At 45.8% G+C, this 144,179-nt stretch overlaps 1 long non-coding RNA gene across 2 annotated transcripts; it reads left to right on the forward strand.

Annotated features, from left to right (window-relative positions):
• The first annotated feature begins 35,458 nt into the window (after positions 1-35,458).
• On the forward strand, positions 35,459-117,390 carry LOC139272690 (uncharacterized). Of its 2 annotated transcripts, none has more exons than XR_011594942.1 (4): positions 35,459-36,480; positions 107,637-107,818; positions 113,639-116,067; positions 116,189-117,390. It is a non-coding gene; the product is annotated as an uncharacterized lncRNA (long non-coding RNA). The 2 variants fall into 2 exon arrangements; XR_011594943.1 differs by having other exon boundaries at positions 107,637-107,809.
• Positions 117,391-144,179: the final 26,789 nt, after the last annotated feature.

Genomic DNA, 144,179 nt, shown 5'->3' on the forward strand with positions numbered 1-144,179 from the left:
TCTTCCTCAGTAAAATGTTTTTGTGGTGGTGGATGCATACTCCAAATGGATAGAATGTGTGATCATGTGTGATCACTTCCACTGCCACCATTGAGAACCTGAGAGCCACGTTTGCCCCATATGGTCTGCCAGACATCGTTGTTAGCGACAATGGACCGTGTTTCACGAGCCTGGAGTTTCAAGAGTTCATGAAGCGCAACGGCATAAAACATGTGAGGTCAGCCCCGTTCAAACCCGCGTCCAATGGTCAAGCGGAGCGGGCAGTTCAAAGCGTTAAGCAGAGCCTGAAACGCGTAACTCACAGCTCCTTGCAGACACGCCTGTCATGCATACTGCTCAGTTACAGAACAAGGCCACACACGCTCACCGGGGTTCCACCTGCGGAAGTATTGATGAAGAGAGGATTCAAAACCAGGCTCTCTAGAGTCCATTCTGACCTTAATAATCATGTCGAAACCCGACGTCAATGCCAGCAGTGGTATCATGACCACGCTGCAGTGTCACGCGACATATCTGTAAATGACCCAGTGTATGTATTTAACCATGGTCAAGGGCCCAAGTGGCTCCCAGGCAATGTTATGAATAAGGAGGGTAACCGGGTGTATATGGTTAAGCTCAAGAATGGGCAGATGTGCAGGAAACACATTGAACAAATCAAGCTAAGACACATTGACGAACCGGAACAGTTGGAAGAAGACACCGCGAGCTTAGACGACCAACCAACTCACATCCAGAAGAACTCACTGTGGTCAACGCCCAGCCCCAAATCGTGAGAGACTCGGAAAGCACTGGGATTGTACAGAGACAGTCAACCAGGGAGCGAAGGGCTCCTGACCGTCTGAACTTGTAATATGGACTTGTGCCAAGAACTGGGGGGGGGGGGGGAAATGATGTAATGTATGTACATAAGGTCTGCCCACCAACAGGGGGCACTACCATCAAAGATCCTAGGGTCATAGGTACACTCGTGCTGGGCTCGGTATATAACCTGAACTTCACCTTTGTATCTTCACATCTGCAAGCCATTAAAGGCTGACCAGGTTACACCTAGTCATTGGCTCACAGTACAGAGTTCATTGTATCATTTCATACACCACAGCATGGATTTATGAAGGGGAAGTCATGTTTGACAAATTTGCTGATGTTCTTTGAGGATGTAACGAACAGGGTGAATAAAGGGAAACCAGTGGATGTGGTGTATTTGGACTTCCAGAAGGCATTTGACAAGGTGCCACATAAAAGGTTACTGCACAAGATAAAAGTTCACAAGGTTGGGGGTAATATATTATCATGGATAGAGGATTGGCTAACTAACAGAGAACAGAGAGTCGGGATAAATGGTTCATTCTCTGGTTGGCAACCAGTAACTAGTGGAGTGCCGCAGGGAACAGTGCTGGGACCCCAACTATTTATAATCTATATTAACGACTTGGAAGAAGGGACTGAGTGTAACGTAACCAAGTTTGCTGATGATACAAAGATGGGAGGAAAAGCAATGTGTGAGGAGGACACAAAAAATCTGCAAAAGGACATAGACAGGCTAAGTGAGTGGGCAAAAATTTGGCAGATGGTGTATAATGTTGGAAAGTGCGAAGTCATGCACTTTGGCAGAAAAAAAAATCAAAGAGCAAGTTATTATTTAAATGGAGAAAGATTGCAAAGTGCCGCAGTACAGCGGGACCTGGGGGTACTTGTGCATGAAACACAAAAGGATAGTATGCAGGTACAGCAAGTGATCAGGAAGGCCAATGGTATCTTGGCCTTTATTGCAAAGGGGATGGAATATAAAAGCAGGGAAGTCTTGCTACAGTTATATAAGGTATTGGTGAGGCCACACCTGTAATACTGCGTGCAGTTTTGGTTTCCATATTTACGAAAGGACATACTTGCTTTGGAGGCAGTTCAGAGAAGGTTCACTTGGTTGATTCTGGAGATGAGGGGGTTGACATGAGGAAAGGTTGAGTAGGTTGGGTCTTTACTCATTGGAATTCAGAAGAATGAGAGGTGATCTTATCAAAACGTATAAGATTATGAGGGGGCTTGACAAAGTGGATGCAGAGAGGATGTTTCCACTGATGGGGGAGACTAGAACTAGAGGGCATGATCTTAGAATAAGGGGCCGCCCATTTAAAACTGAGATGAGGAGAAATTTCTTCTCTCTGAGGGTTGTAAATCTGTGGAATTCGGTGCCTCAGACAACTGTGGAAGCTGGGACATTGAATAAATTTAAGACCGAAATAGACAATTTCTTAAACGATAAGGGGATAAGGGGTTATGGGGAGCGGGCAGGGAAGTGGAGCTGAGTCCATGATCAGATCAGCCATGATCTTATTGAATGGTGGAGCAGGCTCGAGGGGTGGTATGGCCTACTGCTGTTCCTAATTCTTATGTTCTTATTTAACCTCCACATTCAACAGATTATGCTCCGCCATTTCCACCATCTCCAGCATGATCCAAATATATCTTCCCCTCCCCTCCACTTTCAGCATTCTGAAGGGACCGCTCCCTCCACAACACCCTAGTCCTCTCCACAATCACTCGCAACAGCCCCTCCCCTTCTTTTGACATCTTCCCTTGGAAGTGCACGAGATGCAACACCTGCCCTTTTACCTCCTCCCTTATCGCCATCCAGGGCCCCAAACACTCCTTCCAGGTGAAACAGCGATTTACTTGTACTTCTTTCAATTTAATATACTGTATTCGCTGCTCACGATGTGGTCTCATCTATATTGGGGAGACCAAACGCAGATTGGGTGACCACTTTACAGGACACCTCCGTTCAGTCCGTAATGTGATCCCGAGCTACTGATCGCCTGTCATTTTAATTCTCCGCTCCACTCCCTCCCACTCTGACCTCTCTGTCCTCGGCCTCTTACATTGTTCCAATAAAGTTCAACAAAAGCTGGAGGAACATAAGAACATAAGAATTAGGAGTAGGAGCAGGCCTTCCAGCCTGCTCCGCCATTCAATGAGTTCATGGCTGATCTTTTACCTCAACATAGAAACAAAGAAAATAGGTGCAGGAGTAGGCCACTTGGCCCTTCGAGCCTTCACCACCATTCAATAAGATTATGGCTGATCATTCCCTCAGTACCCCTTTCCTGCTTTCTCTCCATACCCTTTGATCCCTTTAGCCGTAAGGGCCATATCTAACTCCCTCTTGAATATATCCAATGAACTGGCATCAACAACTCTCTGTGACAGGGAATTCCACAGGTTAACAACTCTCTGAGTGAAGAAGTTTCTCCTCATCTCAGTCCTAAATGGCCTACCCCTTATCCTAAAGTTATGTCCCTTGGTTCTGGACTTGCCCAACATCGGGAACATTCTTCCCGCATCTAACCTGTCCAGTCCCGTCAGAATCTTATACGTTTCTATGAGATCCCCTCTCATCCTTCTAAACTCCAATGTATAAAGGCCCAGTTGATCCAGTCTCTCCTCATATGTCAGTCCTGCCATTCCAGGAATCAGTCTGGTGAACTTTTGCTGCACTCCCTCAATAGCAAGAACGTCCTTCTTCAGATTAAGAGACCAAAACTGAACACAATATTCCAGGTGAGGCCTCACTAAGACCCTGTAAAATTGCAGTAAGACCTCTCTGCTCTTATACTCAAATCCCCTAGCTATGAAGGCCAACATCTCATTTGCCTTCTTCACCGCCTACTGTACCTGCATGCCAACTTTCAATGACTGATGAATCATGACACCCAGGTCTCGTTGCACCTCCCCTTTTCCTAATCTGCCACCATTCAGATAATATTCTGCCTTCGTGTTTTTGCCCCCAAAGTGAATAACCACACATTTATCCACATTACACTGCATCTGCCATGCATTTGCCCACTCACCTAACCTGTCCAAGTCACCCTGCAGCCTCTTAGCATCCTCCTCACAGCTCACACCCCCACCCAGTTTAGTGTCGTCTGCAAACTTCATCTAAATCATTTACGTATATTGTAAATAGCTGGGGTCCCAGCACTGAGCCCTGCGACACTCCGCTAGTCACTGCCTGCCATTCTGAAAAGGACCCGTTTATCACGACTCTCTGCTTCCTGTCTGCCAACCAGTTGTCTATCCACGTCTGTAAATTACCTCCAATACCATGCGCTTTGATTTTGCACACCAATCTCTTGTGCGGGATCTTGTCAAAAGCCTTTTGAAAGTCCAAATACACCACAGCCACTGGTTCTCCCTTGTCCACTCTGCCAGTTACATCCTCAAAAAATTCCAGAAGCTTCGTTAAACATGATTTCCCTCTCATAAACCCATGCTGACTTGTTCCGATCCTGTCACTGCTTTCCAAATGCGCTGCTATTTCATCCTCAATGATTGATTCCAACATTTTCCCCACTGCTGATGTCAGGCTAACCGGTCTATAATTACCCGTTTCCTGCTCCAACTCCACTTTCCTGCACTATCCCCATAGCCCTTGATTCCCTTGATTCCCTTAATATCCAAACAGCACCTCATCTTTCTGTTAGGCACTTTACAGCCTCCTGGACTCAACATTGAGTTCAGCAATTTTAGATCATAATCTGTGCCCCCATTTATTGTGGACAGCAGCAGTTGATGAGTCTGCTATTCCCATTTGCACCTCCTGTAGACCCATCTTTTGTTTATTCACTTGTCCCATTACCATCTTCTTTTGCCTTGCACCATCAACCCTTTTGCCATTTAATCTCTCCTGCCTGCCACTCTATCACAGACCTTCCCTTTTGTTCTTTCCTCCCCTCCCGCTATCCCTGCTTCTGTACTTGCTTAAAATCTGTTACATCTCTAACCTTTGCTAGTTCTGATGAAAGGTCACCGACCTGAAACGTTAACTCTGTTTCTCTCTCCACAGACGCTGCCTGACTTGCTGAGTGTTTCCAGCATTTCCTGTTTCTATTTCAGATTTTCAGCATCCGCGGTATTTTATTTTATTTTTTCTTGGTCAAAGCGATAGGTTTTAAGGAGTGTATTAAAGGAGGAGAGAGAGTTAGATAGGCGGAAAGGTTTAGGGAGGGAGTTCCAGAGCTTGGGGCCTTGGCAACTGATTAAAAAAGTTAATAAACTGTTTTAGTTTTTCACAGCAAAAATCAATAGCATTTTGTTTCACCGAGGACTGTTCTTTGTACTAAATGTGAGTATATTGTAATTGTACTCAAAATTGGAATCTTGTGACTAGCTGAAGACAGATATAATCAAGTCAGACTCCTAACCTGATGTAGTGCCTCTACCAGATTTCAACTGCAGTACCAGTGACAAATGCATTGACATGTTTGATGATCCATCTGGAGCGCTGGCCTAGCGAATGACTAAATCTGTGGCTGTAAGTTATGAGATAATCTGCTAACCATTCAAGGCAACAAAGGATTTGTTCTACATTCCCACAGGTCAGACTGACCAACCATCATTGTTATGTTTTCAAATTGTATTGCTATATGTGTCACTTGGGATCAGCATCGGTGACCACTTCTGTAAATGGAACTTTGCATTCTCTATGATGCTTAATATTTAGTAAATGTAGCTCTGGAATTCCTCCCTAAACCTCTCCACCTCTCTATCTCTCTCTCCTCCTTTAAGACTCTCCTTAAAGCCTACCTCTTTGACTAAGCTTTTGGTCATCTGCCCTAATATCTCCTTATGTCAGTCAGATCGGTGTCAAAATTTGTTTTATAATGCTCTTGTGAAGCGGCTTGGGACATTTTACTACATTAAAGGCGCTATATAAATACAAGTTGTTGTTGTTGCAGCGAGTCCAGGATTGGGTAGAGAATCTTTGCTATTGTACAACTGGAATATATCATGTGCTGCCACATAACCCTCTGTGGTAGGGGTGGGAATATATACTATCAGACTGAAGGGCAAGCTATTCGCAGACATTAATCAGATAATGGAAAAGCATTCAATATAAATAGTACATTTACAGAAGTTTACAACCGTTCCTCCTTGAAATATCAAAAACAACAAAGATGCTTTTCCTGTGCTAATTCTTATCATAAGACAAATTCCTGAAACACTGCCACCCATTGCCACTGATACAACTCCATCTCTCTCTTGGGCGCAGACTGACTGACAAATGAGGTAAAGTCAGCCACACATATACCATTCGCAATCCTTTGAAGATATATCAGAACAAAGCCCACAATAATCTAAATCGCTCCTCATTATATCATAGTCATATGCATGAGATTCTTTCCTGTTTCCTTCTGACTGCTTAACTTGAGGCCCACTCACAAAAATTGCATCGGGTGGGTCTCAGGAGGCAAGGCGGCCATTTGCTCGGCTATGTTCATCCTGCTGCCACCCTATTCATGCTGACAAATGAGGTGGAATGGAGACAAGAATCGGGGCCATGGTGTTACACCTACATTAGCATAGCTGCCTTTGCTTTCTAAGAACTGCCTCCTAGAATGATACCAGGGATGAGGGACTTCAGTTGTGTGGACAGCCCAGAGAAGCTGGGGTTGTTCTCCTTTAGAGCAGAGAAGGTTAAGAGGAGATTTGAAACTGTTTCCAGCATCAGAGGGGCCGGTAACCAAAGGGCACAGATTTAAGGTGATTGGCAAAAAAAACAGAGGCGACATGAGGCAACATGTTTTCACACAGCGAGTTGTTCTGATCTGGGATATATTGCCTGAAAGGGTGGAGGAAGCAGATTCAATAACAACTTTCAAAAGACAATTGGATAAATATTTGAAGAGAAAATATTTACAGGGCTATGGGGAAGAACAGGGAAGTGGGATCAATTGGACAGCTCTACCAAAGGGCTGACACAGGCACAATGGGCTGAATGAACTCCTTCTGTGCTGTATCATTCTATGGTTCTATCACTCGGAGGTGTGTCTCACAATTTTATATATCATATATCAAAGGCTTTCTCCGTTGAACCCATGAGTCAAACACAGCATCGCAGCGTTTCAGATATTCTCTAATGATAAAGGGCTGGGAGACCACTCTCTAACTCTAATTTTAGAGTTCTGGCTTATTAACCAGACCTGACTCTTTATTTTATCTATAAACCTATCCCTGTTGAACTTTACTGTACGTCTGTAATTAGTTTGAAGTGGGTTATGTGATGAAAGCAATATCAGCAAAGGAAATTAAATATTCATATAGGTCAGCTAGGATTTAAGCAGAACGCGAAAGATTTTTCTGCTTTCCTGAAACAATTCAGTTCATACATTTATTTCCTTTAGTCTCTTCTTTGCATAATCAGGAGTGGGAACCTTCCCAATTTGTTCCTGAGCCAGTCCAGAGACAAAGGCCCAGAAATTGGCCCCTTAGCGCCTCCCGTTATTGCCTCCGGGGGTGATAACGGGGTACTAACCAGGTACCGACCGGGTGCGGAGATAACATCGACACCCGCCATATTTGGCAGGAGGTTTGCGGCGGCGGTACAGAGATCGTGACGTCATTGTGGTGCACGTCGCCCCGGTAGCGCCCCGGACCTGAATTTGGGTTCTGCTCCCTGCAGCATCGCCGGGCGAAAACACCGACAGTTCATTGGGAGCCGGGTGCTTCGGGGGCGATGCTTAAAGGCGAGGTGGCTGAGGTAAGTGAAAAAAAATGTAAATCCTCCCTTTCGGGTTTTGTTGCTGGTTCCTGCCCGCGATCGATCAGCCCGGCACTCTGCTGCGGTGCATCAGGCTGATCGGGCCGGATCAGGGCTGCTGTCGAGGTCCAGGTAAGTTTTTTCTTTTGCCGAGCCTGCAGCGATGGCCCTTCCCTATAAGGGAGGGAAGGAGCCTTCCAACGCGGCAGCACTGCACACCTTCCACCCCGCCTGCAGCCTCTTGCGCTCCAGGAAAGAAGTGGAGCGTCTGATTTAGCGCTTCAAACGGGGCGTTGCAGAATTTCTCCCCCAAAGAGCCTAACTTCAGCACTGTAACTGGTGCGCTGGTGGTAGTGGCTAACTCAGTACAGGTCAGAGATTGAACTTGTAGCTCTGCTCCCGTGTATTTATCAATTGAACCACGGGGTAGCTTATTAAGGTTTTGTGCTTGGCATGACGTGGACATATTGCACCAGTAGCGGAACTAATATAGAAAGACTTGCATTTATATAGCGCCTTGCACAACATCAGGACATCCCAAAGCGCTTTACAGCCAATGAAGTATAGTTACTGTTGTAAGGTAGGAAACGCAGCAGCCAATTTGCACACAGCAAGCTCCCACAAACAACAATGTGATAATCACCAAATAATCTTTTTTTTTAAGTGATGTTATTTGTGAGATAAATATTGACCAGGACACCAGACCTTCCCTGCTCTTCTTTGAACTAGTGTGGTGGGATCTTTTACATCCACCTGAGAGAGCAGACAGGGCCTCGGTTTAACGTCTCATTTGATAGATGATGCCTCTGACAGTGCAGCATTCCCTCAGTACTGCACTGGAGTGTCAGCCTAGATTTTTGTGCTCTAGTCTCTGGATTGGGACTTGAACCCACAACCTTTTTGACTCAGAGGCGAGAGTCCTACCCACTGAGCCACGGCTGGCACTATATGGGCAAAAGAAATGCACTCAAATTTCTTGTGAGGAGACAGTCGTGCATTACCACTGACAGTGAATCTGCTGGCCTACCTTGGTGTCTATTCCAAACTACTACTGTTAGCCACCTGGTTAAATTATTCAGTCGGCTGTCCAACAGGATTTAGACTAGAAATGTGTTCGAGAAGGTAAGGAGACCAGCTGAATAATTGAGTAGAGACTTAACTGCCACAGGCATTGCTGGAGGGTTCCGTCTCTGCAGCCACCAAACTCATTAACAGCAACTTGCATTTCTATAAGAGATCTTTAACGTAGAAGAAATGTCCCAAGGTGCTTCATGGAAACGTGAGGAGAAAACTCAAGGCAATTACCTCGTAAACTGAAGGCAATTAGAAGCAAAAGGAAACCCGGCCTGTGGAACTGGTCGCAGGATCCTGCCAAAGTTCCAGTTTCATTGATCGTAGGACTGAAGTTTACTGTTGAGATTCATTCTATGCACTAGAAACTGTAAAAGGACGATTAAAAGAACAACAACTTGCATTTATATAGCGCCTTTAATGCAGTAAAACGTTCCAAGACACTTCACAGGAGCGATTATCAAACAAAATTTGACACCGAGCCACATAAAGGGAAATTAGGGCAGATGAAGGAGGAAAGAGACGTAGAGAGGCGGAGAGTTTTAGAGAGAGAATTCTAGAGCTTAAGGCCTCAGCAGCTGAAAGCTCGGCCGCCAATGGAAAATCAGGGGTGTGCAAGAAACCAGATTTTGAAGAGCGCCGATATCTTGGAGGATTGTAGGGCTGGAGGAGGTTACAGAGATAGGGATGGGGTGAGGCAATGGAGGGATTTGAAAACAAGGATACAAATTTTAAAAGTGAGGCGTTGTTTAACTGGGAGCCAATGTCAGTTAGTGAGCACAGGGGTGATGGGTGAATGGGATTTGATACGAGTTAGGACATGGGCAGCAGAGTTTTGGATGAGTTTAAGTTTATGGAGAGTGGAATGTGGGAGGTCAGCCGGGAGACATTGGAATAGTCAAGTCTAGAGGTAACAAAGGAATGGATGAGGGTTTCAGCAGCAGATGAGCTGATGCAGGGGGCGGAGGTGGGCAATGTTACAAAATGTTAGGAAGAGAATAAAAGACAGATGAAATATGTATAGATATATAAAATTATTATTTTTAAGAATTCAGTGTTGTGTTATAATGTGTTACTACCAAGGTTTCATCTCACCTAAATTCTACATTAATGACCCTGACGCGTTGCTGATTCCACATTAATGGTCAGATTTATCTCCTTTTGCTATTTGAACCTACAACCTAATCCTGCACTGCAGAGGTCAGTGCCCCAGCTGTGTGGGAGAGACGATGAGCCATTTTTTAATTTAACGGCAAAGGAAACAAGCTTTCAAAGAAGGAAATTCAAAAGATGGTTGGTGTATCCAATCGATTGACCCCATTAGTGTACCCCGCCCCCCGCACTGCAATAAGTAATTAACATCGGCATTAACATTAGTGGGAAAATAGTTCTACCTACCAGTTGCTATTATTGCTAGGTACAACTCTTTTAAAACATCTGTTTCCGCTATTTCTGATGCCAGGATAATCTAGGCCATTGTATGCTATTTATGATAGCCATGGGATTCCCTCCATTTGTTAAACCTTCAGCTATGATGGGCAAGGGTACATTTTTATAGCACGTTAAACTTGAAGGTGTTCTATTGGTTCAAATTTGTGCTTGGTCTCTATGGGGCCGAAATTGATGGCCTTACCGCCGACTGCCGCGAGATCCGCCGACGTTCCTTCTCGTGTTCCGCCCTGTGCCAGTTTCCATTTGGTCTGGAGTGGGCGGGAGGGGAGAACCGCCGGGAACCGCCCGCTGAATCAGCGGGCAGCCAAGTGGCGCAACTGACCTCCCGCCCGCCGAGATGCCAGATTGGTGCGGGTGGGAGTCGACAGGAGTTGGCGCCTAAAGGGGGAAGGACCGCTGCGTGTGTCATGTTTTCAACCAGCATTGTAACCCATGTATAAACTGACCTAAGTTGTACACCGTGAGAACACTGACCACTAGGTGGTGAACTTGTGGGAGACACTCCTAACCTAGACTTTCAGATATAAAAGGGGAAGCTCCACACACTTCCATCACTTGAGTGCTAAGGAATAAAGGACAGGGCACAGACTGACCTTCTCTCAAGCATGGGCCTCGTGTGCATTTATACTGTATAGTAAGGACAAGAAACTGAAATTTAAACCACGTGAGCATGGCCACTAGCAGAACAGACGAGAGGTACTGTGTTAAGGAATGGTTGGGACAGAGATTCAACATTGTTAAAGCAGTACACAGTTCTCCAGGCAGACAAGGGCAGTCGGGCATGCTCCAACATGTAGTCGAACCCAAAGGGGGAGTTCGACAGAGACAATGGCAAGCTGAACAGCGATTCACGCCATTGCAAGGGACAATGCGGCCAGTAATGGGGCCATCAACACCTGTTAATGGCGCACTCAAGGGCAAAAACAGGGGCAGTCAGGGACGATCGACTGGCAAGGGACCTTTTGTTTCAAACCGCAGCTCATGCTGGAGGCGTGGAGGCACACACTCAGCCGGTGTGTGCAGAGGTGAGCAAAATACCTGCAGAAATTGCAGAAATGAACGCTGGGGGAAATCGCTGGAAGCTGAAGTTCAGCGAGTTCATGTGGAGCACGTATACAGTTCATACACCAGGACACCACCGATAATAACGAAAGTGCTCCTCAATGGCATCCCAGTATCAATGGAGTTAGACACGGGGGCCAGCCAGTCCCTGATGGGTATCAAACAGTTCGAAATGTTGTGGGCGTCCAAGGCCAGCAGGCCAAAATTATCGCCGATTGACGCACAGCTACGGACTTACACAAAGCAGATCATTCCGGTGCTAGGCAGCGCCACGGTAGTCGTGACCCACAAAGATTCGGAGAACAGACTGCCACTCTGGATTGTCCCAGGGGACGGTCCCGCACTACTGGGGAGGAGTTGGCTTGCTGTCATGAACTGGAAATGGAACGATGTCAATGCAATTCCCTCTGTGGAGCGAGTATCATGCTCACAGATCCTGGACAAATTTGACTCATTATTTCAACCCGGCATTGGCACTTTCATGGGGGCCAAGGTAGTGATTCACATAAACCCGGACGCCAGGCCAGTACACCACAAGGCCAGAGCGGTGCCATACGTGATGCGGGAAAAGATAGAAGGCGAATTGGACCGCCTGCTGAGGGAAGGCATCATCTCGCCAGTCGAATTCAGTGACTGGGCGAGCCCGATTGTGCCGGTGCTCAAAGCGGATGGGTCAGTCAGGATATGTGGCGATTACAAGGCCGCCATCAATCGGGTGTCGCTCCAAGACCAGTACTCGCTACCAAGAGCGGAGGACCTCTTTGCGACGCTATCCGGTGGCAAACTTTTTTCAAAATTGGACCTGACCTCAGCTTACATGACCCAGGAGCTGGCGAGTGAGTCGAAGAAGCTGACCACCATCACGACACACAATGGGTTGTTTGAGTACAATAGATGTCCGTTCGGGATTCGCTCGGCCGCCGCGATCTTCCAACGAAATATGGAAAGCCTCCTCAAGTCGATTCCAGGGACGGTGGTTTTTCAGGACGACATCCTCATTACGGGTTATGATACTGAAGAACATCTCCACAACCTGGAGGAGGTGCTACCAGACTGGACCGGGTAGGGCTGCGACTGAAAAAGGCGAAGTGCGTCTTCCTAGCTCCAGAGGTAGAATTCCTGGGGATGAGGGTAGCAGCAGACGGGATCAGCCCTACTGCATCCAAGACGGAAGCGATCCAGAGAGCATCCAGACCCCGTAACATGACGGAGCTGCGTTCATTCCTGGGGCTCCTGGACTATTTTGGTAACTTTCATCCCAAATTGAGCACGCTGCTAGAGCCGCTACACGTGCTCCTACGCATAGGTCATGAATGGGTCTGGGGGGACAGCCAGGAAAGGGCTTTTGATAGTGCACGCAATTTGTTATGTTCCAACAATCTGTTAACGCTATATGATCCATGTAAGAAACTTGTGTTAACGTGCGATGCGTCGTCCTATGGTGTCGGGTATGTGTTGCAGCATGTCAATGCCAAGGGTCAGTTGCAGCCAGTAGCTTATGCCTCCAGAAGTCTGTCCCAGGCAGAAAGGGGCTACGGGATGGTAGAAAAGGAGGCGCTCGCATGAGTATATGCGGTAAAGAAAATGCACCAGTACCTGTTTGGCAGGAAATTTGAGCTGGAGACAGATCACAAACCCCTAACGTCCCTTTTGGCCGACAACAAGGCCATGAATGCAAACGCATTGGCCCGCATACAGAGGTGGGCACTTACGTTAGCCGCCTATGACTACACAATTCGGCACAGACCTGGCACCGAAAACTGCACCGAAAACTAGCCACCATTGAGGGGGCTACCGATCATGCTGCTGAGATGGTCATGGCTGTTGAAGCTTTCGGAAGCGAAGGCTCACCCGTGACAGCCCGTCAGATTAAAGTCTGGACAAATAGAAAACCGCTATTGTCTCTAGTCAAGAAATGTGTCCTGAATGGGGACTGGGCAGCCACGTACAGGGCATGCCCTGAGAAATTTAAACCATTTCACAGGCGCAAGGATGAACTCTCGATTCAGGCCGATTGCCTCCTGTGGGGAAACCGCGTAGTCATGCCCCACATGGGCAGAGAGGTGTTCATCAGAGAACTCCACAATGGGCACCCGGGCATTGTCACGATGAAGGCAATTGCCAGGCCACACGTTTGGTGGCCAGGGATAGACGAAAATCTGGAACTTTGTGTTCGCAGGTGCAACACGTGTGCCCAGCTGGGCAATGCGCCCAGGGAAATCCCCCTTAGCCCCTGGCCATGGCCTGCCAAGCCTTGGTCACGCATCCATGTGGACTACGCAGGTCCTTTCATGGGGATAATGTTTTTGGTTGTAGTAGACGCCTACTCCAAATGGATCGAGTGTGACATTTTAAATTCAAGCACATCCTCTGCCACGGTAGAAAGTCTGCGGACAATGTTCGCCGCCCACGGTCTACCGGACAGCTTGGTCAGCGACAATGGCCCGTGCTTCACAAGCACTGAATTCCAGGACTTCATGGCAGGCAATGGAATTAACCATGTTAGAACGGCACCATTCAAGACAGCCTCAAACGGCCAGGCAGAACGAGCAGTGCAGATAATCAAACAGGGGATGCTCAGAATCCAAGGGGGTTCCCTACAAACCCGCTTATCATGCCTCCTGTTGGCCTATAGATCCCGACCACACTCGCTTACAGGGGTTCCACCCGCAGAGCTGCTAATGAAAAGGACGCTCAAAACCCGGTTATCCCTTATACACCCCACCATGAAAGAAATTGTCGAGAGCAGGCGCCAGTCACAATATGACTACCATGACAGGAATGCAAGGGCACGATGTATTGATGTAAATGATCCTGTTTTTGTCCTCAACTACGCTGCAGGGCCTAAATGGTTCGCAGGCACTGTGGTTGCCAAAGAGGGAAATAGGATTCTGGTAGTTAAACTTACCAATGGACAAATTTGCCGCAAACATGTGAATCAAACAAAAAGGAGGTTCAGCAACCCCATAAAAGAAGCAGAGGAAGAGCACGATGTAGAGTTCACTCCACCACATGTGACTGAACACAGGAACCAAAGGGAGCACAGCCCAGTCACTGTGGGCAGTCCGGACAGGCCTGAGGCAACGCAAACAGCAGACACTCAGGCCAGCGCCCAACAACCAGAGCCCCAACTCAGGCGCTCTACAAGGGAGCGTAAACCACCAGAGAGTCTCAACCTGTGATCTCAAGAAGACTTTGCGGGGGAGGTGATGTCATGTATTCAACCAGCATTGTAACCCATATAAACTGACCGAAGTTGTACACCGTGAGAACACTGACCACTAGGTGGTGAACTTGTGGGAGACACTCCTAACCTAGACCTTCAGATATAAAAGGGGAAGCTCCACACACTTCCATCACTTGAGTGCTAAGGAATAAAGGACAGGGCACAGACTGACCTTCTCTCAAGCATGGGCCTCGTGTGCATTTATACTGTATAGTAAGGACATATCAGCGTGGAGGCTGGTCTATCCCTGATGGTAGATGTGAAGACCTGCAAAAATAGGCTAGTGAACATTTAAAAAAAAAACATTTCCTACAGCGACTTACTTGCATGGACTCCACTAAAGGTGTTCTATATTTTTTTTTGCATTGATTTTTCTTTTCGGCTCTGCGACCCTCCGTGGGTCTGACTCCAGCCTCGGTGGCATTTGGGCGGCAAGAGCCTTTGACGCCGAGATTGGGAGCTCCCGCCCGCTGACGCCCAGATTTACGGTCTAAATCCCTCTTTTGCTGCTGGGCGCCCTTTCAAGGACCTTTTTGTCGAAACTTCCACCCAAAGTACCGTCAGGTATCTCGGCGGCCATCGCCAGTCCTTTGAGCAGCACTTGGGCGGCCCTTAGCCTTCACCAATTTCAGCCCCTTTACGTATCCACATCAGTCTAAGAGTGCCTTCAGCTGCCAATAACATCTGTTTATTATTTCCTTCTGTTTAGCAGGTAAAGTGAAAATCATAATTAGCCGTGACTCAGTGGGTAACTCAGAGACTTGAGCATGCGCATGAAACTTGAGCTGAGACTCCGGTGCATTACTGAGTGAGTGCTACACTGGTGGAGGTACCGTCGTTTGGATGAGACGTTAAACTGGCCCTCTCAGGTAGACGTAAAAGATCCCATGGCCCTATTGTGAACAAGAGCAGGGGAGTTATCCCGGTGTCCTGGCCAGTATCGATCCTTCAACTAACATCACCGAAACAGATTATCTGATCATCAGCACATTGCTGTTTGTGGGAGCTTGGTGTGACCAAATTGACTGTCGTGTTTTCTACATTACAACAGTGACGACACTTCAAAAGTGCTTAATTGGCTGTAAAGCGCTTTGGGTCATGAAAGGCGTGATATAAATGCAAGTCTTTCTTATTTTCTTTGAAAGCGTCATAGAACCATATAGTACAGAAGGAGGCCATTCGGCCCATTGTGCCTGTGCCGGCTCTTTGAAAGAATGATCCAATTAGGCCCACTCCCGTGCCCTTTCTAACATAGCCCTACAAATTTTGCCCCTTCAAGTATCTATCCAGCTCCCTTTTGAAAGTAATTATTGAATCTGCTTATTATTATTGAACATCTATTCGCAAATGCTATTTGTGGGACCGTGCTGTGCATAAATTGACTGTTTCTTTCATTACAACAGTGACTACACACCAAAAATAACTTAATTGGCTGCTTTGGGATGTCTGAGGTCGTGAAAGGTGCTATAGAAATACAAGTTCTTTATTTTCTTTTAAATAAGAGATTGTCTAGTATCAATAGTGCTGCTTGTGGTGGAGCAAGATGCTGCCCCCTGTGTGTTGGGGCTTGGCTTTATGCCATGGGGGAAGGTACCGAGAAGATGCCAGGTCTCTTTGAACAGCGGAAGCAGGGAAATCGGAGGGAGGGTTATCTCTTGGCAGCCCCGCAGACAGCTCTGGGTAGCAATGGTGGCCATTTGGACACCACCCTCTCAGCTGCAATTGACGCATAGATCAGGGAGATCAAAGGAAACCAGGGAGATGATTGTATAAGGATAAAAATAAATAGATAAAATGCTGTACATTAAAAGGAGAAGCGTGGATAAAGACTTGCATTTATATAGCGCCTTTCACGACTTCAGGACATCCCAAAGTGCTTTATACTCAATTAAGTTACTAGTTTTGAAATGTAGTCACTATTATTAGCAGGAAACCCGACAGCCAATTGCGCACAGCAAGGTCCCACAAACAGTAATGAGATGATGACTGGATAATCTCTTTCGGTGATGTTGGTTGAGAGATAAATATTGGCCAGGCCTCTGGGGATAACTCCCCTGCTCTTTTTTGAAATATTATCACGGGATGTTTTACATCCACCTGAGAGACCAGACAGGACCGCGGTTTAACGTCTCATCCAAAAGACTTTACTGATGCAATGCAGCAGGGATGCTCTCCCACCTTCGAACATTGCAGCTGCTCCTTACTGATATTACTGACTCCAAGCAGACAATACAGTTCCAGCATGTTATCTGTGCACAAAATTGGAAGAAATAATAGTTTTTATGCAATGTATGGTCTTAGTTACTCAAGCAACTATAATGCAACCTCCACTTTGCAGCCGAATGGATTGGAGTTCTCAGGTGGATGATCAAAATAGGTGTATAATTGAGAACATGCTCTGCATTTGGCCTCACACGTATGGTTCAGCAATACCAGAGGCACACGATGTACAAAGTTATAATATAGAAACAAAAGTGGCTCAGTAGCACCACTACTGACCGAGTTGGCTGAATTCTGAAGGACATAGCTGCCAGACTGGGCCTGCAGCAGGTGGTGAAAGAACCAACACGAGGGAAAGGCCTACTTGACCGTGTCCTCACCAATCTACCTGTCGCAGATGCATCTGTCCATGACAGCATTGGTAGCAGTAATCATCCACAGTCCTTGTGGAGACAAAGTCCCATCTTCACACTAAAGACATCCTCCATCGTGTTGCGTGGCACTACCACCATGCTAAATGGGATAGATTCAGAACAGATCTAGCAGCTCAACACTGAGCATCCATGAGGCCATCAGCCTGTGTTCCACCAATTGTATTCCACCATAATCTGTAACCTCATGGCCCGGCATAATCCTCAGTCTACCATTACCATCAAGCCAGGGGGCCCAACCTGGTTCAATGAGGAGTGCAGAAGAGCATGCCAGGAGCAGCACCAGGCATACCTAAAAATGAGGTACCAACCTGAGGAAGCTGCAACACAGAACTACATGCATGTTAAACAGCAGAAGCAGCATGCTATAGACAAGAGCTAAGCAATCCCACAATCAGTGGATCAGATCAAAGCTCTGCAGTACTGCCATATCCAGTCATGAATGGTGGTGATCAATTAAACAATTAACGTGAGGAGGAGGCTCCATGAATATCCCCATCCTCAATGATGTTGCCCAGCACACGAGTGCAAAAGACAAGGCTGAAGCGTTTGCAACCATGCTCAGCCAGAATGGATGATTCATATCAGCCTCCTCCTGAGGTCCCTACCATCACAGAAGCCAGTCTTCAGCCAATTCGATTCACTCCACGTGGTATCAAGAAGCGGCTGAGTGCACTGGATACAACAAAGGCTATGGGACCTAACAACATCCTAGCTGTCATGCTAAAGACTTATGCTCCAGAATTAGTTGCGCCTCTAGCCAATTTTTCACAGTACAGCTACAACACTGGCATCTACCTGACAATGTAGAAAACTGCCCAGGTGTGTCCTGTCCACAAAAAGCAGGACAAATCCAATCCGGCCAATTATGACCCCATCAGTCTACTCTCAATCATTAGCAAAGTGATGGAAGGTGTCGTCGACAGTGCTATCAAGCGGCACTTACTCACCAATAACCTGCTCACCGATGTCCAGTTTGTGTTCCGCCAGGACCACTCGGGTCCAGACCTCATTGCAGCCTTAGTCCAAACATGGACAAAAGAGCTGAATTCCAGAGGTGAGGTGAGAGTGCCCGCTCTTGACATCAAGGCAGCATTTGACCGAGTATAGCATCAAGGAGCTCTAGTAAAATTGAAGTCAATGGGAATCTGGGGGAAAACTCTCCACTGCCTGGAGTCATTCCTAGCACAAAGGAAGATGGTTGTGGTGGTTGGAGGCCAATCATCTCAGCCCCAAGACATCGCTGCAGGAGTTCCACAGGGCAGTGTTCTGGCCCAACCATCTTCAGCTGCTTCATCAATGACCTTCCCTCCATCATAAGGTCAGAAGTGGGGATGTTTGCTGTTGATTGTAAAGTGTTCAGTTGCATTTGCAACTCTTCAGAAAATGGAGCAGTCCATGCCCGCATACAGCAAGACCTAGACGACATTCAGGCTTGTGCTGATAAGTGACAAGTTACATTCGCGCCACAAAAGTGGCAGGCAATGAGCATCTCCAACAAGCGGGTGTCTAACCACCTCCCCTTGATATTCAATGGCATTACCATTGCCGAATCGCATATCATCAACATCCTGAGGGTCACCATTGACCAGAAACTTAACTGGACCAGCCACATAAATACTGTGGCTACAAGAGCAGGCCAGAGGCTGGGTATTCTGTGGTGAATGTTTCACCTCCTGATTCCCAAAGCTTTTTCACGCTCTACAAGGCACAAGTCAGGAGTGTGATGGAATACTCTCCACTTACCTGGATGATTGCAGTTCCAACAACACTTAACAAGCTTGACACCATCTAGGTTAAAGCAGCCCGCTTGATTGCCACCCCATCCAACACCTTCAACATTCACTCCCTCCACCACTGGCGCACCGTGGCTGCAGTGTGTACCATCTACAAGATGCACCGCAGCAACTCGCCAAGGCTTCTTTGGCAGCACCTCTGAAACCCACGACCTCTACCACCTTGAAGGACAAGGGCAGCAGGCACATGGGAGCACCATCACCTGCAAGTTCCCCTCCAAGTCACACACCATCCGGACTTGGAAATATATCATCGGTCCTTCATCGCCGCTGGGTCAAAATCCTGGAACTCCCTCCCTAACAGCACTGTGGGAGAACCTTCACCACACGGACTGCAGTGGTTCAAGAAGGTGGCTCACCACCACCTTCTCGAGAGCAATTAGGGATGGGCAATAAATCTGGCCTTGCCAGTGGTGCCCACATCCCAGGAATAAAAAAAGGACACCATTCAGCCCCTTGAGCCTGCTCCACCTTTGAATGAGATCATGCCTGATCTTTACCTCAACTCCATTCACTCGCCTTAGCTCCATATCCCATGATGCTCTTACCTAATAACAGTCTATCAACGTCAGTCTTGAAAAGCTCCAATTGACCTCCAGCATCCATAGCCTTTTGGGGCAGAGAATTTCAAATTTTTACTATCCTTTGTGTGAAAAAGTGCTTCCAGATTTCCCTCCTAAATGGCCTAGCTTGAATTTTAAAATTATGGCCCTTCGTTCTTGATTCTCCCACCAGAGGAAATAGTTTCTCTGTATCTGCCCTATTGAAACTTTTAAATATTTTAAACATCCCAATTAGATCAACCCTTAGTCTTCTATACTCAAGCAAATTCAAGCCTAGTCTATGCAACCTGGCCTCACAATTTAACCCTTTGAGCCCTGGTATCATTCCGAAATAGAAATGTTAAAAAGTGTAGTTCTATTCGACAAGAAACAACAATAACAATGTACATTTATACAGTGGCCTCAATGTAGTAAAAAGGAGAAGAAATACAAATAACAAGAGAACTTATCCCAAGAAATAATTTTTCACACAAATTTTGACCCTGACCAAATTCTGTCAGATAATTGGGATGGTGCATAATAGAAGTGTGGGAATTGAAGGATCCACTGTGCCGCAGTGGTTGAGGTGAATAGTATAGATGCAATTAAAGGGAGGCTAGATAAACACGTGAGAGAGAAGGGAATAGAAGGTTATGCTGATAGAGTTAGATAAGGAAGGATGGGGGGGTGGCGGGCGGACTCAAGTGGAGCATAAACGCTGGCATGGACTGGTTGGGCCGAATGGCCTGTTTCTGTGCCATATATCAAACCTAGCTCCACCAGGCGTAGCATTTATAATTATTTCTAACTCAATTTCAGCCAATGTGATCAATCTGCTTTCTCCCTTGCTTGTTATTTGATGGATATCATTTTTAAGGGGCTTGACAGGGTAGATGCAACGAGGATGTTTCCCCTGGCTGGAAGTGTCTAGAACCAGGGGTCACAGTCTCAGAATAAGTGATTGTCCATTTAGGACTGAGATGAGGAGAAATGTGTTCACTCAGAGGGTGGTGAATCTTTGGAATTCTCTACCCCAGAGGGCTGTGGATGCTCAGTCATTGAGCATATTCAAAACGGAGATCGATAGATTGTTGGATATTAAGGGAATCGAGCGATATGGGGATCAGGCGGGAAAGTGGAGTTGAGGTAGAAGATCAGCCATGGTCTTATTGAATGACGGAGCAGGCTCAAGGAGCCAAATGGTCTACTCCTGCTCCTATTTCTCATGTTCTTATGTTCTTATTTATACTGCAAATATGTTACCAGAATTCAGATGATAATGTTGATGCAGTAAATGAAAACCGCTTCAATTGTTACTTGCTTTTTTAGTAATGCAGGAAAATATTTTCTGAATTATTTTATTTTGCCACATTAGCTCGAAGTGAAGTCTGACTGTTTTGTGACTTTCATTCAAAATATATCTATTAAAAAGTTGCGGTCTTTGAACATCATTTTGTGTTCTGAGAATTCATAAGCTCGAGTAACAAAATGTCCAGTGATCCACACTTATTCATTAATCTGCAACAATTCCACCCGGAGCTCAGATATCCTGCTTCATTTCATTTCATACTTCCCCATCTTGCTCCATCAAATGAAAATCTTTCCACTTGCTCTCCTGAGACCTCTCTTTCTTAATCCTTCAAAGATTTTTGAAGGCAGAGAGATCTGAATGAGATGGAACAGTTAGGCAGTACGGCACCATCTGACAGAGAGCTGGACGCTTACCAGCTTTTAGTCAGAAGGCTGCTTCTATCTTTTTCCTTTCTATCCTGGATTCAGAAACACTACTGAAGACAAATTGCAAAGTTACTTAAGCCACAGCAGCATTACACTGAATTCCAAACAAGATGACCAGAATTGGGAATAAAATCAGAAAATGTTGGGTCTATAATAATAATAACTTTTATTTATATAGCGCCTTTAACATAGTAAAACGTGCCAAGGCGCTTCACAACAGTGTTACAGACAAACAGATAAATTTGGCACCAAGCCCCAGAAGAAATTAAGGCCGATGATCAAAAGCTTGTTTAAAGAGGAAGGTTTTAACGAGTGTCTTAAAGGAGGAAAGAGAGGTAGAGAGGCGTTAAGGTTTAGGGAAGGAGTTCCCAGGAGGGCCCAGGCAGCTGAAGGCACGTCCACCAATAGTTGAGCAGTTATAATGAGGGATGTTCAAGAGGCCAGAATTTGAGGAGCGCAGACATCTTGTGGGATTGTGAGGCTGAAAAAGATTACAGAGATAGGGAGGGGCAAGTCCATGGAGTGATTTGTAAACAAGGATGAGAATTTTGAAATCGAGGTGTTGTTTAACTGGGAGCCAATGTAGATCGGAAAGCACAGGAGCGATGGGTGATCTTGACTTGGTGCAGGTTAGTACACGGGCTGATGAGTTTTGGATGACTTCAAGTTTACGTAGTGTGGAATGTGGAAGGCTGGCCAGGAGTGAGTTGGAGTAGTCAAATCTAGAGGTAACAAAGGCATGAATTTCAGCAGCAGAAGAACTGAAGAACTGAGGCAGGGCTGGAGGCAGGCAATGCTATGGAGGTGGAAAAAGCCAATTTTAGTTACGTCGGGATATGTGATTGAAAACTCATTTCAGGGTCAAATATGACACCTCGGTTATGAACAGTCTTGTTCACCCTCAGATTAATGCTAGGGAGAGGGATGGAGTCGGTGGTTAGGGAACGCAGTTTGTGGCAGGGACCAAAGATAATGGCTTTGGTCTTCCCAATATTTAATTGGAGAACATTTCTACTCATCCAGTACTGGATATCGGACAAGCAATCTGACAACTTAGATACCAAGCAGGGGTTGACGGAAGTGGTGGAGAGGTAAAGTTGGGTGTCATCTGCTTACATGTGGAAACTGACTCCGTGTTTTCAGATGATATTGCCAAGGGGCAGCAAATAAGATGATAAATAAGAGGGGACCAAGGACAGATCCTTGGGGGACACCAGAGGTAACGGTGAGGGAGTGGGAAGAGAAGCCATTGCTGGAGATTTTCTGGCTACGATTAGATAGATAAGAATGGAACCAGGCGAGTGCAGTCCCACCCAGCTGGACATTGGTGGAGAGGCGTTGGAGGAGGATAGAGTGGTCAACTGTGTCAAAGACTGCAGACAGGTCCGGAAGGACGAGGAGGGATAGTTTACCTTTGTCACAGTCACAAAGGATGTCATTTGTGACTTTGATGAGAGCAGTTTCGATACTGTGGCAGGGGCAAAAGCCAGATTGAAAGGACTCAAACATTGAATTAATGGAAAGATGGTCACGGATTTGGGAGGCAACAACACGTTCAAATACTTTGGACAGAAAAGGGAGGTTGGAGATGGGGCGATAGCTAGTAAACAAAGTGGGTCAAGGGTTGTTTTTTTGAGGAGAGGGGTGATGACAGCAGATTTGAAGGTGAGGGGAACAATACCCGAGGACAGAGAACCGTTAACAATTTTAACAATAGGTGATTGGCAAAAGAACTAGAGAAAAAAATTGCAGGGGTATGGGAAAAGTGCAGTGGAGTGGGAGTAACTGGATTGGTCTTCGAAAGAGACACAGACTCGATGGGCCAAATGGCCTGTGCTATACTATTCTACGATTCCACGTAACCGGGCCCATTGGAATGAGAAATTAGGCTAATGTTTCAGCTATTAAAGCTATCGTATCACCATTTGCTTTGTAACCGTTCCATGTTTAAAAAAAATGATTATGTAACAGTCATATGAGCAAAGTATTCTCTCCCCAAGAAATCCGCCATTGGTGATAAAGTGGCCCTTGTTCTAATTTCTTGGTGAGGGAATCAAGACCTCCTCTGATCCCTCAGTTTTGGGTAACCTGTGTGGGCGAATCATGGGCATGGACCCACATCCTATCGCTTCCATAGAGTGCAGCACTGGAACTTCAATACAGTATACTATTGCACTGCACTTCCAGTCTGCTGGTACTAAGGAGAAGAAAATTATTCTATACCGAATCTTGCCTCAAGGCGTGCTGACTGGGAGAAACTCTTAACATCTTTGGCAGCTTCATGTTTTAATAAGTAGCTTTGCATGATGTCGCTGGGATTACCAATGTGATTTTGCCTTCGACTATGACCGTCAAGCTACTGATGAAATATAACAGACCTAGACGTTTAAATTATTAGAGTGTCCACTTTGTTCACTAAGCCAGTTTTGAATAGCTTGGGTACACTTTTACTATGAACGCATGACCATATTGGCCCGGAAACTGTGGCCTCTCTGGGTGCGTACGATGTATGCACACACCTGAAGAGGCCTCATAAATGCCGGTTCTCGGCACGCAATGTGCATTCGCCGAGAACCATCTTTTGCGATTGACAGGTCGCACGCCACCCCGAGAGAAGGACATTCGTGGGGCAGAGATTTGGGCGATTTGCCCAACTCTTGCCCAGCGAATGTCCTTCAAACTCTTACACTTGGTAAAAGCAGGCGTAAGGCCTACTATTACCTGCATAAGAGTTTTAAAACATAGAATAATTACATTTTATCACTCATTTTTATATTAAAAACCCTGTCCATTAAGGTAAGTTTATTTTTAATCCTATTAAAACATATAAAAAAAAAATTAAAAAAAACATTTTTTTTTTCTACGACATTTAATTAAATTCAATTTCAATTAATTTTAAATGTGTGAGGTGTGTTTTTATTTGTTGTGTTGTGTTTCTGTGTTTTGGGGGGTATTCTCATTGATAGTAATGGCAGCTCGTACAAGCGGAGTTCCCATTATTATCAATGAGAATACTCCATGTTCTTTGGTGATCCAGACCCACGTGATCCCAGGTTGCGCTTACATTCTTGGGATGCGTGAGCCCATACGCTGGGCTGCACATCTAGGCTTCGGACTGCAAGTCTATGTTCCTCCGGGACCACCAGGTACTTTTGGAAAAAAACTTTGGTCGAAGACATCCGTCCGCAGGAAGCCTCCGCAATTTTCGAGCCTTTATTGTCATATATCAAAAGTACATTCTGTACGACTGGAAAACATTGGGGAAAACAATCAGTCGGACTTGCTCCGATCAAGCCTTCGATGGAAATGAAATGGAGGTGATATACAATAAGTGGCTGATCCGATGTTGCCCGTTTTATACTTCGCCCAGTGTCAAAATGATCTCACTTGTAACTAGTGAATGGGAAAAGATATTAAAAACCTCCCCTTCAGCATGACATCTACTTCCCTTGTATTTCTGTATTCACTTTAAGTCTGTAATGCGTTATATAAACCACGACTTTCCATTGAAGAAAAGTAACACAATACTGCGGATGCTGGATATCTGAACTAAAACGAGAAAATGCTGGCAACATTCAGCAGGTCAGGCAGCATCTGTGGGGAGAGAAACAGAGTTAATGTTTCAGGTCATTTTGCCAGAACTCAGCAGGCTCAGGAGTCACATAATTTTTTTGAAAAGGCATCATTTTTTCAAACACGTCTCAGCAAATTTTCAGTGCGATCCACTTCCTTTACTGACGGCTTTTTTGTGTTACCATTATCTGTATTGTGTTCTAATCGCTTTCCACGCTCCTTGCAATCCATGTCGCTGATTTCTCTCCATAAAATCATACAGCTGCCACTACCCTGACCTTGGCCAGTGCATTTTCTGTTTTGCTTTCAATGTGTCACATTGATTTCCTACAGAATTTCAGACCCAAAACAGATTCAGAGCAGCAAACGCTTTCCATGCTTCATGAGGAAGGGGCGAGTAATGAAGTGTCAGCTTTGGAATGTCATACTGCTAACGCTGAGGGATAAGCACAGAGTCTGAGAGCACTTGTTTGGCTCGGGATGCACCATTTACAAGAGCTGCAGGATTCTTGTGCTAGAGTTGGACATTAGCTGTTCGCACTGTGGCAGAGTGATTGAAGGTCCTAATCCCCGAATAAGGGAATGACCCTTTAAGAAACTTTACCTTTAAGAGGAATAGTATGGCCACTTTAAGAACCTCGGAGGTGAAATTAATTTTTGCCCCGTTTGGGGGCGGTAACTTTTGAAAGCTGGGAAACTTAACGGCAGACGCTAATGCTTCTCAGCTTTCAAAAAATTGGCTTTATTGCTCCAGGAAGGAAGTGGCGTGCTTGATTTGGTGCTAAAGGATGCAGGTGGGGCAGTGAGCTTCCACTTCTGTTTTTCTTTAACTTCCTTAAAGGGAAGGGCCATCGCTGCAGGCTCTGGATTTGCTGCATTGTCGGAGGTGCCGTCTTTCAGATGAGTCATTAAACCGAGGCCCTGTCTGCCCTGTCAGGTGGATGTAAAAGATCGCGTGTCACTATTTTGAAGAAGAGCAGGGAAGTTATCCCTGGTGTTCTCACCAAAATGTATCCCTCAATCAACTTCACAAAAACAGATTATCTGGACATTATCACATGACTGTGGGAACTTGCAGTGCACAAATTGCCTACTATATTTTCTACATTACAACACTTCAAAAGTACTTCATTGGCTGTAAAGCAACTTTGGGGTGGCCTGAGGTCGTGCAAGACGCTATATAAATGTAAGTCTTCCTTTCTTTCTTTGATATTGTTCGTGAGCTGCAGTATTGACTCAGTTTGCTCTTGTGCATCCTCGATCCCTCAGCAACCACAGAGTGACATTGCAGAGGCCATGGAGACATTGATTACCAACCACTCGTCCTCCCAGCTGGAGATTCGGTCAGGGAGACAATAAAGCAAATTTTAAAAGAAATAATCTTTAAAAACTAATATAAATGACATGAGCTGGTTTGTTGGCGTTAAATGTTTTTTTATTTATAGACAAAAGATGATGCCACAGGTCCAAGAAATAGTTCCATCAGGTTCAGATCAGCCTATTACAGTTGGAAGTAAAATCATTTGTTTTGCCGCAGGGTTTCAGTGTAAAAAATTCCAAATGCCACTTATGCATTTGGTGTCATTGTTATTTATCTTTTTTTAAATTGAAAAGAACAGAACTTTTAAATGATAAAAGGCAGCGTGCCTCTGAAACTGAATGCAATCAAGTCGGAAGCTATGCTGTTTAAACTTGGAAGACAAGATAAATGCTTCGTTACCGAGCGACGATATACATCATGGTTTTAGCGATTCCGATTTGAGAATAACTCTTGGGGATGGGGCAGCCACAACATTTACTGCCTACTTTACAACCTGTAATAAAAAGTAGCTAAAACCGAACAGGATACACTTAAAGGAACACACAATGGCGTGACATTTTCTTCCATCAGCTGTTTGCCCTTTACAAGATCTTTCTGTAAAAAATGTAAAAATTGCTGAGTGCACATGTATAGTGGGAGAAAGTTGGCTTCTGTGTTATCATATTTGACCTTTTTGATGACTGTGTGTAAAGTAGCTGTCTGCAGAGGCAGCCAGCGAGGGGGAAGGGTGCAGCAGCCGCAATATGTGGTAATGGCAAGACTGGCACTGAGGATGGAGAGCGGGAGGCGAATAGGGGGTGAGTGTGGTCACTCCAACAGATGCCATTCGGGATGAATTTAAAAATGACGTTTATTCATTTCGGTATGCAGTTTATTCATTTATAAATACTAATTAAGTATAGGTTTAAAATATTCGATCTGTTTAGTAGTGGGCTGGATATGGGGAACTTGCACAAGGCTCAATTGTTCTGGTGAGCCTTTTTTTTTGGTATAATGTCCTTTATGTGACATTTTACTGGAAAAACAATTCGACAAAAGGTATTTTCTGATTGATTCTTTTTGTGACTCAAGCAGAAGTGACATTATAGATACTAATTACAAACAGTACACCCACTGAACCAGTCAGAAAAATCAGATATGGGCCTACACTAAAGTAATTTGAAGATCAGATATGCAGCTTCAGACAGGTAGACAACACAAAAACGCCAACTCTGTCTTGCTCTCTGTAACATCTGTCTGAACCACACTGTTCGCAACCTTGGTATCATATTTGACCCTGAAATGAGCTGCCGACCTCATATCCATGGCATAACTAAGACCGCCTATTTCCACCTCTATAACATTGCCTGTCTGAAACCCTCATCCATGCTTTTGTTACCTCTAGACTTGACTATTCCAACACATTCCTGGCTGGCCTCCCATGTTCCACCCTATGTAAACTTGAGGTCATCCAAAACTCAGCTGCCCAGGTCCCGCTCACCCATCACCCTGGTGCTCGAGGGGCTGAGTGTTCCTATGTCTTCACACCTCATGTAGTGTGGATGAGTTTCCCCTCTCCTGATCTGATGCTGAGTTGTTCAGACTGAGAGTTGACAATCACTTGTTTAAACAACATCTTCACTGCAGGCTGTTTTGATATTGCCACAGAATAGTCGGGACATTTTCTTAATGGAGAGAGACGAAGGGCTATAGAGGATCAAAGGGACTTAAGTGTAAATGTACACAAATCAATAAAAGCTAATGCACAAGTACACAAAGTAATCAAAAAAGCTAATGGAATATTGGCATTTTCCTCAAGAGGGTTAGAATTCAAAAGTGATGCTTCAGTTGTACAGAGCCTTGGTCAGACCCCATCTGGAGTACAGTGTTCAGTTGTGGGCACCCATCCTCAGGAGAGATATATTGACCTTGGAAGGGGTACATCACAGATTCACCAGAATAATACCAGGGCTTAAAGGGTTAAATTATGAGGACGGGTTGCATAAACTTGATTTGTATTCCCTTGAGTTTGGAAGCTTGAGGAGTGATGTAATTGAGGTGTTTAAAATGGTGAAGGGATTCGATAGGATAGATACAGTGAAACAAAATTCTCTGCTGGGGGAATCCAGAACAAGAGGGCATATCTTAATATTATAGCTAGGCCATTTAAGAGTGAAATCCGGAAGCACCGTTCACACAAAGGAAATTGGAAATCTGGAACTCTCTCCCCCAAAAGGCAGTGGATGCTGGGGTTCAATTGAAAATTTCAAGACTGAGATTGGTAGATTTTTGTTAGGCAAGGGTATCAAGGGATATGGAACAAAGGTACATAAATGTAATTGAAATACAGTTCAGCCATGACTTAATTGAATGTCAGAATAGGCTTGAGGGACTGAGTGGCCGACTCCTGTTCTTGTGTTCCGCTGAAAGCCACTGAACAGCTCTCTAACTGGCTGGAGGGAAGTTCCAGTTCTTGGTGTGTAAAAAGTTAATTTAGGCATAAAGTGAAACAGTTGACATACAGAAATAAGACACTTGAAACAGAATCCGAGTCCAGTGCTGATTATTGTCATGGTAAGTTAATAAATCTAATCCTACAGCATTTCCACAGAGCTGTGCTTAAAGTGTGCCGGATATGAGACCGCAACCAATTTAGATTCTGGGTATTTGACAGCAATTTCCCTTGAAACGCAAATCAATCAATCCTTTAATCTAATTTTTGAAAAAGCCTCAAGTTTCCAAAAATCATAAAAATCTTGACAGTGATCTAAATGATTTATCTTCTGATAAAACTTATGTTAGCTCAATTATTTCCAATGCAGTTTAAGTTTCCAAGCACGAAGTGGATAGATGCATCCATTTGCTTTTTTAACTCTAATAATGTAAAAGAGGCATCCGTCACAGGAACCCAGGATTTATTTACATCCCATTTGGAACTGACTTAAGGAGCGATTTAGTAGAGGTGTTCAAAATTATGAGGGGATTTGATCGAGTCGGTCAGGAGAAACTGGTTCCATTGGAAGCAAGGTCAGTACCTAAAGGACACAGATTTAAGATAATTAGCAAAAGAATCGGGGGAGAGGAGGAGAATGTTTTTACGCAGTGAGTTGTTATGATCTTAAATGCACTGCATGAAAGGGCAATGGGAACAGATTCAATAGTAACTTTCAAAGGGAATTGGAAAAATTTGCAGGACTATGGGGTCGAGCAGGGAAATGGGACCAATTGGGTAATTCTTTCAAAGAGCCGGCACAGGCACGATGGGCTGAATGGCCTCCTTCTGCACTGTAAGATTGTGTAATAATACTCTTTGACCCTTGGTTATATAAGATCACCCAAGATTTTAGCACTATCAGTGCAACAACCTTCATCCATAAGACCATCTTAGAGAAAGACACAATTTTATTTTTGAATTAAATTTGGGATAAAGTAGTTAAGTCAGTATTGTGGACCCCTCATGAATGGGTATTATTGAGATTATACACAATTACTTTGATGAAATATTTAAATAAGGGCTTTACAGCAAACTTGCTGGTGGAAGAATCCACGTCTCAGATTCCAAATCAGGTGATTTTAGGGAGAAAAAGGGATATTGCATATAAAATGGATAGGAATAATCCCCTATAGTTAGAAAATATGGACAATGGCCACCATAGTAACAAGTTCGATCTCTACTACACTGGTTAGGGTAAAAAACTCAAGACTCTAGTGCTCTCTCCCAGAACAGGCCAACAGTAACACGTTTAGTTGGACAGGGCACACAAGCATGACTGTTAGGTCGAGTATCAGCTAAGGTTAATCTTGGAAGGAGAAATAAAGAATTGTCCACTGGACAAGCCAGCTAGCAACTGTGTGCATGTTTCCATATTTATCTCCTCGGACTTAGCTTTTTAGTGTTTGGTGTAAATCCAGCTTATGCTGGGTCAGTGTGAGGCCAGAAGTACTTTACCTTACATATGTGCTACTAACTGATGATATATAGCTCTATCTCTTGATATCGCTATCTCTCTAAATCTTTATCTCAATATCTATCTCAGTAGCTATCTCAACAGACATCTATATATCTCTATAGATATCTATAGATATCTATCTCTATCTATAGATCTCTCTATCAATAGATATCTCTCTCTACCTATCGCTATCGATCTCTATCTCTCTCTACCTATCTCTATCTATCTATCTATCTATCTATCTATCTATCTATCTATCTATCTATCTATCTATCTATCTATCTATCTATCTATCTATCTATCTATCTCTATTTATAGATATATTACTCACCACAATCGACAGTAATCGTCAAAGTAAAAAGATGAATCTCTGTAATTGATGGCAATGCAGGCTCGATTTTTGTGGGGTTTTTTGCTAACAGAATGACCTCCTTCTGCCACCTGCGAAACACACTGCAACAGTTCCATGTGTCTGGATACTGCTGTTGAGATACAGAGTAGCACCAGGACATTCGGATAAGACCGCCTACTTTCACCTCGGTAACATCGCCAGACTCTGCCCCTGCTGCTGAAAACCTCACTCATGCCTTTGTGACCTCTGGACAGTCGCCCAGCTTCCACTGTCCATAAACTTGAGCTCATCCAAAACTCTGTTGCCCAAATCCTAATTCACATCAAGTCGCATTTACCCATCACCCCTATTTGCCTAACTCTTGTCCAGTGAATGTCCTTCAAACTCTTACGCCCGATAACAGCAGCCAAAAGGCCCACTTTTACCAGTGTAAGAGTTTTAAAAGATAGAAAAAATAAATGTTACGACTTATTTTATATTAAAAACCCTGTCCATGAAGGTAAGTTTATGTTTAACACTATTAAAACATTTTTAAATATATAAAAAATACATTTTCTTCTAAAACATTTAATTTAATTCAATTTTTATCGATTTAAAAAAAGTGAAGTGTTGTTTTAATTAATGTTGATTTTTTTGGGGTCTCCCCATTGAGAATACTGCATTTTCATTGGAGGTCCAGGCCCACGTGATTCCAGGAAGTACATAGAAACATAGAAAATAGGTGCAGGAGCAGGTCATTCGGCCCTTTGAGCCTGCACCACCATTCAATACCCCACTCCTGCCTTCTCTCCATGCCCCCTGATCCCTTTAGCCATAAGGGCCACATCTAACTCCCTTTTGAATATATCCAACGAACTGGAATCAACAACATTCTATGGTAGGGAATTCCATACGTTCACAATTCTCTGGGTGAAAAGGATTCCCCTCATCTCGGTCCTAGATGGCTTACCCCTTATCCTTAGATTGCGAGCCCTGGTTCTGGATGTCCCCAACATCGGGAACATTCTTCCTGCAACTAACCTGTCCAATCCCGTCAGAATTTTATACGCTTCTATGAGATCCCCTCTCATTCTTCTAAATTCCAGTGAATATAAACCTAGTCAATCCAATCTTTCTTCATATGTCTGTCCTGCCATCCCGGGAATCAGTCTGGTAAACCTTCGCTGCACTTCCTCAATAGCAAGAATGTCCTTCCTCAGATTAGGAGACCAAAACTGCACAAAATACTTAAGGTGTGGTCTCATCTAGGCCCTGTACAACTGCAGTAAGACCTCCCTGCTCCTATATTCAAACCCTCTATCTATGAAGGCCAACATGCCATTTGCTTTCTTTACTGCCTGCTGTACCTGCATGACAACTTTCAATGACTGATGTACCATGACACCCAGGTCTCGTTGCACCTCCCCTTTTCCTAATCTGTCACCATTCAGATAATAATCTGCCTTCCTGTTTTTGTCCCCAAAGTGGATAACCTCACATTTATCTACATTATACTGCATCTGCCATGCATTTGCCCACTCACCAAACCTGTCTAAGTCACCCTGCAGCCTCTTAGCATCCTCCTCACAGCTCACACTGCCACCCAGCTTAGTGTCATCTGCAAACTTGGAGGTATTACATTCAATTCCTTTGTCTAAATCATTAATATATATTGTAAATAGCTGGGGTCCCAGCACTGAACCTTGCAGTACCCCACTAGTCACTGTCTGCTATTCTGAAAAAGATCCGTTTATTCCCACTCTTTACTTCCTGTCTGCCAACCAGTTCTCTATCCACATCAATACATTACCCCCAATACCATTTTTGCCTTAATTTTGCACACTAATCTCTTGCGTGGGACCGTGTCAAAAGCCTTTTGAAAGTCCAAATGCACCACATCCACTGGTTCTCCCTTATCCACTCTACTAATTACATCCTCAAAAATTTCTAGAAGATTTGTCAAGCATGATTTCCCTGTCATAAATCCATGTTGACTTGGACCGATCCTGTTACTGCTTTCCAAATGCGCTGCTATTACATCTTTAATAATTGATTCCAGCATTGTCCCCACGACCGATGTCAGGCTAACCGGTATATAATTCCCCGTTTTCTCTCTCCCTCCTTTTTTAAAAAGTGGGGTTACATTAGCTACCCTCCAGTCCATACTAGGATTCATGGGCCTCTGCGCTGGGCTGCGCAGCTAGGCTTGGGACCCGAAGTGTTCGTTGGAGCGGGACCACCAGGTATTTTCGTATCTTTTTTGTGCTCGGAGGTGTCTGCCCACGGGAAGCCTTCAATCGCAATTTTTGACCCAATAATGCTAAATTGTACTGTGCATTCAAGACACTCAGCACACACTAATGGAAAACTCTGCACATGTGCAGAAGAATTGGTCTCTATTCACCCAATCAACTTCTAGTGGGTCTACAGGGTACGCTTGGCATAAACATGAAGACCGAAAAAAAGAGGTTACATAAGAACATAAGAAATAGGAACAGGAATATGCCATACGGCCCCTCGAGCCATTCAATAAGATCATGGCTGATCTGATCATGGACTCAGCTCCACTTCCCTGCCCGCTCCCCATAACCCCTTATCCCCTTATCGTTTAAAAAACTGTCTATTTCTGTCTTAAATTTATTCAATGTCCCAGCATCCACAGCTCTCTGAGGCAGCGAACTCCACAGATTTACAACCCTCTGAGAGAATAAATTTCTCCTCATCTCTGTTTTAAATGGGCGGTCCCTTATTCTAAGATCATAGTCTCCCCCATCAGTGGAAACATCCTCTCTGCATCCATCTTGTCAAGCTCCCTCATAATCTTATACGTTTTGATAAGATCACCTCTCATTCTTCTGAATTCCAATGAGTAAAAGCCTACTCAACCTTTCCTCATGTCAGTCCCCTCATCCCCAGAATTAACCGAGTGAACCTTCTCTGAACTGCCTCCAAAGCAAGTATATCCTTTCTTAAATATGGAAACCAAAACTGCACACAGTATTCCAGGTGTGGCCTCACTAATACCTTATATAGCTGTAGCAAGACTTCCCTGCTTTTATACTCCATCCCCTTTGCAATAAAGGCCAAGATACCATTGGCCTTCCTGATCACTTGCTGTACCTGCATACTATCCTTTTGTGTTTCATGCACAAGTACCCCCAGGTCCCGCTGTACTGCGGCACTTTGCAATCTTTCTCCATTTAAATAATAACTTGCTCTTTGGTTTTTTCTGCCAAAGTGCATGACCTCACACTTGCCAACATTATACTCCATCTGCCAAATTTCTACCCACTCACTTAGCCTGTCTATGTCCTTTTGCAGATTTTTTGTGTCCTCCTCACACATTGCTTTTCCTCCCATCTTTGTATCATCAGCAAACTTGGCTACGTTACACTCGGTTCCTTCCTCCAAGTCATTAATATAAACTGATCCCTGCAGCACCCCACTAATTACTGGTTGCCAACCAGAGAATGAACCATTTATCCCGACTCTCTGTTCTCTGTTAGTTAGCCAATCCTCTATCCATGCTAATATATTACCCCCAACCCCGTGAACTTTTATCTTGTGCAGTAACCTTTTCAAATGCTTTCTGGAAGTCCAAATACACCACATCCCCTGGTTCCCCTTTATCCACCCTATTCGTTTCATCCTCAAAGAATTCCAGCAAATTTGTCAAACATGACTTCCCCATCATAAATCCATGCTGACTCTCTCTGACCGAATTTTGCTTTTCCAAATGTCCTGCTGCTGCTTCTTTAATAATGGACTCCAACATTTTCCCAACCACAGATGTTAGGCTAACTGTCTATAGTTTCCTGCTTTTTGTCTGCCTCCTTTTTTAAATAGGGGCGTTACATTTGCAGTTTTCCAATCTGCTGGGACCTCCCCAGAATCCAGGGAATTTTGGTAAATTACAACCAATGCATCCACAATCCCTGCCGCTACTTCTCTTAAGACCCTAGGATGCAAGCCATCAGGTCCAGGGGATTTATCTGCCTTTAGTCCCATTATCTTACTGAGTATCACCTCTTTAGTGATTGTGATTGTGTTAAATTCCTTCCCCCACTATAGCCCATAGACTATTCATTGTCGGAATATTGTTAGTGTCCTCTACCGTAAAGACTGATACAAAATATTTGTTCAGAGTTTCTGCCATCTCTATGCTCCCCATTACTAATTACCCGGTCTCGTCCTCCAAGAGACCAACATTTACTTTAGCCACCCTTTCCCTTTTTATATACCTATTGTCGTGTATGTAGCACTCAAATCACTGACTCCACACGGTCTGGTGTTGTAGTAACTGCTGTGACCTTAGTCCTTTATTGTCTGACTCCAGAGTGCCTCTCAGGTGTGGTGGGCAGCCTTTTATACTCTGTCTTGCAGGTACTTTCAGGTCTCCCACCACAGCGCCCTCTGTAGCGCACCATTGTACTTATACATTTAATGTACCTGGACAATACATAACATCTCACTCCCCGCCAGTTCCAAAAGCCATTGCCGGTGACCTCAGCCTTGTTCGTCCTGGTTGATTTGTGAGTGTGAGTCCATGACCATCCACTTCCCTCTTCTCCCCCATGTGGAGGACCCGGTGCAAGCGTGTGGTATTTGCAGTCCTTACATGCTGGATAAAGTACACGAGCATAACCTCCAACAGAAAGCAGGTATACATAGACGGTACATTTGTATGGTACATATAATATGTGGTACAGATGTCATGTCAAAAGGTTGCAGGTACACTGAACAGTTATTTAATCCCAGCTCCTCTGGGTGAGGTACGGTGGCAGTACACAGCCCCTTTTGCCCGAGGTAATGGGCTGTGCTGAGACAGGGTATCACAACTGGTGCGCTGCCTCTGTTCTCATGAAGTGGTCGCATTAGCAGCCGCTGAACCATTGCATGAATCACCTAAATTGAAAATCGCATTAGCCCATTGGTCATGTTAGTCACGGGTCCTTATCCCTTTTACTTGAACCTCGTGGTATTAACTCTTTTCGTAATTCATATCCATAATTTTAAACACAGTAACCATTCAGCATTAAAATATTAATTCTTATCATAAATCCATCATCCTACATTCACATAGCTCATTTAGACTCGCTCTTGCCTTACAAAAGTCTCTTTGTGGGGACTGCCAACGGTGTAAGGCCCTTTTAAGACTCCCGGGTGTATTTCCCTTTTAAGATGCCACCTTGTGGTTCCCACGAGGCTTGGGCGCCGCCATTTTAGTTGTACTGCTTGCCTTTGTTCTTTGCAGAGCTCTGCTGCTGCCCTCTTGAGCTCGCTGGCCTGCCGTTTTACTCTCTGGAAAAGAAGAAATAACAAGAATGAAGGAAAGAAAACAGCCAAAACATGATCTTGAATCTGGCCGTATCCTCTGTTCTGGCTCCTTCATCTGCTCTGACTCCTGCATCTGTCCGAGTAATCGCGTTCTCCCGAGTCGTACCTGCCGCCTCCGTAGCCTCCGCCGCTGCTGCAGCCTCCGCTCCTGCCCCAGTACCTGCCGCTGCTCCTGCAGCCCCCATGGCCGCCCCCACCGCCGCCGCTGTCCCGGCCTCCACCGTAGCCGTGACCACCGCCCGACTCTTCCTCCGCGTGGGCCCCCCCCGGACTTGTCGGCCATCGATGGGCCTTCCGTTCATCGCCCGCAGCGTGTCGCCGGCTCGCATCTCAGCGATTGGCCCGTGCGAGAAAAGCTGCTCTTCCAGGGTCGGGGCTGCCGGGTTGCTGTGGCCTGTGGAACTGAGACTGCTGATGAACTGCTTATTTCTTCTCCAGCTCGGTCAGCACTGCTCTTTGGAGACCCGGGGGACAGCGGTCTGTGGAGGAGTGAAGTCTTCCCAGCTCCCATGGACCTTTCCCATCCATCTTCTGCCGAGAAGCGTCGGTCCATCGCCTGCAATGACCCACAAAGATAAATTGTGCGTCTCGCCCCCGTGAGATACCTGCACATCCACTCTGCCAAGAACAGGCGTCAGTTCCTTGGTGTAGGTACACAGCTTTGCCGTGACCAGGACCAGCTTGGGTCGTGCAGCTGGGTTGACCCACAGTTTTTCAAAAGTTTTCTGACTCATCAACGATGGACCCGATCCAGTATCTACTTCCATACTCACTGGGACTCTGTTAATCTTGACCTCCATAATCACCGGGGCCGAACCGTTGGTACACGTATACAGTCCAAACAACGCCTCGTCTTCTGCCTTTTTCCTCGCTGGAAAATGGACCCTTTGGACCCTCTGCCATCTCCTCAGCCACACGGTGAGTCAGATTTCTTTTACACATACGCTGAAGGTGGCCTTTCGTGTGGCAGGTATTGCACGTATACTCCACAAACCTGCACCGGTGAGCCCCATGGCTTCCTCCGCAGCGCCAGCATGGTGCTGCTTGATTGGCCCCCCTCGGTGGACTCTGAGTTCTAGTACCCCGAGGTCTGTGCTCTCTGCCCTGGGCAGAGCCACATTCTGCAGTTTTGTCCGTGGTGGGCGCTATCCTGTGGACAGTGCCTGCCGGGTTCGAGACTGTGTGGATCATTTGCTTGGTGCTGCAAGTCGATGCCATAAGCGCCCTGCTGGTGGTGATGGCTTGCTTCAGGGTGACTGTAGGTTCCGTGGATAGCAGCCTGTGAAGGAGACCCTCATGGCCAATACCCATAACAAAAACGTCTTGCAATGCGTCTTCAACGTGTGTGCCAAAATCATACGGCGCCGCGAGTCTCCTGAGGTCTGTAACATATTTGGTGACATCCTGGCTCTCAGGTCTGCAGTGGTGGTAGAATTTGTACCGGGCCATGAGGATGCTCTCCTTCGGTTTAAGTTGGTCCCTGTCCCTGGCGCTCCCGGGTGCCAGCAAATCCCTGACGAGACAGTAAACCTTATCGCCACAGCTGGAAAGTAATATCGCCTTACGCTTCTCTCTCAGTGCGTCCGTGTGCCCCGTCAGGTCGTTTGCTGTGAAGTAATACTCGAGCCTTTCCGTAAAGGCCTCCCAATCATTTCCCACCGTAAAATCCTTTAACGAGCCCAGAGTGGCCATAGTTGCATGATGCGTGAAGTTCGTCCGTGTCCTTGTCGCCAATGTAGTGTATGTAGCACTCAAATCACTGTCTCCACACGGTCTGGTGTTGTAGTAACTGCTGTAACCTTAGTCCTTTATTGTCTGACTCCAGAGTGCCTCTCAGGTGTGGTGGGCAGCCTTTTATACTCTGTCTTGCAGGTACTTTCAGGTCTCCCACCACAGCGCCCTCTGTGGCGCACCATTGTACTTATACATTTAATGTACTTGGACAATACATAACACCTATAGAAACTCTTGCTATCTGTTTTTATATTTTGAGCTAGTTTACTTTCATAGTCTATCTTCCCTTTCTTAATCATTTTTTTAGTCGTGCTTTTCTGGCTTTTAAAAGCTTCCCAGTCTTCTGTCCTCCCACTAGTTTTGGCCACTTTGCCCTTGTTTTTAATTGGATACCGTTCTTTATTTCTTTAGTTAGCCACGGATGGCTATCTTTTATCTTACACCCTTTCCTCCTCACTGGAATATATTTTTCTTGAGAATTGTGAAATATCTCCTTAAATGTACACCACTGGTCATCAACCGTCCTACACTTTAATCTATTTTTCCAGTCCACTTTACCCAACTCTGCCCTCATATCTTCATAGTCTCCTTTATTTAAGCTTTGTACGCTGGTTAGAGATCCAACTTTCTCACCCTCCATCTGAATTTGAAATTCAATCATGCTATGATCACTCATTCCGAGGGGATCCTTTACCAGGAGATTGTTTATTAATCCTGTCTCATTACACAGGACCAGATCTAAGATAGCTGCCCCCTGGTTGGTTCCGTTACATACTGCTCAAGGAACCCATCCCTTATGTACTCTATGAACTCCTCAAGGCTACCCTGACCAATTTGATTTGTCCAATCAATATGGAGGTTAAAATCACCCATGATTATTGCTGTTCCCTTTTTACAAGCCCCCACTATCTCCTGGTTTATGCTCCGACCAACAGAGTTGCTACTGTTAGGGGGCCTATAGACTACACCAGTGAATTTTTCCCCTTATTGTTCCTAATCTCCACCCAAACTATTTCAACATCCTGATCATTTGAGCCAATATCGTTTCTTACTATTGCAGTAATTCCTATCAATAGAGCTACCCCACCTCCTTTTCCTTTCTGTCTGTCCTTCCGGATTGTCAAGTACCCCTGAATATTTAATTCCCAGTCCTGGTCACCTTGCAACCATGTCTCTGTAATGGCTATCAGATCATACCCATTTGTCTCAATTTGTTCCGTCAACTCACCTATTTTGTTACAAATGCTAGGTGCATTGAGACAAAGTGCCTTTAAGTTTGTTTTTTTACCCTTTCTTCCTGCTTGTTTTCTCTTTCCTTCAAACTCACTTCCTTTATTTTTGCTTTCTAATTCCAGCTTTACTCCCCTCCCTACTGAATCTAGTTTCAGGTTCCCATCCCCCTGCCAAGCTAGTTTAAACGCTCCCCAACAGCACTAGCAACCCCCCCTCCCCCTGCGAGGATATTGGTCCTGGCTCTGTTGAGGTGCAACCCGTCCGGCTTGTAAGGTTCCACCTCCCTCAGAAGCGGTCCCAATTGATACGTATGCTTATCACTATAACAGATCACACGTTGCCCATGCTGGAGCTGATCACCTTATGACCTTTCAGTTTAATGTAAACTCCAAAAATGAGCACTGCAGGAGGAGTCTGCTTTATATAGGAGACAGCACGAGGTGCAGTAATGTGTGCCTCCCGGGCTTTCCCCATCTGTTGGTTATTACATGTAATTACATGGTACAATGTATGGTACAGAGCATGGCTGCAAATACATCACACCAATGCCTCAGGAAACTAAAGCCCTTCCGCCTGCATCATCATCATCATCATCATAGGCAGTCCCTCGGAATCGAGGAAGACTTGCTTCCACTCCTGAAGTGAGTTCCTTGGTGGCTAAACAGTCCAATATGAGAGCCACAGACTCTGTCACAGGTGGGACAGATAGTCACTGAGGGAAGGGCTGGGTGGGACTGGTTTGTCACACGCTCTTTCCGCTGTCTGCGCTTGATTTCTGCATGCTCTCGGCGTTGAGACTCGAGGTGCTCAGCGCCCTCTCGGATGCATGTCCTCCACTTAGGGCGGTCTTGGGCCAGGGATTCCCAGGTGTCAGTGGGGATGTCGCACTTTATCAGGGAGGCTTTGAGGGTGTCCTTGTAACGTTTCCGCTGCCCACCTTTGTCTCGTTTGCTGTGAAGGAGCTCCGAATAGAGCACTTGCTTTGGGAGTCTCGTGTCTAGCATGCGGACAATGTGGTCTGCCCAGCGGAGCTGATCGAGTGTGGTCAGTGCTTCAATGCTGGTGATGTTAGACTGAATGAGGACACAGATTTTGGTGTTTCTGTCCTCCCAGAGGATTTGTAGGATCTTGCGGTGTCATCGTTGGTGATATTTCTCCAGCAACTTGAGGTGTCTACTGCACTTGTCCATGTCTCTGAGCCATACAGGAGGGCAGGTATTACTACAGCCCTGTAGACTATGAGCTTGGTGGCAGTTTTGAGAATCTGGTCTTCAAACACTCTTTTCCTCAGGCGGCCGAAGGCTGCACTGGTGCACTGCAGGTGGTGTTGGATCTCGTCGTCGATGCCTGCTCTTGTTGATAGGAGGCTCCCGTGGAAAGTTGTCCACGGTGTCCAGGGCCCCACCTGCACCATCTCTCCAGCCACGTATTCATCTGCTCTACCCTCTTATTTCTGTACTCACTAGCTCGTGGCACTGGGAGTAATCCGGAGATTACTACCTTTGAGGTCCTGCTTTTTAATCTCTCTCCTAGCTCCCTAAACTCTGCCTGCAGGACCTCATCCCTCTTCCTACCTATGTCATTGGTACCGAAGTGGACCACGACCTCTGGCTGTTCACCCTCTCCCCCCAGAATGCCCTTCAGCCGCTCAGTGGCATCCTTGACCCTGGCACCAGGGAGGCAACATACCATTCTGGAGTCACGTCTGTGGCCGCAGAAATGCCTGTGTGCTCCCCTGACTATTGAATTCCCTACCACTACAGCTCTTCCACTCTTCTTCCTCCCCTCCTGTGTAGCTGAGCCACCCTTGGTGCCATGGGCTTGGCTCTGGCTGCACTCCCCACCATCGCCCTCACCGGCACTCAGAACAGAGGACCGGTTGGAGAGCAAGATGGACTCAGGGGACTCCTGCACTACCTGCCTAGTCCTCCTCTTCTGTCTGGTGGTCACCCATTCCCTCTCTGCCTGAACACTCTTAAGCTGTGGGGTGACCGCCTCTAGAAACGTGCTATCCACGTAGCTCTCAGTCTCACGGATGCACCGCAGTGACCCTAGCTGCCGCTCAGGCTCCAAAACACGGAGCTCGAGTTGGTGCAGCCGGAGACACCTCCTGCACACATGGTCGCTCCGGCTGCGCGAAGCACCCGGGACTTCCCACATACCACAGGATGCGCAATCCATGGGACTGCGCTGCTCTGCCATCCCTCTAGTTACACTCGCAACTATCGAGTAGAACTAAACTCTAAACCTTAGCACAACACACCCACCCGCTACTGAACAAACAGCCGATTTAATTAACTGGCTCTCCTTAGATAATAAAGATCACATATGTTTACTGGCAGATGCTACTTACAACAATTCCAAAGGTTTCCTACTGAAAAGAAAAAGAAAAATACTCACCACTCCACCAGCCAATCACTTACCTGCTTGGCTGTGACGTCACACTTCGATTTTGATTTTTTTAACTTTTTGTCCCTGCTCCGACTCTCAGGTCCATTTTCTGGGCCTCTCGATCCTCCCGCTCCTGCTCCTGTGGCTCCTCCGACTCTCGGGCCCTTTTTCTGGGCCTCTCGATCCTCCCGCTCCTGCTCCTGCTGTCACACTCCTCGAACCCTAGTTGCATTGAGATGGGGCATAAAATGGCATCAGAAAAAGAAAGATTTGCATTTATAAAGCGCTTTTCATGACCTCAGCATGTAGCAAAGTGCTTTACAGCCAATGAAGCATTTTGAAGTGTTGTAATGTAGGAAATTTGCACACGGCAAGCTTTCACAAACAGCCATGAGATAATGACCCAATAATCTATATTAATGATGTTGGCTGAGGGATAAATATTGGCTAGGACACCGAGGATAACTCCCCTACTCACTTTCGAATAGTGCCATGGGCGCTTTATATCCACCTGAGAGGGACGTTGCTCTGAATTGTAAGTGTTGTGGGCTATTCTGGGGCTGGATTAATTTCGTGCAAAGAAATAAAATGGTTGCGCTTGATGACCACTACTGCTGGCTCTGTCTATTATTTGAAGTTAATCCCGATCCACAAGATACTGCCCAGAGGTTTCCAGGGTACATCAGAACCTTGGCATAACCTCAGAAACACCTCGGAACATGTCACACAGCTGCATACAATGCCAAATGATCCTTTTCTTCCTCGGTAGTAGATAGCCTGAGATTTCTCTCCAGATAGGATTTCATCAGCATAATCAAGCAGACTACCAGACTGTCAGTCCCAAGCCGTGGCTATCGCACCAATATTGATTTTACTCGGAGGCTAAAACCATCTCATTGTGTACACTGAATTGCTTGACGAGCTACTTCTGTCTTTACAGAGATCTCTTTTAGATTAGTTGCAGTCTGCCTCGGGGGAAGACTTCCACAGTCAAGGATCAGCTACAGCTACAGACTGGATCTCATTAAAGATTCAGCTTCCAATTAACAGTCCTGTCTTTGACCAGTGTGGTTACAACATTGAGTTTAGTCCTCAGTGAGATAGAAGTCTTACTTTGCACACAATTATTAGCAAACCTTTCACACCATTCAATGGAAAATTGAACGGACATAGATAGATTAGGACCTAATTTGTAATGCAGGCCCTAATTCTGTATCGGACACCTCTGTGTGTAAAGGAGTTTCCTTTTCTAGACATCCTTAGTGCTATTGTCTCTCTAAATTATCGTCTTTTTTAACAAGGCCGCCACATAGCTTTGTGAAGACCTGAAATCCTATCTTCCTACTAGATACATTAAAAAAGAAAGACTTGCATTTATATAGCGCCTTTCATTACCTCAGGATGTCCCAAAGTCCTTTACAGCCAATGAAATACTTTTGAAGTGTAGAAACTGCTGTAATGTAGGAAATATGGCAGCCAAGTTTGCATACAGCAAGCTCTCACAAACAGCAATGTGATAAGAAGGACAGACGCACAAACATTAGCGTCCTTATCCAGGCCAACATCCCCAGCATTGAAGCACTGACCACACTTGATCAGCTCCGCTGGGCAGGCCACATAGTTCGCATGCCAGACACGAGACTCCCAAAGCAAGCGCTCTACTCGGAACTTGCCAAAGGTGGGCAGAGGAAACGTTACAAGGCCACCCTCAAAGCCTCCCTGATAAAGTGCAACATCCCCACTGACACCTGGGAGTCCCTGGCCATAGACCGCCCTAAGTGGAGGAAGTGCATTCGGGAGGGTGCTGAGCTCCTTGAGTATCGTCACCGAGAGCATGCGAGAAATCAAGCGCAGTCAGCGGAAGGAGCGTGCAGCAAACCAGGCTCCCTGCCCACCCTTTCCCTCAACGACTAACTGTCCCACCTGTGACAGAGACTGTGGTTCTTGTATTGGACTGTACAGCCACCTAAGAACTCATGCTAAGAGTGGAAGCAAGTCTTCCTTGATTCCGAGGGACTGCCTATGATGAAAGATAATTTGGCTAAGTGATGTTGATTGAGGGATAAATATTGGGCAGGACATTGGGGATAACTCCTCTGCTCGTGTTCAAAATAGTGTCATAGGACCTTTTATGTCCACTTGAGAGAGCAGACGGGGCCTCGGTTTAGCAACTCATAGAAACATAGAAACATAGAAAAATAGGTGCAGGAGTAGGCCATTCGGCCCTTCTAGCCTGTACCGCCATTCAATGAGTTCATGGCTGAACATGCAACTTCAGTACCCCCTTCCTGCTTTCTCGCCATACCCCTTGATCCCCTAGTAGTAAGGACTACATCTAACTCCCTTTTGAATATATTTAGTGAATTGGCTCAACAACTTTCTGTGGTAGAGAATTCCACAAGTTCACCATTCTCTGGGTGAAGAAGTTTCTCCTCATCTCGGTCCTAAATGGCTTACCCCTTATCCTTAGACTGTGACCCCTGGTTCTGGACTTCCCCAACATTGGGAACATTCTTCCTGCATCTAACCTGCCTAAACCCGTCAGAATTTTAAACGTTTCTATGAGGTCCCCTCTCATTCTTCTGAACTCCAGTGAATACAAGCCCAGTTGATCCAGTCTTTCTTGATAGGTCAGTCCCACAATCCTGGGAATCAGTCTGGTGAACCTTCGCTGCACTCCCTCAATAGCAAGAATGTCCTTCCTCAAGTTAGGAGACCAAAACTGTACACAATACTCCAGGTGTGGCCTCACCAAGGCCCTGTACAACTGTAGCAACACCTCCCTGCCCCTGTACTCAAGTCCCCTCGCTATGAAGGCCAACATGCCATTTGCTTTCTTAACCGCCTGCTGTACCTGCATGCCAACCTTCAATGACTGATGTACCATGACACCCAGGTCTCGTTGCACCTCCCCTTTTCCTAATCTGTCACCATTCAGATAATAGTCTGTCTCTCTGTTTTTACCACCAAAGTGGATAACCTCACATTTATCCACATTATACTTTATCTGCCATGCATTTGCCCACTCACCTAACCTATCCAAGTCACTCTGCAGCCTCATAACATCCTCCTCGCAGCTCACACTGCCACCCAGCTTAGTGTCATCCGCAAATTTGTAGATACTACATTTAATCCCCTCGTCTAAATCATTAATGTACAGTGTAAACAGCTGGGGCCCCAGCACAGAACCTTGCGGTTACCCACTAGTCACTGCCTGCCATTCTGAAAAGTCCCCATTTACTCCTACTCTTTGCTTCCTGTCTGCCAACCAGTTCTCAATCCATGTCAGCACACTACCCCCAATCCCATGTGCTTTACTGAAAGACAGTAACTCCCACTGTGCAGCGCTCCCTCAGCATTGCACGGGAGTGTCAGCCTAGATTTTTGTGCTCTAGTCACTGGAGTGGGAAATGAAGGAGCAAATCATTTTCTTTCGAAGTCAAAATTCAAGTAATCTTTAAGGAAATTGTTGATGCACAGAGCAAACTTTGCTGATTATTTTTTCTTTCATTTATCTTAATTTTTCCTACATTGGAGTATCTGTAGTATGTTCTGACTTTCTTTAAGACTAGTTTCTACATTTTGTTTGTCCCTTACTCCTGATGCCACTGATCCATACATTGCCACAAGCACTGGTCAGTCACTGGCTAGTCTCTGGGACCCAGCCATTGGCCATATTTCACACGAGCATCTGCAGACTAGTCAAGCACAGGGGCCATCATAGCCCAGTCTAAAACCTGTTACGTTCTAAGATTTCTTTACTCTTTTTTTATTCTAGATATTTTTGGCTTTCCTATTTCAGACCTAACAATGCCTCTAACTCCCCATGTCCCTGGGAGATTGCTTTCGACACTTGGCCAGATATATAGATATATGTTCCGATGACGCTGTCGATGTTTTCCAATCGCTCCATGGTCTCGCCCTTCCTATCTCTGTAACCTCCTCCAGCTCTACAACCCTCCGAGATCTCTGCGCTACTAAACTAAACAGGGCTACAGAAACAAAGTTATTATTTGTTTCCCAAAGATTGGAAGCAACTTCCAAAGGACTGAATTTCATTAAATTTCAGGAAGTCAATAGGCTGAAAGCACGAGAAGGGATGACAGTACAGATCAAACCACTGAGTAGATTATTACAGTCATTTTGAAAAAAACACCCCATGTGGTGCAGTGGGAAAAAAAAATCTGCCCCATTTTCTTTTGTTCAATGATTGAAAAAAAATGATTCATTAAATAACAAAACAGCTGAGCCAGTAATCAAATGGCAGTTATATTTTTTTCACGGCTGTATTTGCTAACTGTACATTTCTGCAAATGATGAGTTTACGGAGAGAAATCATTTTGTTTCCATTAATCCTACGCGACAAGACACAGATTATAAGGTATAATGTAATTAATAACTAAACGTGTTCTTTTAGACAACTGGCAAGACTTAATTACAAGGATTTGGTATTGCCGATTGGATGCAACGTAGCGTTCAGTGTGTCCATCTCCTGCACAGTACAGTTCTCAAAATAACACACTGGGTTGTCAGTCAGTGACTCAGCTCCTGGTGAATTCGGTGCAGTGATAGTGTTCCAAGTAGCAGCACATTATCTGTTTTGTCGCTCAAGTGAGTAATTGCTTTGCCACTCAAGTTCTCCTCACTTGCTTTTTCTTTATAATGTATCTGGATATATATTTCAGTCCCCCGACTGAACAAAATGCTGTCAGCAGTTTGGAGGCAAGCCAAATATTCTCCAGGTTGCACGGATTTTTCACTCGGAAATTTTATTTTGCAGTAACTAAATATTTTATGACATTTCTTTTCCGTTGGTATAATTGAGCTGCTTTTTTGAGTTCTGTTGAATAGCATTTTATTATTGAGGGACGTCAAAGTTTATTTAAGTGTATAAAGTAGGTGAACCTTTTAAGCTTTCAATAGGGAGCCAGACACGTTCCTGAGGGCGCCCAACATAACAGCATATAGAAGCTTGGGGGATGTTCTTCCCCATCCTTGGATCAGAGAAGGTTAAGACATGACCTAATAGAAGTTTTCAAGACGATGAGAGGTTTTGATAGAGAAAAATTATTCCCTCAGGCGAGTGGGTCAATCACCAGAGGTCAGAGATTCAAAATCATTGGCAAAAGATCTAGAGGGGAGATGAGGAGAAATGTTTTCACTCAGAGAGTTGTTGGGGTCTGGAACGCTCTACCTCAAAAGGTGTTTGAAGCTGATTCCATAAATAATTTTAAAAGGGAGCTGGACAGGTATGTTCTACCCTCCGTAGACTTGAGGCAATCCAAAACTCTGCTGCCCGTGTCCTAACTCGCACCAAGTCCTGCTGATCTACATTGGCTCCCGGTTAAGCAATGCCTCGATTTAAAAATGATCATTCTTGTTTCCAAATCTCTCCATGACCTCGCCCCCTCCCTATCTCTGTAATCTCCACCAGCTTTACAGCCCCCAAAAATATCTGCGCTCCTCCAATTCTGGCCTTTTGTGAGGTTATCCACTTTGGGGGCAAAAACACGAAGGCAGAATATTATCTGAATGGCAGCAGATTAGGAAAAGGGTAGGTGCAATGAGACCTGGGTGTCATGGTACATCAGTCATTGAAAGTTGGCATGCAAGTGCAGCAGGCGGTGAAGAAGGCAAATGGTATGTTGGCCTTCATAGTTAGGGGTTTTGAGTATAGGAGCAGGGAGGTCTTACTGCAGTTGTACAGGGCCTTGGTGAGGCCTCACCTGGAATATTGTGTTCAGTTTTGGTCTCCTAATCTGAGGAACAATGTTCTTGCTATGGAGAGAGTGCAGCGAAGGTTCACCAGACTGATTCCCGGGATGGCTGGACTGACACATGAGGAGAGACTGGATCGACTGGGCCTTTATTCACTGGAGTTTAGAAGGATGAGAGGGGATCTCATAGAAACATATAAAATTCTGACGGGACTGGACAGGTTAGATGCAGGAAGAATGTTCCCGATGTTGGGGAAGTCCAGAACCAGGGGACACAGTCTAAGGATAAGGGGTAAGCCATTTAGGACTGAAATGAGGAGAAACTTCTTCACGCAGAGAGTTGTTAACCTGTGGAATTCCCTAACGCAGAGAGTTGTTGATGCCAGTTCATTGGATATATTCAAGAGGAAGTTAGATTTGGCCCTTACAGCTAAAGGGATCAAGGGGTATGGAGAGAAAGCAGGAAAGGGGTACTGAGGGAATGATCAGTCATGACCATATTGAATGGTGATGCAGGCTCGAAGGGCCGAATGGCCTACTCCTGCAGCTATTTTCTATGTTTCTATGTTTCTATGTTTTGAGCATCCCCGATTTTAATCACTTCACCATTTGTGGCTGTGCCTTCAGCTGCCTGGGCCCTAAGCTCTGGAATTCCCTCCCTAAATCTCTCCACTACTCGACATCTCTCTCCTCCTTTAAGACACTCGTTCAAACCTTTTGACCAATCTTTTGGTTATCTGCTCTAATATTTCCTTATGTGGCTCAGTGTGAAATTTTGTTTAATAATGAGTGAAGCGCTTTGGGACATTTTAGTATGTTAAAGCCACTATATAAATACAAGTTGTTATTGTTGAGGATGAGGAACTTGCAGGGTTACGGACATAAAGCGCAAGTGAGGGACGAAGTACAACTGCTCTTTCAAAGAGCCAGCACAGGCACGATGGGCCAAATGGCCTCCTTCTGTGCTTTAAATTTCTATGATCTCCTAGAACCTGTTTGATCAACTCTGGGGGTCTGAGGCAAGTTTTTTTCCTAAATTGACCTAAGTTTTAATTTCTGTGTTGTTATTAACCTCTCCCAGGAAAATGCTTAGCTGGTGGATGGCTGTAGGATGGGGTGGGTGGGGTGGAGGTTGGAGGGTGGGGGGTGGGACAGGGTCGATGGGGTTTATGGTGTGTAGGTGTTACACTGTGACAGGATAGGGCAGGCTTGATGGATCAGCTAGTCTTTTCCTGTCCTTGTTTTTATTGTGTTCCGAACACAGATGAGGCTGCACACAGGGAGGTTAAAGTAACAGTGACCTCAGTCTTTAATCAGACGCTGCAGAGTGAGGAACAGGCCTTAGGGGCCGGCTTATATACAGTGCTCCCAAGGGATGCTGGGATCCCTTGGGACTACAGGGGATGAGCTCCCTGCAGGCGGAACATGGGAGTGCATGCTTTACAGATACACAACATCACTCCCCTCCCAAAGTCAAAGTGAAAACTATTTACAAGGTGAGGAGCCTTTCTTTCCCTGGTGGACCGCCTCGGTACAAATGTCTGTTCTGGTGTGTTGGCTGTGCCCTCGCTGGGCTGGCGTGTTGTTGGCCCTGCAGGGCTGCTAGGTGAGCCTGGCCTGGCCTTGCTGGGCTGGTCGGCATGATGGGTTCGATTTCCTGGTCAGCGTGGTGTCGTTGATCCTTTGGGTGTGTGTTGTGGGCTCGAAAAAGGTGGTGTCTGCTGTGGGTTGTTCAGGGCAGTCTGTGAACCGCAGCCTCGTTTGGTCCAGGTGCTTTCTGCAAATTTGTCCATTGTCTAGTTTGACTACACTCTATTCCCTTCTTTAGCTATCACCGTGCCTGCAATCCACTTGGGACCATGTCCATAGTTTAGCACATACACAGGGTCATTCAGATCAATTTCTCATGACACAGTGGCGCGATCATCGTTTACATTTTGTTGCTGCTGCCTGCTCTCTACCTGATCATGCAGGTTGGGGTGAACCAGCGAGAGTCTGGTTTTAAGTGTCCTTTTCATGAGTAGCTCAACCGGGGGCACCCCTGTGAGTGAGTGGGGTCTCGTGTGGTAGCTGAGCAGTGCTCGGGACAGGCGGGTTTGGAGTGAGCCTTATGTGACTTGTTTAAGGCTCTGTTTGATGGTTTGTACTGCCCGCTCTGCCTGCCCATTGGAGGCTGATTTAAACGGGACCGAGGTGACATGTTTGATCCAATTGCGGATCATGAATTCTTTAAATTCGGCAATGGTGAAACATGGCCCGTTGTCACTGACCAGTATGTCAGGCAGGCCGTGGGTGGCAAACATGGCCCTCAGGCTTTCAATGGTGGTGGTGGCGGTGCTTCCCGACATTATTTCACATTCAATCTATTTTGAAAAAGCATCCATCACCACCAGGAACATTTTATCGTGAAACGGGCCCGCATAGTCGACATGGGCCCTCGACCATGATCTGGAGGGCCAGGACCACAAACTTACTGGTGCCTCTCTGGGCGCGTTGCTCAACTGAGCACACATGCTGCATTGCCGTATACAGGACTCTAAGTCAGAGTCGATACCGGGCCACCACACGTGGGATCTGGCTATCGCTTTCATCATTTTAAACCCGGATGTGTGCTGTGGAGATCCAAAATGAATGTCTCCCTGCCCTTTTTTGGGTAGCACTACGCGGTTACCCCACAACAGGCTGTCTGCCTGAATGGACAATTCGTCCTTTCGCCACTGGAACGGCTTGATCGGCTCTTGCATTTCAATGGGGACGCTGGCCCAGCTCTCATGCAGTACACAGTTTTTTTTACTAGGGACAGCAGAGGATCTTGGCTGGTCCAAGTCCTAATCTGGTGGGCCGTGACAGGTGATTTATCATTTTTAAATGCTTCCATGACTATCAACAAGTCTGTGGGCTGCGCCAACATCAACAAGTTTGCAGGCTGCGCCATTTCCATCCCCTGTGGTGGGCAATGGTAGCCGACTGAGAGCATCCGCACAGTTCTCGGTGCCTGGCCTGTGGCAGATGGTATAGTTATACGCTGATAGCGCGAGTGTCCACCTTTGTATGCGGCTGAGGCATTAGTATTTATCCCCTTGTTTTCAGCGAACAGAGATGTGAGGGGCTTGTGATCGGTTCCCAGCTCAAATTTGAGGCCAAACAGATACTGATGCATTTTCTTTACCCCGAACACACACGCTAATGCCTCTTTCTCAATCATGCTGTAGGCCCGCTCGGCCTTAGACAAGCTCCTGGAGGCGACAGGTTGCAACTTCCCTGCAACGTTAGCTTGTTGTAATACACACCCGGCTCCGTATGACGATGCGTCACATGCTAGCACAAGTCTTTTACACGGGTTATACAATACAAGCAGCTTGTTGGAGCATAAAATGTTTCTGGCTTTCTCAAAAGCAATTACTTGTTTTTTTTCCCATTCCCAGTTCTCACCTTTGCGCAATAACACATGTAGGGGCTCTAAAAGGGTGCTTAACCCCGGTAGGAAGTTACCAAAATAGTTGAGGAGTCCCAGGAACGACCGCAGCTCCGTGACATTCTGTGGCCTGGGCACGTTCCTGATAGCCTCTATATTGGCGTCTGTGGGCCGAATGCCGTCCGCCGCGATCTTTCTCCCCATAAACTCCACTTCTGTTGCCATGAGGATGCAAATAAAGACTTGTGCTAGCATGTGACGCATCGTCATACGGAGCCGGGTGTGTATTACAACAAGCTAACGTTGCAGGGAAGTTGCAACCTGTCGCCTCCAGGAGCTTGTCTAAGGCCGAGCGGGCCTACAGCTTCAGCTGCAGCCCTTCGCGATCCAGTCGCTGGAGGACCTCCTCCAGGTTTTGTAGGTGCTCAGCAGTGTCCCGACCCGTGACCAATATGTTGTCCTGAAAGACCACAATGTGTGGTACCGACTTGAGTAGGCTTTCTATGTTTCTCTGGAAGATCGCTGCAGCCGACCGAATTCCAAACGGGCATCTGTTGTAGATGAACAGTCCCTTGTGAGTGTTGATGCAGGTGAGGCCCTTCGAAGACTCCTCCAGCTCCTGTGTCATGTAGGCCAAAGTCATGTCGAGCTTGGTGAATGTCTTGCCTCCTGTCAGCGTCGCAAATAGGTCGTCTGCCTTAGGTAGCGGGTATTGGTCCTGTAGCGAGAAACGTAATAGTTACTTTATAATCGCCGCAAATCCTGACCGTGCCATCACTTTTGAGTACTGGAACAATCGGGCTGGCCCACTCGCTGAATTCGACTGGGGAGATGATGCCCTCGCGTTGCAGCCTGTCCAGCTCGATTTCCACTCTCTTCCTCATCATGTGAGGTACCACTCGTGCCTTGTGGTGAATGGGTCATGCCTTTGGAACCAAGTGGATCCGCACCTTCGCTCCGGAAAAGTTTCCAATGCCTGGCTCAAAAAGGAAAGGAAATCTGTTTAGAACCTGGGTACACGAGGCCTCATCGACATGTGATAGCGCTCGGATGTCATCCCAGTTCCAGCGGATTTTGCCCAGCCAGCTCCTTCCAAGCAGTGTGGGGCCATCACCCGGGACAATCCAGAGTGGCAGTTCGTGCACCGTGCCCTCGTAGGTGACCTTGACCATGGCGCTGTCCAGAACAGTGATAAGCTCTTTGGTGTACATTCTCAGTTTCGTGTGGATGGGGCTCAGGGCTGGTCTGAATGCCTTGATGCACCACAGTCTCTCAAATATCTTTTTACTCATGATGGATTGGCTGGCGCCAGTGTCCAGTTCCATGGCTATGGGTAAGCCATTCAATTTTACGTTTAGCATTATAGGTGGACATTTCGTCGAAAATGTGTGCACCCCGTGTACTTCAGCATCTGCCTCCTCTCTCCGAGGCTCAAAATTGCTTTGATCCATCATGGACCGATCTTCCTCTGCCACGTAGTGGTTAGCAGGTTTTTCAGAGCTTGCAGCTCGTTTGCAATCTCGTTGGAGGTGCCCCATTGTTCCACAGCTCTTGCAAACATAGCCTTTGAAGCGGCATGAATAGGCTGACTGGAAGCCTCCACAACGCCAACAAGTTCTGAATTGCCTTGCATTTATCCTTTGTTGGGGACTCAGTCATCTGGGTCACCTGAGGCCTGCTGGCAGTTGCAGACTCATGGGTTCTGCCCTGTACATTTCTGCTCGCAAACACAGTTCCAGTTAATTTATGAACATTGCTAGCACTTGTGTGCTGAGAGATTTGTTTGGTGTTATCACTGATGGACATAAACGCCTGTGCTATCGCAATGGCCTTTCAGAGGGTCGGTGTCTCTACAGTCAAAAGTTTTCGTAGGATGGTCTCGTGGCCAATGCCCAGCACAAAAAAGTCTCTGAGATTTGCTCCAGGTAACCGTCAAACTCACCTTGTCCTTAGCTCGGCGACATAGCTCGCCACTTCCTGACCGTCAGATCGCTGGCACGTGTAGAACTGATACCTCGCCATCAGCACACTCTCCCTCGGGTTAAGATGCTCCCGAACCAGTGTACACAGCTCCTCATACGACTTATCTGTGGGTTTCACCGGAGCCAGAAGATTCTTCATGAGGCTGTAGGTCGGTGCCCCGCAGGCTGTGAGGAGGATCGCTCTCCTTTTTGCAGCGCTTCCTTCTCCGTCCAGCTCGTTGGCTACAAAGTACTGGTCTAGCCGTTCGACATAGGCTTCCCAGTCCTCACCCTCCGAGAACTTCTCCAGGATTCCCACAGTTTCCTGCATCTTTGCGTTGGATTCGTATTCTCGTCGCCAGTTATTGTGTTCCTAACACAGATGAGGCTGCACACAGGGAGGTTAAAATAACAGTGACCTCAGTCTTTAATAAGACTGTAAAGTCCTTACTCTACAGCATGAAACCACACGAGGCACATTCTGGGGACAAGGTCACTCTGTGACCTTAACTCTTTATTCACAGGACTCCAAAGACGATGACCCTGCGTGGTACCTCCCTTTTTATACCTGTGTGATCAGGTAAGGAGTGTCTCCCACAAGTTCACCCCTTGTGGTCACAGTGTGCATCTAGGTTGAGTGTATACAGTAATACAGTGGTGTTACATTGTTGTTACATACATGACATCACCTCCCCCAAAGTCTTATTGGGATCATAGATTTAGTCTTTCAGGTGGTCTACGCTCCCTCGTGGAGCGCTGCAGTTGGGGCTCCAGTTGTTGGACACTGACGTGAGTGTCTATCACCCATCGTGATTCCGGCCTGTCCGGGCTGACCGCAAGGACTGTGCATTCTTCTGATTGCTCTTGTTGCTCGTTCACTGGCGGTGTTGTGAGCTCCATCTCATGGTCTTCTTCAGGTTCCTCTGTGTCGATGCTGAACCTTTTTATTACTTGGTCCAGATGCTTACGGCATATCTGACCATTGTTGAGTTTTACCCCGATGATCCTATTCCCATCTTTGTTAATTACAGTGCTCTCAAGCCATTTGGGCCCCATGGCGTGATTGAGGATGAATACAGGATAATTTATTTCCATAACATCTCCCCCTCGAATTACGGTCATGGTACTCGTTTTGTGACTTGCGCTTGTCCTCAACTATGTCGGTCAGGACTGGGTGAATGAGGGGCAACTGAGTTTTGAGTGTCCGTTTCATTAGTAGCTCTGCGGGCGGGACCCCCGTGAGCGAGTGCAATTGGGATCTATAGGCCGGCAGGAGACGCGATAGGCGGCATTGTAGGGAGGGTCCTTGAATCTTGAGCATACCTTGCTTAATGATTTGGACCGCACGTTCCGCCTGGCCATTGGAGGCCGACTTGAACGGCGCAGTCCTGACGTGGTTGATGCCATTACCCGACATAAACTCTCGGAATTCGTAGCTTGTGAAACATGGGCCATTATCACTAACCAGAATGTCCGGCAAGCCATGGGTTGCAAAGATCGCACGTAGGCTTTCCACGGTGGTGAATGACGTGCATGAATTCAGAATGATGCACTCGATCCATTTCGCGTACGCATCTACTACAATAAGGAACATCTTACCCATGAACGAGCCCGCGTAGTCAACATGAATGTGTGACCATGGCCTGGTGGGCCAGGGCCACCGGCTGAGCGGTCTGAATCAATTCCAGGCCACCAAACGTGTGACCGGGCAATGGCCTTCATCAGCACAATGCCTGGGTGCTCGCTGTGGAGTTCCCTGATGAATGCCTCCCTGCCATTCTGGGGCATAACTACCCGGCTGCCCATAGTAGGCAGTCGGCTTGGATGGAGAGCTCATCCTTCCCTCTGTGGAACGATCTGACTTCCTCAGTGCATGCTCCGTGTGCGGGCGCCCAATCCCCAGTCAGGACACATTTCTTAATCAGGGATAGGAGGGGATCTCTGTTTGTCCAGATTTTGATCTGGTGTGCTGTGATGGGGGAGCCTGCGCTGTCAAAGGCATCGACAGCCATGACCATCTCAGCACTTTGCTCCGCTGTCCCCTCAGTGGTGGCCAGTGGAAGCCTGTTGAGCGCGTCAGCGCAATTTTCGATGCCGGGCCGGTGCTGGATGGAGTAGTCATAAGCAGCCAGCGTGAGACCCCATCACTGTATACGAGCTGATGCGTTGGTATTGATAGCCTTGCTGTCTGACAACAGGGATGTTAATGGCTTGTGGTCCGTCTTTAATTCAAACTTCCGACCAAAGAGGTACTGATGCATTTTTTTTACACCATAGACACATGCAAGCACTTCCTTCTCGACCATCCCATATTCCCGTTCTGCTTGAGAGAGCGACCTGGAGGCATAAGCCACAGGTTGTAGTTGACCCTCAGCATTGCTTTGCTGCAACACGCACCCAGCCCCATAGGACGATGCATCACATGTCAGAACCAAGTTTTTACAGGGGTCATACAGGGTCAACAACTTGTTTGAACAACTTTTTCGCACCCGATCAAAAGCCCGTTCCTGACAGTCCCCCCAAAACCAATCGCAACCCTTACGCAGGAGCACGTGTGACGGCTCCAACAACGTGCTCAAGTTCGGCAGAAAGTTCCTGAAATAGTTCAACAGTCCCAGGAATGAACGCAACTCCGATGTGTTGCAGGGCCTGGGTGCTCGTCGAATCGCCTCTGTTTGGATTTGGTGGGCCGAATCCCATCTGCAGCAACCCTCCTGCCCAGAAACTCAACCTCAGGAGCTAAGAACACACATTTAGATTTCTTGAGTCGCAGGCCTACCCGGTCCAGTCGGCGTAGCACCTCCTCCAGGTTGTGGAGGTGTTCCTCAGTGTCTCGACCCGTGATGAGGATGTCGTCCTGGAATACGATCGTTCCAGGAATGGATTTAAGCAGGCTTTCCATGTTTCGTTGAAAAATCGCGTCCGCTGATCGAATGCCAAACGGGCACCTGTTATAAACGAACAGTCCCTTGTGCTGTTGGTCAGTAGTTTAGATTCGTCGGCCAGTTCCTGGGTCATATAGGCTGAAGTGAGGTCCAACTTGGTGAACAGCTTGCTGCCTGCCAGCGTGGCGAATAGGTCCTCTGCTCTCGGGAGCGGGTATTGATCTTGTATGGACACCCGATTGATTGTGACCGTGTAGTCGCCACAGATCCTGACAGAGCCATCTGCTTTCAGGACGGGAACGATGGGGCTCGCCCAGTCACTGAATTCAACAGGCGAGATGATGCCCTCTCTCAACAGCCGGTCCAATTCGCTCTCGATCTTTTCCCACATCACATACGGCACCGTTCTGGCTTTGTGGTGCACTGGCCTGGCGTCCGGGGTGATGTGTATCACTACTTTAGTGCCTTTGAAAGTCCCGACGCCAGGTTGGAATAGTGAATCGAATTGTTGTAGGACTTGTGAGCACAAACTTCGCTCCACAGATGACATTGCGTGAACATCCCCCCATTTCCAGTTCATCTCGGCTCACCAGCTCTTCCCCAACAGTGCGGGACCATTGCCCAGGACAATCCAGAGCGGCAGCCGATTCACTAACCCATTGTGTGTGACAGCCAACATTGCACTGCCTAGCACCAGAATGATTTCTTTAGTGTAAGTCCGTAATTGTGTCTCAATACGTGCTAATTTGGGTCTACTGGCTTTAAGTGGCCACAGCTTCTCAAATTGTTGAATGGCCATGAGTGACTGGCTAGCCCCAGTGTCCAACTCCATGCGTACAGGGATACCGTTTAATAAAACCCTCATCATCATTGGTGGCGTTCTGATGTATGAACTATGAATATTCGCCATATGGACCTGCTGAACCTCGTCCATCGATTTGCCCCAAAAGTCATCCTGCCTCAAAGAACCCTCTCCTGGTCCATCCGCCTCATATATTAGACTGGTTGCAGACTTCCTGCACATTCGAGCTAAGTGGCCACTGAGATTGCAGTTCCTGCAGACAAACTGTTGAAATCTGCAAGATCTAGCTGAGTGTTTTCCCCCACACCTCCAGCACAAGTTAAAGTTTCCATTGTTGGGAACAAAGGAACTATGGCCAGGCATTCCGCGCTGACTGTCCCTTTTGACTGTTCTTAAGTACCCTATTAGCGGGTGTCAATGGTCCCATCCCGGGCCGCATTGTCCACTGTGATGGCGTGAATGTCCGTTCAGCCTGCTGTCTCTGTCTCTGTTGATGTCCTACTCTGGGGTCTATTGCTACCTGAGGGGTGTCGGACTGCCCCGGCCTGCCTGCGGGGCTCTGAGTCGCATTGATGATGTTGACTCCCTAATCCATCGCCACATTAGAGGCAGAATTGTGCGCGTATATTATTTTCGTCTCTTTCTCCCCCTTCATGAAAGTTTGAGCCATCAACGCCGCCACTTCCAAGGTCAAATCCTTGGTCTCAATTAATTTGCGGAAAATTCCCGCATGACCGATGCCCTCGATAAAGAAGTCCCTTAGCATCTCCTCCCTGCAGGAGTCTGTGAACTTACAGAGGCTGGCCAAATGCCGGAGGTCCGCTACGAAGTCCGATAGGCTCTGTCCTTCACGATGTCGGTGAGTGTAGAATCTGTGTCGGGCCATATGTATGCTACTCGCCGGTTTGAGGTGCTCCCCGATCTATTTGCTATGTTCTTCAAAGGTTTTGTCTGCCAGCTTTTCGGGTGCTAGTAAGTCCTTCATGAGCATGTAAGTCTTTGGTCCGTAGCTGGTCAAAAGATGAACCCTTCGCTTGTCGGCCGCTGCAACCCCCAGCCATTCTTTCGTAACGAAGCTTTACTGAAGCCTCTCGACAAAATCGTCCCAGTCTTCCCCAACACAGTACCGTTCCTCTGTGCTACCGGTGGCCATTCTCGTGGGTCGTGAATTCCCGTTTCTCGTCGCCAATGTAAGGTCCTTACTCTACAGCATGAAACCACACGAGGCACATTCTGGGGACAAGGTCACTCTGTGACCTTAACTCTTTGCTCACAGGACTCCAAAGACAATGACCCTGCGTGGGACCTCCCTTTTTATACCTGTGTGATCAGGTAAGGAGTGTCTCCCACAAGTTCACCCTTTGTGGTCACAGTGTGCATCTAGATTGAGTGTATACAGTAATACAGTGGTGTTACATTGTGGTTACATACATGACAAAGACACTCCAGAGTGAGGAACAGGCCTTAGGGGCCGGCTTATATACATTGCTCCCAAGGGATGCTGGGAACCCTTGGGACTTCAGGGGATGAGCTCCCTGGTGGCGGAACATGGGGGTGCATGCTTTACAGATACGCAACAGTTTCCACATGTTTCTATTCATTCACTGGATGTGGGCGTCACTGGCAAGGCCAGCATTTATTGCCCATCCCTAATTGCCCTTGAGAAGTTGGTGGTGAGCCGCCTTCTTGAATCGCTGCAGTCCGCGTGTTGAAGATGCTCCCACAGTGCTGTTCTGGAGGGCGTTCCAGGATTTTGACCCAGCGACGATGAAGGAATGGTGATATATTTCCAAGTCAGGATGATGTGTAACTTGGAGGGGAACTTGCAGATGATGGTGTTCCCATGAGTCTGCTGCCTTTGTCCTTCTTGGTGGTCGAGGTCGTGGGTTTGCGAGCTGCTGTCGAAGAAGCCATGGCGAGTTGCTGCAGTGCACCCTATAGATGGTACACACTGCAGCCACGATGCACCGGTGGTGGAGGGAGTGAATGTTTAAGGTGGTGGTTGAGGTGCCAATCAAGCGGGCTGCTTTGTCCTGGATGGTGTCGAGCTTCTTGAGTGTTGTTGGAGCTACACTCATCCAGGCAAGTAGAGAGTATTCCATTACACTCCTGACTTGTGCTTTGTAGATGGTGGAAATGTTTTAGGGAGACACTCGCTTCAGAATGCCCAGCCTCTGACCTGCTCTTGTTGCCACAGTATTTATGTGGCTGGTCCAGTTAAGTTTGTGGTCAATGCTTACCCCTAAGATGTTCATGAATAGAGGTATAGAGTACAAAAGCATAGAAATTACGATGAACCTGCAAAAAATACTGATTCAGTCCCAATTCTGGGCACTGCACTTAAGGAAGGATGTGAAGGCCTTAGAGAGGGTGCAGAAAAGATTTACAAGATGGTTTATGGATGAGTTTATGTGGATAGACTGGAGAAGCTGGGGTTGTTCTCCTTAGAGCAGAGAAGAGTGAGAGGAGATTTGATAGAGGAGTTCAAAATCACAAGGTGTCTGGACAGAGCAGAAAGAGGGAAACTGTTCCCATTGGCAGAAGGGTCAAGAGCTAGCGGACAAAGATTTAATGTGCTTGACAAAAGAACCAAAGGCGACATGAGGAAAAACCTTTTTACGCAGCGAGTGGTTAGGATCTGGAATGCACTGCCTGAAAGGGTGGTGGAGGCAGACTCAATTGTGGCTTTCAAAAGGGTGTTGGATAAGTACCTGAAGGAAAAAAAATGTCAAGGCTACAGGGAAAGGGGTGGCGAGTGAGACTAGCTGAAATGCAGCACAGGCCATTCGGCCCAACTGGTGTGTGCCGGCCTTTATGCTCCACACCAGCCTCTTCTTTATCTAACTCCATCAGCATATCCTTCTATTCCTTTCTCTCTCATGTGTTTATCAAGCTTCCCCTGAAATGCATCTGTGCTGTTCGCTTCAACTACTCCTTGTGGTAGTGAGTTCCACATTCTAACTACACTTTGGGTAAAGAGGTTTCTCCTGAATCCTGTATTGGATTTATTGATGGCTATCTTATATTTATGACCCGTAGTTTTGGTCTCCCTCACAAGTAGAAACACCTTTTCTGCATCTGCCCTATCAAACCCTTTCATAATGTGAATGCACTGTTTGAATCCTGGAATATGTTCTGTAGTGTAGTCTATCATAAGTACACTGTACGCTACTGTGTTTCTTTTTCCAACAACAACAACAAAACTTGTATTTATATAGCGCCTTTAACATAGTGAAATGTCCTAAAGCGCTTCACAGAAGTATTATGAGACAAAAAATTTGACACCGAGCCACATAATGAGATATTTAGGGCAGGTGACCAAAAGCTTGTTCAAAGATGTAAGTTTTAAGGAGTGTCACAAAGGAGGAAAGAGAGATAGAGAGGTGGAGAAGTTAGGCAGGAAGTTCCAGTGCTTAGGGTCAAGGCAACAGAAGGCATGACCACCAATGGTTGAGCGATTGCAATCAGGGATGTTTGGCTGAAGGAGAGTACAGAGATATGGACTATTAACCAGGGAGGAACATTGAGAGTTCTGATTGTAATTAAGATGCGATTTGTTTGGTCCAAAGCCAAGTTCTGATCCAAACTTTCCAAAGCCAAGGTGTGGATTCAAGGGGGCCTATTAATAATATACAAAAAGGTGCATTTAAACACCATTTAATGGTCATAAATCTTCAATGAAGAAGGCAGATATTCTGAATATTGACTGCAGTTTAATTTTTCTAAGCTGGGGTCATCCTAGGTTCAGGCAGGTAGGCCCCACTGAGCCAACCGGGGGGCTTCTGTTGGAATTCTTGAGGAAGCCCAGGAAGACCCAGAAATTCCCTCAAACTATTTCAACAGTAAGGAAGTGGGGTTGGAAAGGAGGCAGCTGAAGATGTGCCACCTGGACCGGGATTTCCTGGGTTGCTTTAAAGGGGCAGGAGCTTGAATTTCATGGCACTCACCCTACAAATAACAGACACCATACTATGCTGAAGAGCAATGCAAAAAAAAGGGGCTTGAAATTTGGTTACGCCCTGTTTGCAGATGGTAACCGAGATGAGGCGGGACTTCCTGCACCCGCCCCGGTGGCAAAATTCCGGTGACCACCCTTCACAGGAAGTGGAGCATAATGTCACACGCTCCACTTCAATTTTGGGGCGGGTTTGGAGGCGCTACACGGGCGGGTTCAGGAGTGCTACATAGCCTCTGTGCAGCGCTGATGCGTTTTAACGCCCCTCCCCTTCCGTTAAAGGGAGGGACGCTGCGAACTCTGCAGGCCCTTTGCAGGCTTCCACTGGGCCACCAGGGATGAGGGATGCTGTGTCCGCAGCCCAGCACCGAGATGGAGTGCTGGGCTGCACGATCGAGGCCCGGACTCCGCGAGAGGAGCGGCGAATGGAGCAACTGTTAAGGGGGGGGGGGGGCGGAAATAAAAGATCGCGGTGCAGCGCAGCGCACCTCCCCTTTAAGTTTTGTCCCGCGATGGGTGACCAGCCCGGTTCAGGACCCGCGAGGCTGATGTGGGCATCACCCACGGCGGCCTCATGGGGCACTAGACAATTTCCGCCGCGGGGCAAAAAGCGGCTGCCGTGCATGCGGATGATGTCATCGGCGGAGGCGCAGCAGCCCGAGGCGCTACCGCCGGGAGCCCGGCGCTAATGCATCCATGCCTCCGCTAACTCCCGTGCAATTTCCTGGGAGCCGGGAGGGTCCCCCCCCCGTACCCACCCATCCTGGCGAAAACAGCTTCATGCCCCATTAGCGCCCCCGAAGGCACTCACGGGAGGTACAGAACAGGGGAATTTCAGCCCCAGGAAGTTATGTCAAACCTTTACCAATCCATGGCTATGCCTCAGCTGGAGTATTGTTTATAATTCTGGACACCACACTTTAGAAAGGATGTCAGGGCCCTGGAGAGGGTGCAAAGGAGGTTTACCAGGATAATACCGGGGATGAGGGAGTGCAGTTATGTGGAGAGATTGGAGAAGCTGGGATTGTTGGTCCTTCGAGCAGAAAAGGTTAAGGGGATACCTAATAGAGGTATTCAAAATTATGAGGGGTTTAGATAGAGCAAGTAGCAAGAAACTATTTCCTCCAGCAAGTGGCCCATTATCCATAGATTAAAAATAATTGGCAAAATAACTAGAGGGGAAATGAGAAGAAATGTCTTCACACAGAGGGTTGTTAAGATCTGGAATGCACGACCTGAAAAGGGGGGGGGGGGGCGGGAATCAGATTCCATAGACACTTTGAAAAAGCAATTGGACATGTACTTGAAGAGGATTACTTTTCAGGGTTGTAGGGAAAAGCTGGGGTATGGGAATAAATTGGACAGCTCTTTCAAAGAGCCGCCACAAAGCACGACAGACCGAATGGCCTCCTTCTGTGCTGCCAGATTCTGTGATTCTAATGTTCAACCAATTACTGTTACTGCACTCCAGTTGAAGCTAGACCTGGTTAATTAAATCAATTTGCCTGGAGGTGGCACAGTGTCACCAGCACAATTGCTGATGGATTGTTCAATGGTACCTCCCTTCTCAGAACCCAACAAAATCACCCAAAGGACTTTACAACAACAACTTTTATTTATACAGCACCTTTAACGTAGTAAAACATCCCAAGATGCTTCACAGGAGTGGTTATAAAACAAGATTCGGCACCAAGCACAAGGAGATATTAGGGCAGCTGACTAAAAGCTTGGTCAATAAGGTAGGTTTTAATGAGCGTCTTTATGGAGGAAAGAGATGCAGGGAGATTTAGGGAGGGAATTCCAGAGCTTAGGGTCTAGGGAGCTGAAGACACAGCCGCCAATGGTGGAGCGATTGAAATAGGGATTGCGCAGGAGGTCAGAATTAGAGGAACGCAGGTATCTTGGCGGGTTCCATCCCTCTCCCTAACATCTGTCTGAGGCTGAACCACACTGTTCGCAACCTTGGTGTCATATTTGACCCTGAACTGAGCTATCGACCACATATCCGCAGCATCACTAAGACCGCCTTTTACCAGCTCCGTAACATTGCCCGTCTCTGCCCTTGCCTCAGCTCGTCTGCTGCTGAAACCCTCATCCATACCTTTGTTACCTCTAGACTTGACTATTCCAAGACTATTCCTGGCTGGCCTCCCACATTCTACCCTACGTAAACTTCAGGTCATCCAAAACGCGGCTGCCCGTGTCCTAACTCGCACCAAGATCCGTTCGCCCATCACTCCTGTGCTCGCTGACCTACATTGACTCCCGGTTTAACACCTTGATTTCAAAATTCTCATCCTTGTTTTCAAATCCCACTATGGCCTCGCCCCTCCCTATCTCTGTAATCTCATCCAGCCCTACAACCCCCCTGAGATAGCTGCGATCCTCTAATTCTGCCTTCTTGAGCAACCCTGATTTTAATCGTTCAACCATTGGTGGCTGTACCTTCTGTTGCCTAGGCCCTAAGCTCTACAATTCCTTGCCTAAACCTATCCACCTTGTTACCTCTATTTCCTCCTTCAGATGCTCTTTAAAATCTACCTCTTTGACCAAGCTTTTGGTCATCTGTCCTAATTTCTCTTTTATGGCTCAGTGTCAAATTTGTTGTCTTATAATACTTTGTGAAGCACTTTGGGACGTTTCACTATGTTAAAGGTGCTATATAAAATAAGTTGTTGTTGTTGTTTGTAAGACTGGAGGAGGTTACAGAGTTAGGGGGTGAGGGCATGGAGGGATTTGAAAACATGGATCAGAATTTTGAAATCGAGGCTTTGCTTAATCGGGAATCATTGTAGGTCAGCGAGCACAGGGTGATGGATGAACCGGACTTGGTGTGAGTTCGAGCACGGGCAGCAGAGTTTTGACAAAGTATAACAAAAGATATTCAGAAGATACACTGTGACCGACTATCTCGTTGGTGCGCCCAGGAGAGTTCATATGCTTGAACAAAATGAATGGAAACCAGCAATTGTTCGGCATGTGATTGATTAGCTGAAATTACTCCCATTAAAGTTTAATTTCCTTTTTTGTTGCTCTCATCATTAATGCTTTCAACATAATGAAAGGTGTTGTTTAGGGGCAATTATGTAGCTGGGACTGGGCCTGGAATTTCAATTGATGTTTCTTCCTCCATGCACATTCCAGCATGCCTAACCTTATACGTCATCGAATTACCGCTACAGCTTCATGTTTATTCAAGATTCCCTGAGGACCGTAACCATGATATGCATTGAGGGCAAGTCTTTGGAGCAAATCTCCAAACAATTCTGAAAGCAATACAAATGTTTGGTACAGGCTTTCAGCTCAACCCCTTTTAATCCATTACCAAACCCTATTTGACATGCAGAGAATAAATAAGGACTGTCTTGAGAGGCATGGGAAGAAATCATCAGACGAAACAAAATTGAATTACTACGCACAATTTGCTCTGTCTTGAAGGCCAACAACATGTTCAATTGATGCTGAGAAACAGAAAAGCAAATTATTATTGAAATGGAGAAAAATTACAAAATGCTGAAGTACAGAGTGACCTGTGGGTTCTTGTACATGAAACACAAAAAGTTAGTATGCAAGTACAGCAAGTAATCAGGAAGGCAAATGGAATGTTGGCCTTTATTGCAAGGGGCATAGAGTATAAAAGCAGAGAAGTCCTGCTACAACTGTACAGGGTATTGGTGAGGTTACACCTAGTACAGTACTGCGTACAGTTTTGATTTCCTTATTTAAGGGAGGATATACTTGCATTGGAGGCAGTTCAGAGAAGTTTCACTCGGTTGATGCCTGAGATGAAGGGGTTGACTCATGAAGAAAGGTTGAGCAGGTTGGGCCTGTACTGATTGGAGTTTAGAAGAATGAGAGGGGATCTTATTGAGACAATAAGATAATGAGGGGGCTCAACAAGGTAGATGCAGAGAGGATGTTTCCACTCATGGGGGAATTTAAAACTAGGGGGCATAGTTTTAGAATAAGGGGTTGCCCATTTAAAACTGAGATGAGGAGGAATTTCTTCTCTCAGAGGGTTGTAAATCTATGGAATTCTCTGTACCAGAGAGCTGTGGAGGCTGGGACATTGAATATATTTAAGGTGGAGATAGACAGATTTTTGAACGATAAGGGAGTAAAGGGTTATGGGGAGCGGGCAGGGAAGTGGAGCTGAGCCCAGGATCAGATCAGCCATGATCTTATTGAATGGCGGAGCAGGCTCGAGGGGCCGAATGGCCTACTCCTGCTCCTATTTCTTATGTTCTTATGTTCGAGAAATGTATATATCATTTGAGTTCTTAAGGCATACTAAAACCCAAGCATTTTTCTTTCAATTTTTGATAGGGCATGAATTGTTTTTTATTATCTCCTTACTCAATCTCTTTTCACCCACGTGAAGCAGCACTGGCTTCGACCTGGCATCTTACCCCAGCAGCAGCTGAAATCAAACTGATGCTCCCCACTGTCATGCCACGGTGCATGGGACCCATGCACTGCCTCCACTCCCGATGTTCCTTTACAAGTTTCAATTGACCTTTTCCATTGGAACACCTCAGATAGAATTTTAGTTGCCATACACATCTGTTGTGTAGAATTCAAATGCCTCACAGGAACAAAGTAGGGCACTCAGCCATTCAGCCCCTCGAGCCAGTTCCGCTATTCAATGAGATCCTGGCTGATCTGTATCCTAACTCCATCCACCGGTCTTGGCTCCATATCCCTTAGTACCCTTGTCTAGCAAAAATCGATTGCTCTCAGATTTAAGATTATTAATTGAGCTGGCGTCTGCTGCTTTTTGTAGGAGAGTGTTCCACACTTCTACCGCCCTTTGCATGAAGAAATGTTTCCAAACTTCTTTATTGAATGACCTGGCTCTTACTTAAACACTCAAAAGCACACTTAAACAGACAGAGCACTCTTAGGACCAATGTTCACTGTAAGCGTGAAACTCTGAATGGTCCGCGCTGCCCCTTAAAGAGGCTGCGTACCCCCGCCCCCACAAAAAATTAGGGGAAACATTACTTAGGGACATATAAAATTTGGAACATTAAATAAAACAACATTGGAAAAGAAAATATATAGATATAAACTGACATTTTCAGTGACTGTGAGCGTGGTGCAATATTCCACCTCCTCCTCTTTGACTTCTCTACAGCCATTGATATGGCCATTGTCCATTCAATGATGAGACCCTCATTAACGTTTCATGTCGATGACCTTTCTCATCGAGTGGAAACGTTGGGGGGGAAATTGCGGGTGGAGGTTTCCTTTGGACGAATGCCTCCGACCCGAAATTTTTTAACGAAAATACCTGGTGGTCACAGAGGTGCCTCCGATTGCAGTCGGAGACCTTCATTCGATGCACAGCGTACAGGGAGATGACTTCCCCGTACATACAGAAATGCTGGAGTCACATGGGCCTGGACCACCAATCACTTGGTAATATTCTCATTGATGAAAACGGGAACTCCGTTTGTACGGACTCCCTATCAATGTGAAAACCCTCCTAAAACAAGAAACACAGAATAGTAAATAAAACAACCCTCACATATTTAAAATTAATTGAAATTAAATGTAATTAAATCTTTTAGAAAAAATATATTTTTTGGGGGATTTTTTTTAATGTGTTTTAATAGGGTTAAAAAATAAACCTTTAATGGACAGGGTTTCAAACATAAAAATGAATGATTAAATTAAATTTTTATATGTTTCAAAACTCTTATGCTGGTAAAAGTAAATTATGTGCCTGCTTTTACCAGGTGTAAAAGTTTGAAGGATATTCGCTGGGCATGAGTTGGGCAAATAGCTCAATCTCACCCGCGCGAATGTCCTTCACCTGGGGCTGTGGAGGATCTGGAAAGAGAAATCTTGACAGATCAGAAAAGCCAGCTTTCGGCACATGCGCATCTCGCCCAAAAAACAGCTTTTGCGCAGCCTCGCCGGGTCCGTGTGCACTTCGTACCGTCCCCGGCGAGGCCGGAATTTTCAGGCCGTTAACTCTATTTCTCTTTCCACCGATGCTGCCTGACCCGCTGAGTGTTTGCCAGCATGGCAAAATGGTCAGCAATTCGGCAAATGTGATATAACCTTTAAATAATTGAATTCTCACTGAGCTGCCTTGTTAATGCAAGATGAAGGGTCATTTTAATGAACCTTTTGCATTCTCGCAGTACTTGTTAAAAGACCCAAGTATGCGAAGTGAGCATGTTCAAGTCTAGTTACCGGCACAGACATGATGGGCCGAATGGCCTCCTTCAAGTGTCGTATTTTGTCTATGATTCTATGATTCTTTTAGTGCTTTTCTCTGTCTCCTTGTCTGCAGTCCCACACATGTGTTACCCGCTCCCATCGCAGCCTTATAACTGCTCCCAATGATGCCCAGTCCTGAATCTTGCCTGCTCAGTCCCAAATCTACAATCCTGTGTCCTACCTGCACCCCATTCAGCTTGACCGACAGTGGGTAAGTTTCATTTTTTTTTTAAACTGTTGATGATGCGAGGAAGCGGCTATTCCAATGCTCTGCCTCCCACATTGCACTCTCTGTAAATTTGAGCTCATCTAAAAATCTTATCCTAACTCGTACCAAAACCCATTCACCCATCACCCCTCTGCTCGCTGAGCTACACTGACTCCCCATCCAGAAACGCCTCGATTTTAAAATTCTCATCCAGATTTTCAAATCGCTCCATTGCCTTCTTGTCCCCCCAGCCTTATTATCCATTCAAGATCTCTGCACTCCTTCAATTCCGGCCGCTTGTGCATCCACGATTTTCATCGTTCCACCATCGGTGACCGTGCCTTCAGCTGCCTGGGCCCCAAGCTCTGGAATTCCCTCCCTAAACCTCTCCGTCTCTCTATCCATCTTTCCTCCTTTAAGATTCTCCTTAAAAACGAGATCACCTGTCCTAATATCTCCTTATGTGGTTTGGTGTCAAATTTTGTCTGATAATGCTCCTATGAAGCACCTTGGGATGTTTTACCACATTAAAGGAGCTATATAAATGCAAGTTCTTTGTGTTAGGAGGGTTTTATTGACATAAACTGAAGAATTATTGAACCTATCACACAAGTTCTGGGAAAATAGTGCCTCGAATGTGATTCACGTATTTTGTGATTGACTTACAGAATACCATATTTAACATTAGTACTATGGGCCATGATTACTGTTTGTGAACTTATATGAGGGCATCACCTCAATGGGCCCCAATTAGTGAGCTAGCTTGCATTGTGTATTGGGTATAAAGGAAGTTATGTTGTAACTCTGGGAAGGAGTGGGTGGGGCTGGGTGTATGTGTCGCAGCGATGGCTTGGTAGCTCTTGGGGAGCAGTCAGGAACAACCTGGAATATTTTGGGAAGAAAGCAGATCTAAGATCTCCAGAACAAGCCCCTCGCTTTCTTTGACGTGTTTTGATGATTCATAGAAACATAGAAAATAGGTGAGCAGTAGGCCATTCGGCCCTTCGAGCCTGCACCACCATTCAATAAGATCATGGCTGCTCATTCCTTCAGTACCCTTTTCATGCTTTCTCTCCATCCTCCTTGATCCCTTTAGCCGCAAGGGCCATATCTAACTCCCTCTTGAATATATCCAATGAACTGGCATCAACAACTCTCTGCGGCAGGGAATTCCACAGGTTAACAACTTTCTGAGTGAGGAAGTTTCTCCTCATTTCAGTCCTAAATAGCCTACCCCTTATCCTAAGACTGTGTTCCCTGGTTCTGGACTTCCCCAACATCGGAAACATTCATCCCGCATCTAACCTATCCAGTCCAATCAGAATCTTATATGTGTCTATGAGATCCCCTCTCATCCTTCTAAACTCCAGTATATAAAGGCCCAGTTGATCCAGACTCTCGTCATATGTCAGTCCAGCCATCCCTGGAATCAGTCTGGTGAACCTTCGCTGCACTCCCTCAATAGCAAGAACGTCCTTCCTCAGATCAGGAGACCAAAACTGAACACAATATTCCAGGTGGGGCCTCACCAAGGCCCTGTACAACTCCCTGCTCCTATACTCAAATCCCCTTGCTATGAAGGCCAACATACCATTTGCCTTCTTCACCGCCTGCTGTACCTGCATGCCAACCTTCAATGACTGATGAACCATGACACCCAGGTTTCGCTGCACCTTCCCTTTTCCTAATCTGCCGCCATTCAGATAATATTCTGCCTTCGTTTCTTGCCACCAAAGTGGATAACCTCACATTTATCCACATTATACCGCATCTGCCATGTATTTGCCCACTCGCCTAATCTGTCCAAATCACCCTGCAGCCTCTTAGCGTCCTCCTCACAGCTCACACCGCCACCCAGTTTAGTGTCATCTACAAACTTGGAGATATTACACTCAATTCCATCATCTAAATCATTAATATATATTGTAAAGAGCTGGGGTCCCAGCCCTGAACTTTGTGCACTCCACTAGTCACTGCCTGCCATTCTGAAAAGGACCCGTTAATCCCGACTCTCTGCTTCCTGCCTGCCAACCAGTTCTCTATCCATGTTAGTATATTACCCCCAATACCATGTGCTTTGATTTTGCACACCAATCTCTTGTGTGGGACCTTGTCAAAAGCCTTTTGAAAGTCCAAATACACCACATCCACTGCATCTCCCTTGTCCACTCTATTTGTTACATCCTCAAAAAATTCCCAAAGATTTGTCAAGCATGATTTCCCCTTCATAAATCCATACTGACTTGGTCCGATCCTGTTACTGCTTTCCAAATGCGCTGCTATTTCATCCTTAATAATTGATTCCAACATTTTCCCCACCACTGATGTCAGGCTAACCAGTCTATAATTACCCGCTTTCTCTCTCCCTCCCTTTTTAAAAAGTGGTGTTACATTAGCTACCCTCCAGTCCATAGGAACTGATCCAGAGTCGATAGACTGTTGGAAAATGATCACCAATGCATCCACTATTTCTAGGGCCACTTCCTTAAGTACTCTGGGATGCAGACTATCAGGCCCCGGGGATTTATCGGCCTTCAATCCCATCAATTTCCCTAACATAATTTCCCGCCTAATAAGGATATCCTTCAGTTCCTCCTTCTCACTAGACCCTCGGTCCCCAAGTATTTCCGGAAGGTTATTTTTGTCTTCCTTCGTGAAGACAGAACCAAAGTATTTGTTCAATTGGTCTGCCATTTCTTTGTTCGCCATTATAAATTCACTTGAATCCGACTGCAAGGGACCTACGTTTATCTTCACTAATCTTTTTCTCTTTACATATCTATAGAAGCTTTTGCAGTCATTTTTTATGTTTCTGGCAAGCTTCCCCTCTTAATTAAACCCTTTGTCCTCCTCTGCTGTATTCTAAATTTCTCCCAGCCCTCCGGTTTGCTGCTTTTTCTGGCTAATCTGTATGCCTCTTCCTTGGATTTAACACTATCCTTAATTTCCCTTGTTAGCCACGGTTGAACCACCTTCCCCATTTTATTTTTACTCCAGACAGGGATGTACAATTGTTGAAGTTCGTCCATGTGATCTTTAAATGTTTGACATTGCCTATCCACCGTCAATCGTTTAAGTATCATTTGCCAGTCTATTCTAGCCAATTTGCGCCTCATACCATCAAAGTTACCTTTCCTTAAGTTCAGAACCCTAGTTTCTGAATTAACTTTTTCACTCTCCATCTTAATAAAGAATTCTACCATATTATGGTCACTCTTCCCCAAGGGGCCTCGCACAAGATTGCTAATTAGTCCTTTCTCATTACACATCACCCAATCTCGGATGACCAGCTCTCTGGTTGGTTCTTCGACATATTCGTCTTGAAAACCATCCCTAATACACTCCAGAAAATCCTCCTCCACCGCATTTCTACCAGTTAGGTTAGCTCAATAAATATGTAGATTAAAGTCGCCCATGATTCCTGCTGTACCTTTATTGCACAAATCCCTTATTTCTTGTTTGATGCTGTCCCCAACCTCACTACTACTATTTGGTGGCCTGTACACAACTCTCACTAGCGTTTTCTGCCCTTTGGTATTTCGTAGCTCCACCCAAACCGATTCCACATCATCCAAACTAATGTCCTTCCTTACAATTGCATTAATTTCCTCTATAACCAGCAACATCACCCCGCCACCTTTTCCTTTCTGTCTATCCTTCCTAAATGCTGAATACCCTTGGATGTTGAGTTCCCAGCCTTGGTCACCCTGGAGCCATTTCTCCGTGATGCCAACCACATCGTATCCGTTAACTGCTATCTGCGCAGTTAATTCTTCCACCTTATTTCTATGTTTCTATGTTTCTATGATGATTCATAGCATGGTCACTAGATGGAGCAATTGACAGTGGTGGAATATCTCATCAAGAAGCAGAAAGTGACAGTGTGAGCTGCACACAGTGCAGCTACTGTTGGCCAATATTGACCGATATGAACTTTAGCCATGGGGAAGACAATGGGACAAGTGTCTCTCATCTTCACAGCTGAAGAAGCTGGGAAGTCTAAAGCTATGTGGGAGTTGGGAGTGGGCGGAGGGGCGGTAGATAAAATAGATTGACAGAGGTAAAAAAAAATAATTCCCCTCTCATACCGTACTCGATGATTTCAATAACAACAACAATTTGCATTCATACAGCACCTTTAACGTAGTAAAACGTCCCAAGGTGCTTCTCAAGTGTTATCAGACAAAATCTGACATTGAGCCACATAAGGAGATATTAGTATAGTTGATCAAAAGCTTGGTCAAATAAGTAGGTTTTACGGAGTGTCTCAAAGGATGAGAGAGAGGGAGAGAGGCTGCAGCAGTTTTGGGAGGGCCTTATCATGAAAGAATGATGAATTGCCCTGTTGGCTGGGAATCACTGCAGAAGATCTCACCTCTTGTCTAAAACATGTTGGATCATCAAAGTGTGGGAAATTCAAGGAAATCAAAGCCTGCATTTTAATTTCCTGACTGATGGGGATCACAGACGGTAATTGCGAGGCGCTAGCCAGCATCAGAATGTTCAACATCAAAGTTGAACAAAATGAACCAGCATGCATATTTATTAGTGACTGAAAGAAGAATTACCATCAATATGTCTACAAAGGGTTTCATCTGCAAATTTATTTTGTAGCGTTTTATTAATTTCTTTACTTTCAGCAGGTCAGCAGTAAAGTAACCCGACTCACTTCAGCTAATTGAAGCAAGTCGAGCAGGAGGGTGCGAGGAATGGATTTTGTTGACAATATTTATGTTCAACTGATACTTTTACACCATGTCCAGCAGAGAAAGATTTTCATCCCATTAAGTGAGGCTGGTTGAACTCGGGTTTCGGAGGTGACAGCACATCTCGCTAATCCAATGCTCCTTCCAGTTCAGCAACACCAATTTTTAACAAAATGTTTGCAGTGATAATCTCCCATCTGCCAGTGCATCACTCCCGAGAATTAAGGTGGTGTGAACATTTATCTATATTAAAAATCTTATATCTGTGTGCACTGTCTGTCTGCAAAATCTTACTGCCCGCTGTCATGATTTATTCACACATTTTGTGTCAGCTTTTTTCCATTAGAATGGAACAAAGCATTCCAACTATGTATGTGCAGCATGAGTTTTGTATTTCCCAGCTCTCTAGCCTGTACACCAGAGACATTCTTGAGTTTTATAAAAACATAAGAAATAGAAGCAGGAGTAGGCCATACGGTCCCTCGAGCCAGCTCCGACATTCAATAAGATCGTGGCTCATCTTATACCTCAACTCCACCTTTCTGCCCGATTCCTATATCCCTTGATTCCCTTACATAACAACATAAGAACATAAGAAATAGGAGCAGGATTAGGCCATTTGGCCCCTCGAGCCTGCACCGACATTCAATAAGATCATGCTGAGCTGATTCTGGAATCAACTCCACTTCCATAACCCTTGACTCCCTTATCATTCAAAATTCTATCTATCTCCACTCTAAATATATCCAAGTATCCAAAAACCTATCAATCTCTGTCTTGAATATACTCAACGACTGAGCATCCACAGTCCTCTGGGGAAGAGAATTCTAAAGATTCACATCCCTTTGAGTGAAGAAATTTCTCCTCATCTCAGTCCTAAATGTCTGATCCCTTATTCTGAGACTATGCCCCTTAGTTATAGGCTTTGCACAAGGGACACATCCTCCCTGCATCTACCCTGACAAGCCCCTTAAGAATGTTATATGTTTCATTGAGATCCACCTCTCATTCTTCTCGACTCTAGGGAATATAGGCCTAGTCGAATCAATGTCTTCTCATAGGACAATCCCCTTCATCCCATTTCAATTAATTCCTACTTCCCAAATTGTTGTAAGTTTTGCTATTTAATTATAAATAATAATATAAAATCAAAATTATTATATAAACAGTAAGGACGGATGTATGACTTCAACATGACAACTGAAATATATTGGGGGGAAAATTACTTCCTGCGGGCGAACGCCTCCGACCAAAATTTTTTAAATGAAAATACCTGGTGGTTCCGAAGGAACGTAGGATTGCATTCCGAGGCCTAGTTGCGCAGTCCAGCATATGGGAACCTGCCTTCCACGATCGTATGCGTATCCTGGGATCACATGGGCCTGGACCACCAATCAGAATGTAGTATTCTCATTGCTAGTTATGGGAGCTCCGAGCTCAATGAGAATACCCCTAAAGCCAGAGGCCGAACTAAAAACTATTGTCAACATCTTCACCGAGGCGTATGAGAGCATAGGTCTTACACTAAACATTCGTAAGACAAAGGTCCTCCACCAACCTGATCCCGCCTCGCAGCACTGCCCCCCCAGTCATCAAAATCCACGGCGTGGCTTGGGCAACGTGGACTATTTTCCATACTTTGGGAGCCTGCTATCAACAAGGGCAGACATCGACGACGAGGTCCAACACTGCCTCCAGTGTGCCAGCGCAGCCTTCGGTCGCCTGAGGAAGAGAGTGTTTGAAGACCAGGACCTCAAATCTGGCACCAAGCTTATGGTCTACAGGGCAGTAGTGATACCCGCCCTCCCACATGACTCAGAGACATGGACGAGGTACAGTAGACCCCTCAAAGCGCTGGAGAAGTACCACCAGCGCTGCCTCCGCAAGATCCTGCAAATCTACTGGGAGGATCGACGCACCAACGTCAGTGTCCTCGCCCAGGCCAGCATCGAAGCACTGACCACATTCGACTGGCTCCATTGGGTGGGCCACATCGTCCGCATGCCCGACACAAGACTCCCAAAGCAAGCGCTCTACTCGGAACTCCTACATGGCAAGCGAGCCCCAGGTGGGCAGAGGAATCATTTCAAGGACACCTTCAAAGCCTCCTTGATAAAGTGCAACATCCCCACCAACACCTGGGAATTCCTGGCCCAAGACCGCCCTAAGTGGAGGAAGAGCATCCGGGAGGGCGCTGAGCACCTCGAGTCTCATCGCCGAGAACATGTAGAAATCAACTGCGGACAGCGGAAGGAGCGTGCAGCAAACCAGACTCCCCACCCACCCTTTCCTTCAATGACTGTCTGTCCCACCTGTGACAGAGACTGTAACTCCCGTATTGGCCTGTTCAGTCACCTGAGAACTCACTTTTAGAGTGGAAGCAAGTCTTCCTCGACTTTAAGGGACTGTCGATGATGATGATGATGATGATGACCGCTAAAATCAAATAAAACACAAACATAAAAAAAACACTTCACTTTTTTTAAATAAAAAGAAAACGTTTCAATAGTGTTAACAATAAACTTACCTTCATAGACAGGGGTTTTAATATAAAAATAAGTAGTAACATTTAATTTTTCTAGGTTTTAAAACTCTTACGCTGGTAAAAGTTGGCTTTACGCCTGCTTTTACCAGGCGTAAGAGCTTGACAGACATTCGCTGGGCAAAAGTTGGGCAAATAGCCCAAATCTCTGCCCGCGAATGTCCTTCTCCCGCGGATGTGTGCTATCTGTTAAAAGACATTTTGACAGGGCACAAAAGCTGGCTCTCGGCGCATGCGCATCGCCGCCGAGAACTGACATTTGTGAGGCCTCTTCGGATGTGTGCGCAAATTGTATGCACCCGGAGAGGCTGCAATTTTCAGCCCAATAGTGCGTCCTGGCCCCTTTATTCCCTTGCCCTCAGACGATGTTTCAGCTAAAGACTACGCTTGGTCTCGACTCCCTGTTTGCAATACAAGTTGACTAAAAAGATATCTGTCACTTCCAGTTTGTGCCATATCTGTAAAATTAATTTTGGACATTATTGATCATTTTACTGGCCACAGGATTGATATTTCCCATATGTGTGAAGAAATATTGAATAAGGTGCAAAATATAATTAAAATGGCTAATGGAATATTGGCCTTTTTCTCAAGAGGGTTGGAAGTCATGTTACAGCTGTACAAAGCTTAATAAAATAAATACTTACATTTATATAGTGCCTTTCACGACCTCTGGTCCATCCAGCCTGTCCTACACAATTGCGATACCTTGTGTATCACAGTATATACACTCTGCCTCACCCAAAACTATGTGATCTTCTGGGAGAGGCAGAAAAACAGATAAAAAATCCAGGCCAATTTGGAGAAAAAAACCTGGGAAATTCCTCTACGACCCATCTAGGCGATCGATACTGGTCCAGGAGATCACTCAGGCCCTGAATTCCCTGCTGTACCTACCTTCTGTAAAATGTCATCTCCGCCCCAGCCAGAAACAGATCAAGCTCTCGCTTGAAGGAATTCAACGAATCATCGTCCATCTCACGAGATGGCATCCTGTTCCAGAGGTCTACTATTCTTTGGGAAAAGAATCAATCCTGACAATTAACCTAGATCTAGCCTTATACAACTTAAATTTGTGAGCCCTGGTCCTCCCTAACCTATTTAATTGGAGCAAACTGTCAACTGGAACAAAATCTACTCCCTCCATTATCTTATAAACCTCAATCAGATCCCCCATAGTCTACATTTTTCTAAAGTGTAGAGTCCCAACTCTTTTAGCCTATCTTGATAAGTAAGATGCTTTAAACTGTGAATTAGTCTAGTAGCCCTCCTCTGCACCCTTTCCAAAGCCTCAATATTACCCATCATGTGAGGAGACCAAAACTGGAAACAGTATTCCAATATATGTGGCCTGACTAAAGTCTTGTACAAGGACAATATACTATGCCTTGTCTTATACACAATTCTCCTATGGATATACCCCAACAGCTATTTGCTCTAGCTATTACTGCACGGCATTGCTCACGTACCTATAAATGTCCAAATCTCTTTCTATCTTCACTTTCTGTAAGGATTTATGAATGTTGAGCAATTTCCCAGCCCACATGCATAAAACTGCATTTATTTAAGTGATGCACCATTTGCCAGTCATGAGCTCAATCTCCCAATACATTAAGATCCTTCTGAAGCAGACGAGTATCATCTACAGTACTAATACTCACACAGATCTTAGTATCATCTGCAAATTTGCAGATCATGGCCCCAACACCACATTCAGATCATTAACAAAAATTGTAAAGAGCAACGGTCCCAACAGCAAAACCTGCGGGACACCACTGATGACCGGGCTCCAAGCAGATCCAAATCCATCTATAACTACTTCTTGCCTACATCCTGCCAGCCAGTTCTCAATCCAGCTCAATATATTACCACCAATACCAGAGGCTTCAATCTTATAGGGAAACCTCCTGTACGCTAACTTATCAGACAATTTTTTTTATTAGTTCATGGGATATGGGCATCACTGGCAAGGCCAGCATTTATTGCCCATCCCTAATTGCCCTTGAGAAAGTGGTGGTGAGCCACCTTCTTGAACCGCTGCAGTCTGCGTGGTGAAGGTACTCCCACAGTGCTGTTAGAGTAGAGTTCCAGGATTTTGACCCAGTAACAATGAAGGAACGGCGATATATTTCCGAGTCAGGATGGCGTGTCACTTGGAGGTGAACTTGCAGGTGATGGTGTTTACATGCACCTGCTGCCTTTGTCCTTCTAAATGTTAGTGGTCAGGGGTTTGGGAGGTGCTATTGAAGAAGCCTTGGCGAGTTGCTGCAGTGCATCTTGTAGATGGTACACACTGCAGCCACGGTGCGTTGGTGGATAAGGGAGTGAATGTTTAAGGTGGTGGATGGAGTGCCAATCAAGCAGGCTGCTTGATCCTGGATGGTGTCAAGCTTGTTAAGTTGGATCTGCACTCATCCAGGCAAGTGGAGAGTATTCCATCACACTCCTGACGTGTGCCTTGTAGATAGTGGAAAGGCTTTGGGGAGTCAGGAGGTGAGACACTCGCTGCAGAATACCCAGCCTCTGACCTGCTCTTGTTGCCACAGTATTTATGTGGCTGGTCCAGTTAAGTTTCTGATCAATGGTGACCCCCAGGATGTTGATGGTGGTGGATTTGGTGATTGTAATGTCGTTGAATATCAAGGGCAGGTGGTTAGACTCTCACTTGTTGGAGATAGTCATTGGCTGGCACTTGAGTGGCGCGAATGTTACTTGCCATTTATCAGCCCAAGCCTGAATGTCGTCCAGATCTTGCTGTATGAACTTCCATCATCCACCAACTTTGTAACTTCTTCAAAAAATACAATTAGATTTATAAGACATGGTCTTTTTATGAAGCCATGTTGGGTGTCCCTAAGATGTCCCTCTCTATCCAAGCAATCATATACTGCATCCCTAATGATTCACTCAAACATTTTACTTATTACTGATGTTAAATTAAAGGGCCTATAGTTATCCGGTTCCATCTTGTCACCTTTTTTAAAGATGGGGACTACATCAACCGATAGGAACCATTTCAGAGTGTAATGAGCTATTAACGATACAGGCTAGGGGCTCACATAGCACATGGCCCATCTCCCTGGAGACCCTCAGGTGGATATCATCCAAACCGGCTGCTCTATTTATTTTCAAGTTCTTAATTCTTTTTAAAGCATATATGTTCATCTATGTTTATATTACTAGTTTTGTTAGTAACATTATTAAATTCTAATTGTTGAGCATCATCTTCAAGGGTGAAGACCGATGCAAAGTACTCATTTAATATTCCGCCATACCCAGTGAGTCCTTTGTAACCTGTCCTTGAACATCTTTCAATGGCCCAATACAGTCTCTGACAGATCGCTGACTCTTCACATAACAGAAAAAGCTTTTTCCATTACTTCCACAGTTGTCTTCGATCCTTTTTACTTTTAGCCTTTTTGCTGATCCAACAGCAGCCTTAATTTTCTTTAGTTGTTTCTTATACTCAACTCTGTTTAGTTGATATTACATGCCTTTAATTTATAGAAACAGTTCTATTTACATTTTATTTGTCTTTGTATGTAACCAGTCAGCCATCTTGGACTTTTCTTACTGCACTTTTATTCCTTCTTTTAGCATTTGTTTACCACATTTTTTATCTTGTTCTTAAAAACTTTCCATTTGTATTCTACATCGGTCTCTTCGCCACCCAGTAAGGTTAGCCAATTTACCCGTTCCAAATCATCTGTCATTTTAGTGACGTTTGCTCTTCTGAAATCTGGTGCAAATTGCAGATTCTCAGTACCTTTAGTTCTAACAGGAAAATTGACACCATATAATGTTGTGGTCACTGGTGGCCAGATTTTCCTCCACATGGAGGCCTGAATCAAGGTTAGGGTCACTACGAAACACTAGATCCAATATACAATCTGGAATGCACTGCTTGAAAGGGTGGTGGAAGCAGATTTAATAGTGACATTCAAACGGGAATTGAATAAACATTGATGGGAATTTTTTTTACAGGGCTATGGGTAAAGAGCAGGGAAGTGGGATTTATTGAATAGCTCTACTAAAGAGTCAGCACTGACATGATGGGCCAAATGGCCTCCTTCTGTGCTGTATCATTCAAAGATTCTATGATGTACTTTTTGAAGTACACTGCTGTAATGTCGGAAATAATAGTTATAGTGATGCAGCAAACCGCAGGATAGCAGCTCTGAGTGTTTTATGGACGTGCCTTAATAATTAGGGTGCACAGATCTGAGACGATACATCCTCAAAGAGGAGAAGTGTCACCAACTATTTATTTATTCTGTTTGAAGCTTTTTAATCAGGATAGCAGCCCAGTGTGAATGCTGATCCTGTTTACGTTCACATCAAAGTTCCTGGGGGACGTGCTTAAGACTTGAGTGGTCACCCTTCGTTACACCAATACTGCTGCTCCTTCAGGTATCTTACTGCACTGGCAAGTAAAGTTGTGCTTCCTTAATTTCAATCGGAAGAGGCACAACCAATGGCTTCCTAAATAATATCGAATTGCCTTTTATTTACTTTTTAAATGTTTACATTTTTGGAAGACTTCAGCCTTTTATTAAGTGCCATTGAAATACAAATGTAAAATGGTGTTTGCTTTTTGGCCACTGCTCTACTTCCAGCAGCAGGATTTAAATGTAGTTCTGGTTGATGGATGAAAGTCTATTGTTAGCTCACAGCCGAATATCAGTATACAGTGTAATGTTGCTCACTAATTACTGTTACATTGGCATTTTAATTCAGAGGTTCCAAGAACCTCTTGTGTTGGAACCTGCAGTGGATGCTCTTTAAAGAGAGGGGCTAATGTGCATTTCGGGGCCAGATTTGCGGGCTTATCTTTGTATTTAACCCCTGGTATACTTGACCTAGGGTTGCCAAATCCCACAGGACTGACATGGAGTCTCCAGGAATTGAAGATTAATCTCAGGGACACTGCTGCGAGCAAACCCAGAAATAAAAACACAGGGGCAATAAAAAATAAAAAAAATGTATTTTTCATTTTCTTTGAACACTTTTATTTATTAGTTATAAAAATATTAGAGATAGAGAAGAAAAGTTGGATACAAGTGGTCATGTGACAAAACCTCCAGGGATATGCCCAACCAGAGTTGGAAGCCCGAACCTGACCTGATGTTGACACCGGGGTTGGGGGGTGGTGGGGACGTAATTGACCTCTGGGAGCACAGTCAGCAATTTAAGCATGCACCGTGTTTAATGTTCCGACTGTTTAAAATAATAACAGGGAAATGGCACAACAGTGGGGGAGGCGGGAGATCTTTGTATCGGGCCCAAAGGCGGATACTTGCGTCTCCTCCCTGCCATAGGTCAGGTTTTGGGAAGCTCGTACCATTTTCAGGTTCGGGCCTCATTTAAAATGTTACCAACAACCTTTGGGCAACAAGCAGGCTTCAGAATTTGTAAAATTAGACAAGTTCTGCCGGCGGTCGGGGCCTGTTGCGGGAGTGGGTATTCAGTTGATCCTGGGGGTTGAGAATGAGAACAGGCTGGATGACTTTTTGATGAGGTAGGAGTTACATGAATGCTCCTCCTGGCTGCAGAGAATCCTTTTATAAAAAGACATACCTTTTTGAACTGGCCCTTAGGCCCATCAACACCTGGAAAATGTGGGACTGGAATGCACTGCGCAGGCTCCACCTATTGCTCCACATTGGTTGCAGTTGGGGGTCTGTCCATCACTGTAGGACCGTGATTTGTATATTTGAACAGCCTCTACTTGGTTTGGGCAGGAGCGCTGGACTCCGCTTTAAAGGCCCTCCTGAAAATTGAAGCAGGTGGGCAAATGGTAGTCCAAGGTCCCCAACAGATTTTTCTCTGCCATTCACCCAGGTGAAAAACAGGCAGCCGAAAATCTCTCATTGAATTTCTGATGCTGCGGCAAAGCTTCCCTCAGTTGGCATGGTCGGACAATGATTCTTGGGGTGCCACAACGTGTCACTTAATAAATATCTTGTTGACATTTATAGCAGTTTACAGACCATCCAGCAGCAATTCATGTCATTTTATTTAAAAGCCTAAAAAATGGCAAGTGGACTTTAGTGTGAATAAATGTAAAGTAATGGTACAAGAAGCATGAAATATGTACATGGTGACCCTCATCAAATTTCACCATTCCTTCGATCAACGAACATTCCTTGCTCCAAATGTAAGCTTCCAGGCCTTTCAACAAATCTCCCAGTGTATAAAACAAGCAGTTAGAGTGCCTCCTGGTAGATCTGCTCTGAGCCCAGTCAAGCCTGTCGTTCATTGGTCCAGGATAGGAAAGCTCGCTTGACTACTCCAATGCTCTCCTGGCTGAACTCCCACCTTCCACCATACAAAACGTGAGCTCATCCAAAACTCTGCTGCCTGTATCCTAACTCTCACCAAGTCCCGTTCAGCCATCACCCCTGTGCTCGTTGATCTACATTGGCTCCAGATCCGGCAGTGCATCGATTGCTTTCAAATCTTTCCGTAGCCTCGCCCCTCCCTATCTCTGTAAGCTCCTCCAGACCTACAACACTCCGAGATATCTTCGCTTCTTCAAATCTGGCCTCTTGCGCATTCCCCGATTTTAATTGCTCCACCATTGGCGGCTGTGCCTTCAGCCCTAAACTGTGGAATTTCCTCCCTAAACCTCTCTGCCCCTCTAGCTCTCTTTTCTCCTTTAAGACACTCCTGAATAACTACCTCTTTGACCAAGCTTTTGGTCACTTGTCCTAATATCTCCTTATGTGGCTCGGTGTCAAACTTTGTTTTATAACGCTCTTGTGAAGCGCCGTGGGACTTTTTTGCTACGTTAGAGGTACTATATAAATGGAAGTTGCTGTTGTTCTTGGGGGTTTCTTAAGGCTCAAAATAGCAGGTATGTAGTACTAGGTTGATTAAGGGCAAGCTGTCCTGAATTTCTGGGTTAGTCCAGAACCTGCCCCAGAAACACCTATGATCAATGTTCCCTTTAAGTTGTGTAAGCTGTCTGGAGCTCCTGCGCAGACCTCTTGCTGGCTTTACATTAGGAAAAATTGCGCAAGCGCCGAAATTTAAATAGGTCCACAGCCTGACGCACCCAAAAAACATTTTTGGGTGCGTCAGGCCTACGATGCAGGTCAATGACATAACCGGGGTAAATATATAAAGCTCCCATTCAGTCCCCCTAGAGTGTAATTTATTGAAGAACTTCTGAGGGGTGCAAACTTGGTGGAATCAGGTACTGCCCCAAATTGCAGCTACCCCTCCTACCAGGCTCAGAATGTAGTTCCAGTTTTCAGGATTTTGCTGGGTGTCACTCCGAAGTGATTGCTGCAAATGACACAAAACTTTGACATATAGTGAACAGTGAGGAGGAGAGTGATAGACTTAAGGACGACATAGACAGGCTGGTGAAATGGGCAGATTAAAATTAACACAGAAAAGTGTGAAGTGTTGCATTTTGGTAGGAAGAACGAGGAGAGGCCATATAAACTATATGGTACAATCAGGTGTAAGGGGGTGTACGAACAGAGAGACCTGGGGGTATGTGTGCATAAATCATTGGAGGTGGCATGGCAGGTTGAGAAAGCAGTTAAAAAGGCTTACGGGATCCTGGGCTTCATAAATAGAAACATAGGGGCCAAAATTGCCCCTTTCTTTAAGGCCTGTTACCACCGCAAATTGGCAGCCATGCTGCGGAATGGAATGGCCGCTGATGGCCCAATTGCCCTCCCGAGTTTTCCTGGCTGTTGCCCATCCGTGTTAAGTGTGTCATCACCGTGTGCACTGCCGATCTACCCCCTCAACGGTGAAATTCCGCTCTGAAAATCTTCAGCCTGCCCGGCGGTGCCAAAACAAGCTTTTCCACGGTGGTCCAGTGAGGCTGTGACCTTCTGCAATGGCAGTGCGGCTTCCCTTAAAAGGGTGGACGCACTGCCACTGCCGCCATGCTTTTTTTTGGGGTCGACTGACTGCCATGTCAGCCTGACAATTATGCCCCTGGGTTCGGCTGGGCTGCCAATTGGGTGCCAGGCTGCTGGCCCAGCCGAAACCCTCCCTGGTGGCCCAGTGGGCTGAAGTTTTAAAATCGCCAAGACTCTCCCCTTTAAGTGAAGGGGAGAGCCGTGGTGATGCGGCACCGTGGTGACATCATCGCGGCAGTAACTCCGCAACCCCCCACAACTTCTGCCCCTCGGGTGTTGCCACCGCAGCGTATCCGCCCCTCAAGTGCACTCAGTGCCCCCATTAAGAGCGACTTCCGGGTCCAATTTAAAAAAAGCAAGGAGCAGAATTTCGCTCAAGAGGCGATCACAACCACTGTGGTGGTGAAAACACACACAACACACGAAAGTGCCCCCCTGCCCCCATTTCGGGCGGAGAACAATTTCGGCCCCAGACAGTACAAAAGCGTGGAAATTATGATGAAGCAGTATAAACCACTGGTTTGGCCCTAACTGGAGCGCTGTGTCCAATTCTGATCAGCACACTTTAGGAAGAAGGATGTGGTGCCTTAGAGAGGGTGCAGAAAAGATTTACGAGAATGATTCCAGAAATGAGGGCCTTCAATCACGTTGATAGATTGGAGAAGCTGGGGTTGTTCTCCTTGGAGCAGAGAAGATTGAGAGGACAATTGATAGAGCTGTTCAAAAGCATGAGGGATCTGGACAGAGTAGATAGAGAGAAACTGTTCCCATTGGCAGAAGTGTCGAGAACCAGAGGACACAGATTTAAGGTGATTGGCAGAAGAACCAAGGGCGCTGTAAGAAAAAACGTTTTTTACACAGCGAGTGGTTAAGGTCTGGAATGCACTGCCTGAATGGGTGGTGGAGGCAGACTCAATTTTATCTTTCAAAGGGGAGTTGGATAAGTATCTGAAGGAAAAAAGTTGCAGGGGTACAGGGAAAGGGCGGGGGAGTAGGCACAAGCTCGATGGGCCGAATGATCTTCCGTGCTGTAACCATTCTATGATTCTATAAGGTGCACAAGATTGGTGTGAGATCATTCATTGTTTCCTCCCAAGGTGTTTCTTCCCCAGTGAAGAAACAGCTGGTGCCTACTTGGCACTTTCTCAGCAGAATGGATCAGGCGAGGTATTAAGTGGCGTTAGGATTAAACCCGTATCACCGCGGCACATTGCTCCAACACAAGGTGGCTACCACATTTAAGTGAAGGCGGAAGCATGTGGAGATTATTCTACTGATATAACCCTTAATAACGAGATGCTTATTCCTTCACCACAGGAAAAAAAGGCTCATCAAATAAATAAGGATTGAGGAAAGGGACCAAAATAAAAACAGAAAACTGCTGGAAATATTCAGCAGGTCAGGCAGCATCTGTGGAGAGAGAAACAGAGTTATCGTTTCAGGTCGATGACCTTTCGTCAGAACTGTAAAAAGTTAGAGATGTAACAGATTTTTAAGCAAGTGTAGGGGCAGGGAAATGGGGGAGGGGAGAAAAGGACAAAAGGGAAGGTCTGTGATAGGATGGAAGGCAGAAGTGATTAAGAGACAAAAGGGATGATGGTGCAAGGCAAAAGGAGAGGGTAATGGGGCAAGTTAAGAAGTAAAAGATGAGTCTAGATAGGGTGTAAATGAAAATGGCTGAATCATCAACAGCTGCCATGGGAAAGAGAGAAAAAACAAAAAAATATAAAAAGAAATAGGGGCAGGTGTTCTGATCTGTATTTGTTGAACTCAATGTTGGGCCCAGACGGCTGTAAAGTGTCTAATGGAAACATTTATTGATCTCACACCAATCTTGTGCACCTCATAGAATCATAGAATCATAGAATGGTTTCAGACTGGAAGGCAGCCATTCGGCCCATCGAGCCCGTGCCAACTCTCAGCCAGTCCTACTCCCCCGCCCTTTCCCTGTAGCCCTGCAATTTTTTTTCCTTCAGATACTTATCCAACTCCCTTTTGAAATATAAAATTGAGTCTGCCTTCACCACCCTTTCAGGCAGTGCATTTCAGATCTTAGCGTTCCTCGAGCTTATGGTGAGTTTCGTTGGAAGAGGCTGAGGAAAGATCAGCGTGGGAGTGGAGCGGGGAATTAAAGTGACAGGCGATCGGTCACTCAGGGTCACGTTTACGGACTGAATGAAGGTGTTCTGTAAAGCGTTCACTCAATCTGCCTTTGGTCTCACTAATGTATAGGCAATTGCACCGTGAGCAGCGAATACACTAAATTGAAAGAAGTACAAGTAAATCGCTGTTTCACCTGGCAGGAGTGTTTGGGGCCCTGGATGTTGGGAAGGGAGCAGGTAAAAGGGCAGGTGTTGCATCTCCTGTGTTTGCACGGGAAGGTGCCGTGGGAAGGGGAAGTGGGTGTTGGGGATGATTGAGGAGTTGACCAGGGTGTCACGGAGGGAGCAGTCCCTTCGGAATGCTGAAAGGGGAAAGGAGGGGAAGATGTGATTACTGGTGGGATCACGCTGAAGGTGGCGGAAATGGTGGAGGATGATCCGTTGAACACGGAGGCTGGTGGGGTGAAAGGTGAGGACAAGGGGAACCCTGTCGTGGTTCTGGGAGGGAGGAGAAGGAGTGAGAGCAGAGGTGTGGGAAATAGAACGGACCAAGTTACCACTGTGGGTATATAACTTGTACTGGATTCTTATTTGCCTTTCGATCCATTCCTTTGAAAAATTAAATTTCTAAATGTTATTCTCATTGGTTTAGGTCACTCCGGGGTGCGGGGGTGGGGAGCGAAATTGGGTAGCCAGGCACGGAAGTCCCGCCCCGCTTGCGATATTGGGGTTACCGTCCCTGAGAGGAGGTGGAGTGCAAAATAATGTGCTCCATTTCCTCTGTGGGGTGAAAAGGGGGCGGAAGGTCGGGGAGAGGGGCGCAGTGCAGCGCAGTGGACCACATAGCCGACTCTGTGGGGCCCTACCTGGACCACTGGGGAGAGGGGTACCGTGCTATTAGCCCGCCACTCAAGCGGAGATCGCGGCACAGACCCCGCGTTAAAGGATACAACGGGCTGTAAGTCGGATGATGTTTTTTCTCGCGCACGCCACTTTAACTAGCGCCCCGCGAGCGGCCAGCAGCCATGTACACACCCCCCTGAAACTGTCGATGGCATAACTAGGCTGGAAGTTATGCTTTTGGCTGAAATCATTAATTATCAGAGGTTTACTAACTAGTTAACCGAATCTCCAATCAACCATATCCCTGCTGCACATTTTAAAAAAGTACACTAAGCATGTACATCGGAGAGCTCAATTTTCCCCAAAGCATTTTTTTGGCGTACTTGAAGAGTTACGCCCAATTTTTTGGGGCCTAAGTATGCCAACAAAAAGATTATGTTTCCCCTCCTCTCTCTCCCCCCCCTCTCTCTCTCCCTCCTCTCACTCTTCCCCCCCCCCCCACTCTCTCTATCTCTCCCCCCTCTCTCTCTGTCTCTCTCTCTTTCCCCCTCCCCTCTCTCTCTCTCTCTCCACCCCCCCCACTCCCCTCTCTCTCGGACAGCCTTCCTGTGGGTGTGAACCGGGGACAGAGAATGGGACCGGACAACCTTCGGGCGGGATTGGAGGTAAGTTGCTGCTATGTGTTTTTCAATTTTTTCAGTGTGTCTGGGCAGCTGCTGCGCCGATTTCCTTAACTCTAGGAAAGTTTTTTCAGCAGAGGCCACATACGCTGGACTAATCGGAGCTGGAGTAACTCTCAGCTTGTCAAATTTCCCTAATTGGTGTAGGTGGCTGGTTCCCCCTGCATTTGGCTGAAAAAAAACCTGACCTAAAAAAATCATAACTAACTGACTTACACTGGTGCAAATTGATTGGGGAAACTGTGGTTTTTCAACTTCGGCCAAAAAGAGCAGCCTGCTCCAAAAAAACAATGTAAATCACTGGGGAAAATTGAGCTCACAGTTTCTGCGGCCCCAAGTTTCCACATGATTTGCTCCTGATTTTTAGGAGATGGGGGAGGGGGGAGAAGGAGATGGGGGGGTGGGGGAAAGGAGAAGGGGGAGGGAGGCTGAACGGGCCGGACCCGAGACTTCGGGCAGGGCCCGTCCCCAACACCAGATTTACAGGTAGGTGGCGTTGGGTCGGATCGGGGGGGGTGGTGGGAGGGAGGTCGGTTCGGTTCGGGTCGGGGGGGAGGGAGGGAGAGGGAGGTCAGGTCGGGGGGAGGGAGGTCAGGTCGGATCCAGTCCGGGGGCGGGAGGGTGGGGGCGGGGTGAGGAGCGGGAGTCGGGTCCGGTCCAGAGTTGGGGGCGGGGGGGGGGGGGAGCGGGAGTCGGGTCGGGTCCAGTCGGGGGTGGGGGGGGGAGCGGGAGTCAGGTCGGTGTCGGGTCCAGAGGCGGGGGCGGGGTGGGGGGGGTTGCGGGAGTCGGGTCGGGTCCAGTCTGGGGGCGGGTTGTGGGGGGAAGCGGGAGTCAGGTCGGTGTCGGGTCCAGTCCGGAGGCGGGAAGCGGGATCGAGTCTGGTCGAGAGGAAGCAGGAGCTGGCCGTGGGAGGAGCCTTATTATCGCAGCCCCAGTGAGGCCATTGGGCCAGGGCTAGGGGCTGCGTGCTTCGGGCCCCTCACACATAGTTCGGCGCCTGGAGCTACTGCACTTGCGTGCCCACTGTAGCGCACATGTGCAGAGGTCCCGGCACTGTTTTCAGCGCAGGGACCTGGCTCCGCCCCCTACAGCTCCTGCTGCCGAGGGCCAGAGGACCTGCAGGGAGGTGGAGAATCTGGAGGTTTTTTTTAGGTGCACTTTGTGGCGCGAAAAACGGGCGTCCAGGTCGGGACTGCGCCGTTCTAGGCGCGGCTCGAAACTTGGGCCCTGCAATTCTAAGACAGAAAGTGATTTTTGTAGCACTGATTTATGACACAATAGAGCAATGCTTGCTGCACTGATGGTGTACTTATGTATGAAGGAATATGGAAACCACAGTGACACACTGAAAGGCTTTGCATCTAGAGTTGTCCCATTGGCTCCTGACAGTCCTGCCAAGGTGTTGCTGGGGGAGTGGTGACAGTGCAGGTCCTAATATCTGCCAAGGCTCAATGGCCATGATGTGGATCATAAATGAAGATTACATTCCCCAGTCACCCCGTGTCACATTACCCAGTCACCGTGTGTCACATTACCCAGTCACGCCGTGTCACATTACCCAGTCACCCCGTGTCACATTACCCAGTCACCTTGTGTCACATTACCCAGTCACGCCGTGTCACATTACCCAGTCACCACGTGTCACATTACCCAGTCACCCCGTGTCACATTACCCAGTCACCCCGTGTCACATTGTCCAGTCACGCCGTGTCACATTACCCAGTCACCACGTGTCACATTACCCAGTCACCCCGTGTCACATTACCCAGTCACCCCGTGTCACATTACCCAGTCACCCCGTGTCACATTACCCAGTCACCTTGTGTCACATTACCCAGTCACCACGTGTCACATTACCCAGTCACCCCGTGTCACATTACCCAATCACCCCGTGTCACAATACCCAGTCACCTTGTGTCACATTACCCAGTCACCCGGAGTCACATTACCCAGTCACCCCGTGTCACATTGCCCAGTCACCCCGTGTCACATTACCCAGTCACCTTGTGTCACATTACCCAGTCACCACGTGTCACATTACCCAGTCACCCCGTGTCACATTACCCAATCACCCCGTGTCACAATACCCAGTCACCTTGTGTCACATTACTCAGTCACCCGGAGTCACATTACCCAGTCACCCCGTGTCACATTACCCAGTCACCCCGTGTCACATTACCCAGACACCTTGTGTCACATTACCCAGTCAATCATGTCACATTACCCAGTCACCCCGTGACTCATTACCCAGTCACCTTGTGTCACATTTCCCAGTCGCCCCGTGTCACAATACCCAGTCACCCCGTGTCACATTCCCCAGACACCTTGTGTCACATTACCCAGACACCTTGTGTCACATTACCCAGTCACCCCGTGTCTCATTACCCAGTCACCCCGTGTCACATTACCCAGTCACCTTGTGTCACATTACCCAGTCACCCAGTGTCACATTACCCAGTCACCCTGTGTCACATTACCCAGTCACCCCGAGTCACATTACCCAGTCACCCAGTGTCACATTACCCAGTCACCCCCTGTCACATTACCCAGTCACCTTGTGTCACATTACCCAGTCACCCCGTGTCACATTACCCAGTCACCCCGTGTCACATTACCCAGTCACCCCATGTCACATTACCCAGTCACCTTGTGTCACATTGCCCAGTCACCCCATATCACATTACCCAGTCACCCCGTGTCACATTACCCAGTCACCCCATGTCACATTACCCAGTCACCTTGTGTCACATTGCCCAGTCACCCCATATCACATTACCCAGTCACCCCGTGTCACATTACCCAGTCACCCCATGTCACAATACCCAGTCACCTCGTGTCACAATACCCAGTCACCACGTGTCACATTACCCAATCACCCCATGTCACATTACCCAGTCACCAAATTATAGATTACCCAGTCATCCCGTCTCACATTACCCAGTCACCCCGTGTCGCATTACCCAGTCAATCCATGGAAACATAGAAAATAGGTGTAGGAGTAGGCCATTCGGCCCTTCGAACCTGCACCACCATTCAATAAGATTATGGCTGATCATTCACCTCTGTACCCCTTTCCTGCTTTCTCTCCATACCCCTTGATCCCTTTAGCCGTAAGGGCCATATCTAACTCCCTCTTGAATATATCCAATGAACTGGCATCAACAGCTCTCTGCGGTAGAGAATTCCACAGGTTAACAACTCTCTGAGTGAAGAAGTTTCTCCTCATCTCAGTCCTAAATGGCTTACCCCTTATCCTTAGACTATGTCCCCTGGTTCTGGACTTCCCCAACATCGTGAACATTCTTCCTGAATCTAACCTGTCCAGTTCCGTCAGAATTTTATATGTTTCTATGAGATCCCCTCTCATACTTCTAAACTCCAGTGAATAGAGGCCCAGTCGATCCAGGTCTCCTCATATGTCAGTCCTGCCATCCCCGGAATCAGTCTGGTGAACCTTCGCTGCACTCCCTCAATAGCAAGAACGTCCTTCCTCAGATTAGTAGACCAAAACTGAACACAATATTCCAGGTGAGGCCTCACCAAGGCCCTGTACAACTGCAGTAAGACCTCCCTGCTCCTATACTGAAAACCCCTTGCTATGAAGGCCAACATACCATTTGCCTTCTTCACCGCCTGCTGTACCTGCATGCCAGCTTTCAACGATTGATGTACCATGACACCCAGGTCTCGTTGCATCTTACCTTTTCCTAATCTGCCGCAATTCAGATAACATTCTGTCTTCGTGGTTTTGCCATCAAAGTGGATAACCTCACATTTATCCACACTCATGCTATGTTACCTGGTTAGTTTGTGCGAATTGAGTCATTGAAGGTAAATTTCTGATGACAGCGAGTGAAAAGCTGTTGCAAAATCTCAATGACAGAAACCTGCTTCCTGTTCATCAGTTTGGCTTCAAAGGAAACTAGTGAACTGTGACCCTTTCAAACCCGTGGCCCAGAAATGTCCGGCATGAGGTCAGTGTGGCAGCTACTGTGATTTCCAGAGCTGCTGAAAGATTATAACGTCTTTGCCTCACTGAGCTGCCAACCTAATTCCGGATGTATAGTGACCTATTTAGCAGGATTCTCAGTTTCTTTTTTAGGACATGCACATTGGCTCACAGTAAAATCGTGCTTATCTTCTCACGGCAGCATCTATGCTGGGATTGCTCACAGATATATATGCTGGGCCCTCTCTCCATTCTTCAACTTCAATAATGGTCAAAAATAATATTCTTTTAGCTGTTGACACCATGTTTTACAACATGGTTTACTCCACACATGACAGATAACAACTGCAGTCGACTCCAGGACATAACACTGGTGAGGGGATTAGAGTTGGGGATACTGCAGAGTAGTGTGCAACAACAGTAAGGCAAACACAGCCTTCAAGTGTATCGTTGTAAGGATAGAACAGATGTTCAAGAGGTTACTAATGATCTTGTTTAGCCATCTGTTCCTCCTCACCGTGTCATCCTGGTTTTGGAGGGGAGGGTAATCAAATTGATTCTGGCTGTTGTAATTCGGATTTTCACTAGACACTTTTTCTCGTGTGCAGCACGACAGCCAGCTTCCAGAGGCAAGCCTGTTCCTCTGTGCCTATGAAGTGGAGGGTTAGCCTGCCTTCAAAGTTCCACGTGATGAGTTGCACTAGATTTGCAGCAGTGCATCAAGAACTGATGCTCTGCAGAGCTGAACCAGACAGAATTTTGTGGGTTAGCTCATTTGCATATCCATTGTAAGGTCTCCAGCACAAACGGCATGTAATACTGGAGCAATGTGCTGGGGTGCTTGGAAATTAGAGTGCAGTCTTTGGTTGGCTATTGCAGCAGCAGATAAGTTGCAACATGGTTGGAGCATGGAGTCGCTGATCAGGTCACTGCACAGGGTGGCTCATGTCCAACTTGGTCCCAGTTATCAAAAATGGACGCCACTCCACTGGAGTGGCTGACTTTGGTCAGGTGCGGCAACCAAAATCCACATGATCACAGAGGGATTCCAGGTAACATAGGCATGGCAGTAAGATGCAGAGGCATGTCTGGGTCATAAACAGAGGACAGAGAGGATAATGATATGAAAGATATGAAAGCATCCAAAGTTAAAGTCTGAGGTCTCATGATGGGTTGACGTTGACTTGGAAAGGGAAAGAGTCCACAGAATGCTAAACTGTCCAGTCAGATCAGTAGAGTGCACAGAATTCTGAACATAAGAACATAAAAAATAGGAGCAGAAGTAGGCCATTCCGCCCTTCGAGCTTGCTCCGCAATTCAATGAGATCATGGCTGATCTTCTACATCAACTCCACTTTCTCGCCCGATCCCCATATCCCTCGATTCCCCTAGCGCCCAAAACTCTATCAATCTCAGCCTTGAATACTATACTGTCAGATCAGTAGAATAGACAGAATTCTGAACTATATAGTAGCGTACAGGTCAGAAGATGTCATGCTAGAATGTGCAGTTTTCTGGTCACTCGAGTACTGTGTCCAGTTTCGATCACTGAAATACAAGAGGTGTTATAGTCCTCAAGCTCATCCCAGATAAACGATGTAGAAAAAATAAATCCAGAAACTGCTGTCATGTTCCACCACAATAATAGGCCAAGAGGATACAGAATAAACCGGTGAAAAGCAGATTGAAAACAGATATCAGCAATTTCTTCTTCACATTAGAGTGAGCAATAGGAAAAATGGATATCCAGACAGATAGTGGTGGGAAAAGTCCTTAAACCATTTGGGAAACATATGGATAATGGTCTATTTTAAGTTTGTTCTGGATGAATGAGCTATAATGGTTTGAATGACGCTCCTCATCTGTATCCATCTATGAGCCAATGTTGATACTTAAATTGTATTGACAAGGTCATTTTAATTGGAATCTAACAAGTTACATAGAATTACATAGAAAGTACAGCACAGAAACAGACCAATGGGCCCAACTGGTCTATACTTCTCACAAGTCTCCTCCAGCCCCTTTTCATCTAACCCTATCAGCATAACCTTTTATTATTTTCTCCCTCATGTGTTTATCGAGCATGTTCTCAGCTGTGTCCCTCTCGTCTGTGAGTCAGAAGGTTGTGGGTTGAGGTCCCACTCCAGAGTCTTGAGCATAAAAATCTAGGCTGACACGCCAGTGCAGTACTGAGGGAGTGCTGCATTGTCAGAGGTGCCGTCTTTCGGATGAGATGTTAAACTGAGGCCCCGTCTGCTATCTGTGGTGGACGTAAAAGATCCCATGGTACTATTTTGAAGTAGAGAGGAGAGTTATCCCTGCTGTCCTGGCCAATTTTTGGTCATGATCACATTACTGTTTATGGGAGCTTGCTTGCGCAAATTGGCTGCCACATTTCCTACATTACAACAGTGACTACACCTCAAAAGTATTTCACTGGCTTTAAAGCACTTTGGGATGACCTTAGGTTGTGAAAGACGCTGTATAAATGGAAGTCATTCTTTCTTTCTTTAGCTTCTCCTGAATGAGTCTATGCTATTTGCCTCAACTACTCCGTGTGGTAACGAGTTCCACATTCTACCCACTCTCTGGGTCAAGATGTCCCTCTTGAATGGCCTGATTGGATATTTTGGTGATTATCTTATATTGATGGCCCTTAGTTTTGGACTTTCTGACAATTGAAACATTTTCTCTATGTCTACCCAGACAAATCCGTTCATAAAATGGTGTTATTTTCAGTAATGTTATGTTATCTGTGTACGTGGAAGATAAAAATTAAAGTTCTGACAAAAGATAATCAAACTGAAATGTTGGCCGTGATTTCGCCTACCGAGGTGGGCTAAGTGCAGCCGAGATCGGTGGCAGACTGCAACCCTGCTCCAGGTTCCATCGCGCTCTGATGAAGTGATTTTGCCCTGATTGGGCTTGTTAATCCTACACTGTGAGGTTCCCGTCCAATTAAAAGGAAGTGAGTCTGATGACCTCATTTAATGATGTGTCATCAGCCATAGCCAAAGAGACCACGGCTAAAGGGATCATGGCCAACTTTATTGTAACAGTTGTGCTGTCAGTATTCTGCAGCATTGAAATGCTGCACACAATCACTGCACAAGGGTGCACAGCTGCACCCAGGCTCTCTCATGACTCCCTCCATATGCTATAGAGGGAGTCATAGCATGGAAGGAGGTTCGCTTCCCTTCCAATGGACGAAGAGCCCTCCCGAGGACACCAACGCAGCCTGGTTGCACATTGCACAGGAGGGCACAAGCAGGGATATCGTCAGGAACAGCTGGCTGCAGTGGCACAAACCTTTCAATGGTCTCAGTCGATCACGAAAGGTTACTGCAAAGCTACACTCAACCTCATCCTGCTGTGCCACTCATCACATCCCCATCACTCTGCCTTCTCTACCCTACTCCTGCACATCCTTACTCACACCAACTTGCCTTGCACCGCCACCCATCACTCTCATCACTTCCCCATCTCGCTAGCCACCCCTCACACTCATCCTTGTCCAATCATACCAACCAACAACACACAAGGGTGTTTTAGCCAATGTTCATGTCAAGTTTCTGTTAATGTGTTGTCAAACATTGAAATCTTTATTTTCAACACTTTGCCCTCTTGGACAGATTTGTGGGCACCTTTGGAAGTGGCTTAGTGAGTTGTAGTGAATGGTGAGACAATAGGGTACCGCCACAATGGTGATGAGTGTGAAAGGAATGGCTTGGGCATTATAGGGATGCTTTATAGTGCTCGTGTGGGGTGGTGCTAACCTGGCGCATCATGTGGCAGCCAGGGTGTACAGCATCAAGTGAAGTAAATCTGGCCATGGTGAGGCCATCCTTGGCCTCCCGGGCAGCAATATGGTCAGGTGTTGTTGCCCTGTGTAGCATCAGGTGATTGAGGAGAAGGTTGGTGTTGTTGTTGGTGCTACTGGTGTGCCTGGTGATGCTGGTGTTGGGGCTGATCGTGGGGGGATTCTAAGGACCAAGGTGAGATTTTTCAAGGGCACTGATGCTGACGGAATAGATCGCTGCTGAAGTTGGGATGACTAAAGCGATCTGTCAATGGTGAGGTAGGTTGTTCCAAGGAGGTGACAGTGGATAGAGAGTTTACTCCAAGCACGTATAAACTACATAAAGCTCCAAAGTGTATTTCAAATCCTGAAGGCGGCAGCTTCTAATATTGGAAAGTGAACAATTGTGAAATGGTAGCTTTTATACCACTTTTGCAGCTGTCATCTATTCAGAAGAAAGGAGAGTTATTGAAAACCCGACCTCCTTACCTGACGTGATCCCCGAGTGCCATGGAAGTCGTCAAAAAGCTGGAAAAATGGCTAGTAGGTGGTAAAATGCTGTTAGGTGCCTTTAAACTCCCTCTTAACTATTTCAATTGGCTCACCCATCGCTTAGTGCCGGGTCTGTAAAGCGCAGGCAGACCCGGCACTTGGAAAACTGACACGGAGGCGGGTTCAGATCGGGGTATCTCCCCGCTGTAAATCATTTAGATTTTGACAGCGGATCTGTCTCCGAACCCGTTAACGTTAACTCTGTTTCTCTCCACAGATGCTGCCTGACCTGCTGATTATTTCCAGCATTTTCTGCTTCTAGTTCAGATTTCTAGTATCTGTAGTATTTTGCTTTTGTGTAAAAATAGATGAACTGGTTAGGACAGCGTGATGTCGCGGTGTATCTACAGCAGTGTAATAGTTCAGCTTGACAACAACCCAGGTAATTGTCAGCTTTCCAGATAATCAGAGACAATCCTAACTTGAGGCAAGTTTGGATCATTTTCTACTCTTCATCTTATCTTCCAAACCTGTGGGCTGTTGAAGGTTTTCTGAGTAAGTAATGATTAATATAAAATAACCAGATTTCCTGACCTCTTAGAATACTCCGGGTGGCTTGGTTACTAAATATAGTAAAACATGACACAGATAAATTCCACGGAAGAACTGACAGGGTGAAACACAAGGAGAGATGTTCTGTGACTACACGTTTAACTCCTCCCTGTTAGCTTAAATTCTGCGTTGATTTTTTAAAAAAGAATCCGAGTTGTCACCTTCAGCAGCCTGTTCGAACTGTCCAAGAGCTGTCAGTACTTTCTCGCTTGGGCCTATTCGCTCAGCTGAAACCTGGCGGGCGGGTAGGTAAAATCGCCCTGGCTCTTACCTGTCCGAAAGCCGCCATGATCGCAAAATCTGCAATTTTAAGCTGCTCTTCTGAGCAGGCAGCAAGGACACATGCCCAGAGCCAACAGGTCCTTCTTTACATGTGCATGTTGAGACCCAACTGTAATTTTAACTCATGATCCACCTGGAGTTAAAATCAGGGGTGTTGCTTTGTTGGTTAATTATCTTTTTTTAATTTGGTAAAATGCTTCTTAAATTTCATTCCAAAATGGCACATTGCATAGTTATGAAATTTGTATTGTACCTAAGTGTAGCTTTAAACTGGGTGAAAGGTTAATCATGTATGTGTAGTGTCCCTGCACCTTACTACAAACTCACACGAGGCATGGATATATCAGACACGGTCACTCTGTGACCTTCACCTTTATTGCCAGGACCAAGGAGTGTGGACCCTGGGTGGGACCTCCCCTTTTATACCTGGAAACCCAGGTGAGGAGTGTCTCCCGCAAGTTCACCCCCTGTGGTCAGGGTGTGCATTTCTAGGGTACAGATACAGTGTACATGAGTTACAGTTACATGACAATGTCATTGCAAGATGGTTAAATACATGACATCACCTTCCCCCCTTAAGTCTTTTTGACTCAAAGGTTAAGTCTGTCAGGTGGTCGACGCTCTCTCGTGGAGCGCCGCAGTTGTGGCTCTGGTGGCTGAGCCTCGGCACACGTCTCTGTCACTTGAGGTGATTCCGGCCTGTCCGGGCTGGCCGCAGGGACTGTGCATGCTGTGGATTGTCCTCGTTGCTCGTCCGTTGGCAGTGGTGTGGGTGCTATCTCATGCTCTTCTTCAGGTTGCTCCGTGTCTATGCTGAACCTTTTCTTTACTTGATCCAAGTGTTTGCGGCATATCTGCCCATTATTTAGTCGGACCACCATGACTCTATTTCCTTCTTTGTCAATTACGGTGCCCTCAAGCCACTTGGGTCCCAAAGTATGGTTAAGAACAAATACCGGGTCATCTATTTCTATACACCTCACCATTGAGTTTCGATCATGGAGCTCGATTTGGGACTGGCGCTTGCCCTCAACAATGTCTGCTGGGGCTGGGTGAATGAGGGACAGCCGCGTCTTGAACGTGCGTTTCATGAGGAGTTCCACTGGCGGGACTCCCGTGAGTGAGTGCGGGCGGGACCTGTAGGCTAGCAGAGGCGCGATAGACGGTACTGAAGGGAGGGTCCTTGGATGCGTAGCATGCCCTGTTTTATGACTTGGACCGCCCGCTCCGCCTGGCCATTGGAAGCCGGCTTGAACGGCGCTGTCCGGACGTGCTTGATACCATTGCCCGACATAAACTCCTGGAATTCATGGCTGGTGAAACACAGGCCATTGTCACTGACCAGGATGTCCGGCAAGCCATGGGTCGTGAAAACCGTACGCAGACTCTCCACTGTGATGGATGTCGTGCACGAGTTCAATATGATGCACTCGATCCACTTCGAGTATGCATCGACAACGATCAGGAACATTTTCCCCATGAACGGGCCCGCATAGGCTACATGAATACGTGACCATGGCCTGGTGGGCCAGGGCCATGGGCTGAGTGGGGCCTCCCTGTGGGGCATTGTCCAGCTGGGCACACGTCGTGCACCTGCGAACCCAGTGTTCCAGGTCTGAGTCAATCCCCGGCCACCATACATGTGACCGGGCAATGGCCTTCATTATCACGATGCCAGAGTGCTCGCTGTGGAGTTCCCTCACGAACGCTTTCTTCCTTTCTGGGGCATGACTACCCGGCTGCCTCATAGCAGGCAGTCGGCTTGGATGGAGAGCTCATCCATCCGTCTCTGAAACGGTCGGACTTCCTCGGGGCACGCCCCGTGTGTGGGCGCCCAGTCCCCAGTCAAGACACATTTCTTTATCATGGATAGGAGGGAGTCCCTGTTGGTCCAGAGTTTGATCTGGCGGGCTGTGATGGGGGAGCCCGCAATGTCAAAAGCCTCAACGGCCATGACCATCTCAGCGCTCTGCTCCGATGCCCCCTCGGTGGTGCCCAGTGGGAGCCTGCTGAGCGCGTCAGCGCAATTTTCGGTGCCTGGCCAGTGCCGTATGGTGTACTCATACGCAGCCAGCGTGAGGGCCCAGCGCTATATGCGAGCTGACGCATTGATGTTGACAGCCTTGCTGTCGGACAACAAGAATGTTAACGGCTTGTGGTCCGTCTCTAGCTCGAACTGTCTGCCAAAAATGTACTGGTGCATCTTTTTTACACCATAAACACACGCGAGTGCTTCCTTCTCGACCATGCCGTATCCACGCTCTGCCTGGGAGAGCGACCTGGAGGCTTAAGCCACCGGTTGGAGTCGGCCGTCATCGTTACCCTGCTGCAACACACACCCAACCCTGTAGGATGACGCATCGCATGTTAAAACCAGTTTTTTACAGGGATCATACAAAGTCAACAGTTTGTTGGAACACAGCAGGTTCCTCGCCTTATTGAAAGCCCATTCTTGACAGTCCCCTCAAAACCATTCACAACCTTTACACAGGAGCATGTGTAACGGTTCCAACAATGTGCTTAAGTTCGGCAGAAAGTTCCCAAAATAATTCAAAAGTCCCAGGAATGATCGCAACTCCAACGTGTTGCCGGGCCTGGGTGCCCGGCGGATCGCCTCCGTTTTTGATTCAGTGGGCCGGATCCCGTCTGCGGCAACCCTCCTGCCCAAAAACTCGACATCTGGGGCCAAAAACACACACTTGGCCTTTTTCAGCCGCAAGCCTACCCGATCCAATCGGCGTAGCACCTCCTCCAGGTTGTGGAGGTGTTCTTCAGTGTCTCGGCCCGCTATGAGAATGTCGTCTTGGAATACGATTCTTCCAGGAATGGATTTGAGCAAGCTTTCCATGTTTCTCTGAAAGGTGGCTGCTGCCGAACGAATGCCAAACGTAGACAAATAATCCCTTGTGCGTCGTGATGGTGATCAGAAGCTTGGATTCTTCAGCCAGTTCCTGAGTTATGTAGGCCGAAGTGAGGTCCAACTTCATGAACAGCTTGCCACCTGCCAGTGTGGCAAAAAGGTCCTCCGCTCTCGGAAGCGGATATTGGTCTTGCAGTGATACTCGGTTGATAGTGGCTTTGTAGTCGCCACAAATCCTAACCGAGCCATCTGCTTTGAGGACGGGAACGATGGGACTTGCTCAGTCGCTGAATTTAACGGCCGAAATTATGCCCACTCTGAGCAGCCTGTCCAGTTCACATTCAATTTTTTCACACATCACATACGGCACCGCTCTGGCTTTGTGGTGCACTGGTCTGGCGTCTGGAGTGATGCGTATCACTACTTTCGTGCCCTTGAACGTTCCGACACCAGGTTGAAACAGTGACCCGAATTTTTGCAGGACCTGTGAGCATGAACTTTGTTCCACGGATTTGGCCCATTTCCAATTCATCTCAGCTGGCCAACTCCTCCCCAAAAGCGGGGGGCCATTTCCCGGAACGATCCAGAGTGGCAGCCGGTTCGGTAATCCATTATGTGTTACCACCAAGTTTGCACTGCCCAGCACTGGGATGATCTCTTTGGTGTACGTCCGTAACTGCATCTCAATGCGTTCCAGTTTGGGCCTGCGAGCTCTGTGTGGCCATCGTCTCTCAAATTGTTGGGCGCTCATGAATGACTGGCTAGCTCCCGTATCCAGCTACATGTGCATTGCGGGACGCATTGTTCCTCGAGATGGCGTGAATTACCGATCCCCTTTCCATTATCCTTGTTGCGGGCCCACCCTAGAGCCTGTTGCTGCCTGGGCGGTTTCGAAATGCCCTTGTCTGCCTGCAGGGTCCTGAGCTGCATTCACCATGTTAACTCCCTGGTCCGTCGCTACGTTTGGACCAGGGCTACGCGCGTAAATTAGCTTGGTCTCCTCTTCCCCTGCCACAAAGGTCTGAGCTATCAATGCTGCCCCTTCTAAAGTCGTGTTCTTAGTCTTTATGAGCTTCCTGAAAATGCCGGCATGATTAATGTCCTCGATGAAAAAGTCCCTTAACATCTCCCCGCTGCAGGGATCGGAGAACTTACAGAGACTGGCCAAGCGCCGCAGTTCCGCCACGAAGTCCGAGACGTTTTGTCCCTCCCGACGCCGGTGAGAGTAGAACCAGTGCCAGGCCATTTGTACGCTACTCGCCGGCTTGAGATGCTCACTGGTCAGCTGGCTGAGCTCTTTGAAGGACTTGTCCGCCGGCTTTTGGGGTGTGAGCAGATCTTTCATCAGCGCATACGTCTGTGGTCCACAGCTGGTCAGTAGATGCACCCTCCGCTTGTCAGCCGCTGTCTCTTCCAGCCAGTCCTTTGTGACAAAGCTCTGCTGGAGTCTTTCCACAAAGTCGTCCCAGTCCTCACCCACACAGTAACGTTTCTCTGTGCCACCGGTGGCCATCCTCATGGTTCGGTGACTACCGTTTCTCATCGCCAAATGTAGTGTCCCTGCACCTTACTACAAACTCACACAAGGCATGGATATATCAGACACAGTCACTCTGTGACCTTCACCTTTATTGCCAGGACCAAGGAGTGTGGACCCTGGGTGGGACCTCCCCTTTTATACCTAGAAACCCAGGCGAGGAGTGTCTCCCGCAAGTTCACCTCCTGTGGTCAGGGTGTGCATTTCTAGGGTACAGGTACAGTGTATATGAGTTACAGTTACATGACAATGTCATTGCAAGATGGTTAAATATATGACAGTATGAATGCATAGTGAGGGAAAATATCACCGAGTACAACAATATCTAGGTAAAAGTATGTGGAAAAACTCAAAATGGAAAACTGGAAGTGAGTTTCTTGCTGGATGTTTAGGTCCATGATTTTTAGTCACTCATAAGAATATAAGAAACAGGAGCAGGAATAGGCCATTTGGCCCCTCAAGTCTGCTCCACCATTCACTAAGATCATGGTTGATCTTCGACCTCAACTCCACTTGACGCCCGATCCCCATATCTCTTGATTCCTTTAATAGCCAAGAATCTATCGATCCCCGTCTTGAATATCCTTCAACGACTCGGCTTTCTGGGTAGAGAATTCCAAAGATTCACAACTCTCGGAGTGAAGACATTTCTCCTCATCTCAGTCCTAAATGACCGACTTCTGATTCCGAGATTGTGACCCCTGGTTCTAGACTCCCCGGTCAGGGGAAACAGCCTCCCAGCATCTACCCTGTCAAGCCGTGTAAGAATTTTATGCATTTCAATGAAATCATCTCTCATTCTTCTAAACGCTCAGTAATTCAAATCAAAGCTTGCGCTGAAGTATTTCTGTGCAGTGGTTAAGTTGCTGCAATAGGCTGATCTGAAGTTGATGGGATTATTTCTTGGACCTGTGGCATCATCTTTTGTCTATAAATTAAAAACCATATAATGTCAACAAACCAGCTGATGGAGTTCATATTAGTTTTTCAAGGTTATTTCTTTTTAAATTACTTTGTTTGCTTTATTGTCTCCCTGACCGAATCTCCAGCTGGGAGGACGAGTGGTTGGTAATCAATGTCTCCATGGCCTCTGCAATGTCACTCTGTGGTTGCTGAGGGATCGAGGATGCTCAAGAGCAAACTGAGTCAATACTGCAGCTCACGAGCAATATCAAAGTGTCATGTATCCCACATGGTTACTGCTTGTACTATTACAAGGTGTGCCACCAGGGGGCACCTCAGTGGGAGACTTGTAGGTTACCTGTACAGGTGTGCCTGGCCTAGTATAAAAGGCAGGCCACCAGGTGTGATCCTCACTCTGGAGTTATCAATAAAGGACTAAGGTCACTATAGTTCAAGTACAACACATTGCCTCATGGAGTCATTATCAGAGCATCTAAGACATAACAAAAAGAAAGAAAGGAAGACTTACATTTATATAGCGCCTTTCACGATCTGAGGATGTCCCAAAGTGCTTTATCTCTTGCCTGTGCTGGCTCTTTGATAGAGCTATCCAGGCCCTCTACCCGGCCCTTTCCCCATAGCCCTGCAATCTTTCCCCCCTTCAAGTATTTATCCAATTCCAATGTTTGCTTTCATTTATTTTTATTTTCTTTCCTTGGAAATGCTGGGTTACTGCGTTGGCTTATGAGTAGAAAACAAGTAAAGAGCGGCTCAAGTGTATCTGCAAATGATGAAGGTCAGCAGATACCCTGCTCTCCTTCGAAATAGTACCATGGGATCTTTTGTGTCCACCTGAGAGAACAGTTTAACACCTCATCTCATATGAAGACAAAACGGACCCAACACAACTTGTGGCTAACCGAGGAGGCTGACCTATTTGCTGGTGGGTTTATTTGCCTATGGTGCAGCTTACATCTCGTTGGCTTAGTGAGGGGGCTCAACAAGGTGTGGCGGAGGAGTGGTGAGAGATTGTGGTGGAGGTGCGGTGAATGAGAGTGCGGGGCCCAGAAGAGCTGAGGGCCCACACTGAGATATATGTGCTCACTAGCCCCGTGCAGCAGAGCTGGCCTTCAGTTGTTCTGGTTCACCCTTGCCACTGAATAAAGGTCTATATCTGTCAAGCCCGTGTGGTGGCTAGTGTGCAACGGTCACCACACGTTAAAAAAATCCACGCACAGGCATCTTCCACCCAATTCAATTGGAGTTCAGGACTGGAATATCGGGTCCTCCATTGAAACATCAGTGAACTCATGTGAAAGCAAGTCATCCTCGTTCGAGGGACCGCCTATGATGATGATGTTATAGTCATCTTCATAGGCAGTCCCTCGAAACGAGGATGAGTTGCATCCATGCTGAAAAGGGATGAGTTCACAGGTGTTTCAATGAAGGACCTAATATTTCAGGTCCCGAACTACATCTTGAAGGGTGGAAGATGCCTGTGCATTGTAATATATATAGCTCCACCTGTGGATTCCTGTGGCACTGTGGCCAGTGCTGTTTATAATAAAGGGAACAGGTCACCTGATTCTGATGAGTTCCGGTATGTTCTGCTGTGTGTGTCTCTGTGAGTCACTGAAAATATAACAATGGTGACAAAGATGGGTTTATCGAGGGAAAAAAAGCTGACATTTTTGTTGGTGGAGGATTCAGCCAGCTGACAGAAAGACTTTGAGAGCTTTCCTGTTTTGATTAACAGCTACAAATCCAAGGTAAATTACAAGCACACTTGTTTGAACTGCCAGAGTCCAGATGGCCGCGCCTATGGGAATAATCGGGCATTTGGGGGAGTTTCAATGCGACCGTGAAAGTTTCGGAGCGTATGTGGAGCGGCTAGAAATATTTTTCACTGTAAATAATATCATCAAAGTCCCCAATGATGAAAACCATAACCGGGTGGTGTTGGAACGACAAAGGGCTATTTTCTTAACTGAAGCAGGGCCCGAGGTGTATGACATCTTGAAAAATTTGCTTGTGCCTGTCAAGCCAAAGGACACAACTCTTAAGCAGATTGCACTATGGCCCTAAGCCCCTGGAAATTGCTGAAAGTTATCGTTTCCAATACGAGATCAGTTAACCGAAGAAAATATCACCTGAGTAAATTGCAGCATTAAAAAAGCTATCTATTCACTGTCATTTCGGAAACTTTCAGGACTGAGCATTGCGTGACTGCTTTGTTTGTGGGATGAAAAATGATGCGATCAGAAGAAAGTAATTGACAACTCCTAACTTGACTTTTGATTTAGCTTATCAGACAGCTATGTCAATGAACATGGCTGACCAATATTCCCGAGAATTTCATACTATTTTCAGTCGTCAGACAACCGAGGTGAATTGCCTGCAGGTTAAAAGTAAAAGGCGGTTGGGCCCCAAAGTCTCAGAAACTGACAATGGTAACAGAGCATTGGAGTCCTGCTATCGGTGCCTAGGACAACACATTGCACAAAGTTGTCCACATGTGAAGGCAGAGTGTTTCATCTGCAGGAAAACTGGGCATCTTGCGAAGGCATGCCGACTGAAGGGTAAACCAGCTTTCAAAGCTATAAGTAGAAATCCCCAGAGACTACATAGCATGGAAGAAAAACAACAGGATGAGGAGGTTTTAGAGCTACACATCGTCAGGAGCACGAGGTGAACTAACAGCGATTTGAAAAGTATCATAATCCACATAGATGTTGCAGGAACCAAGATATCCATGGAAATCGACACTGGAGTCACTATACCTCGACAAATTGCATGATTTCCCATTGGTGAAATCCAAGACAGAGCTGCGAGGCTACTCAGGAGAGAACATTCCTGTGGTAGGTCGTATCACCGTACCGGTGAAATACAAGGATCAATTTCAGAGCTTGCCTCTATTAGTGCTGGCAGGAGACAAGCCTGCCTTACCAGGAAGAAATTGGTTGGGATCACTGAAGCTAGATTCAAGTGAGATTTTTCGTGTTGAAACGAGATTTGCATCAAAGGATGATGTTATCGAGAATTATCCAAAGGTGTTCTACGAAACAGGCAGTCCGATCCAAGGCTTCAAGGCGAGTGTCAGGATACAGAAGGACGCTAGATCGGTTTACTGCAAGCCATGTTCTGTATCATATGCACTCAAGGAGAAAGTTGAGCAAGAACTCAAAAGACTAGAGACTGAGAACATTATTTGTAAGATAGATTGATGTAATTGGGCTATACCCATTGTTGTTGTACCTAAGTCCGATGGTAAGGTAAGATTGTGTGGTGATTATAAAGTAACCGTAAACCAGGTTCTAGAGGGTAATATCCCCAATACATAGAAGATTTGTTCACAACATTGACAGGTGGTCAGATCTTCTCAAAGTTGGATCTTACGAATGCCTACTTACAGCTTGAACTAGATGAGGAGTCCAAGTCATGCTTGATTATAAATACTCATCTAGGCCTATATCAATTTAATAGGCTACCATTTGGAGTGTCTTCCGCCCTGCCATATTCCAAGGGGTGATGAACCAGATTTTGCAAGGTATTGAAGGGGTAGTATGTTATTTAGATGACATACTAATTTCAGCACCAAATAGGCAAATTCATAATAACATATTGAATGAAGTCCTCAAACGGCTAGAGAAGCACAGAGTACGAGTGTCTGCTCGCAAGTATGAGTTATTTCAAAACTCAGTGGAGTACTTAGGGTACAGAGTAGACAATGATGGTTTATATCCAACCAAGGGAAAGCTGGATGCAATCAGAAATGCACCCACTCCCAGGAATGTCACTGAACTTCGATCATTTTTGGATCTTTTAAACTATTATGGGAAGTTCCTACCAAATTTGGTTACAGTATTACATCCACTGAATGAAAAAACAGGTCCATTGGAAGTGGTCAGAAGAATGCGATACAGCATTCAAGGAGTGTAAAAGCAAATTGGTGGAGAGCACCATGTTAATTCACTATGACGTATCTAAGGAGATCAAGCTAGCATGTGATGCCTCTCTGTATGGAGTTGGGGCAGTGATCTCTCATGTATTACGGAGTGGGGAGGAGAGACCAATTGCTTTTGCTTCACGCACTCTCAGTGCCAGTGAGCGTAATTATGCGCAAATCGAAAGGGAACCTTTGCCATTAATTTTTGGGGTCAAGAAGTTCCACAAATACTTGTATGGTCATAAGTTTACCATTGTTACAGACTATAAGTCTCTGACAGCAATCCTCCATCCAAAGTCCCCAGTTCCAACATTAGTTGCAGCCCGAATGCAGAGATGGGCTTTGATTTTGTCAGCATATACATATGATATTGAATACAGATGATCAGCTGATCACAGTAATGCTGATGCTATGTCTAGATTGCCTTCCCCATCACAAGTTACACCCGATAGGGAAGAAGTGTTCTATTTTTCATACATTGATGAACTGCCAGTCACAGCTGAAGAGATTGGTAGAGCAACCAAATGTGACCTGGTTATGTCAAAGGTATATGATTATATTGGAAATGGCTGGCCAAATCAGGTAGCAGACAAAGATATTCATCCATTCTTCATTTGTAGGAATGAATTATCAGTCAATAAAGATTGTATCATGTGGGGTGCAAGAGTGGTTATACCAAATTAATTCAGGTCCAAATTATTAGGCGACCTCCATGACCATCACCTGGGAATGTGCTTGACCAAGAGTTTTGCACACAGTTACTTATGGTGACCAGGGTGTTGATAACGATATAGAGTACATCATCAGTCAGTGTACGACATGTCAATTGGTAAGCAAGAAACCACCACCAGTACCACTACAGCCATGGAAATGGCCTCCCAGCGTGTGGCAAAGGCTACATATCGATTTTGCTGAGCTAGAAGGACAACAATTGTTCATTGTGATTGATAGCCATTCGAAGTGGGTCGATGTGGAAAATAACAACAAGTAAAACATTAGACATTTTACAAAGATTATTTTCTTCATTTGGCCTCCCAGAAGAAATTGTTTCTGATAATGGACCACAATTTCATTCAGAAGAATTTGCACAGTTCACGAGCAAAAATGGTGTGAAACATACCAAGGTTCCACTGTACCACCCTGCTTCAAATGGTGCAGCAGAGTGCACTGTACAAATTGTAAAACGTGTCCTCATCAAACAGATGTTGGATCCAAATCCAAGGAAATAACAGTTGTCATTGGACCACAAATTGGCTAATTTGAAGATATGTGGTCCTCGCACATATTTGGTCAAGATGTTTGATCATTGACAGGTTAGATTTGTTCACATTGATCATATTTTACCTACAGATGTGAAAGTAGTTCAAGGTGGGAATGATTCAATTATTTTTGACTCATCAAATAGTTTGATACACCAGTAGCATATCCTACATCCAATGTACTGGAAACAAATCCAAGAGAAAGTCAGAATTTAAGTCTGAGTCTGAGTCAGGCTGACAAACAGTCTAAAAGTTAGAGTGTGGCCAAATGGAAATCAAGGGCATCCCTTGGAGGAAAACTTTCCTCAGGATCAGCCTCGAATGAGTTTAAATTCGATACCATGTTTGGAAGGTTCTGTTCAAGAGCGAAGGTATCATCTCCGAAACAGAAAACAAGTGGTTAAGCTTGATTTGTTAATGTGGCAAAATCTTTTGTTATGTATCACCATGCAAGTTATGTATGATGATTATTTTGTTATAATTACCTCTTCATTAAGGAGGGAGAAGTGTAATATATATAGCTCCACCTGTGGACTCCTGTGGCATTGCAGCCAGTGCTATTTATAATAAAGGGAACAGGTCACCTGATTCTGATGAGTTTCGGTATGTTCTGCCATCTTAAGGCTGTGTGTGTCTCTGTGAGTTACTGAAAATATAACATGCGTGAATTTTCTTAACGTGTGATGGCCGTTGCACACCAGTCACCTCATGGGCTTGACAGAGCTAGGGCTTTGTCCAGTGGCAAGGATTAACCAAGATGACTGGAGACCAGCTTTGCTGCACGGACCCAGTGTGCACACATATCGCAGTGTGTGCTGTCCCATGCTTCCCCTGGGTCGTCGCCTCTTCTGGGCCCCAGACACACGCCTCTCCTGGGCCCCGATCACATCCCTCTACGAACTCTTGCCATTCCTTCGCCCCGACCTCGCCGCTCCTGCTGTACCTGCCCGCACTGCAATCAGCCGTCGCCCTCCTGCAGCAGCACGCGCTGCTCCCTGAAGTGGCATGTCGCCGCACGCTGCTCCCTCTAATGGCCCCGGTCTGCTGATGGTCTTGCAGGCCGAGACCATGCTGATTTCCAGGCCGGGCTGCCGCACAATGCTCCCACCAATAGACAGCACCTCTAACAGTACAGCATTCCTTCAGTATTGCACGAGGAGTGTCAGTCCAGATTTTTGTGTTCAAGTCTCTGGAGTGGGTCTTGAAGCCACAACCTTCTGACTTGGAGTTACATCCACTGAGCCACAGCTGACACTAATAACTGTGACAGCTGAATCTCTCAATGTATGACAAAAGCAAAATACTGCGGATGCTAGAATCTGAAATAAAAACAGTAAATGTCGGAAATCTCAGCGGGTCAAGCAGCAGAGAGGGAGGGGGAGGGTGGGGGTGTGGAACGAACACAGACCTTCCCCTTTGTTCTTTCCAAGCCCCCCACCCCCTCCCCCTCCCCCTTTCAGGGCCCCAGCACTTCCTTAAGAATCTGTTACATTTCGAACTATTGCCAGTTCTGATGAAGGGTCATCGACTCGAAACGTTAACTCTGTTTCTCTCTCCATAGATGTTGCCTGACCCGCTGAGATTTCCAGCATTTTCTGTTTTTATCTCTCAATGTATTACTTGCCTATAATAAATGAGCTTCTACACTGTCATAGTACTACATAGAAATTTCAACACAGAAACAGGCCATTAGGCCTAACCAGTCCGTGTCTGCGTTTACCTTCCTCGTGAGCAAATAGTCCTAATCACATCTATCATATCGCCCTGTAATCTGCAGTGTTCCAACAAAAAAGACCCAATTTTTCAACTCTACATTTGTATTTCCTCATACCAGGCCGCATCCTGGTGAAACTACACTGTACGCTCTCTAAAGCCTCAATAGCCTTTCTACAATATCGAGTCCAATACTGCACACAACACTCTGAGGTCTTAAGGTTTTATATAAGCGTATCGTTAACTCTTCTGATATAAACTAGTATTCCAGTAGATTTTTTTATAACAGTGTTGAGTGTTGCCTTTGAGGTCCTGTGAACTTGTGACCCCCAAATCCCTCTACTCTTCTACATCACCCAGCCTACTTCCATTCAGAGTACAATTATCTGCTGTTAATTTTCAGACCAGAATGTTTCACCTCACACTTACTGACATTGAATTCATCAGCCACTTTTTAGTCCATTCTCCCACCTTATCAATATTTCTTTGAAAATCATGGTGCCCCCTACAATCCACCCTTTCCAGCACCCATCACATTCTTTCTTAGTCTGGTCCCAACAGCGGAAGGGCCTCGCCCCCACTAGCCTGTACATGTGTCAAGTTCTTGTTTGAGGGGTGAGTAGATACATCTATATTGTTACAAAACCAAATTTCTGTGGATGTTAGAAATTTGAAATAAAAAGACAAAATGCTGAAAATACTCAGCAGGCCAGGCAGTATCTGTGGTGAGAGAAAGAGATTTCAGAACATAAAGGACATAAGAATTAGGAGCAGGAGTAGGCCATCCCAGAGGAAACATCCTTCCTTCATCTGCCCTGTCAAGCCCTGTAAGGATTTTGTATGTTTCAATGAGATCCCCTCTCATTCTTCTAAACTCTAGAGAATATAGGCCTAGTCTATTCAATCTCTCCTCATAAGACAATTCCCCCCATCCCAGGAATCAGTCTGGTGAACATTCGTTGCACTCCCTCTATGGCAAGTATACCCTTCCTCAGGTAAGGAGACAGAAATTGTACAAAATACTCCAGTTGTGGACTCACCGGGATCCTATATAATTGCAATAAGATGTCTTTACTCTTATACTCAAATTCTCTTGTAACATAGGTCAACATATCATTTGCATTCTTAATTGCTTGCTGTACATGCATGAAATAACCAAATTTATGTAGCGCTTGAATTTATGTATAAATATGTTGAGCTATAGTATATCACCAGTGTACTTGGTGAAACAGGACAAGAGGTAGCGAATCGATCCATGATTAAGAGGACTTGAGGACTCACTCGGGCGAGGCACCAGTCTGCACAATTAAACGGTAAAGGGTGCACTGTGTGGATAGCAATATGGCTTACAGCTGAAGTCTGATAAAATTAACCTCGATAAATGACTTAGAGTTAAAGGCTGATAAAATTAAACACGATATGCTTGCCTTACAGAATTAACATGAGCATGTTACCTTAAGAAAACATGCTATCAGACAAGGCCATCTGGCAAAAACAAAGGGCGATTGTTACAGCAAAGAAGTTGCAAGAATAGATAAGAGGAAGGCCCCAACGGCAGAAGGAGCTGAAAATAAGCTTACAAGAAGAAACAAAATTAACTGCAAAAAGTGAATAGCGTAAGATGTCAGGCGAGTTAGGCTACGGAAATGATGGACTGTTAAAATGTATAAATATGAAATTCGCTAACATCTCGGTGGAGCTGGATCTGAAAGCGGTCTCAGAAGGTTCTCCCCAGGCCTGTGAACAAAGACCGTTTTGAACCTCCAATCGAAGTCTGTCATCTTTACTAGTTGGGGCGTCGACTTTGTATTTCACTTAGTCTGTCCAGAGGGGTATCAAGGCTAAGCGTCGACCTTGTATTTCACTAGGCCCACTCAGCTTACATCACTTGGCGCAGTCGGCTGGATCGTAGGCTCTTGCCGGTTCACTGGAACGTTGAGCTAGAGAGGGTGAGTACATTAAATTACCACCCCATAAATTAGAAAGCTCAGAATGTACTGTGAGAACCGGTAAGGCTGCGACTAAAAGAACCAGGGGAAGACAGACTCGAGGAAGAGGTGCGGTCTGGTAAGCTGGGAAGACGGTAAAATCCTCTAAGCTGGGGAGGTGGCAAAATCCTATGTCGGATAGGCGGCAAAATCCTATAAATACGCGCGAGGTAAAATAAGAATTCTTGGAAAGACGTGTAAAATCTAGGATGTCTAAGAAGAACTTGAAAATAAAGGAGGAGGGACCATACCTTTGGGGAGATCCCGGCTCCGTCACCCGCTATTTAGCGAACAAAAATCAGAACCTCATTGAAATGATGAAAAAGCAAGGGTGGGATCCCAAAGACAGTGCAGAGAACCAAAGGGCTTGGTGAGGAGACAAACCAAAAATGAGGGAAAAGGGGGAATGGTAATCTTAGCATGCTACCAGAAACAGTGTAAGGAGTTGAAACAAAGGGAAGAGGAGGAACGGACAAGGAAGGGAGCAACACCTCCCAAAGGGAGAGAGAAGGGGAACCCGATAGCAACCGCCTTTGTATCCAAAGGTACCTGGGGACGGTACCGTGGATTGGGATAGGTTGGGAAAGGAAGCATTCGAGTATAATAGGGACAAAGACTGGCCGGAGCCACCATCCTGGCCAGAAAAAAATAACCTCCCACCACCCTACAATCCAGTGCCCCGCGAGGTAAAAGCGGCCCCAATAAAGACCCAGGTGATCTCCGGAACACCCGCAATCCCGGGCGACCAACAAGCAAACCCCGCGGTCCCACCAGTTCCACAAGGGCCCCCGGTAATCCGAACCATGTACCAACCTTTTAAACCATTAGAGAGACAACTGTTGGTGGATAAATTACCCCAACTAATTTGCCGCGAGAAAATAACTACCGGTTTTGGCAAAAAATGAGGGAATTAAGGATTAGCCATCATTTGCACAATAAGGACTGCGACAAATTAGTGCGAGCAAAAATCCCGGACCGATTAGGCCAGAATTTTAGGGATGGAACCTGGTGTCAGACGTTAAATATCCCACAACAACAGTGGACAATGACTATAACACCTTTAAACTTGCAGTAGAGGGGGCGATGGGACCAGCTCCGGTAAACTGGGCAGCTATAACCAATATAACTCAAGACAAACGAGAATCTGCTGTAGATTATAGCAAACGGAAATGGGGAAGATTCGTGGGCTGTTCCGGCATTCTAAACCCCACGAGGGATAATCAATGTTTTCTACAATCATTTAAGGCTGGGTTAGGTCCTGCACATCGGGCAGCCATATGATTAGGAATTGTTACAATGAACAACTATGATGATTTAATTAGGTGGGCAACCGAGGTGGATAACATGCAAGAGGCTAAGATAGCTGCTGCCGAAGAGTTGAGGGGACAGGAAGAAGCCGTAGGAACAGCAAGCTGTTATGCTTGCAGGGGGGGGGAGGACATTTTGCCAGGGAATGCAAACAGAAACAGGGGGTGAATGTCTGGCTAGCATTAATTGTAACAAGCCAGGACATAAGAAGGTAGATTGTTGGAACAAAGGAGGAGGAAGAGAGGGACTCGGGCCAAAACAGAGAGGAGGCCCCCGCAGGGGACAACCTGGAGAAGGTGGGCCATCAAAGGAAGATTTCAAAAGGCGGATGAGGGAAGAGAGAGAAGAGCAGGGGAATAGGGATAGGGAGAGACAGCGGCGACAGGACAGGGAAGAAAGGGAAGATGGAGAATGTAGGAACAGGAGCAATGCCCAAGATGAGAGGCGATACGGAGAAGGGGACGATGTATGCACCATGAGACAAATGAGAGACACGATGAAGAAGTTGAATACTAAATGACAGGTTGCGGCCCTCGGGGTAAATGATGAGGAAGACCCAAGGATGTTTGTTGACGCATTGATAGGGGGCCGGCAGTGCAAAATGTTAATAGACACGGGAGCCTCAATCTCACTGACAGATTTGCCCATGCCCCGAACCAAACTTTCGATCAATGTGGTGGGAATAGGTGGAAAAAGACTTAAGGCTTATAAAAGCGAAACAATTCTATTAGAAATTGGAATCATAATGATACCTATCCATTTGTGGGTATGTGAGAATACTGAAGGAATAATCCTAGGGATAGACTTACTGCAGGAAGTAGGAACTTTAATCGACCCTAAAACGAATAAACTGGCCACCAGATCATAAGTTAAACAAACAAGTAGGCCCGGGAAACAGAACAAATCAGGTAGGAGCAATTAAGATTATCGACCCAGAATGGGATAAGAAGGGACCATGGGCGATCCCATGCACAGAGTATATTGGGGTGTGGTCAACGCATAAGCAAGATTGTGGATTAGTCCAAACCCCCCCCCCCCCGGTAAAAATACCGGGACCAATGCATCGCCCACATAAACAATATCCTTTAAAGAAGGAAGCCAAAGCAGCACTACGGGATATAGTGTGGAATTAACCAAACAGGGAATCTTACGGGAAACTATATCCGAAACTAATTTCCCGGTTGGCCAATAAAGAAACCAGATGCATCATATCGACTGACAATTGATTATACGACACTAAATAAGGTGACCCCAAAGGAATACCCGATAGTAGCAAGCCCGGCTACAATTTTTAAAACCAGAACACAAAATTTTTACAGTACTAGACATTGCAAGCGGTTCTGATCCATACCATTGGACAAAGAATCGCAAGGGAAATTTGCCTTCACACTAAATGAGAAACAGTATACTTGGACAAGGGTCCCCAAGGGTTCCATAATAGTCCAGCTATATTCCATCGACACATGGCCAGGGCCCTGGAGGAAGTAGAACTAGAGGAGGATGGCAGTACCGTGCTACAGTATGTCGACGATTTACTGATAGCTTCCAAAAACACTCAGAGGCATGTTAAGGCATTGTCCAAGATTCTGAAGGCACTCCAGGATGCAGGATTTAAAATAAACCCCACCAATGCTCAAGTAGGGAAACCAGAGGTAACCTATCTGGGCTATCTTATTAGCATGGGCAAGAGAGCCATGCCAGAAGATCGGAAAAGGGCCATAAACGATATGCCCAAACCTGTAAATGTAAGGGGAGTGCGACAAGTCCTGGAGAGGAACCCATTGAATGGACAGATTTGCAGGCGGGGGCCTTTACTAAGCTATAACAAGCACTGACTGCTGCTTCAGCCTTAGGGTTACCCGACATGGGAAGGCCATATCATATCTTTTGTCACAATCATGGGGGACATTACAGTGCGGTGGTAGCGCAAAAACATGGGGATTACATGAGACCTGTAGCCTACTATTCGACACAAAGATTCCCAATAGCGGCCGGCATGCCAAGATGCGTTGCCGCGATTAATTGTGCACGGTGGTCAGTAAAAGTGAGTGAACCCGTCGTAATGCTGGGGGATATTGTGTTACATACACAACACACCATAGTGAAATTGTTGAACACTGGACAATTAAAAACTGTCTCGAATGGCCAGAAGGTTGCTTGGGAGGCTTTAACCAAAGACAAATCTGTACAGATAGTTAGAGATGTGAGCCAAAACCCCGCATCGATGATGGGAATGGAAGGAGAGGAACACTACTGCACCAGTGATGAGGAATTAGAGTATGTAGATATGATCAGGGAGTTACCTTTGACGGAACCAGACTTAAGAGTTATATGTGGACTGGTCCCGTAAATATATTAACGGGACACCACGGACAGGCTGGGCTGTGGTAGTGGGAGACGGCACCATCCAGAGGGAAGGACGATTACCAGGGGATAATTCAGCACAAGTTGCAGAGCTAACGGCATTGATAGAGGTATTGAAATTGGCAGAAGGAAAACGGGTGAATATCTATATCGATAGCCGCTATGCTTTTGGCATAGTACATGATTATATGGCAGCCTGGAGTAGAAGGGGATATATCTCCTCGGGGTGGGCAAACGCATACAGCATGAGGACTTAGTAAAGAAATTAGTAGCCGCCTCAGGATTACCCACTGAAACCGCGGTAGTAAAGGTAAAAGCCCATAAGCGGGGGAATTACCCCACAGAAAAGGGAAATAGAGCCACAGATCGCGCAGTCTGAAAGATGGTAGGGCAACAGATTGTGGCGGTGAACGAGATCGGAACAGAACCAGAGACGCAGATAGATATAGCTGCTATTACGGCATTACCAGAGGATGTAGACATATCCAAATTACATAAGGAAGTATCCCAGGAGGAGAAGCAGTTATGGGAACGAAGGGGTGCAAGAGAAAGGGCGGGGGAATATGGAGGAAAGATCAACTAATATGTACACCCAGCTGTATACAACAAGGGGTAATGGAATTATACCATGGTAGACAACACACAGGTATATCCAATATGTTGAACAATCTTCAGCGATGCTGGTGGTGGCCCAGAATGAAACAAGCCGTGGACAGATTCTGCAGACATTGCCACATATGTGCACAATATAACACAGGGAAACCTGTCACGGTAAAGTGAGGACATCAGCCGAGACCAAGAGGCCCATGGGAGAAGTTGCAGATAGACTTCACTGGACCCTTACCAAAATCAAAAGGGAAGACTTATTGTTTGGTAATAATAGATCAGTTTACTAGATGGGTTGAAGCATTTGCTACTAGAGATTGTACAGCTACAACAGTGGCACGAATAATGGCAGAGGAGGTAGTACCACGATGGGGAATCCCGGTACAGATTGATTCAGACCAGGGAACGCACTTTACGGGAAAGGTCATAAAGGAGACATGTGTCCTATTGGGTATTAGACAGAGGTTTCACATACAATACCAACCTCAGAGTTCAGGGATGGTAGAAAGGATGAACCGAACGCTGAAATTATTGTTAAATAAGGCAATAGAAGACACAGGGAAGGAATGGGCAGAATTACTTCCAAGTATATTAATGAGACTTACAGAAACTCCGACTAGAACGACGAGATTGACACTATTTGAACTAATGACCGGACGAGCAATGACACTGCCAGAAGGAGTCGTCACTGGAGGAGAGGATATAGGACCCCTGAAGGACAGAATCAGGAGGTTTATTAAACAATTGTGTACGCAATTACATGCTCTCAGACATGCCCCTGCCAAAGACCAACAGATTATATGGGACCTAGAGCAGGATACGCGAGATGACAAGAAGGAGGTCCTGGTGATAGGTAGCAAAGTGATGGCAAAAATAATACCAATCAAACCAGGGCTAGCACCCAAGTGATCAGGACCCTATGAAGTATTAATGAACAGTGACACATGTGCGTGTATAGATGAGTCCGGAACAGGTAAAGGAAGGTGGAAACACTGGACTCAGCTAAAGGTATATAAGAAGGCCAATGAGTAGATCGGGAATGGAAATATTCATGCAATGGGAGGAACAAAGCGAAGGGGGGAAATGTATCTCGGTACAATTTAGAGGGGCAGATAAGAATAGAATGATTCTAACCGGCTGGTGACAACTGGCCCTTTGTTTTCCTTGCAGGAATAACGAACTCGTAAGAAGATGAAGTGGAGCATCACTATCACGATTCTAGGGATAGGTTTGAGCGCGGGGGTAAGGAAAGGGAACATGACACCCATCCTAATATTCGGCACAAGCGGCGGTGCAACCTGTGCCAAAGGTATAATAACGGCCCCAAGAGGGATAATGGTCTGTGTAGGATGTACCTCGGGCACCCCTAATTTCACCGAACAAACAGCAACAACGGGAGGGATGTGGGAATGCACGAACAGCACCAATGGGTGGGTGGAAAGCGGGTGCACAGCTGTGCAATGTGTAGAACGGGGGTCCGATAACAGCGGCCACCCCACGTCCTCCCCAGATGGAAACGAGGAGACGTGTGATGCACTGCCAAATAGCCAGGGTTACTGGAGGATCTGTGGATCACACCCGTCATCAACTACCACCGCCACATCCCCTGCCGTGACGACCACTCCGTAACCTTCCACAACCCCATTAACATGCCTGTCAATGGAAGAAGGGGCACCAGGAGGTTTAGTAATAAGGAAAACACAGGATGAGGTGTATTTTAGTGCGGCACATAGAATCATTAAACTTGCTATCAATATGAGTACTTTTGCTATGCCCGCGATGTGTAATAATTATACCAAACAATTATGGGACTCCCTGTGGATAAAACAATCAGAGGGTCCACAGGGAAAACCTATCTTACAGAGACGTAATAAGCGGGGGGTATTGGAAATGGCCAGAGTAGGATATGTGGCTGGGTTGGCAACAGTTACTAGCTTTGACATAGAAGGAATGGGGGAAGAAGTAGAAGAACTACAAGCGAAAATAAAGAAGCTACTAAAGCAAGCCACTAAAATTGGCCACCAAACGGCACTGACAGGAGGACAAACGGTGAAACAATTGTTGGGGGGTGCAAAGGACAGTAGCCCCCCATGCGGAAACAATTAACACGATTATTGATCGGGTCAGCAACGCATCTCGCCAAACCCATAAGGAATTGGTATGCACCATGTATGGCTCATGGCTACAGTCCAATGTCCAGCATAACGTGAAGCAAACAAATAATGTACAAATCCCCGATTGGATTACTAATAAAGATCTGGAACCTTGGATCAACACAAATAAGAGCCTATGCAAGGGGCGTAAAATTGCACAAGTATACAGGGCAGGCAATTGTCTGACCCCACGGACTAAGGTGATTGGCTTTGTATTGGCCATCCCACAACTCCCAGAAAAGGGCCAGCCCCTGTATGATGTGATTATTATAGGAGAGATACAGAGGAAGAGTTGGGTTAAATATCATGGTGCCCCTACCAAGGCCATATGGGGAGGGGACGAAGATAATAACTAGAAGAATGGAACCTTAAGGAGGGTTGGTGATGGACAGGTGCCACCTCCAGGGAAGGACATTGGTGTGCAGACAGCCCCCCTACCGACGGAGACACAGCCGAGTGCGGATTTACGAGAACCATTAATTGCACCCTCAAAATACGCCCAAGGAGAATACACCGAATGAGGGTAGCACCTAGGAACACTGGGACATTTTGTGTCACCACAGCTGAACAGAAATATGAATACCAGGATCTGACTTGTCCCATTCCCCAGCCAAACTTTTGTTTTTACCCAGATACCTACACAGATAGGACACCAATATATACACCCACAAAGACCTCAAGAAAATAAAAGTTTTTCCCTTAATAATACAGGACTTAATAGGGAAATTGAAACTTATGTCATACCAGAGCCCAAGACAATTCCGGCATTACACGAACAGAAGTGGAAGGAATTACGGCAGGAGTTGAAGGAAATTATAAAACATTATCATAAAATAGAAGAAGATCTAAAGAAACCACTTAAAGACACCGAAACTGACTTAGGGGAACGGCCTTGGTATGAGAAGATCTGAAACTGGGGATTGAATGTTAACGTACGTCCCTGGATTAGGATTATGTCGCACGTGCTGGTAGTAGATCAATTATTAATGTCATTATACGTTCTGGTGGATTGTTGCAGGAGATATCGTAGAATCTAGCCAGAGCCATAACTGTATGGGTAAAGAAGGAGGAAGAGGAAGGAAAACTGTTGCTAACCACTAATAAACTTGGGGGAGGACGGGAGAGAAATTACTATGAAAGCTGTTTAGGAGTGTGGGCCTATGAGTACCAGACACCCTGGGTTAGTACCACCAGGGCGATGGGAGCTCATAGTAGATAATCTTAAACTGTAGGACACTGGCCGTATTGGGTCAAGGTGACCAATGGGCCATAAGGGGGGGCTGAAATAACCAAATTTATGTAGCGCTTAAATTTATGTATAAATATGTTGAGCTATAATATATCACCAGTGTGCTTCGTGAAACAGGACAAGAGGTAGCGAATCGATCCATGATTAAGAGAACTTGAGGACTCACTCGGCGAGGCACCGGTCTGCAAAATTAAACGGTAAAGGATGCACTGTGTGGATAGCAACATGGCTTACAGCTGAAGTCTGATAAAATTAACCCCGATAAATGACTTAGAGCTAAAGGCTGATAAAATTAACCACGTTATGCTTGCCTTACAGAATTAACATGAGCATGTTACCTTAAGAAAACATGCTATCAGACAAGGCCATCTGGCAAAAACAAAGGGCGATTGTTACAGCAACGAAGTTGCAAGAATAGATAAGAGGAAGGCCCCAATGGCAGAAGGAGCTGAAAATAAGCTTACAAGAAGAAACAAGATTAACTGCGAATATAAGGAATAAGATATCATGCGGGATAGGCTACGGAAGTGATGGACTGTTAAATGTATAAATATAAAATTCACTAACATCTCAGTGGAGTCAGATCTGAGAGCGGTCTCAGAAGGTTCTCCCCAGGCCTGTGAATAAAGAATAAAGACTCCAATCGAAGTCTATTATCTCTGCTAGTCGGGGCGTCGACTTTGTATTTCACTTAGTCCGTCCAGAGGGGTATCAAGGCTAAGCGTCGACCTTGTATTTCATTAGGTCCACTCAGCTTGTTAACTTTCAGTGATTCAGTGTACAAGGACACCCAGGTCCCTTTGAATACCAACATTTCCCAATCTCTCACCATTTAAAAAATACTCTGCTTTTCTATTTTTCCTGCCAAAGTGAATAACTTCACATTTCTCCACTATATTCGTCGTATACTTTCCCATTCACTTAGCCTCTCTATATCCCCTTGAAGCCTCTTTGCATCCTCCTCACAACTTACTTTTCCACCTAGCTTTGTATCATCAGCAAATTTGGATATATTACATTTGGTCCCCTCATCCAAATTATTGCTATCGATTGTGAATAGCTGGGGCCCAAGCACTGATCCTTGCAGCATCCCACTAGTTATAGTCTCCCAACCCGAAAATGACCCGTTTATTCCTACACTCTGTTTCTGTCCATTATTCAATCTTCAATCCATGCTAGTATATTACCCCCAATCCTATGAACCCTAATTTTGTTCAATAACCTCTTGTGTGGCTCCTTATCGACTGCCTTCTGAAAATACAAATACACATCTATTGGTTACCCCGTATCTATTCTGCTCGTTACAACCCCAAAAAACTGTAACAGATTTGTCAAACATGATTTCCCTGTCATAAATCCGTGTTGACTCTGCCCAATTCTATTATTATTTTCTAAGTGCCCTGTTACCACGTCCTTAATAATAGATTCTAGCATTTTGGTCTCTTGTATTTAAGGAAGGATATACAGTACTTGCGTTGGAGGCTGTTCAGAGAAGATTCACTGGGTTGATTCTGGAGATGAGGGGGTTGAATTATGAGGATAGGTTGAGTAGGTTGGGCCTATACTCATTGGAGTTCAGAAGAATGAGAGGTGATCTTATTGAAACATATAAGATAATGAGGGGGCTCGACAAATTGGATGCAGAGAGGATATTTCCACTCATAGAAGAAACTAAAACTGGGAGACAAAAGGTTAGATTTTCCACTTTTTTTGCATGCTTAATGTCCACTTAACGTCCATTTTACTGCTGAAATTACATATAACGCCCATATATCGCCCATTTAGCCACAAATGAAACTGACGGGCATTTTTCGGAAACTTATTGGCGAGCGTTACTTTCCCCATGTGTGTAATGTTGGGAAAAAATAATAGTGTCCGCCCACTTTTATTAGGCGGAATCATCAGAATGGGCGAAACCAACGCCCATAATATCGTTCAGCGTTAGTTACCGCACGGAATTAGTGCTCAGATTCAATAATACCGACCGCCCACTTTTTTTTGTCGTAAAGATCACATTTGCCGAAACTAACGGCCATGAGATCACCCAGCATCACTTTCACCACCTCGCACACATATCACCCACAATATCGCTCCTCCAGAAAACCGCCCGGAAAAAGTGAACTAACGGGAACTAATCACAGCATTTATGGATGTCATGTTCTACATCACATTCGCATCCTTTAAAAGGCTGCTCTGCTTCAACTTCGGGGGAGGTCGGATGCATTCTGGAGGTCTTTGGAGGTGATATGAACATCTGTACAAACATCTTGACCATACTGTGACCGATTGGAATTTAATAGGTGTCTTTGTCGGGACATTCATTCTTTGTGACCAATCGGTGGAAAACAGAGAGTTTTGCAATGGGGCCTGTCTTTTCTCACCCTCTCTTGATGACCAATTACATGCTGCAGACTCGAGATGGCTGAAGGTACGCTCCACAGCATTATGTGCCCAATGTAAGACGTGCCAGACTGATGAGGAGGACCAGACGTTACACCCCCCGCAAGTACATGGATAAGTGGTCTTACCTCGACTTACCTGACACCACCTGCCTTCGGAGACTGCGCTTCCACAAAGAGGTTATCACTGAGATATGCCAACTCATAAGGAGAGATCTGTAGCCTGTCAGCACCATCAGTACTGCACTATCTGTCGAGGTCAAAGTCACCATGGCACTGTCGTTCTACACCTCGGGTTCTTTTCAGGCCTCAGCTGGCGACATTTGCGGTCTGTCTCAGCATGCCACACATTGCTGCATTCGACAGGTCACTGAAGCCCTGTACGCACGCAGGAGGGACTTGATCAGCTTCCCTATGACCAGGGAGGCACAGACTGAGAGGGCTCTAGGATTATCCAGATTTGCAAACTTCTCCAAGGTGCAGGGAGCAATAGACTGTACATCTATGTACAGTCATGATGCGGGCACGTTTTCAGGATACAGAGGTTTTCAGGAACCGCTCCCTGAATGTCCAACTCGTTGTCGACCACCAGCAACTTATACTGGCAGTGAATGCTCAATTTCCGGGCAGCATCTATGATGCTCACATCCCGCGTGAGAGCACTGTATCTGACTTGTTTAACAATCAGTCACAAGGTTAATGCTGGATGCTTGGTGACAAAGGATATGGCCTCATCACCTGGCTGATGAACCCCCTGCGTGACAACCAAACCGAAGCCGAGAGGCGATACAATGAGAGCAACAGAGCCACTCGCAATATCATGGAGAAAACCATTGGAGTGCTTAAGCAGCGCTTAAATGCCTGGACCACTCAGGAGGCGACCTCCAATACCAGATAGCTCAATTCATGGTGGTGTGCTCCATGCTGCACAACTTGGCTATCAGGAGGGGACAAGAATTGCCTGAAGAGTCTGACAGTCCACCTCACCACAGAGAGGAAGAGGAGGACGAGGAGGCGGATGTTGACGTCGGTCCAGACAATCAGGCTGATGCTGAAACCATGTCCCCACCCCCCTGTAGATCGCATGAAAGGACCCGTGGTGACATGATAGCTACAAGAGCCTTATGTCAGGAGCTCATCAATGATCTCTTTGCTTGAAAGAACGTTGGGGGTATTTACAAGGCTGACACACTGCTAAGTGTGCAGGTCATAAATCAATGGTGGGCATCACCTTGGTGACAGTTAAAGTTTAAATTGATTGAAGTTAAGTGTAATTATACCCTTTGATGTTAAGGAATCACCAGCATGTAACGGTGCAGCTATCTGAGCCAATGTGCAACAAGGTTTTGTTAAATAAAAAACATTTAAACTGAACATTTGTCTGAAATCATCAGTATTTCTGTAAAAACCAACCCTTCCCCTCCCCCCCTGCTTCTCCTCTCCATCTCTACCTCTTCCCCTCCTAACTCCAAGTTGCCAGGCCGAGGAGCTCCTCAGGTGATGCTTCATTGGGGAAGGGGGACGACGGCCGAATAGCTGCTTGGACGGATACGGGAGAGGATGGTCCTGAGGTGGGAACGTGCTCCAAGCCAGAAGTAAGATGTTACTCCTGGCTCTCATGTGTCATTGACAATGGGGGTGCGGCACCTTGGGGTGCAGTGCCATGCTCTGGGACCACTGGGAGCCCTCTGCCACCAGTGTTCCTGGCTACCAGCTCCAGGGCCTCCTCCATCCCTTCCATGTTATATCGTATTTGTTGGACAAAAACTCGGTGCCAACGATGTTCTTGTTGCTTAGTAGGTTTTTTGCTGCTGGTGAATCTCCCTCGTGCCTCTCACAACAGCCAAACAAGCACATAGCACAGCCACACACACTTTCAGTCCCTCTCAGCTCCCTCTCACTCTGTCTCCTCATCTGCGCATGTCATGATGACCCTTGACCTCCTAAATCGCGGGAATTGAACATTGCCATACCGTTGCTAAGGACGGCGACACTTTACGGCAGAAGGTCAGAGAGATTTAACGCTACCACCCATTTCATATCACTTGCGGTAAAGCCCAAATTCAAAAATGGACACTAGGACTTTGAGAATGGGCGAGAAGCCAGCGATCTGAAAACCCATTTTTACCACCCATGGCGGAAATAACGCCCATTTTTAGGCGATATGCACAAAAGTGTAAAATCTAGCACATAGTCTTAGAATAAGGGGCCGCCCATTTTAAAACTGAGATGAGGAGAAATTTCTTCTCTCATAGGGTTGTAAATCTGTGGAATTCTCTGCTCCAGAGAGCTGTGGAGGCTGGGTCATTGACTATATTTAAGGCGTAGATAGACAGATTTTTATGCGATAAGCGAGTAAAGGTTTATGGGGAGCGGGCAGGAAAGTGGAGCTGAGTTCATGATCAAATCAGTCATGATCTTATTGAGTGGCGGAGCAGGCTCAAGGGGTCAAATGGCCTACTCCTGTTCCTATTTTTTATGTTCTTATTTTCCCTATGACTAATGTCAGGCTAACTGGTCTGTAGTTCCCGTTTTCTGTCTCGCTCCTTTCTTAAATAGTGGGGTTATATTTGCTACCTTCCAATCTGCGGGAAGCGTTCCAGAATCTATGGAATCTTGGAAGATGCTCACCAATGCATCCACTATCTCTATAGCCACCTCTTTCGAAACCGTAGGACATGGGCCATCAAGTCCAGGGGATTTATTGGCTTTCAGTCCCATTAATTTCTCCTGTACTATTTTTTACCAGTACTAATTTCTTTCAGTTCCTCATTCACAAGAACACAAGAACACAAGAACACAAGAAGTAGAAGCAGGAGTAGACCATTTGACCCCTCGAGCCTGCTCCGCCATTTAATAAGATCATGGCTGATCTTGATCATGGACTCAGTTCCATCACCATTATCATAGACAGTCCCTCAAAATCGAGAAAGTCTTGCTTCCACTCTAAAAGTGAGTTCTTAGGTGAGAGAACAGTCCAATATGGGAATTACAGTCTCTGTCACAGGTGGGACAGACAGTCGTTGATGGAAAGGGTGGGTGGGACAGGTTTGCCGCACGTTCCTTCTGCTGCCTGCGCTTGTTTTCTGCATGCTCTTGTCGACGAGACTTGAGTTTCTCAGCGCCTCCCGGGTGCTCTTCCTCCACTTAGGGTGATCTTCGGCCAGGGACTCCCAAGTGTCGGTGAGGATGTTGCATTTTATCAAGGAAGCTTTGAGGGTGCCCTTGAAATGTTTCCTCTGCCCACCTGGGGCTCGCTTGCGTATAGGAGTTCCGAGTAGTGTGCTTGCTTTGGAAGTCTTGTGTCAGGCATGCGAACAATGTGGCCCACCCAACGGAGCTGGTCGAGTGTGGTCAGTGCTTCGATGCTGGGAATGTTGGCCTGATCGCGGACGCTAACCTTGGTGCGTCTGTCCTCCCAGGGGATTTGCAGGATCTTGCGGAGACATCGTTGGTGGTATTTCTCCAGCAATTTGAGGTGTCTACTGTACATGGTCCACATCTCTGAGCCATACAGGAGGACAGGTATCACTACAGTCCTGTAAACCATGAGCTTGGTGGCAGATTTGAGGGCCTGATCTTCGAACACTCTCTTCCTCAGGAGGCTGAAGACTGCGCTGGCACACTGGAGGTGGTGTTGAACCTTGTCGTTGATGTCTGCCCTTGCTGATAATAGGCTTCCGAGGTATGGAAAGTGGCCCACGTTGTCCAGGGTAACGCCGTGGATCTTGATGACTGGGAGGCAGTGCTGTGTGGCGGGGCAGGTTGGTGGAGGACCTTTGACTTACGGATGTTTAGTGTAAGGCCCATGCTTTCATCGCCTCAGTGAAGATGTTAACTATGACTTGGAGTTCAGTCTCTGAATGTGCGCAGACGCAAACGTCGCCCGTGCTTGACGACAGAGGTTGGGTGGTCTTGGATCTGACCTGGAGGTGATGAAGGTTGAACAGGTTCCCACTAGTTTTGTAGCTTAGTTCCACTCCAGCGGGGAGCTTGTTGAGTGTGAGCATTGTAGCGAGGAAGATCGAAGTTCTACTTCCTTGCCCGTTCCCCATAACCCTTTATTCACTTATCACTCAAAAATCTGTCTATCTCCGCCTAAAATATATTCAATGACCCAGCCTTCACGCCTCTCTGGGGCAGAGAATTCCACAGATTTACAAGCCTCTGAGAGAAAAAATTCCTCCTCATCTCAGTTTTAAATGGGCGGCCCCTTATTCTGAGACTATGCCCCCTAGTTTTAGTTTCTACGATGAGTGGAAATATCCTCTCTGCATCCAACTTGTCGAGCCCTCTCATTACCTTATATGTTTCGATAAGATCACCTCTCATTCTTCTGAACTCCAATGAGTATAGGCCCAACCTACTCAACCAATTTTCATAAGTCAACCCCCTGATCTCCGGAATCAAACTTCGTGAAACTTCTCTGAACAGTCTCCAATGCAAGTATATCCTTCCTTAAATACGGAGATCAAAACTGTATGCAGTACTCCAGGTGTGGCCTAACCAATACCCTGTACAGTTGTAGCAAGACTTTTCTGTTTTTATACTCTATCCCCCTTGCAATAAAGGTCAACATTCCATTTGCCTTCATGATTATTTGCTGTACCTGCATACTCACCTTTTGTGTTTCATACACAAGTCCCTCTGTACTGAAGCACTTTGCAATTTTTCTCCATTTAAATTATAATTTGCTTTTCCATTTTTTCTGCCAAAGTGGATAATCTCACACTTTCCCACATCATACTCCATCTGCCAATTTTTTGCCCACTCACTTAGACTGTCTATATCCTTTTGCAGATTTTTTGTGTCCGCCTCACAATTTGCTTTCCCACCCATCTTTGTATCATCAGCAATCTTGGCTACATTACACTCGGTCCCTTCATCCAAGTTATTAATATAGATTGTAAATAGTTGAAGCCCCAGCACTGATCCCTGCGGCATCCTATTAGTTACTGTTTGCCAGCTGGAAAATGACCCATTGATCCTGACTCTCTGTTTTCTGTTAGTTAGCCAATCCTCTATCCATGCTAATATATTGCCCCCAACCCCATGAACATTTATCTTGTGCAGTAGCCTTTTATGTGGCACCTTATCGAATGCCTTCTGGAAATCCAAATACACCACATCCACTGGTTCCCCCTCATTCCTGAGACAGGAGAAATTATAATGGGAAATAAGGAAATGGCAGATAAATTAAACAAATACTTTGTGTCGGTCCTCACGGAAGAAGACACAAAAAACCTCTTGGAAATAGTGGTGAATCAAGGGCCTAGCGAGGGTCCTAAAAGAAGTAGCTGTAAAGATAGTGGATGCATTGGTTGTAATCTACCAAAATTCCCTGGATTCTGGTGAGGTCCCAGCGGATTGGAAAAACGCAAATGTAACGCCCCTATTTAAACAAGGAGGCAGACAGAAAGCAGGAAACTCTAGACCAGTTAGCCTAACATCTGTCCTTTTCTACACTAAAAGGTGTAGATGGATATTTTGTTTTTGTTGGTTGAGTTCTTATTTAACCTCCACCTCAGATCATTCCAGTCTATCCTTATTTCTTATCCTCCTTCTGAATATTCATTAAAAAACCTGTCTATGTTTCTCAGAAAGCTTTTGTTTGCTGTACATCAGCTCAAGACAAATTGGTCTTGCTCGTTTAGCCATGATGAGCTCAGAGTACCACTCGCTGCGTGTTCCTCTTTGAAGACTCTGCCTCACTGGTGCAGATGCCTTCTACAACCTTTTATTAATTTACTGTGCAGTGACATCTTTGTCTCAGGATTGCCCTTTTCATTTCTTGGTGTCTCTAATTTGAATATGTAATACAAGTTGCACCCATTAAAATAGAAAAAAACAGAAATGCAAACTGACACAGTAGAATACAGTCGTAATTTTGATGGAAAATGTATATATAAATGTCTACTGGAACTCATGTGCATCAATCCATTGAAAACATTAATTTACTTCTTTATACGTTTTGACGAAATGTCCCACTGCACTCATGATAATGAATGATGTATCCAGTAATTAAGTGAGTCAAAATTTCCATTTTTCGTTTACTGTGCATATTTTTCAAGATAGCTATGAAAATATGTTCCATTGTAACCTTTTTATAAACTAGAAAAGATTCCTAATGAAGTATATATATATATACACAGCACTATTTAAATTTGATCATTCGAGGGTGAAAAAATTCAAACTGAAGATTCCATTATCACAAAAAAAATTCAAAAGCACAAGGTTACAGAACATAAAAGACACAAAATGCCATTTTTTGCTTTAATCCATGTTCATCAAGTAGAACGATTATGTAGAATTAATTTTTCTCTTCTATAAACTTAAGGGTTGAATTTGCGACTTTGTGCTTACAGTGGGGATCCTCAGTCACCGACTGGGTGTGCACAGCATAAGTTCAGGTGCACCTTTTGCACAATTTACACGCCTGAATTTCTGAGTGTTCCTTCTGGAAGTGTAAAGTTGGAAAATTGCCTCTTTAAATCGTTACTTGTGCACGCTCCATTTTACACACGTACACACACACACACACACACTTATACATGCATGCACACGCACACACACAGACACACTTGGTATACTGATGAATGATGAGTTGAATAATTCCTGTTTACAACACAGTATGTACACAGCACTGAGGATAAGGCAGAAACCAAATTCCTATATATTACAAATTATTCTTCCACCACATTATTACAGCCCATGTGCCATTGACGATATTGGTGTTCTTGAATCATTCCTGGGAGCTACACAAGAATGCTATTGGCTGACTGGTGATCCCATTTTTCCCTCTAACCCCTGAGAAACTTTTTAACTTCACCTGATACTTCCTTACACAATCATGCTATGATTGAGACGTCTCCAAGTATGTACCTCCATTCCACAGAACTCAGACACAGTGCTTCACAGTCCTTCCATGAGTGTTCATAGTACAGTACTACATTTAATGGAAACAATGTTGAATTGACTTACTACATGAAGTAATAAGACCTAATAAAAGACAATCCCACATGACCTACATACAATGGAGTTTTTTGTGGAAAGCCTAAATCAAGAAGAACTTGTTTATTTTTTCCAACCTGTATTCACTTCATCTGACATTTACTCCTTGTATTCCGAGCTTTTTCAAAGACCAGGATCTAACATTAGCTATTCTTTTGAGGTTCTAGTGACAAAATATATTCAAACTGATATAGCTGCCTGCGCTCCAAATTGTTGGCAGTTTGCACTGAGAACAAAGAATATTCTAAATGCCAACTGACTGCTCTTCCTCTCAAGACCTTTTCACCTTTCAGCCACTTCAAAATTTATCTTGTGTTGATCCACAACTATGCAAATTTGTTTTCTGTGATAGGACTCTCTTTGCTATTCTCTCTGTTCATAGCTTTAGCTTCTGCTTAGTGTTAAAATAACTGACACACAAAAAAAAACACATTTTGAGCTGCCACATCGGCCTCTGGAGAAATGCAGCAGCATATAACACCATGTCTGAAAATTTAACAGGATTTTAACTGCCAATGTGTTTTTGGGCAGTGTGCAATTGGGAAGCTTCCTGATCTTTAATGTTTATTAACTCCGTGAAAATATTATTACCAAAAAAGTATTTAAAGCTCTCGACAGTTCACCATAGAATAGTACAGCACCGAAGGAGGCCATTTGGCCCATCAACTCTGTGTCGGCTCTTTCAAAGAGCAATCCAGTTAGACCCACTCCCCCGCTCTTTCCCCATATCTCTGCAACTGTCTCTCCTTCAAGTAATTATCCAATTCCCTTTTGAAGGCTACTATTGAATCTGTATCTACTACCTTATCAAACAGTGCAGTCAAGGTGAGAGATTTCAGTGCTGAGAATCTTCCACTTTTTTAACCTAGAGTTGTCAAATACAAATACTCAGATAGAAGCAGACTTGAACTGCCTGTACCCTGCCCCAATAACATGCCTTAATCCAGCCTCAGAACAGTGCTCACAATCCACGGCAAGCCATCATTTTCCACTGTAGCCATTCTCCTGACCTTTCTGAGTGAGTTTTCCAACTTAAAATTACATAGTATTTACAGCACAGAAACAGGTAATTCGGCCCAACTGGTCTATGCTGGCGTTTATGCTCCACACGAGCCTCCTCCCACCCCTCTTCATCTAACCCTATCTAACCCTATCAACATAACTTTCCATTTCTTTCTCCCTCATGTATTTATCTAGCTTCCCCTTAAATGCATCTATACTATTCGCCCCAACAGTTCCTGTGTTAGCAAGTTCCACATACTCACCACTCTCTGGATAAAGAAGTTTCTCCTGGATTCCCTATTTGGAGTTATTGGTGACTCTTGTATATTGACGATCCTTAAGCTGGAGTGAAGTGTTCCGATGGGAGAGGAAGACACATACACCCTCCAGCTTACTCCATGTTATTTGTTGAATAATAATTGTGAAAAGTCTGTGGCACAGACTGCTCCATTGGTTGACTGGAGGAGGCTTCACCAAATATTTACCAACTATTCTTGAATGCTCATTGAGTTGAGTTCCTACATTCCTCTGAGTTGTGAGCCATCTCACAATGAAGACTTTCACCTTCGTCAAACTAAAGCCCCGTGGTTAAAGGTTAATATTTAAATGCACTGTGCCACTCAGTCTTCAAGTGCTTCATAAAGTCACCAAAACTAGCTGGTAATTCCCTAAACTTGGATGCAGCTTTGTTGAAGTTTATTGTACTTGTTTATTTTTGCAACAGCCAGATGAGGATGACTCCTGCAAAGCCCTTGAGTAGGTTGGGCCTATATTCTCTGGAGTTTAGAAGAATGAGAGGTGATCTCATTGAAAAATATAACATTCTGAGAGGCTGATTTTTGGACACTAAGGGAGTCAAGGCAGATGGGGATAGGGTGGGAAAGTGGAGTTGAATTACAAGATCAGCCATGATCTTATTGATTGGTGGAGCAGGCTCGAGGGGCCGAATGGCCCATTCCTGCTCTTATTTCTTATGATCTAAGCCTGTTCTCTGTGTTTCTCACCATGCGCATTTGGTTGACAGCTTTAAGGTAAACCAATGGACGGCGATGAGCTTTAGATTACAGCAGCTCTGTATCCGCACTGCCATTGTTGGTTTTACTGTAGGTAGGAAAGGCTCATGAAGGATCTCATTACTTTTTCCCACTGATTGATACAATAGGGTAATATCCGGGACTCCTTGGACCTCACTCTGCCCTACGCCGGGGCTGGTGGGGGGCAGGGGGGATGGGGGGGAGGGGTGGGGGGGGAAGGGGGGTCACTCTCCAATTTATAGCCATACCAATAAAACTAAGACTCAATGGCCTCATTCTGTGCTATACTATTATATGATTTTATTCTGTGTATGGTCACATTGGAGTCCAACGTTTAGTGCTAGGTTTTCTGCTCATGTACGTCAACCTACATCAATAAGCAAAAGGATAGTAGTAATAAAGTCTGCTCAAGTATTCCTTTGTGAATAAAATTCATTTCAAATCAGTGTTCTCTCCAATTCCCTTCTGTTATACCATACTTGTTCAGTATATTATTTCGCTAATCTGATAACTTCCATTGAATTGCGAGAACCTAACCAGTGCAAATACCTTAATCATGCAAATACTGTACTCTTACGTGGCTGGACTTTGGCTGTTTCTTTCCCTGTTTTTTTAATTAATTCCTAGCATGTGGGTGTTATTGGCAAGGCCAGCATTTAATGCCCATCCCTAATTGCCCTTGAGAAGGTGGTTGTGAGCTGCCTTCTTGAACCGCTGCAGTCCGTGTGGTGAAGGTAGTTTCTCAACCACCCGTGTTGGTACGAGGAAATGGCGGTTTTAACAGCCAGACTGCATTAACCTCCCACTGATTCACTTTCCATCCGGAACGGGCAGGAAGCGGTTCCCAGCCTCCCGTCATTGGGGCAGTTTTGGCTCGGGTAAGTGTGGGGGAAAGGGGGGCCCAGGGGTCACGCCAAAGTGAAGGTGGGGAAGAGGAGTCCGGGGCAGGCTGGTGGGGGGGGGGGGGGGAATGCCTAAACATTCCTTGCAGAGGTCCGGAGGAGAACTCCCGCTCCCACTGGCTCCACATTTAAGGACAGTTAAGAACTTACCTGGAGGGCCTCTTCAGCTTCCTAATGCTCTTTGAGCTGGCCTTCATCTGTTGGGGCGGTGAAGCTTGAGCAGAGGTTAAAATTGCTGTTGGGGCCCAATGACATCAACATAACCTAATTAATGTATGAGAATCGAGCAGTGGCTCATGGCCAGTACAGCAGCTCCACCTAAAATTGCAAATGACGGATTTGGGCAGCTTTCCTGCTGGTAAGTGACTCTGGGAAGCCTTGAATAAGAAAGAATCAACTGAAAATCAGTTAATGGTAGGCAGGATACTATCATTTCTGTTGGTACATGAAATATATTTAGCCCCATGGCTGGCATGAATGCTATTAGCATGAGCATTAGAATATATACTCATCTCAATATTAAGTTGGAGTCAACCAGATTCATGGTAAGAATAGCACAACAAGGTGGGATTGCTGGAAAAATTCAGGTGAGAGGATGGGGTGGGGGTTTGGATTTAAACCTTAACCCACTTGGTGGAAGCCAGGCAGGTGGGTAGTTCAAATTCCCAGAGCCACTTACCAGCAGGAAAGCCGCTCAAATCCGTCATTTGCAATTTTAGGTGGAGCTGCTGTACTGGCCATGAGCCACTGCTCGATTCTCATACATTAATTAGGTTATGTTGATGTCGTTGGGCCCCAACAGCAATTTTAACCTCTGCTCAAGCTTCACCGTCCCAACAGATGAAGGCCAGCTCAAAGAGCATCAGGAAGCTGAAGAGGCCCTCCAGGTTAGTTCTTAACTGTCCTTAACTGTGGAGCCAGTGGGAGCGGGAGTTCTCCTCCGGACCTCTGCAAGGAATGTTTAGGCATTCCCCCCCCCCCCCACCAGCCTGCCCCGGACTCCTCTTCCCGACTTTCACTTTGGCGTGACCCCTGGGCCCCCCTTTCCCCCACACTTACCCAAGCCAAAACTGCCCCGATGTCGGGAGGCTGGGAACCGCTTCCTGCCCGTTCCGGACGGAAAGTGAATCAGTGGGAGGTTAATGCAGTCTGGCTGTTAAAACCACCATTTCCTCGTACCAACACGGGTGGTTGAGAAACTACCTTCACCACAAGTTGGACGTGCAAATTTACAATCAAGGTCTATTCACGAAAATTTTGGCAATCCTGCCCCCTGTTTCAAAATTAGTTTCTGTACATGCAAGGTATTTCCTTTTGCTATTTTGGAAAAAATACTTGATTTTAGAAACTTCCTTAAAGTAGAGGGACTTGGCTTAAAAATTCTAGCAAGGTTCTTGTACAGAGCTATTCACTTAATGGGGTCACTCATTAACATTTTGCCAAGGGCCACAACCCCAATCTCTATTTCTCTCTCTCGCTCTCTCTCTCTCTCTCTCTATATATATATATATATACACATATAGGGCTAGATTTTTGACAGGTTTGCGACCGTTTTTTCGCCTGAGCGGAGCGCCAAAATGACCTTTTTTGGAGCTAAATGAATCGCACAACATTTTGCGCCCGGGTGGACATTTCGGCGGTGGTTTTGTGGCGGCGCTAAAACTTAGCACCCGCCCGATGTTTTCACCATTTGGATGACGTCAATTGGCGTGCAATGCTGCACTATCGCCTCAGGTGGTGCGGAGATGGACCACAATCGATCCCCAGGCTGCATCAGGAGTACCTCTGAACCAATTGTGTGCTCTAAGATTGATATAAGAAATAGAAGTAGGAGTAGGCCATTCGACTCCTCGAGCCTGCTCCACCATTCAATAAGATCATGGCCGATCAATGACACCAATCACCTTGTGAAACATTCCAAGGCAAAAAATAGAAGGATATGGGCATCGGTCTTTATCACAAGCAAAGCCTCTTATGAAATGCTGGTTTGAGCAAATATACATGACAACTATAAATCCAACTTATTGAACTTTGCCAGAGATTACAATTCGTCGTCTTTGGATGGTTATGGCAACTGAGGTCCTGTGCTACCTAGTGAAAAATAAATCATGCATGCATTCCACTTCCGAGATCATTTAATGCGCTGGGATAAGTGGATGTCCTGCCTGTGCCACATCCATTGGGAATTGTTTCAGTTCCTTTCTGTTCAAACAAGAACAAATTGATTGATATACAAAGTGAAAGCCAAAAAAAGGTTACAAGAGCAAGATAAGAATTTACATATTCATTGGATGAAATTACATACAGTTCCAACTTGGGAGCACCGGTAAAGTGCATCAAGACTACTGATAGTTTATTTTCCATTTAAATCCGCAATATTTTGGGTTCTTCGGGATAAATACAGAGTTATAATTCAATGCTTATTTTTCTTCCCAAGTTTTACAGAAAACATCTTCAAGGATCTCTTGGTTAAAAAAAAATTCATGTTTTAATAAAGAAAAAAAAATGCCCAAAGGCAAGTAGTACTTAGTAATTCTGCATTGCTTTTTTTAAATGAAAATATCTGCTTCTTATAAATTGATGTACGGAAGAAAAAAATTCACATCATGTCTGTCTTCAGTTAAGCTGCAGGACTTTAGTTGAGGGTTTGCACTGATATTCAGAAACAGAGACAGCCAGCTGGGATTTGGATACAACATGAACAATGGATGCTGAAATCAGAGGCTATTGCAAACTGAGTCACCCTTGCCACCATATTAATTAGATGCAACGGCCAACTTGGATGCAAACCAGAAGCCCACTGGCCTGAGAGAAACAAAATGTAAAATGCCATTCAATTTACACATTACATAGAATTACATCGAATATACAGCACAGAAACAGGCCATTCGGCCCAACTAGTCTGTGCTGCTGTTTATTCTCCACACGAATCTCCTCCCATTCCATCTACCTCATCTCAGCCTTTCAGTATATCGTTCTATTCCCTTTTCTCTCATTCACTCGTCTAGTTTCCTTTTGAAACCATCTATGCTATTTGTCTCAACCACTTCCTGTGATAGTGAGTTCCATATTCTAACCACTCTCTGAGTAAAGGAATTTCTCCTTATTTCCCTACTGGATTTATTAGTGACTATCTTGTATTGATGGTCCCAAGTTTTGGATTCCCCCAACAAGTGGAAACATTCCCTTCACCTGGCCCTTTCCCGCCCGTTGTGGGGAGGTTAATATTGAATCCGAAGAGAACATTCACTCTTTTTTGGGCCCCGCCCTCATGAGTCCTGCTGTGAGTTGAAAACTGTGCTACTGTTTCTTGATCATTATGTTTGTTTTGATTCTTTCTGCTCTGATAAAAGGGCTCCATATAAAAACGTAGATGGATGTTGTGGAGTGGGAAGTAGGAAGTTAACTGTTTTTATGATCAGAAACTGCTAAGTAAATGGCTAATGATGTTTATTGCACTTGATCAGCTCTGCTGGGCAGGCCACATTGTCCGCATGCCAGACATGAGACTCCTAAAACAAGCGCTCTACTTGGAACTCCTTCACAGCAAACAAGCCAAAAGTGGGCAGAGGAAACGTTACAAGGACACCCTCAAAGCCTCCCTGGTAAAGTGCAACATCCCCACTGACACCTGGGAATCCCTGGCCCAAGACCGCCCTAAGTGGAGGAAGTGCATCCAGGAGGGCGCTAAGCACCTCGAGTCTCATCGGCGAGAGAATGCAGAAATCAAGCGCAGGCAGCGGAAAGTGTGTGCAGCAAACCGGTCCCACCCACCTTTTCCCTCAACGACTATCTGTCCCACCTGTGACAGGGACTGTGGCTCTCGTATTGGAATGTTCAGCCACCTACGGACTCATATTAAGAGTGGAAGCAAGTCTTCCTTGATTCTGAGGGACTGCCTATGATGATGATGATGATTGGAGACAAGTGTTTTCGTGTCAGAAGTACACAATGTGCTATATAGAGAGAGAGAGATCTGGAGAAAACTCCTGTATAGTAGCGGTACAATGTTGCTGAGCCTCAGCTTTTTAGCATTGAGATCACCAATGGGTAACACACACACAGGGATTGCAGTTCAGCTTGGGCATTAATGGTAAATGGGCGGTATCCCATTGGTCACCTGTATGAGCTAGTATGAACTGAACTGAATATCGAGCAAGTGTGTAATGGCCAGCCCAATGTGATGCAGCTCATTTTGCAATAACGCTTAAGGCGAATATCTACCCCACAGAGTATACTTAACAGCACAACAAAATAATTGATCTATTCGGCAAACACAGTATAATACTGAGAGGGAGACATGGGAGTGTAATGTGTTTCTAGCATTTTAGTTTTCATTTTAGATCGCACTTTGCAGGCTTCCTGTGTTTCTTTTCTAACTTACTCTATTGGGCCTCTCACTGGGCCCAAATTTGGCCCACCCGTTTTTTTGGCACACACACCGGAGATGCGCTGACTTCCTAGGGTGAAAACAGCGGCGAAAAATTCTCTCCGGATTCTGGCTGTTCTGTGGCCTCTCCCATGGCTTAGCGTGGCGTGGTCTGTCCATTAGGGGGCGGAGCTAGGGTCCTGCGCGAAAAAGTGCCAGCAGCTCAACGCATGCGCACTGGGTAGTAGCTCCTGCCCCCAGCCGGAGAATCCTTGGAGAGAAGTCCTTGGAGAGAAGTCCTCGGAGAGAAGTCCTCGGAGAGAAGTCCTCAGAGAGAAGCCCTGGAAGTTCTCGGCGAGACGTCCTCAAAGAGAAATCCTCGAAGAATCCTTGGAGAATCGGAGAGTCCTTGAGAGAGTCGGAGTCCTGGAGAGCGAGTCAGAGTCGGAGAGAGAGTCGGAGTCGGAGAGAGAGTCGGAATCGGAGAGAATCGGAGAGGAGTCACTGACTTCCAGGGCAGAGTTAGGAAGGTAGGTCTTAAGTTTTATTTTTTATTTATTATTGATGGTGTTTATGCTTCTTGACTGTTGTTGTGAAGGTGTTTGTACTTTGCAAGGTCCTCTCGCTTCCCTTCCCGCCTCCCCATCTCTGGCTACCTGCGCTGATTTCTTAACTCCCTGCAAGGGTTTTCTGTGCGGCCAGAAGTGGCCACATATGTTGGTCTAAGTTAGTTTGGAGCAACTATTAGCTGTCCAAACTTGCTTAAATGGCCAAAACAGGCGTAGGTGGCTGGTAATGCCCCCTTTTGAAAAAAAAACGAAACTAAAAAAAATCCTAACTAACTCACTAACACTGGCGCAAATTGAATGTGCAGAATGGTAATTTTTAAGATACTCCAGAAAAATCAAGTTGCTCCAAAAAAATGGAGCAACTCCTGGGAAAATTTGGGCCCACTATCTTAGCTATTTGCATGTACTTATCTTTCTTTAAGGTCTTGTTGACTGAAATTATCTTTTGTATTTTTTTAAAATTTATTACCTAACAATCACCTGCCTTTCTTATAAGCAGGTCACAGGTCATTAACCTGGCCTGCTGTGGATCCATTGTTCTCCCCCTCTTTTTACTCATTCTATTAATAGTATAATACTAATATTAGGTATCTTCCAGAAACTCTGCTGCCTGTGTCCTAACTCGCACCAAGTCCCATTCACCCATCACCCCTATGCTCGCTGACCTACATTGGCTCCTGGTCCAGCAAAATCTTGATTTTAAAATTCGCATGCTTGTTTTCAAATCCCTCCATGGCTTCTCCCTTCCTATCTCTGTAACCTCCTCCTGCCCTACAACTCCCAGAGATCTCTGCACTCTTCCAATTCTGGCCTCTTGCACATTCCCGATTTTAATTGGTCCATCATTGGCGGCTGTGCCACCAGCTGTCTAGGCCGTAAGCTCTGGAATTCCCTCCTTAAACCTCTTTGCTTCCCTACCTCTCTCTCCTACTTTAAGACTACCTCTTTCACCAAGCTTTTGGTCACCTGTCTTAATATCTCCTTATATGGCTCGGTGTCAAATTTTGATCAATAACGCTCCTGTGAAGTGCCTTGGAACATTTTACTATGTTAAAGGCGCTATATAAATGCAAGTTGCTGTTGTGTCAGCTGTGACTCAGTGGGTAGCACTCTTGAAGAAGAGCAGGGGAATTCTCCCTGGTGCCCTGGCCAATATTTTTCAATCAACCAACATCACTAAAAACAGATTATCTGGTCGTTATCACATTGCTGTGTGCTAGTCCTACATTATTACAACAGTGACTACACTTCCAAAGTACTTAATTGGCTGTAAAGTGCTTTGGGACATCCTGAGACCATGAAAGGCGCTATAGAAATGCAAGTCTTTCTTTCTTCTTTATATTAATATGCTTGTTTATCTTTCAATTGTTCCAACTCTTTGAATGTAGGTAATGCTGGCAAGGTCACATTTATTGCTTGTCACGAATGCCCTACTGCAATGGGAATCTGTTTAGTTGCCCTAAGAAGGTGGTGATTGTGAGCTTTCTTCTTGAATGGTTGTGACAGGCTTGCTCGACCACTTCAAGGGTATTAAAAGTCAACTGTGTAGTGTGGAACTGGAGCCCTGTGTAGGCCAGAATAGGTCAGGGTAGTGTGGAACTGGAGCCCTGTGTAGGCCAGAATAGGTCAGGGTAGTGTGGAACTGGAGCCCTGTGTAGGCCAGAATAGGTCAGGGTAGTGTGGAACTGGAGCCCTGTGTAGGCCAGAATAGGTCGGGGTAGCAGAATCTCAAACGGGACAACATTAATGGACTAGTTGACCTTTTACGATGATCTGACAACTCTAATTTTTTCTGGTGCCAGCCTACAAGCCATGTGATTTATTGAATTTAATTTCATGAATTGAACTCACGACCTCTGAGATGCAAGTCCAGTAACATAACCTCTATCGTATCCTGTAAAGTGTTCTATCCAAATCATGAAACTGTCTATTCTCGCTCAAAATACCGTGCATTTCCAGCATTTTCTGTTTGTATCAAATGATGTAGAACAATATATTGGACAATTGTAAAATTCTATAGAAACATCATAATGAATCCAGGGACGGCGTGTCGCAAGGAAGTAACAATAATTTTGATTTGTGACATTAGGCTACATCACAATGTCATAATTTTTGTTACTGATAGTCACGGAACCTTTATATTCATACACGTAGGTCTGCCTTGCCATAATGTCTTTTCTCAAAATGTAACCTTGATACTTAAAACTTTCAAAGCCCCCTTGAGTTTTCAGTTTCTGTGCAACAGTATTTTTTTTAATTCATTCACGGGATGTGAGTGTTGCTGGCAAAGCTAACATTTACTGCCCAGCCTTAATTGCCCTTGAGAAGATGGTGGTGAGCCACTTACTTGAACCGTTGCAGTCCGTGTGATGAAGTTAGTTTCTCACCTGCCCGTGTTGGTATGATGCCATGGTGATTTTGACTGCCGGGCTGCATTGACCTGCCGCTGATTCACTTCCCACCTGGAACGGGAAGCGGTTGCCACCCTCCTGAAATTGGGGCGGCTTTGATAGTAAACTCTGCCGTAGTGATTTGGTACAACTGACCGGCTTGCTAGGCCATTTCAGAGGGCAGTTAAAAGTCAACCACGTTAGGACATTAGTGAACCAGATGGGTTTTTACGACAATCCGGCAGTTACATGGTCACCATTACTGATATTAGCTTTTTAGTCCAGATTTAGTTCATTAAATTCTTCAGCTGCTGTGGTGGGATTTGAATTCAGAAACCATCAAAGAGATTGGGTTATTATATCTGTAATGTACCTATGAATTACCTCCACGAGGCAATATGTTGTACTCAAACTTCAGTGACCTTGATCCTTTATTCGTAACTCCCAGATTGAGACAGCTGCATGGTGGCTCCCCTTTTATACAGCCCCTGCCACCAGGGCAGGAAACCCCGGTCTCCACCAGTTGCACCCTCTAGTGGTGTCAGTATGTATATACACAGTGTAAACCTTATTGATAGTACATCAGGTAAACAAGTCTACATCTTATGCAACTATGCAGTGACAGAGAGTACATCTATAGTCTGCATATATAACAGGGGTGAAGGTGATTGTGTTTGCTGCCTTGGCGTTAAGCATCGTGCAGTTGGACTGCAGGGTGGAAAATCGAGTTGTGGAGTGGGGTGTAAAATTACAAGCCTGTAACAAAGCCCACACAAATTTTCTGTCTGTACTCTGCACAAGTGGTGTTTAACACCTCGGTGGGAAAAACTAAAATCTGTTCCTTGATGCAGTACTTTTCCAACTTTGCAACTGGCCAGATGGACTGCAATGGTCCTTTCTGATCCTGTACAGTTCTATTGCACTCCTGGCCGGCCTCCCATCTTCCACCTTCCATAAATTTAAGCTCATCCAAAACTCTGCTGCCTGTATCCTAACTCGCACCAAGTCCCGTTCACCTCCATCACCCCTGTGCCCGTGACCTACACGGGCTCCCAGATAAGCAATACCTCGATTTTAAAATTCTCATCCTTGTTTTCAAATCCCTCCATGGCTTCGCCCCTCCCTATCTCTGTAACGCCATCAGCCCTACACCTCTCTCAGTTATCTGCGCTCCTCCAATTCTGGCCTCTTGCCCATCCCTGATTTTAATTGCTCCACCATTGGTGGCCGTGTCTTCAACTGCTGAGGCCATGAGTTCGGGAATACCCTCCCTAAACCTCTCCATCTCTCTACTTCTCCTTCCTCCTTTAAGTCGTTCCTTAAAACCTACCACTTTGACCAAGCAGCTGTCCTAATATCTCCTTATGTGGCTCGGTGTCAACTTACGTTTGATAACTCAAATGTGAAGTGCCTTTGGATGTTTTACTATGTTAAATGCGCTGTATAATTGCAAGTTGTTGTTATTATTCTTATGTAACAAAAAATCTACCGGTCGACTTGTCCACGTTTTGGTGCTTATTTTGCATAAAATACACAATGGTGCTGATTTCATGTTCATGCTGGGACAGTAGGCAGATGACAATTGTTTTTTAAGAACCTGTCCCCCACTGGCCATATGAGTCTGACCTGACTCGATTTTTGAGTAATCCTGGAAATGGGTAGCCCGCGCTCCCACGCAAAACAGGCGGGCAGCTGGTTTAAACATCTAAATCAGGGCCCAACGCCTGATGCAATTTTCAAGTACCAATATGTAGACCATAGGACAATAGGAACAAGAGGCAACCATTCAGGCCCTTGAGCCTATTCCGCCATTCAATTAGATCATGGCTGATCTGTATCTTAACTCCATCTACCCACCTTGGCTCTGTAACCCTTAATACCCTCACCTAACAAAAATGTGTCAGTCTCAGGTTTGATATTTTCAATTGACCCCTCAGAGTCAACAGCTTTTTGGGGGAAAGTTCCAGATTTCCACTACCTTTTGTGTGAAGAATTGCTTCCTGAATCACCCCTGGATGGCCTACCTCTAATTTTAAGATTATGCCCCCTTTTCTGTATTTTCCCACCAGAGGAAATCATTTCTCTATCTACCCTATTGTAATGTATGCACCTGTGAATATGCTCACAGGTTCCATGGTATAATGGTGAGCACTCTGGACTCTAAATCTAGTGATCCAAGTTCAAATCTTGGTAGAAACTGAATTCTTAACTGGGATGCACCATCACCCCTAGCAACCAGATTTTATATGTTTTAAAGTTTAATTTGTTTTATTGCCGGTTTTAGTGTCCCCCTCCCCTTTTATAGAGGGCACTTGTAAAATTTATGATTTTAGAGCCCCCAAAAAAACCACAAAAAAACACCAAAAAAAAAAACAACAAAAAATCAAAAAAGAGAGCAGTTGAAAAGTGTTTGGAGTGTCCCCCCTTTAATAGGTGAGGTGGTGGGGGGGGGGGGGCACTTGATTTACTGTTTATTTATTGTTTCCTACAAAAGAGTTGTAGAGTTGTTGCATTGTGGGTGGCTTAGCCAGTCACGTGATGTTCACAAGGCTCAATAAAACCTCAGTCAGTTGGGTCTAGGTCATCCACGATGAGCTTTGCAGTTGTGCGCCTAGTGGGTGAACTGGTATTGTGTAGTGTGATTGTGAATAAACCAACTAGTTCTTAATAGCAATGCGTTGCTGTGAATTCTTAAGCAAAGAACCCATGAAGCAAATACATTACACATATTAAATCTCATTTTTAACAGTTCAATTATGTGCGACTGGATCTATCTCTATGAAAGAAACAGTATCAAGCCGGACCCAAGTCAGTCGATATACCAGATAAATATGAAAAAAATAAATGTTGATACTTCAGCAGTAGTTTTTTTAGTTATTCACGGGATGTGGGTATCACTGGCAAGGCCACCATTTATTGTCCATCTCTAATTTCCCTTGAGACGGTGGTGATGAGCTGTCTTCTTGAACCGCTGCAGTCTGTGAGGTGAAGGTACTCCCACAGTTATGTTGGGGAGGGAGTTCCAAGATGCTGACCCAGTGAGGATGATGAAAGTTGATGCTGATCTGATTATATTTCATGCAGCAGCTAATATAATAGGCTTATATTAGTATTTCCTCATGTTACATCTGGTCCTAAAGCTCCTTAAAGCTTCTCATCTGAACAGTGAGCTGAATATTGACAATAAGGATGAGCAGATTCTCCACATCATTATGTGTACTGCAAACACTGTTGTTAAAACAATGCTGGCGCTCATTGAATTTGATATTTGGTTTTGGTTATGATTCGACGCCTACTCCAATGGGCTGATTTCTATTACTCTACTGTATATCTCAGTAGAGAGTTATGCATTGGTAATTAATATTTCATATTTTATTATCCAGTTGCGCTCCCATATTCCAGCACACATGTGACTAACCAATCAAACAAGGTGTCTTACTGGGGTAATAATGAGTGTTTATTTGACACAAATTATGTTAGAAGCACAATGGGCCCAATTTTGGTCATGACTTGCTCCAATTTTTTTTGAGTAAGTTGGTTTTTCTGGCGTAAGTTAAAAAACGCCATTTTCCCCGATAAACTTGCTCCAGAGTAACTCAGTTAGGTACGATTTTTTTTTTCAAAAGGGGGCGTTCCCAGCCACTTACACCAGTTTTGGCCATTTATGCCACTTTGGCCCACTAAAACTTACTCCAAATCCACTTAGGTCGGCGTATGTGGCCAGCTCTGAAAAACATTGCGGGCAGTTAAGAATTTGGCGCAGGTTAGTACATTTAAAGCACCAACACTTACAAAGCACTAAACAAAGCACAAAAGTAATAAGCAATCAATCAATAACAAATAAAAAGTAAAAGTCCTACCTTTATGCCAGAAACAAGTTTTTTTTAAAGTCACCCTCCCCGGATCAAAACACTCTTCTTTCCCCCCGTCACCGCCCCGCCCCCGCCCATCAAAATTCTCCTCCTCCCCTCCCCCCTCCAATCAAAACTCTCCTCACTAAACAAAGCACAAACATCAATAAATAAAAAATAAAACTCAAGTCCTACCTCCCCGGGAAGTCAGCGGGCCGGCCTGCCAGTGCAGGAGGCCACTCGGCCGGGGATAGGGGCATTGTCATCGGCGGCGGAGCGGGAGCTATGGGTTACTGCTGCCGCTAAACTTAAGTGGAATTTAGCGGGAGTTGTTAACAGCGATGCGCCCTGGTGAAAAGTTGTTTGTGCCCCAACGCAAACGACCCGAATTTCTAGGCCACAGTCTCAGGCTAGGGGCATCTGTCATTTAGGACTGAGACAAAGAGAAATTTCTTCACTCAGAGGATTTTGAATCTTTGGAATTCTCTACCCGAAAGGGCTGTGGATGCTCAGTCATTTTGACTATTTTTGGATACAAAGGGATATGTGGAGAGTGCGGGAAAGAGAAGTTGAGATAGAAGAACAGCCATGATCTTATTTAATGGTCCAGCAGGCATGAGGGGCCATATAGTGTCCTATTTCTTATGTTGTTACAACCCGTCCATATAATATTTTTGTATGTAACGTCATGACAAAAAACTTGAAATTTAATTTGAAGGAGATTACTCGATGGGTAAGTACCATAACTAATAGATATTTAAGCAAAAGAGCCAGAGGCGACATAAGGATAATTTTTTTATGCAGCGAGGTGTTGTGATCTGGAATGCATTGCCAAAAAACAGATTCAATAATAATTTTCAAAAGGGAATTGCATAAATACTTGATGGGGAGAAATTTGCAGAGCCATGGGGAAAAGGGCGGGGGAGTGGGACTAATGGGAAAGCGCTTCCAAAAAGCTGATACAGACACGATGGGCCAAATAGCCTCTTTCCGTGCTGTATCACTCTGTGATTCTATATGATTCTTCACCAACTCCAGAAATCAGTGCTCAAGTTCCAACAGGCTTCAAGCTCCAAGATAAAGCATTTCCACCAGCCCATGCTACTGGCAACAGGCTCACTGAAGTCATTCCACATGATCGCTAGTGCATTGCTAGCGTAATCTCTGGGGACCTTGGCATGTTAATGCCATCAGCCCTTGCTTAAATATATTTCAATTACCTCAATGGAGAGGCGGTGGGCAGATCGCGAGAGGCCTGGATGGAGATAGCATAAAGGAGTGGAAATCTGGAGGAAATGGATGCTACTCCAGGATGTGGCTCATAAAATGCAGACACGTTGAAGTAGCGCCCCCAGAAAGGCAAAAAGATTTGGGTAATTTGGGGGTTTCTGAATGCGGTGCCAGTTTCAAGGTAGTGCTGCTTCATAGAATCATAGAATGGTTACAGCACAGAAGAAGGCCATTCAGCCCCTCGAGCCCATGGCCAGGACACCAGGGATAACTCCCCAGCTCTTCCGCAAAAATAACATCATGGGATCTTTTATGTCCACCTGAGAGAGCAGACAGTGCCTTAGTTGAAAATCTCATTCACCAGCAGTGCAGCAGTCCCTCAGTACTGCACTGGAGTATCAGTCTAGATTTTTGTGCTGAAGCCTCTGGAGTGAGGCTTGAACCCATCACCTTTTGGCTCACAGGCACGAATGCTACTAAATGAGCAATGGCTAACACGCCCATTGATAAGTATCTTTGTTTTAATCTCAGCATTACATTTGGCATTGTCCTGTCTTCCAGTTTGCTGATAGGTATTTGCCTCCTCACTGTTGCTGTTGGCGTTTGCATTCATTTCCTAAATAAGAACATTGGTTCGGCCTCAACTGGAGTATTGTGTCCAATTCTGGGCACTGCACTATAGGAAGGATGTGAAGATTTACAAGAATAGCTCCAGGGATGAGGGACTTCAGTTACGTGGATGGACTGGAGAAGCTGGGGTTGTTCTCCTTAGAGCAGAGAAGGTTGAGAGGAAATTTGATAGAGGTATTCAAAATCATGAGGGGTCTAGACAGAGTAGATAGAGAGATACTGTTCCCATTGGCAGAAGGGTTGAGAACCAGTGGACACAGATTTAAGGTGATTGGCAGATGAACCAAAGGTGGCATGAGGAAATACCTTTTTACGCAGAGAGTAGTTATGATCTGGAATGCACTGCCTGAAAGGGCGGTAGAGGCAGACTCAATCATGGTTTTCAAAAAGGAGTTGGATAGGTACCTGAAGGAGAAAATTTTTTGTTGGGCTACAGAGAAAGGGCGGGAGTGGGACTTGCTGAAGTGCTGTTGCAGAGAGGCAGCATGGACTCGATGGGCTGAATGGCCTCCTTTTGTGCTGTACCCATTCAATGATTCTATGTTTCTAGGAACTGGTGAAAAAAGCCAACTGGATCAATCACTGCACCTTTTTTTACAGGATCACAGAGTTCCGATTTCCGCTGAAGACCCAAGTCCTTCTATTTATTGATACAGGTTATATGCTGTCAATCAATCCTAGTGCTTAACCTCCCTTTGTCGAAGTAACTGAGAGTGAACTTTGTGATCCAGACATAAGAATCTGCAACCTTGTATCTATGATATGCGATGGTACATTGAATGTTGTAAGAACCAAAGTATTTCTATGTCCTTCACATCTACCATACACTTATAATCTCAGCTTTGTACGAAAGGTTTTAATCAAATGGCAGGGAGGATAGTGATAATTAAATACCAGTATTACAGCCTGACCTTTTAATGAATGAGATTAGTCTAGATGTTGAACACCATCACAGGAGCTAAAAGGTCATCACTCCTTTTGGTTGCTATTAATGACAAAAGTGAAGCTAACCATGTGCCACCTGTGGCTCAGTGGGTAGCAGAACCTCAGAAGGTTATAGGTTCCCACTCCATGGGACTTGAGCACAAAACTCTAGGGTGACACTCCCAATGCAATACTGAGAACATGCTGCACAATTGGAGGTGCCGTCTTTCAGATGAGATGAGATGTTAAACCGAGGCCCTGACTACTCTCTGAGGTGGCTGCAAGAGATCCCATGGCACTATTTTGAAGAAGAGCAGGGGAGTTCTCCCTGGTGGCCTGGCCAATATTTATCCCTCAATCAACATCACTAAAAACAGATTATCTGGTCATTATCACAGTGCTGTTTGTGGGAGTTTGCTGTGTGCGAATTGGCTGCTGTGTTTCCTACATTTTTTTAACCAATAAGGGAATTAAGGGTTACCGGGAGCGGGCGGGTAAGTGGAGCTGAGTCCACGGCCAGATCAGCCATGATCTTTTTGAATGGCGGAGCAGGCTCGAGGGGCTAGATGGCCTACTCCTGTTCCTAATTCTTATGTTCTTATGTTCTTTATTACAACAGTGACTACACCTCATAACGACTTCATTGACTGTAAAGTTGTTTGGGACATCGTAAAAGGCACAAGTTTTTCTTTCTTGTGGTGAGGAACAAAAGCAATATTTCTGACAGATTGCCTGCCTATAGTGGAATATTTCAGTGTTCCTGTGTGGTTTAGAATGTTCTACCTCATTCTGGAATGTGTTTCAGAGAGAACAAGAGTTGAAGAATATTGACTAGAAATCCTATGGACCCCTTTTGCGACTCAGAGGTGTGGCAGGGCTGATCTTTCGCCTGCTGCTTTCTGCTGCCTCGGACGCCATCTCAAGTGCTGGTCTGTTAAATTATCGGGATGGGTACCCACACCACCACAAAGGCCTCAGCTTTACTGAGGAGGTGCAACTTGGAGTGCCACACTGCTGCTCTGAGAGAAGGCACACGAGGCCCAAATAAGGTGAAGAAAAACGGGCACCTAATTTCGATTCAGCTTAGATATCAGAGGGCTAACTTGCTTGTGCAAGCAGCGTGGAGGCCCTGACCTGCATGAGAGCACCAGCAGCAGGTCGGGGCCATAAAAGGCGAGCTGCGTGCCATTTCAGGGAGCAGCGCGAGCTGGTGCAGGAGGGCGACGGCAGTGAAGAGGGCGACTGGATTGGACGTCACCATAATCCAGGTCACAGACTGAAGCGTGGGCAGGTGCAGCAGGAGCGGCAAGGTCGAGGCGCAGGAGCGGCGAGTGATCGGGGCCCAGGAGAGGTGTGAATTCGGGGCCCAGCAGAGGCAAGGGTCCTGGGGCAGCACAGGCCAGCCCACACTGCGATATATGTGTGCACTAGGTCCATGCAGCAGAGCTGGTCTCCAGTCATCTTGGGTAATCCTTGCCACTGGACCAAGCCCTAGCTCTGTCAAACCCTGTGTGGTGGCTGGTGTGCAACTGCCACCACACGTTAAAAAAAAATCCACGCACAGGCATCTTCCACCCTTCAACATGTAGTTCGGGATCTGGAATATCAGGTCCTTCATTGAAACACCTGTGAACTCATCCCTTTTTGGTGAGGAAGCAACTCATCCTAGATACGAGGGAACGCCTAAGAAGAACTTGCTTGCCAATCAATTGGCGTGTTGCGGGATTCAGTAGGCCCACAGTGCAACGTACCTCCACTCTCAACTTGCAGTCAAATGCCCTTGAAACACATTCTAGTATTTGATTAACTTTGTCGATAAGCTTCACAATGACCGTAAACCTTCAGTAAACGATTAATAATTGCTCTCAAAACCTTTCCCTTTGTTCACAGGCACATTTTGGGTTTGTTCACATGTTGCTGCTTTCTTGTTCCAATGTTTTACTTTACATTTATCTGCATTTAAATCCATCAGCCGATTTCTATTCCATCTGCTTAGCT

This window comes from Pristiophorus japonicus, chromosome 9, assembly GCF_044704955.1.
Source record: "Pristiophorus japonicus isolate sPriJap1 chromosome 9, sPriJap1.hap1, whole genome shotgun sequence".
NCBI classification, from domain to species: Eukaryota; Metazoa; Chordata; class Chondrichthyes; family Pristiophoridae; genus Pristiophorus; species Pristiophorus japonicus.